At 43.0% G+C, this 128,732-nt stretch overlaps 1 protein-coding gene across 5 annotated transcripts; it reads right to left on the bottom strand.

Annotated features, from left to right (window-relative positions):
* Positions 1-1,524: 1,524 nt before the first annotated feature.
* FUZ (fuzzy planar cell polarity protein) lies at positions 1,525-113,353 on the bottom strand. Of its 5 annotated transcripts, XM_072110308.1 has the most exons (12): positions 110,491-110,711; positions 70,976-71,097; positions 70,136-70,220; positions 68,828-68,896; positions 63,820-63,924; positions 61,699-61,896; positions 60,040-60,135; positions 56,408-56,514; positions 47,185-47,264; positions 44,572-44,673; positions 4,863-4,968; positions 3,853-3,956 (listed from the first exon to the last, which is right to left on the bottom strand). In XM_072110308.1, exons 1-11 carry the CDS (start codon positions 110,575-110,577, stop codon positions 4,892-4,894), a joined length of 1,128 nt encoding a protein of 375 aa, XP_071966409.1. In that variant the 5' UTR covers positions 110,578-110,711; the 3' UTR covers positions 3,853-3,956; positions 4,863-4,891. The 5 variants fall into 5 exon arrangements, with proteins under 5 accessions (XP_071966408.1, XP_071966407.1, XP_071966410.1 ...); XM_072110307.1 differs by lacking the exons at positions 4,863-4,968; positions 110,491-110,711 and adding an exon at positions 113,321-113,353 and having other exon boundaries at positions 1,525-3,956; XM_072110306.1 differs by lacking the exon at positions 4,863-4,968 and having other exon boundaries at positions 1,525-3,956; positions 110,491-110,708.
* Between the last annotated feature and the right edge of the window lie 15,379 nt (positions 113,354-128,732).

A 128,732-nucleotide genomic window follows, 5' to 3' on the forward strand; every position in this document is an offset into this window, starting at 1 on the left:
AACATTTCCTAAGAATAGTGCCCCTTACCTGCCTTACATTACCTCATTATTACATTACCTCATTTATATAGATTTTTAAAAATATTTTTCAAAATTTTACTGAATAAAAAGTAATTTGGCGAAAATGTAAATTTTAGCATCACCGTCTTTCCATATTCATAACTTTTTTATTTTTCAGCTGACAAATCTGGTTAAGGGCTTATTTTTTGCAAGAAGCGTTGTTCTTTTTAGTGGTCTTATTTTAAATTGGGTAACTTTTTTGTCACTTTTTAGAGCATTTTTTAAAGGGTATTAATTAAAAATTATCTTTTTTTCGGAGAGGTTTTTGAGGTGGTTTTTTACGGGGTTCACTTAGTGGGTCCAATAATGATTCTGTTTTATTATGCAGATTGTCACAGACGTAGCTATACCAAATATGTGGTTTTTTGTGTATTTTATTAAATTTTACTGAATAAAAACTAATTTGGAGAAAATCTTGTTAATTTTAGCATCGCCATGTTTCCGTATGCAGAACTTTTTTTTTCAGGCTGACAAATCTGGTTAAGGGCTTATTTTTTGCGTGAAGAGTTGTTCTTTTTAGTGGTCTTATCGCTGGTTCAAGTCCAATACACTGCTCTACAATACTTATTCATTGTAGAGCAGTGTAAACTGTCTGAGAATGCAGACGCATGGGGGATCCGATCCATAGGGGGAAGACCCTTACACGCTGCAGTCATGCTTGACTGAGGCGTGTAAGGGGTTAACACTCGTCATCGGAGCCGGCTCTGCTCGCGGGTGTTACAGCACTGTGTCAGCTGTAATAGACAGCTGACAGCCACTGCTTCTGGTGTCGGCTCGGTTCATGAGCCGGTGCCAGAAGCAGGAAGTTATAGAACGTCCCGGTGCGGGAAGTATCTACCCGCAGGGACGTACTAAAACATCCTGGTTAGCGTAGGGGTTAAAAAAAAAACGCTGAAAATAAATCAGGCGAACACAAGGAAAAAAAACAACAGACAATGCAGTGCAGTACAATGGAGAAAACCAAGCTTGCGGCAGAAAAACTGCGCCGAGCCCCCACACACACAGAAATATGAAATATGAGCAAGTAATGTGCAATAAAGTAAAAACATGCAAGAAAAACTTAAGACTTAAGAGTTGCAGTTTTTTCTTGCTACAAAAAACAAAAGTATGCAACAATTATACGCCAAGAAGCTACATAGGACTAATGATATCATTGGGCTGTGTTTACATGTTCTATTTGAATTGTGTTCTAAAATGCAATTCAATCGGAATAGGGTTCGCATGTCAACCTGCAACTGATCAGTGTGGGCTTTGGTGTTAAACTCCCACCTGGCATAGACTGTACTCAAAATTGTCAATCCTGCTGAGATTCTAAATAGCATGTTACCACCATCATTACTTCTATGGATATGCATATGCTATCACTTCTTTGGGACTTTCAGAAATAGCATACCTGTTGGATTGATTGGAAGTGCAGTATATGTGAACAGTATCTAAATGACCATACAAAACAATAGACATAAATTGAAACCATTAAGATTTTATTACAAAATAATCATAATAATCAATTCAGAAGAACATGAATATAGTAACATTTTATAAAGTACTTATTGGATGTAAGTGCCTTCTTATGATCACTTGGAGACAATTGTCTGAAGCTGGTAGGAATAGAATAGAGTTTGTCAGACAAACATCAATCTACCACAAACATGACTTTACATCGCCTAATTTTAGCAGATTTGGTCCTGGTAAAATCTCTATACTGCACAGAACCATTAGCAGCTCCCCACACACAGCTCCTCATTTATAACAATTCCTTTATTTATACAGACAGTGCTGCCAAATCAGTCCCTCTATCAAAACTAGTTGCCGTAGAGATCAGAGCAGAGGGATCAAGGGAAAATTAAAGCCGAGTTCTGATTGGTCTCAACAGGTTTTCTCTCAGACAGTTCAGTAGTTACGGAGATGGGTTAGTTCAAGAAAATGGGATCTGCAGTAACTGTGCTTGGTACCAGAGACACACCCATTAATATCAGCTGATCACCGATACAAGGACAGCATTGAGTAAGGCACTTCATACGATTTGTAGCACACATTTCCTTATCCCCATCGATCGTTTATTTTTAAGAACGTTCAGTTTATACATCTATGTGAATAAGCTTCAGGGTGCACCAGGTGAGTGTGGCCATGTCTGCTAGTGCACCTGTTTTCTCTTTTCTACAGGGGATTTCAAATCATTGGGGGAGATGTACTAATGTGTGGTTCTTTAGACCAGTGCAGAGTACAACTAGACAGTTCTCTGCTGCGCCATATTAATCCTTGTCACCGATTCTGGATGATTAATTGGGTGCAGCATAAGACGGGCGAGTCATACTTTAAACCTCCAATGAGTTGGTCTAGTTTCCTGCGCCACAATATTGAATTTTCTGGAATACAGTTTATTTTCCTGTGCGGTCACACTCCTATTACCCTGGACACCTAAAATTTTTTAGGAGAAGTAAAAAAGCCTAAAATGGTACAAAACTTTTAGTTTCAGGTGCAAATTGCAACTTACAGTACTCCAGTTTTCTGGTTTTCAGATTAATGCATCTCCCCTATTTTGTGAGGGACCGTGCTTGGTGGTGCTAGGCGGCATTGAAAGCTCTTAGCACACAAAGAAGCTCATTTACACAGATGTAGAAAGTACGGTACATTTTCTTTAAAAGGACAAATTGCCGGGAAGTGAGATGTCTGGAGTTCTCTACACAAAGCTGGTTTTACCCGTAGGGGGATTTAGAGGTTGATAGACTCATTTTAAGGGATTAAACTTGCCCTCAAAAACGCCACAATGACACTCAAACAAATGTTAGCAGAAGAACAAGCATGACTAGGAAGAGTCAACACTGCGGGATTATGAACATTGTTCTTGTCAAGTCAGTGTTACATGACTACTTGGCAAGGTGGAAAGATTGTTGAGAAGCTTTTGGTTGGAGGCAATATGTCACAAACGTATTTAGATTGGCCAACTCAGCAGTTCAGCCAATGCTGCAGCCCATTTCACTAGACCGGAACCAGGCAAGCAAGTTTAAAGGGACTCTCTCAACTCCTGGGTCACATATAAACCAAGCATGGGGCCTTGAAGGTTAAGAGTTCTACATCATAAGCACATATTTATTGAAAAATACTGTACTCATTAATATCTTAAAGAGAAATATGGTGCCCATATGTATGGTCACCAAGTCTGTTGCACCTTCGCTTGCTCAGTTTTATAGGTGGAAACAAGGCAATTTCAATCAAGGCTGAGTAGGAGTTTTTAGGGGGAGGATGAGCTAGACCTTGTGACCAAAGCAATAGTCCCTATGCTCAAACTTGTTTTAATCACCTATCAAGTGGTCTGTAGAGGTGAAAATACATGATTATATAAAAGTTAAATAAAACAAATGGCTCCACTACAAACTCCAGTCTAAAGAAGCAGCATAGAGGGTTAACCATTCTGATTGACTTTAACATGACATGAGCCTCATATACAGAATCTTTTCCTGCCTTGTGTTGCCACAGATGAAGCCTTTACTGTGTGTGCTGAATAAATACCCAGCAGATTGCTGACAGATAGTTACCAGGTATCTTGGAACAATGAGGCTGGTGAAAGCAGTACTAGGAGATTGAAGTGGCCTTTACGGTGTCATTAAATAAAAAGGTGAAAGTGCTCGCAAGGGTTTCGCAAGTGTTTCGCAAGCACAAGGATGCAGATCCTGTACAGTGCCCATATACTGCTCAGAATGGAAAGTCCTTGGTAAACACCTGCAGCGTTTTGTTAGCAATGGTCGACATACTGAACGTTGGTACCTCTGGCTTGAATACCAAAAAGAGCAGATGCAGTTCAGTCTTGAGAGCGTAGCATTTGTGGGAACTGGAGACTGTGTAGCACTGGTGAGCGTGGTGACTGAAGCCTGATGCAAACATCTCCTCACAAGGAACTGGGAGAAAGATAAAATGTGAATATTAAGCAATAAAACCAAAGGTCACTTGCAAATAAGTCATTGAGCGCTTCCTACTTCATAGCTCTTATCACCTAAATTGATGTCATTTTGATGAGCCAGCAGTTTCCTGTACTAGACCTCAACTGAAGCCTGTACTGACCATATCAACTGGCTTTTACAAACTAAGAAAATTGATGATCTAACCATGTCAAAGGTCATTTTTATCAGATTAATATCCTGACACTTCCATCACTGACATTAATATCCTGACAATTTCATTATCAGCAGTCAATACAGAGAATGGACAAGGAAGAAGAAAGCCCTTTCTCAGTATAGTGGCCAAATCAAGTACTGCAGCAAACTAATAATTGAATGGGAGCTGATCTGTTGGTTTTAGAATTTTTAATATCAAATTATTAAATGACACTTCCCTCAAATTAGGCTCAGGCTGAAACAGCCATTTGATCAATGGACAAGACGTCATACCACTCTGAAGCCAAAGTGGTGCTCATGAGAGCATCAAGAAACTGATGGCAGAGGGGTTTGGTCCCCCAATCTGATATTGATCACTTCTCCCAAGGAAAAATAATCAATTAAAAATGTATTTATTTTCTATTTACTATTGACAATGGAAAGATAGTGACATAAGTCAAAGCATTTGTGGTCTTCCCGGCACTTTAAACATGAAGCTTAATGGTGAGGAAAAAAGGCGCTGGAGGCAGTTGAATATTTTCAAATTTTTTACACTTTTATATTAAGTTATTTTTAAAACCTATAAAAAAGCTACATTTAACTTGCAAACATTTTTTCCCATTCCTAAGCACAATCGTGTAGTAAGTTATAGATACGCGATAAAGCTTTCTCCAGGAAAACTGGGCCTGTATAAGTGAACCATTTACTCACCTTTCACCAGACTATGTGATTTGCCAGGTTTATATTTGCCATGGACGGAGTTTGATCTTAAAGCGTCCACTCGAATGATGCTGCCAGATAACATCAGGCACTGTACCTGGAGTAGATTGGAGCTGCTGGTGTAATTATATAAGTATATTGGTGCACCGCAATAACTAAAATTCCTTTAAAAACAGAAATCCAAATGAGAGGTGAGAGGGGCCATCAGCTAGACTTGTCTTGTCTGAATTTGTGATGCCCAGATTAACTCCCACCAGAATCCAGAACTGTAAGCCAAGCGCACTTACATGCAGATGTGCGACCCCTCTGGCAGGATCTGCTCTTCTTTTGGCTTCTCATGTCCTTGTTTATTACGAAAACTGGTTCTAAAGATTATGCAAATGAACTTGAGGGGCTCTAGCCTCAATTAACAGCTATTCAGGCTCATTTGCTAAAAATTTTAAAAGCCCTTTTTTTGTAAAAACAAGGGCATAAAGAGCTAAAAGAAGAGCACATCCTGCCAGAGGGGGCACACACCAACATGTAATGTCATGGTTTACAATACCCGATTCTGGTGGTAGATTTTCTTTAACCTCCCTGATGAACCAAATTATGAAACTCATAGGAGGAAGAATGTATTTGAAGGAAAGGGAAATTGAGGCCATCCTTTTCAGGATGAGTACTCCAGCAAATATCATAAAGGGTCAGAGTATAGGGAAAAACAGTTGAGGGGAAGATAATACATTATTAAAACCCACAATCAGACTGAATCTTCCTAGACCTTAGGGTATGCTGAGAGGAACCAGGGACCCCAAATATCCATAGAATCCAAAACCATCAATTACAGTGAAATAGTCAAGTGTCTGTTGAATGAATTAAAGCTATATTTTAGAACTGTATCTCAATCCAGTTTGTATAAGTTTGAGATGTATTTAGCATGTTTAGGGAGCACTGCATGCAGAACATGCTCAGAAAAAACTTTATATAGAATTTTATGTAGCAATTATTTACAAAGTATATAGCAAATATGTTTAACCTACATTCCCCTACACATTACCATCAAATACATGGGTATTTCCCTAAGCCTAATCTCCTCTATATTAGGCTTTGAACTAATATATTTTACTGTGGTCCTTTACACACTAGCGAGTGCGATGCGTCCAAGTTGCATTGTGTTCTGGCTGGAGGTTCCGACCCGAGTGCTGACAACCAGAACTAACCTGACATGCCTAGAACAGTTCCGTTGCTCAGTGTTCGGCCCGGATGTTCCAGCCAGCACACACTAGCCTTAAGGTGCCCATACCAAGAGAAAGAAAAGTGCACATAACTTTGATTTGTACCTCAGTGTAGGAGGGACCCATGACCATACTATTATTATAAAATCTACCATTAGCTCTGACACAACACCCACACCATGATAATAATAATAAATATTATAGGTAATTTATCCCTTTTCTCCCTAATGGGTGTAGGTAAAAATACTTTGGGGATTTCTTGAACCTGTGGCATCAACACCCTTGTAACTAGTACACTATAATGCAACTGCATTTATTTATTAAAGGAAAGAAGGACAAGACTTTCTGCCTGTGTGACATCTCTCGCAGCCAAGGTTCCCCAGTTACTTAATAGGTTTCTAAATGGTTGTTTGCTACCTTGTTCTAGGATAAAGCACTTGGTTAGCAATGTTAGTGTACGTAGCTGTGAGGTTGAGCGCCAATGGCTCACATCTTGGCAAATAGCTAAACACACAGTATTTCTCTAAAAACTGCTTATAATTTTAGCCACCTATTGTAAGTGTTGGCAGTCTGTTCTAATGACAGCACAATAAGCACCAATTACTAATGTTATAGTTTAACACGACAGGCTTAATAAACTAATCAGTCCAGCAGGGCATCCATCTTAATTTCTGCATCTTGCTCCAGATATTGAATTCAAGATGGTGAAAACTTAAGCTATATTTGCCCAAGGTATCAGGCTTAAAATTATAACTAGTTGTTTTAAGGCCTCTTAACGTCCTGGAAACTTGAACTGAACTCAGAATGTCAATTCAGTTCCGGTTTATGGTCTTTCGGGCCCGAAGTTCCAGCAAGCACACAATGTGATTTTTATGTGCGTCGCATGCATCAAACTCGCTCGTGGGCAATAGGCCTGTTAAGGAGGTCGCACTGGTTTCGGACGCCATCTTGACTACTGTCCGCCATCTTAGATACAGCGGCCACCTTGGGGGGGGGGGGGTATGCTTCCCTCTAAGAAGCTATAGAGTTAAATGTTTTAATTCAGCTATTTTTCTCATTTAAACTGTTTGCCTTTTCACAATATCCTTGGCATTTCTTAGCGTCCTTCGGGCCTCTGTATTCTTGTTATTTATTTTGGTTATGAAGAAGCTTCTAGGAGCCATTGTGTAGATAAGCATGGCTGTAAACAAGGCCTAGTCATTTTTCCCAGAATGTGCTGGTACAAAAACATAATGGCCAATAGAATCTAAGTCCTTATCTCCATTCATACAACACCCCTTTGATGACTCTTCTGTCTGATATATATTATGCATTTTGATTATTAAAGAGTGGAAGATCTTGACTAAGAGATTGACATGTCTTGGTCTCTATGTTCAATCATGAAAGGGTTAATTAGGACTCACCTTACAAAAGTCAAGAGGGCTGTTGGGGCCCTGCATAAAAATCCCTAACAATATTTGGCGTCCCTGGGTGGGCTTAGGAGTAAACAACAACAGCACCGAGACAGCCTCCGTGAAGAGTCCCCGCCGGCTCGGTGAACAGAACTGACCAGAGCGCTCTCAGGGTAAGATATTAATTTTTTCTTGTCTACCTTGAAATGTCACTTCTGGTTCACTGGTTGGACGGACCGGGTAAGACTGTCTCTGTGTTATGTATTTGCCACTGTTGTTCACTGTAACCTAAGCTCATAGTTTTTGGCAAAGAACCACTTTGTAAGGTGATGGACAGAGACTGGACAGAGACTAGACAGTGACGGATGGTCAGACAGTCTGTGATGTTAGCTGAAGCTGTGGGACAGGGAAGAGTAACCCTTAGGGGTCCGTAGTGCTAAAGTAGGAGAAATTCTGTTGTGATTGTCATACTGTCAATGATACAGTTTTGTCATTAAGGGTTGCCCACAGACTTTCTTTGGGAGTCTGAGCGGTCTCGTATGACTAAGAACTAGTCGAGTCTGAAGGAGAGCGACTTGGAGAGTCAGTCTGAGGACAGTGACCTGAGAGTCAGTCCAGTCAGGCAGTGATCTAGTGTAGAGTCCCTTGTGGACCTGCAGGGTCAGTCTGAGGGCAGTGACTTATTCTAGCGTCAGTCCAGTCAGGCAGTGATCCAGTGTAGAGTCCCTTAAGGACCTGCAGGGTCAGTCTGAGGGCAGTGACTTATTCTAGCGTCAGTCCAGTCAGGCAGTGATCTAGTGTAGAGTCCCTTGTGGACCTGCAGGGTCAGTCTGAGGGCAGTGACTTATTCTAGCGTCAGTCCAGTCAGGCAGTGATCCAGTGTAGAGTCCCTTGTGGACCTGCAGGGTCAGTCTGAGGGCAGTGACTTATTCTAGCGTCAGTCCAGTCAGGCAGTGATCCAGTGTAGAGTCCCTTAAGGACCTGCAGGGTCAGTCTGAGGGCAGTGACTTATTCTAGCGTCAGTCCAGTCAGGCAGTGATCTAGTGTAGAGTCCCTTGTGGACCTGCAGGGTCAGTCTGAGGGCAGTGACTTACTTTAGCGTCAGTCCAGTCAGGCAGTGACTTAGTCTAGGGTCCTTTGTGGAAGACTCAGGTGTCTAGTTTCTTTGGGGTCAGTAAATCGAGGTGTCGACATCCGTTGTGAGACCCTCTTGAGTCTGTGGGGACAGGTTCCTTTGACAGTATTGTGATTATGGACACTTGTGATGAGTAGTGAATTGGAATAGAGCCAGGTGCATTGCAGGCAAGAAGAAAGATTGTGTCCCACATGAAGGGGAAAGATGCACAGAGACAGAAGGTTGTTGAGTTCAGTAGAACTGATGGAAAAGTGCAAGTTGACATGATCGGACATAAGGGCTGGTAGTTTTGGGTTTGAAGTAGAAAGTATTGAAGGTTTGAAGGTTTTGGGATGTGTCAGATGATCTGATGATTGTACAAGTGAGAAAACTTGATCAGATTTGCAAAATAGACATTTATAGCCTCTGACTTTGACGGACGGACCAGGACAGAGTGACAGGAATCCTTCAGAGTGCCCATTGAAGAAAGAGACAGGCGATAAGGGACATTTCAAAGTTTTTGATGTGGAAAGAATTTGAGAAAAAGAGATTTAATTATATTTTCCTTGGAGTGAAAAATGGCCCCTGTAATCCAGACTCCACCCCTGTATCTGGTGGTTAGAGAAGATGACCCGCCCTACCATTCTTCAGTGGCGGCCATCTTAAGTCAGTTTATTTTTCAGTGGCGGCCATTTTAAGTTATATTCCCTTCAAGTCCCTGAAAGTTGATTGCTGTTGGCAGCCATAAAAGCTGTTGTGGGGCTTTGTAGGATAACAGCTGACCATGCTTGGGGCATCTGCTAGAGGTCTTGGAGTGAGGGATGGAGGTTGTTTGAGTATTATTCAAATTTATTGATCCCGACAATTAGAGAAAAATTACTATGAAAAAGTGTTAAAATGTCTCCGGTACCTGTTTTCTGGCATTTACGGGGTTAACAAAAGGGTGGGGGCTGTTGGAGCTGCGTTTTGTTTTGTAAAGGACTGACATGTAAGTCTAAGGCTTTGCCTGAATGCTGTGTCTTTCTTATCTACGAGAGAGACGATAGTGACCTTGATGTTCACGGAAAACTGAATTTCTCCATATTGAGTTGCTTGGAATCTGTGTTCTGTTATCTCGTGGTTTACAGGCTAGTGAGAACATTTACATTTGGGAGGGGTAGATCGCTGCGTTTAGACTTCTCCCTGACAATCTAAAAAAAGACTTGAAGGAATTTATTTGATTGTGGAACAAGAATACAGTATGATGTGATGTCCTCCTGTGTACCCCATGAACAGACTAAGCAAGAATGAGCCCCCCAACTGTATTACAGAGCCTATGACTGACTTTTGTTCCTTTTTGATTAAAAACCATCTTAAGTGTACCTGGATTTTATTAAGACGTTGGAGTCTGGCCAGAACTTTATAGGTAGCACAGAACACTGGGCTGGAGATGTGGTGGAGGGACTCTGACATTGACATACAGAGGGAATAGAGGATGTTTCACAGACCACGCCGAAGTGAGATTGACAACATCTCCGGAAGTCTCAACCGACCAACCCAAGTGGGCGTTGCGGGGAGGAGACATTACTTTAGTGAGTGGCGGAGACGGCCCCACAGGGCAAGACAAGGGGGGTGGTTACGGACAAGGATGTTAGCGAGAACAGTCCCCCTCCTGAACGCCCCCCCCAGACAGAGTTAGTGCCTTTCATTGTAGAACTCTCCTCTGCTAGTCCGATGATGATTTTAGCCCATTTCCGGTCAAGAAAAGACTCAGAAAGAACAGCCGGATACATGTAGCATGGTCCATGACCTCCAAGCTGCCAATGAGTGCACTGAAGCCCAGTGGTCCCTAGCCCAAACTGGCAGCAGTCCCTGAGAGTGACATATTATTCACTGTTATTGATTTGGCAAATGTTTTCCTCTCTGTGCCCCTACATGAAAATTGCCAGTACCTATTTGCCTTTACCAGTTCAGTATTCCAGTATACCTGGTGCAGATTCCCACAAGGGGGGTAAAACTCACCCAGCCAATACCCCACGGCCCTACAGGGAGTAGACTGGCAGACTGCCCCTTACTGGATGTTCTCCTTTCCAGTATGCGGAGGACCTACTGTTTTTGTTTGCCAGGATGCAGCTATTGACCTTATGTGTTTTCTGTTCCAGAAGGGTTGCAAAGTTCCCAGAGACAAACTCCGGTACTGCCAGGAGAAGGTGGTCTTCCTAGGCCACTGCTTCTCAGCCACAGGCAGACACCTGACAGAGGAAAGAAAGCTGGCAGTCCAGAATGTGCCCCTGCCCTGAGGCCCTAAGCCTCTTTACATGTTTCTAGGACTGGCCAGCTCCTGCAGGCCTGGGATAAGGTCTGCTGCCTCCAGCCCAATGCTGCCCCTTTCTGACTGAATTGCCTCTTCCCCATTTGCCCTTAGTCAGGAGGCAGTTGATGCATTCCATAGCCTTAAGCTGGCAAATCCTGTCTGCCCCGGCCCTAGGCACATGCCACGGAACCAGACCTTTTATTTTATTTTGCACGGAGTATATAAGCCACAGGTGTCCTAGCCCAGGAACGTGGTGGCCTCCCCAGTGGCCCACTATTAGGCCCGGTTAGACTCAGTCGTGAGGGGGGCCCCTCATGTGTCAGTAGCTGCAGCCAGCAATCTGCTCACCAGGGCCAGTGAGCTGATCCTAGACCCTAGATCATTCAGATGCAGTGCAAACCCCACATACCTTGCACAGTGTCCTCACCCAAGTACAGCCCAAGCATCTGAGCAAAGGCCAGACAGCTCAGACTCCAGAGTGCACTCCTGATGCCTCAGGATACACTCATAAGGTGCACAGCTCTGAATCCTTCGTTCTATCGCCAGTCTTCCAGGATTCAGAGAGGGGGGGAGAGAAGGGTGATTAACCCAGATGTTGAGTTTTTTCTCATAGATGGCTCCAGGTCTGCAGGAGAAGACAGACGGTTCTACACTGGATATACAGTGGTCAGTGGCGCACATGAGGTAGTTCAAGCAGAACCACTCCCTCCACACAGGTCAGCGCAGGAGGTGAAGTGACGGCACTCAGGGAAGTGCTACAGCTGGTGGAAGGTAAAAGGGCGAACATCTATACTCAAGGTATAGTTCTGGGGTCTAAACACGACTATGAACCCTTATGGAAGGCTAGAGATTTCCTCACCTCTGCAGGGACCCCCTCTAAGCATGGCACGCTGGTTAAAGAGCTCATGGATGCTCTCTTACTTCCATAAGAGGTGGGGATAGCAAAACTAAAAGCACACACAATTTGATAACTCCACAAGCCAAGGGCAAGTACGTGGCTGACGGGATGGCGAAGGCAGCTGCACAGATGGAGCCCAGAGACTGTCCTGAAGTCTCAGCTGTGATTTCTGAGCTAAAAGTTTGATCCACAGGTGTTCCAGTCCCTGGTGGCCCGAGTGTCATCAGAAGTGAAGGAAGAGTGGAGGAAAGCTGGAGCCTAGATGCTGATGAGACCTGGATGCTGGGAGAGAGGGTGTGCCTGCCCAGAGCCCTGCACCCGACAGTAAGTCAAGTAGCCCACGGACACACACACATATTCCAAATGGCCATGCTAGTGCACATAAACCACCAGTGGTTTGCCCCGGGCATTACTACCCCTGTCACTAGAGTAGTGAAAGCCTGTATAGTCTGTGCCCGCCACAACCCGGGTAAGGTGGTAAAGACCCCACAGAAAGTGACACCCAAGCTGCTGTATCCCTTCCAGAGACTGCAGATGGATTATATCCAGCTACCAAAAAGTGGTACGTAGGAGTACGTGCTTGTGTACATTGATCTCTTTCCAGGGTGGCCAGAAGCTTCTCCCATGACCAAGGCTACTGCCAGAGCTGCAGCCAAGAAGTTGGTGAGTGAGATTTTTCTGCAGGTTTGGACTTCCAGAGACCAAAGAGTCCGGTCGCAGAACCCACTTCACTGGACAGGTAAAGACCTGAAACCTTGTCCCTCCTGGGTGTAGAACAGGCCCTGAACACCCCTTAGCATCCCCAAGTTAGTGGTGGGATTGAAAGACTAAACGGCACTCTTAAGTTAGAGATCCAGAAGGCCATGGAAGAAACAGGGAAACCATGGCGTGAGTGCTTTCCTGCTGCCCACCATTCAGTTAGGACCACACCCAACAGAAAGATGGGATTGTCCCCCTTTGAAGTACTTTTTTTTTTTTGGCTGTGCACCCAGACTAGGCCCCTACTTCCCACAGACCCTATAGCTGATGGCAGGAAACCAGGTGGAACATGCCAGACAGTTGAGCCAGGCCTTGGAAAAGGTCCGCAAAAGTGTTTCTGATTCCTTTTTCAGATCCAGACAGAGACCTCAGGACGCATAACCTGAAGCCTGGAGACTACGGGTGGTGAAGACACACCAGAGAGAGAGTCTGGAGCCTCGCTACGATGGTCCTTTCCAAGTCCTGCTGACCAGTGCCACGTCTGTGAAGCTAGAGAGATTTGTGCTTCCCAGAACCGCATGGCTTTGGACATGATCCTTGCTGAGAAGGGAGGAGTCTGTAAGATGGTGGGAGTGGCTTGTCGCATATACATCCCAGATGACATCGCCCCCTATGGATCCATTACCCATGCTCGTGAAAAGATTGAAGGACTGTCCAGGGAACTCAAGAGAAACTCTGGGGTGGACACTTTGCCCTTCACTTTGTGGTTGGGGGATTGGAAGGGTTTCCTTTAAGTGGGGGTGATATTGGGGATTGTGATTTTGCTCTTGTCACTTATGGCGTGTTGTGTGGTCCCCCTCATCAAGTCCACCATGTCCCAGATGTCCGTCCAGGTGGTAAGAACCACGACAGGAGAAGTGCCCGGAGCGGAGGATGATGCTGCCTGTGTACAAACCTATGGACTATGGGGACTCAGTGATGTGATTTGAGTGTGCAGGCCTGTAACCCCTGAGTGACTGGCCTCCAGGGGATCTGGTGAAGAGTTAACAAGTCCAGCAGGTACGGGCTTAGCCTACCTGTGGGTACCTGGAGCTTGAGGAGGTCGCTCGGGATGGAGTTACAGGCCAGCAAAGCTCAAAGGGGGTAATTGTTAAGGAGGTCGCACTGGTTTCGGACGCCATCTTGACTACTGTCCGCCATCTTAGATACAGCGGCCACCTTGGGGGGGGTATGCTTCCCTCTAAGAAGCTATAGAGTTAAATGTTTTAATTCAGCTATTTTTCTCATTTAAACTGTTTGCCTTTTCACAATATCCTTGGCATTTCTTAGCGTCCTTCGGGCCTCTGTATTCTTGTTATTTATTTTGGTTATGAAGAAGCTTCTAGGAGCCATTGTGTAGATAAGCATGGCTGTAAACAAGGCCTAGTCATTTTTCCCAGAATGTGCTGGTACAAAAACATAATGGCCAATAGAATCTAAGTCCTTATCTCCATTCATACAACACCCCTTTGATGACTCTTCTGTCTGATATATATTATGCATTTTGATTATTAAAGAGTGGAAGATCTTGACTAAGAGATTGACATGTCTTGGTCTCTATGTTCAATCATGAAAGGGTTAATTAGGACTCACCTTACAAAAGTCAAGAGGGCTGTTGGGGCCCTGCATAAAAATCCCTAACAGGCCTAAAAGTGATATAGAAATGTGTAGGCCCCCAGTTTATCATAAGAATATAAAGTCACATATCCTGGCTTGCAGAGCTTTCTACAGCTTTGTGTTACAAAAACACATATTGTATGAGAGAGGAGTAACAAAGCATTAGAGTGAACTTCTGCAATGTTTTCCAGGCTCTGTGAAAGAAGGCATGGTATTGTTCTCTAAGGAATAAAAGATAACAATACTCTATAGGGATCAGACCAGTATCAAATTGCACTCAGAAAAAGAGTGAAGTTCCCATATTACTGGAAGCCTTTATGCAATGCATACTATCCCTTTTATTTGGAAGATTAAAGGCAACCCTTTTGACATTTTAGTAACAATAGGATTCCAGGTAATGTGGTTGTTATGGGAATGATATATAGAACTCAAGCAAAAACATCACAGCAGACAAGAATGTCTTTCTAGAAGTAGATCTGATTATGCAAGTCATACATTGATTTAACAAAGAAATTCTCTCAGGAAGTTCATTGTGAAACTGTTTTCTCTTTAAATAATATTATATATGGGGGCGTGGCCGAATGCCGAGCTAGGAGGACGCATACCGGCGAGCTCCCGGGATCCTGACCTCCATCCTGATATTTGGATAGCCATCCGTGATTATAATCAGCTGGGCACCCGGCGCAGACTTACCTGGCACTAGGAGGACGGAGTGGAGCCGGCCATTTGGAACCCCAGCCGAGTCGGAGGGTCAGAAGCGGAGACCGGGCGCCGCCACTGAAGCTGAGGAGCCGGTGAAGCCGAACCTGCCGCTGTTGGTGCCTTGCACCTCTGTGTTCCGGGGTTCCTGGGTTACTGGTGCTGTATGCTTGTAATTCACACAGATAGTAAAATGGGCAACAGGAGGAGAACAGCTAAACAAAGTAAGGCGCCATCAGGAGCCTCTGCGCCGCCATCCGATGACGAATCAGTTCCTGGAGACCCCCTGTACCATTCTCTGGACCCTCTGGATAACCAGGCGTGCTCCACCTCACAAGCTGTTTTAGCACAAATACAATCTAATGCGGCAAGGAAGCTGGGCAGGTTTTCACGTGCTCAGCCTAGCTCTCCTCAAGGGTCTCCGGGTCCCTCACCCTCCATGTTTGATGGATCTCAGAGCCCATTGCAACCTGACGACCCGGAGGACATTCCTATGGATCCATCTGAGGTGCTAGACAAGAAATTTGCTGAGGTGTTAGCGGCCATTAACTCCTGCCAATCTAAGCTAGTTAACAAAGTTGATGAACTCCGTCAGGACTTTGTCATCCTGAGACATGACGTCCATAAAGCCAAGGAGCGGATAACGGAGACGGAGCGCCGCATTTCTGATGTTGAAGATGCCCAGAGACCAATGCCTGCTCAGATTACTGATTTACAACGTCAGATGGCTGCCGCTGCAGACAGGGCGGATGATTTTGAGAACCGCTTAAGGCGCAACAATATAAGAGTTGTTGGTCTCCCCGAGAAAGCTGAGGGTCCCGATCCGGTCGCTTTTTTTGAAAAATGGATGAAGGACTTGCTTCCTGCAGAGACTTTCTCGCCGTTCTTCACGGTAGAAAGGGCCCATAGAGTCCCAACCCGCCCTGGCCCTCCGGGGGGAAATCCCAGGCCTTTCCTAGTTAGACTGCTACACTTTAGGGATAGGGACGCAATTCTGCGTGCGGTTAGAGGCAAAGGGGAGATTCTCTTGGGTAACAACAGAATAGCATTTTACCCTGATTTTTCTGCTGCGGTGAGGAAGCAGCGCACCCACTTTAATGAGGTTCGTAGTCGTCTTAGGGATAAGGGGTACAAATACTCGATGATTTTCCCTGCACGTCTCCGTGTGATAGATGGTCAGAGGACCCGTTTTTTCACCTCCCCGTCCGAAGCCATGCACTGGGTAGACTCAGCCCCTAGGGCTCCTGGAAGTGCTAGGGCGGCCCCTCCTCCCTGACCTTGGGCTGGAAGGTACTCAAAGTCCTCTTTTAGTCAAGAGGACTTGCATGTCATAACTGGGGTCCCAGTGCTAATATAGCTAAGCGGTTATGTCATATAATACTTCAAGATGGGTGCCTACACCCCCTCTAGTATATTTTTGGGGTGCTCCCTCTATACTGTATTTAAGTGATCGGTGCTATCCATCATTTACTTCCTAATCCCCTTACTATAGGGGTCAGGTTCCCGGGATAAGCAGTTTTTGGGTTTATCCTAGTTAGGGACCATAGTTCCTGGTAGTTAGATAGTTCGAGGGTATAGGTCTGCACTTCAATTGTTAGAGTGTTAGACAGGGGGTTATCTCTAATGTATAGTTGGGATACAGGTTTACTCATGTTAATGTTAATGCTTTATTATGTGTTTTTTGTGGTAAAGCTGTGTGAATGTGTGTGTGATTGGTTGTATGTGTCTATGTCCCCTCCATCTCTCTTTGCAGGTTCCATTTCTCCAACTATCCAGCCAGATCCATATCCCTCCTTACTCTTATGGCGTCAATTAAGGTAATAAGCTGGAACGTTAGAGGGCTAAATTCTAAATTTAAAAGAGCTATAATTTTGGATACCATTAAAAAACAGTCTCCTCATATAGTCTGTATACAGGAAACACACCTTACAGGACAAAAAATTCTATCACTGAAACGTGCCTGGGTTGCTAGGGGTTACCACTCCTCATACTCAGTGTATGCAAGAGGAGTCTCTATACTTGTATCTAAATCCCTCCCAATAGAGGTGTCACAGGTGGCCATCGACCATTTTGGCCGCTTTGTCATACTGCATTGCTCCTTATGGGGGTCCTCCTTCAACATTGCTTCAGTGTACGTCCCTCCTCCTTTTGATACTGGTCCACTACAAGCACTGACAGATAAATTGGTAGCCATGCCCCCGGGTCCATTAATATGTATAGGGGATTTTAATGCGGTGCCCGATCCATCTCTGGATCGCACTAGTGGTGTAGACCCAGCATCAACTCGATTAAATGAATGGATTATGTCCCTTAACATGATAGATCTCTGGAGGGGGAAATATCCTTTGGGGAAAGAGTATACCTTCTACTCCTCAGTGCATAGGACCTTTTCTCGAATAGACCTGGCATTAGGCTCTCCTGACGTGCTCCCCATGGTTGACTCTATCTTCCACTGCCCCCGTAGTATCTCGGACCATTCCGCTTTGGTTCTCAATCTACTGGTTGGTCCCCCCTGTGATTCCCGAATTTGGCGCCTGCACCCTGCATGGCTTTCTAATCCTGCAGTGCAGATGAAAATGCAGACAGATCATAATGAATTTTGGGAAACCCATCATAACCATCCAGATCTATTGCTTCTATGGGACGCATACAAGTTCTCTACGAGGGGGCGATCATCTCTGGGGTGGCAGGGCATAGGAGGGTCATGGGCTATAAAGAAAGAGGGTTGACCTCTAGACTACAGGTTGCTGAAAAGAGATACATAGAGAATCCCAGCGGGGACAATAAGAGGGCTTGGGCGCAGGTACAGCGGGATCATCTTGCTCTGGCCAAGGAACGCACTAGTAAACGCCTTTTGGCTTCTGAAGCCTCAGTTTTTGAATTTGGGGACAAAAATGGTAAATTACTTGCATACCTCTCCAGGGCAGAACGACCGTGTGCTTCGGTCCCCTTTATAGCAGATGCGAATGGGGCCTTGGTACATGATCCTACCTCCATAAATAAAGTGTTTAAAGAATTTTATTCTTCCCTGTACAGTCCTAGCATATCTACCACGGCTACTGAAATAGATGCCTTTTTGGATGACCTTCCTCTGTGGCGCTTAACCCCTGCTCAATCACTAGAATTAGACTCCCCTATCTCAGCGGAGGAGGTGGAGTTAGCTATCCAGTCTCTTCCATCAGGTAAGACACCTGGTTTAGACGGGTTGGGGGGAGAATGGTATAGGAGTAGATGTGAATTTTTAGCCCCTAAGCTGCTTGATGTTTTTAACACAGCCCGGGAGCATGGCTCGTTGCCTCCCTCTATGAGAGAAGCCTTAATAGTAGTCCTCCCGAAGCCCGGGAAAGACCCTTCTCTCCCAGACTCCTATCGACCTATTTCTCTCCTTAACACGGATGTAAAAATCCTAGCCAAAATCTTGTCAACAAGACTAAATAAGGTGATTTTGTCACTGGTGCACCCGGATCAGACGGGCTTTATGCCCGGCAGGGGAACGGATATTAATATTCAGAGATTATTCCTAAACATAGAAGCAGCTGTGGGTTCTCCTGATCCTGGCTTTGTTCTATCACTTGACAATTGCAAGGCCTTCGACTCTGTCGAATAGCCATATTTATGGGCCGTACTGGCTAAAATGAGAATAGGCCCCAGATTTCTGGCCCTTGTCCAGCTTCTATATCAGGGTCCGAAAGCCAGGGTCAGAACTAACCTGAATGTGTCTGCCCCCTTCCCCATGGGCCGGGGCACCAGGCAGGGTTGCCCGTTGTCCCCGTTACTTTTTGCATTGGCCATTGAACCCCTTGCTATAGCCATTCGCCTCTCCGCTGATATAGTTGGATTGGTGAGAGGGTCGATCACGGAGAAAGTTTCTCTATACGCGGACGACACCTTAGTATACCTTGGAGACATTGGCGCCTCTCTAGTGTCCCTTCTTTCCCTAATTGACAGATTTGGTTCCATCTCAGGCCTACGGGTAAATTGGGATAAGTCAGTCCTCTTCCCCTTATCAGGAAATGTCAGTCTTAATCCATCTATTCCCCTGCAGGTAGTATCTAGCTTTAGATATCTTGGGGTCAGGGTGTCTCGTAGGGTCCAGGATTATGTTGCATTAAATATTGATCCCCTGATAACAGACACAGAGAAACGGTTGCAAGCATGGTCCACATTACCCTTATCCCTATATGGTCGCATTAATATTTTTAAAATGATTTATCTACCAAAATTCTTATATCTACTTCACTCCTGCCCGGTGCTACTCCCCAAACTAATATTTAAACGTATAGACAGTATTTTAAGAACATTCTACTGGCAAGGAACCAGCCCACGGTTCAGTCTGGCCGTGCTACAGGCGCCTAGATCTCGAGGTGGATTAGCGGCTCCTGACCTATACTTTTACTATTTAGCATCCCAACTTGTCTACGCACAGTGGTGGATCGACATAGATAGGGGGAATGCAGCCACTGCTTTGGCTGGGTCTCTGATGGGGTCATATGAAGCTCTCACGAACCTTCTATATAGGTACAAATCCCCGGCCTTAATCCCAACTCCCTTGCGTACCGTAGCTGTATGCTGGCGAAGAGCTCAATCGCTAGTCAGCCCCTCCTCTCCCCCTCCGGTGTCTCCCAGATCTCCCATCTGGTTAAACCCTTGGTTCCCACACCTTCTCTCCTTGCCTGGGTGGACGATGTGGGGGGCTGCAGGTGTCAAGTTCATCGGCCAATTGTTATCCTCAAACTATGAGCTACTCTCGCTTCGTGAACTGAGAGAGAAATTTTCCCTACCCCCCATGGCGTCCTTCCACTACTCCCAACTGAGACACGCCTTTAAGGCCCAGTTTGGGTCCACTACATTGTCCACAGAATTCACTAAACTGGAAACTCTGCTAGGAACCCCTGATCTATCAAAAACTCTCACACAAGTGTACAATGTTCTGCAAGCACAAGGAGTTAGACCATTTGATCGGGCTCATGGGCGCTGGAGGGAGGATATCCCAGACCTCTCAGAAGAAGAATGGGGGGAAGTTGAGCACTCCTACTTTGACTCAGTGGTGAGCGCTAGGGATTTCCTAGTACAAACAAAATTCCTCCACAGAATTTATTACACACCGGTAAGACTTAATCGTATGGGGGCTAGACAGGACGATAACTGCTTCAGATGTCAGGTAGCCTGTGGTTCTTTCTTACATTGTGTGTGGGCATGCCCCAGGGTCAGGGCCTTTTGGACAGAAGTGCTAACATTCCTCAGCAATCACTTTGGCTTTCCCCATATAGCTAACCCCAAGGTTTGCCTTTTGGGAATAATAAATGAGGTCATTGGTGGCCATTATGACAGGATCTTCTTTAGACTCGTCCTGTACTACGCTCGTAAGGTGGTAATTATGTCCTGGAAGGATCGGGACCCCCCTCCCCTGCAGAAATGGATATCGCTGGTCAACAAGGTTATCCCTATGTATTACTCGGTATACAATAATAGACAATGCCCTCAAAAATTTGAACTTATTTGATCTAGATGGAACATGAACTCTAACACTGCGGTGTAAAGTAGATATCATAAACGTATCCTTTTGTCTGGCTTGAACCCCATGTGGAGAGGGTGGAGTGTTGAGTAGTTAGTGTTATGTCTTTGTATGTCTGCATGAATGGGTGCTTGAATGTTTGTTCATTAAGTTCCAACTGCGGCGTTTACATGCTGTATATGTACTGATATGGTCATCTATTTCTGATATTAGAATGCTATTTGACCGATTGCAATATCTGACTATGCTGTCCTGCTATCCTCAAGTATCACTACGCTGCGCCGTAGTCTAATGTTTTAAGGTGTTATTGTTGAATTTTAAAAATGGAAAATTCATAAATAAAATCTTTTAAAAAAAAAATAATATTATATATATATATATATATATATATATATATATATATATATATATATATATATATATATATACATACACACACACACACACTCACCGGCCACTTTATTAGGTACACCATGCTAGTAACGGGTTGGACCCCCTTTTGCCTTCAGAACTGCCTCAATTCTTCGTGGCATAGATTCAACAAGGTGCAGAAAGCATTCCTCAGAGATTTTGGTCCATATTGACATGATAGCATCACACAGTTGCCGCAGATTTGTCGGCTACACATCCATGATGCGAATCTCCTGTTCCACCACATCCCAAAGGTGCTCTATTGGATTGAGATCTGGTGACTGTGGAGGCCATTTGAGTACAGTGAGCTCATTGTCATGTTCAAGAAACCAGTCTGAGATGATTCCAGCTTTATGACATGGCGCATTATCCTGCTGAAAGTAGCCATCAGATGTTGGGTACATTGTGGTCATAAAGGGATGGACATGGTCAGCAACAATACTCAGGTAGGCTGTGGCGTTGCAACGATGCTCAATTGGTACCAAGGGGCCCAAAGAGTGCCAAGAAAATATTCCCCACACCATGACACCACCACCACCAGCCTGAACCGTTGATACAAGGCAGGATGGATCCATGCTTTCATGTTGTTGACGCCAAATTCTGACCCTACCATCCGAATGTCGCAGCAGAAATCGAGACTCATCAGACCAGGCAACGTTTTTTCAATCTTCTACTGTCCAATTTCGATGAGCTTGTGCAAATTGTAGCCTCAGTTTCCTGTTCTTAGTTGAAAGGAGTGGCACCCGGTGTGGTCTTCTGCTGCTGTAGCCCATCTGCCTCAAAGTTCGACATACTGTGCGTTCAGAGATGCTCTTCTGCCTACCTTGGTTGTAACGGGTGGCGATTTGAGTCACTGTTGCCTTTCTATCAACTCGAACCAGTCTGCCCATTCTCCTCTGACCTCTGGCATCAACAAGGCATTTCCCCCCACAGAACTGCCGCTCACTGGATGTTTTTTCTTTTTCGGACCATTCTCTGTAAACCCTAGAGATGGTTGTGCGTGAAAATCCCAGTAGATCAGCAGTTTCTGAATTACTCAGACCAGCCCTTCTGGCACCAAACAACCTTGCCACGTTCAAAGGCACTCAAATCACCTTTCTTCCCCATACTGATGCTCGGTTTGAACTGCAGGAGATTGTCTTGACCATGTCTACATGCCTAAATGCACTGAGTTGCCGCCATGTGATTGGCTGATGAGATTCGCATCATGGATGTGCAGCCGACAAATCTGCGGCAACTGTGTGATGCCATCATGTCAATATGGACCAAAATCTCTGAGGAATGCTTCCAGCACCTTGTTGAATCTATGCCACAAAGAATTGAGGCAGTTCTGAAGGCAAAAGGGGGTCCAACCCGTTACTAGCATGGTGTACCTAATAAAGTGGCCGGTGAGTGAGTGAGTGAGTGTGTGTATGTGTATATATATATGTGTGTGATAAATATGGTTTATTGTTATGATTATAACAATCAGTGAATGGAGCAATGGTTAAGCATGCACAACACTATTCGCAAAGAGGACTAGAAGGCCCCCATCACGATTTGGCCATCCCTTTAAATGTCAGTGGAAATACCTCTTTTAATATGGATGCCCGCAGTAATAATTGGCCAAAAAATAAACAGAGTAAAATGTCCGAGACTGGTTGCTACAGAAGTGTTCCCTGACAAACTTATACAAAAGGGTACACCTAACAGGGCATTCCTGTAAAGCAAAGTCATTCTCCATCTTTGCCTTGTGGTTATGATACGCATCGCTTTTTCAGATGTCTAAATGTACCTGCATTAGAAAACACCTTTCACAAGAATGTAGTATGTATTCACTTCAGTAATTGAAGCATCAAAGGAGCTCAACAGCACAAAGCATTGATTAGATTATAAATTCCAGGAAAAATTGAGCGCGTTTAGACTGAAAAATATTTATACTGTAACAAAATATTCCTGATATGTCTACGTAAAAGCAGTAAAAGCAAGATAATCTAGTCAATATGGCAAAGTACAGATTCTTTATCACTATCAAATATAATAATCCGTAGGGGTACTAAAAATAAATCCTATAACAGATAGGACTCACCTTTGCAGGGTTAAATGCATCATATTATCATATAAATATAGCTTGTAAATAACACCAATTTCTGAGATATAATATAGTGAATGTTATTGAACATTTCCCTCAAAACACTGTCTGTTTTTGTCAATTCTAAAAGCAAGATAAAACGTAAAATGGCCTAAAGTTCAACGCTTTGAGCAAAAATAGCAATCGCCAATAAATTGTGCCTTTGTTTTGCCAGGAAACTAGTACAAAGACATATTGCCCACAAAACATTAAAAATTGAGAGGACAAGATGTAACATGCTCATATTGCTCTAACTCACCTGGGTTAATCACCACAAAAAAAAAAAAAAACTAAATAGGTTTTTTTTTCAGCATTATGCTTTTAAATTCTCTCCCATCAGGCAACACCTAGAAGTATGTAGTCATGTAGTCCCATACCCCATCAATTAATTTAGACACTATTGCCAAAAATAAATGAAGAGGTGGTTATGATTGGATGTTTAAATGCTAATATTACAAAAAGTTTGCATGGATTTCAATGGTGAAGCACCCATGTACATAATCTCACAAAAGTGACACATTTTTGGAAATATTTTATCTTTTCTTGGGACAACACTGAAGATGTGACACTTGAAAAAAACGGAATACACAGTCATTCATGTCTAAACCTCTGGAAAGTAAGAACACCCCACATGGTTCCCAATTAATATTTTCCCTCCCCTTTCATTTGGCTCATTGGTGTCTAAGGTATGAGTGGGCAGCAGGTACTGTATGTTAATTGCTGCAGATGTTAAAGGGGTGAGAGTCACCCTGTCAGCGCTCAGACCATACTAGGCACATTGTAGCCAAATGGTTGGCATGGCTGTTGTCCTAGGAGTAAGCCTCTTCTAAAGATAATGCATAAGAAAGCCCGCAAACTGTTTGCTGCAGACTAAGGACAAAGATTACTGGAACCATTTCCTTGGTTTGGCGAGACCAAGATAAAGTTACTTTGTTCAGATGCTGTCAGGAGTTTGGGGCAGCAGCCAGGTTAGGCTGGGTTCACATCCCTTTTTTGCCATAGTTGTAAGTACACATTGGGAGGATTCCGGCGTATGTCCTTACAAAGCATAGAACAGATGTATCCCACTTTCCCTCCTGCCTTTTTAGCCGGATGCAATGTATGGTGGTCAGACAGAGGCAAAAACTATGCCTCCGTCTGCCACTACATGTCAATGTGTACGCTCAGCATATATGCCGGTAATTTTGCGACATTTACCCTGAGCGTACACAAAAGACCTGATGTGAGCCCTGCATGAGGAGTGTCAAGATTTGGGGAAGAATGAGTGCTGTCGGTTGTGGGCAGCTACAGTTTGTTGAGGGAACCATGAAACCTAACACGAAATCCTAGAAGAGAACAGAAACATGCGCACAAAACTCAAAAGTAGGTTGGCAATTACAAGAATAATTATACAAGGTAAAGCGCTTTAGTTTTGATCATGTAATATACCTATTCACTGAAGAGCAGCATGCAGTGGAGGGATACTACAGGATAGACGTCCATGGGAGAAGCCCGTAGGTAGAGGATAGTGAGGATCATGCAAGAGCGATAAATCCACAGGCAGTGCATTAGGAACTTCAGCGCATTTATTCATAAGACCAGTAGGTAGACACTGAACAAGTGCGGTCATCAAGTTTAAAATCACATAAAAAGACGGTATAATGTGAACAACATGGAAGAACTCTTATATATACATAAGGAGAAAGACTGAGAAAGAAGCTCTCTTACTCCTGGTCAGGATCTATGTGGCATCCTCAAATGGAAGGGAAGAACGCAAAGTCTTCAACATCCAGTAGCTCCGTCTAGTTCAGTGGGGTGGGGTGTGAGATACTGTATACTTATTTGAACTTTTTTTTTTTTTTTTTAACTGTTTATAGAAGTATATAAGCATATAAGTATATAACATATATAGCCCAGTACATATATGTAAATTATAACAGAATGTAATAAAACCCAATGCGTGACACAGAGCACTGGTATCATATTTACTCACAGTTAGCTATCATATAAAGAACAAGTCACATACCCGTCAAGGTTATTTAGAGCAGGAGATCACTTACTCAGATACATTTCCAAAGGTGTAAAGAACCAACAAAGAATAGAGGCCATTATCAAAAACAAGTGTACACTTTTCAATCTCACCAGTCTTTGGGATTAACCCCTTCAAGCCCAGCCTATTTAATCCTTCAGAGCCAATCAAAATATGTTTTTATTCAAGCAGAAAAATATCACTAGAAGGCGACAAAGAGGTTATAGGGGCACTGCTCGTATCCTCAATTTTTTGTGTGTTACCCTCTAACGTATAGGGTTAATAATAATATTTTCTAGAGAGTTTGTTTTCCTGGGGAGAAAAAACACGGGAGGTGCTCTGACTTAGTCAAAAAAGGTAAAGTCCTTCATCTATAGCACAACAAAGTAGAAAAAAGAAAATAGTCGGCACTCACCGTTCTTCTTTAAAAATACTTTTTCTTTTATTTCATATCATTTAAAAAGTGTTCTGTTTCACAGGGAGAGACATCTGACAGCAGGAAAAAGGTGAGGGTTGGAGGGACGAGTCGTTTCGCGCTAACCTAGCGCTTCATCTTGCCTACTGCTGCATGGCGCTCCAAACAATTTATGCTGGCCGCCATGCAAAACTCACTGACGTCACACAAAACACACCCACAACCTTAACCTGTTGCTATTGGTTAAAAACATAGATCGGGGAGGGGTCAGGATTTGACCACCCCCTTGGAAAGGCTAAATGTTGCGTCGGACCAGAGTGAAAACTACTTCGTCATTACCCTCCAATCACCAATTCGGTGGGCGGGGCTAAATCTTCGACAGCGAAACGGACCTTAGTGGAGACTGAATCTAGAGCAAGATCACATGTCTCCCCCGTCGTGGGTGGAGGCGTGAGGGAGGGACTTGAAGGATACAATATCCAATACATTTTGGAGGGAGGGTGATTAAGGAGGAGACTCACGTGGACCTAAGGAGGGGCTATAATATGTTCTTGCCCAGTACTACAGTGCGGGGAACCTTTATGTATTTTTCTATAAGCACAATTAAAGGAGTTTGGAAGTACAAGTACAAATGCGGCAGCATATATTTATAATGAACGCTACATTATAAGCGAACTTTTTCCTTATAAGAAAACCCCCATGTCATTTTTGTCATTCAAACCTAAAGCTCCCAGTGCCTCTGTTTTTATTATCCACCATGCCTCTCTTCTAAGGAGTTGTTTCTGTCTATCGCCCCCATGTGCCGGAGCAGGCACTAGTTCCAATCCCGCAAATGACAGAATCTCGGGGTTGCCATTGTGTGCAGTCCTGACATGCTCTATCAAGCGTGGGGCACCTTTGCCATTAATAATGGAATTTTTGTGCTCCCTAAACCGAGTAAATAAGGTCCTTATAGTTTTTCCTATGTAGAAATGTCCACATGGGCAGAAAATGGCGTAGACAATGTAGCTGGATCTACATGTAATGAAGGAATTTATTCTATGATTTATACCTCCTATTCGTAGGGTTTTACCCTGAATCATCTGGGAACAATGGTTGCAGCTACCACATCTGTAGTTCCCTAAGGGGGTCATCTTTTTAAGCCAATTCCCTTCATTATTTTTCTCTGGCACTCTGCTTCGTACTACGAAGTCTTTGATAGTTTTACTTCTTCTGAAGGTCACTGTAGGACCATTTTCAGCTATTCCCTTCAATTGTGGGTCTGATTTAATTATATATCAATTTTTATGGATAGCGTTTCTTATTTTGTCAGCCATTGGGCTAAAATCGAAAGCAAAATTGAATTTTGTTAAATGATTTTCTCTTTTCTTTTTTTGATTTAATGAAGGTTCAGAAGATGATTTTTCTGCTCTTACTCTCGCTTTGTTTAGTAAGTGAGAAGGGTAACCTCTTTTTAAGAGTCTGTTGGTTAACTCATCTGCCTGTTTGTGAAATAATTCTATATCGTTATTTATCCATCGTGGCGGAGGTACTGGCCATATGGTATAGCTCGTTTTACTTGGTGAGGGTGGTAACTGGTGTAATGCAAATATGAGTTGGTGGCCGTGGATTTTCTAAACATGGTGGTGACCAGTTCGTTATTTTTGACTAATATTTCCACATCTAAAAATTCAATTCTTTCCCCTCCAAAATTATGCGTAAAGTACATACTCATGACATTTCGGTTTAGGTATGACACAAACTCCTGGAACTCCTGTTGTGTGCCTGACCAGACAATGAAAATATCGTCTACATAACGATAGTAATACTGAATAAATTTCAGGTATATGTTTTCTGTCGTGTAAACGTACCTATCTTCAAAGTAGGCTAGGAAGATATTTGCATAGGTACATGCCATGGGTGTCCCCATGGCCGTCCCATCCAACTGCCTGAACCATTTTTCTTGGAACTTGAAAGTATTATTGGATAGAATGAATTGTGTGGCTTCACTAACAAATGCAATTAAATTAGGATCTTTTCCTGCCTCAATTAGTATTTTCTCAATGGCCTCAATTCCTATTTTCTGTGGAATTCTTGTATAAAGACTTTCCACGTCAATGGTAGTTAGGTGAAAATTTTTTTGCCAAACACAATTTTTAGATATTTTCAGAAAGTCGTTAGTGTCTTTTAAATACGAGGGTATTTTGGTCAGTAATGGTCTCAAAAGCTAATCGATATATTTTGATAAGGATTCAGTCACAGACCCTATCCCGGCGACAATTGGTCGACCGGGAGGGTCAGTGAGTGATTTGTGAATTTTCGGTAGGTAGTACCATCCCGGTTTACGTGGGTATGTGGGTATCAACCTTTCTGCTGTCGACTGGGAGATAACGCCTCTCTCTATATACCCCCTCAATAAGGAGATCAATCTGGTTTTTATTTTTAAAGTGGGGTCTATTCTTAGCTGTTCGTATATTTGTGTATTTAATAATTGCCGCTCGGCTTCTTGTATATACGCCTGATATGACAATACTACTACGTTTCCCCCTTTATCGGCTTTTTTTACAATGATTTCCCTGTTTTCTTTCAACCATATAAGGGCTTCTTTCTCACTTTTTGATATATTCGCTCCGTCAATGTCATGAGTTAATGCCTTTATGTCCTGTAGCACATGTTGTTGGAAAATGTCTAAGACACTACCAGGTGTAATGGGAGGATTAAATGTGGAAGGGTTGCCACCTCTGACAAAGCCTTCCCTTTTGGGATCTGGAACATCAGGTTCTGATATAGCTAAAAGGCACTCCGCCTCTTCTGGGCTTGGTGGATTATGCACGAAAAATCCTAAGGGGCCTATTTCAATTGGGGTTTCTCCTATTTTTTTCTCCTTGTTTTGTCCTAAATCATGATTTGCAAACCACTTTTTTAGGTTTATCTTCCTTATTCCCTTAAACAGGTCTACCTCGAATTTAACCTGATCAAAATTTTGTACTAGGCTAAATCCCAGCCCTTTGGATAATACAGAAATACAACTACTGTTTAAGGGGAGTCCTGATAAATTAATTACGGTCAGTCCATCTTTTTGTTCTTCTTCTCCTTCTCTTCTTACTTCGTCTTCTTCTTTTATCGTCTCCAAGAGACCTGCTTCCTTTTTCTGTTGTTCCCCTTTTCGCTTCCTCCTTCCTCTCCTCGTGGATGTCCTAAAGGGATGGGAGTTGTTTCGCTATTGCCCGTCTTTCTATCTGTGGTTGGTTTTGTTATAACCGGTTCCTCTGAAGCACTTGACTCCGAATCCGTTGTCCAATATTCTTTCTGTCTCCTTTTTTCCCCTCTTTTTTTTTACAGTTCTCTTTTGATATCGGTTGCCCCAATCAAAAATCTTGCCAGAATCAAAGTCCTGTTTGTCACGTAAGTATTTGTCTCGTTTACGATCTTTTATATCGGCCTGGATTGTGATCAATCTTTTCTCGAGTTTTTTCGTAAAGGTCTGTACATAGGTGTCGGGCATTCTTCCTCGTAACTCGATTTTCGCTTTACATAAATGTTCTGTTACTTTTTCATATTCAATTTCGTTTCTCCTTAGGATTAATTTTGTGAGGTTCATTGAATGCTGTAGATGTAATTGCTTCCACTCTAGCATAAAAGCAGGATCATCTGCAAATTGGGAAGCTTCTTTGTAGACCCTCAGACCTCTAGGTACCCGTCCATTGGTACAGTAAGATCGCAAGGAGTTCAATGTCCAAAAAAGCCTTGTTTCGCGTTCTGCCAAATTGGTAATTTTTAGTTCCAGGTTTTTTGTACTCAGGACTTGTAGTTCATCCTTCGAGTTACATTGTGTGAAAAAAGAACCTGCGTCCTCTCTCCCTGTTTGTAGTGAAACGTTTTCCATAGAATCCCCACTCTCATTAATGTGCACAATGTCCATAGTGCTATCTTGTTTAAGGCTCATTGCGTGCTCTCCTATACATATAACAGGTATAGTTTTTATTCAAGCAGAAAAATATCACTAGAAGGCGACAAAGAGGTTATAGGGGCACTGCTCGTACCCTCAATTCTTTGTGTGTTACCCTCTAACGTATAGGGTTAATAATAATATTTTCTAGAGAGTTTGTTTTCCTGGGGAGAAAAAAAACACGGGAGGTGCTCTGACTTAGTCAAAAAAGGTAAAGTCCTTCATCTATAGCACAACAAAGTAGAAAAAAGAAAATAGTCGGCACTCACCGTTCTTCTTTAAAAATACTTTTTCTTTTATTTCATATAATTTAAAAAGTGTTCTGTTTCACAGGGAGAGACATCTGACAGCAGGAAAAAGGTGAGGGTTGGAGGGACGAGTCGTTTCGCGCTAACCTAGCGCTTCATCTTGCCTACTGCTGCATGGCGCTCCAAACAATTTATGCTGGCCGCCATGCAAAACTCACTGACGTCACACAAAACACACCCACAACCTTAACCTGTTGCTATTGGTTAAAAACATAGATCGGGGAGGGGTCAGGATTTGACCACCCCCTTGGAAAGGCTAAATGTTGCGTCGGACCAGAGTGAAAACTACTTCGTCATTACCCTCCAATCACCAATTCGGTGGGCGGGGCTAAACCTTCGACAGCGAAACGGACCTTAGTGGAGACTGAATCTAGAGCAAGATCACATGTCTCCCCCGTCGTGGGTGGAGGCGTGAGGGAGGGACTTGAAGGATACAATATCCAATACATTTTGGAGGGAGGGTGATTAAGGAGGAGACTGACATGGACCTAAGGAGGGGCTATAATATGTTCTTGCCCAGTACTACAGTGCGGGGAACCTTTATGTATTTTTCTATAAGCACAATTAAAGGAGTTTGGAAGTACAAGTACAAATGCGGCAGCATATATTTATAATGAACGCTACATTATAAGCGAACTTTTTCCTCATAAGAAAACCCCCATGTCATTTTTGTCATTCAAACCTAAAGCTCCCAGAGCCTCTGTTTTTATTATACACCATGCCTCTCTTCTAAGGAGTTGTTTCTGTCTATCGCCCCCATGTGCCGGAGCAGGCACTAGTTCCAATCCCGCAAATGACAGAATCTCGGGGTTGCCATTGTGTGCAGTCCTGACATGCTCTATCAAGCGTGGGGCACCTTTGCCATTAATAATGGAATTTTTGTGCTCCCTAAACCGAGTAAATAAGGTCCTTATAGTTTTTCCTATGTAGAAATGTCCACATGGGCAGAAAATGGCGTAGACAATGTAGCTGGATCTACATGTAATGAAGGAATTTATTCTATGATTTATACCTCCTATTCGGGGCAACCGATATCAAAAGAGAACTGTAAAAAAAAGAGGGGAAAAAAGGAGACAGAAAGAATATTGGACAACGGATTCGGAGTCAAGTGCTTCAGAGGAACCGGTTATAACAAAACCAACCACAGATAGAAAGACGGGCAATAGCGAAACAACTCCCATCCATTTAGGACATCCACGAGGAGAGGAAGGAGGAAGCGAAAAGGGGAACAACAGAAAAAGGAAGCAGGTCTCTTGGAGACGATAAAAGAAGAAGACGAAGTAAGAAGAGAAGGAGAAGAAGAACAAAAAGATGGACTGACCGTAATTAATTTATCAGGACTCCCCTTAAACAGTAGTTGTATTTCTGTATTATCCAAAGGGCTGGGATTTAGCCTAGTACAAAATTTTGATCAGGTTAAATTCGAGGTAGACCTGTTTAAGGGAATAAGGAAGATAAACCTAAAAAAGTGGTTTGCAAATCATGATTTAGGACAAAACAAGGAGAAAAAAATAGGAGAAACCCCAATTGAAATAGGCCCCTTAGGATTTTTCGTGCATAATCCACCAAGCCCAGAAGAGGCGGAGTGCCTTTTAGCTATATCAGAACCTGATGTTCCAGATCCCAAAAGGGAAGGCTTTGTCAGAGGTGGCAACCCTTCCACATTTAATCCTCCCATTACACCTGGTAGTGTCTTAGACATTTTCCAACAACATGTGCTACAGGACATAAAGGCATTAACTCATGACATTGACGGAGCGAATATATCAAAAAGTGAGAAAGAAGCCCTTATATGGTTGAAAGAAAACAGGGAAATCATTGTAAAAAAAGCCGATAAAGGGGGAAACGTAGTAGTATTGTCATATCAGGCGTATATACAAGAAGCCGAGCGGCAATTATTAAATACACAAATATACGAACAGCTAAGAATAGACCCCACTTTAAAAATAAAAACCAGATTGATCTCCTTATTGAGGGGGTATATAGAGAGAGGCGTTATCTCCCAGTCGACAGCAGAAAGGTTGATACCCACATACCCACGTAAACCGGGATGGTACTACCTACCGAAAATTCACAAATCACTCACTGACCCTCCCGGTCGACCAATTGTCGCCGGGATAGGGTCTGTGACTGAATCCTTATCTAAATATATCGATTGGCTTTTGAGACCATTACTGACCAAAATACCCTCGTATTTAAAAGACTTTCTGAAAATATCTAAAAATTGTGTTTGGCAAAAAAATTTTCACCTAACTACCATTGACGTGGAAAGTCTTTATACAAGAATTCCACAGAAAATAGGAATTGAGGCCATTGAGAAAATACTAATTGAGGCAGGAAAAGATCCTAATTTAATTGCATTTGTTAGTGAAGCCACACAATTCATTCTATCCAATAATACTTTCAAGTTCCAAGAAAAATGGTTCAGGCAGTTGGATGGGACGGCCATGGGGACACCCATGGCATGTACCTATGCAAATATCTTCCTAGCCTACTTTGAAGATAGGTACGTTTACACGACAGAAAACATATACCTGAAATTTATTCAGTATTACTATCGTTATGTAGACGATATTTTCATTGTCTGGTCAGGCACACAACAGGAGTTCCAGGAGTTTGTGTCATACCTAAACCGAAATGTCATGAGTATGTACTTTACGCATAATTTTGGAGGGGAAAGAATTGAATTTTTAGATGTGGAAATATTAGTCAAAAATAACGAACTGGTCACCACCATGTTTAGAAAATCCACGGCCACCAACTCATATTTGCATTACACCAGTTACCACCCTCACCACGTAAAACGAGCTATACCATATGGCCAGTACCTCCGCCACGATGGATAAATAACGATATAGAATTATTTCACAAACAGGCAGATGAGTTAACCAACAGACTCTTAAAAAGAGGTTACCCTTCTCACTTACTAAACAAAGCGAGAGTAAGAGCAGAAAAATCATCTTCTGAACCTTCATTAAATCAAAAAAAGAAAAGAGAAAATCATTTAACAAAATTCAATTTTGCTTTCGATTTTAGCCCAATGGCTGACAAAATAAGAAACGCTATCCATAAAAATTGGTATATAATTAAATCAGACCCACAATTGAAGGGAATAGCTGAAAATGGTCCTACAGTGACCTTCAGAAGAAGTAAAACTATCAAAGACTTCGTAGTACGAAGCAGACTGCCAGAGAAAAATAATGAAGGGAATTGGCTTAAAAAGATGACCCCCTTAGGGAACTACAAATGTGGTAGCTGCAACCATTGTTCCCAGATGATTCAGGGTAAAACCCTACGAATAGGAGGTATAAATCATAGAATAAATTCCTTCATTACATGTAGATCCAGCTACATTGTCTACGCCATTTTCTGCCCATGTGGACATTTCTACATAGGAAAAACTATAAGGACCTTATTTACTCGGTTTAGGGAGCACAAAAATTCCATTATTAATGGCAAAGGTGCCCCACGCTTGATAGAGCATGTCAGGACTGCACACAATGGCAACCCCGAGATTCTGTCATTTGCGGGATTGGAACTAGTGCCTGCTCCGGCACATGGGGGCGATAGACAGAAACAACTCCTTAGAAGAGAGGCATGGTGGATAATAAAAACAGAGGCTCTGGGAGCTTTAGGTTTGAATGACAAAAATGACATGGGGGTTTTCTTATGAGGAAAAAGTTCGCTTATAATGTAGCGTTCATTATAAATATATGCTGCCGCATTTGTACTTGTACTTCCAAACTCCTTTAATTGTGCTTATAGAAAAATACATAAAGGTTCCCCGCACTGTAGTACTGGGCAAGAACATATTATAGCCCCTCCTTAGGTCCACGTCAGTCTCCTCCTTAATCACCCTCCCTCCAAAATGTATTGGATATTGTATCCTTCAAGTCCCTCCCTCACGCCTCCACCCACGACGGGGGAGACATGTGATCTTGCTCTAGATTCAGTCTCCACTAAGGTCCGTTTCGCTGTCGAAGGTTTAGCCCCGCCCACCGAATTGGTGATTGGAGGGTAATGACGAAGTAGTTTTCACTCTGGTCCGACGCAACATTTAGCCTTTCCAAGGGGGTGGTCAAATCCTGACCCCTCCCCGATCTATGTTTTTAACCAATAGCAACAGGTTAAGGTTGTGGGTGTGTTTTGTGTGACGTCAGTGAGTTTTGCATGGCGGCCAGCATAAATTGTTTGGAGCGCCATGCAGCAGTAGGCAAGATGAAGCGCTAGGTTAGCGCGAAACGACTCGTCCCTCCAACCCTCACCTTTTTCCTGCTGTCAGATGTCTCTCCCTGTGAAACAGAACACTTTTTAAATGATATGAAATAAAAGAAAAAGTATTTTTAAAGAAGAACGGTGAGTGCCGACTATTTTCTTTTTTCTACTTTGTTGTGCAATCAAAATATGTATATGTTCATTATCATTAAAACACCATAGCTTTTTAATGTCTCTGGAAAAGCTATTGGGGTTGTTTTTTATTTTGCAGGACAGGTTGCATTTTAGAATGGCAATATATTTGGGGGTACATAGAACTAAATAAAATGTATGAAACAAATATTTGGATGGAGCTTAACAACAAAAAACAAACAGCAATTTAGATACAGTTGCTATGTTCTACATTTGTCCTTCCCCGTTTGGTGTACATATCAAATGTGTAAAAAAAAATTGTTCTAGAATATTTGAAAAAGTCAAATAATTTTTTTAATACCACAGCCTTATAAAGTGTCATTAAAAACAGTATTTCTGACATGTCCTCATAGCTACTCATTACTGGCAGAACTGTGACCTCAATGGAGGGGTGTCCATGGGGAAGGAGGAGCATCTCTTCTCTTTCTAAAGCACTTTGATTGTGTTCATTTAAGTCCTAAAATGACAACAGCATGGGTTTAAGACTCTTCGAAGCTCCTGATCTAATGGCTGTGGTGATCTTTCTAACCTGAAAATAAAAGTTATATCATGGTGCACCAAGGGGTTAAACATGGTTTCCATTGAGGTCTCGAGAATGTGGGAATATTGCACTTCATGCAAGTAAAGAGAGAAGAACGCGGCACTCACCAGTAAAAGTTTTCATCACAGGGTAAAATAGATCCAACATAGTAGCCAAAGCAGGGTAGAGGTAGGAGCAGGGGGTCTTACAAGGCGACAGCCATTTTGCGGCAACCTGCGCTTTCTCTAGCCTCTCGAGTGTGGCGTCCTCACCTGACTCTTAATGTGGCTGGCGATACATCACTTCTCTTGTAACCTGGCAACCAAGACGCTAATAAGAAATAGCGGAAGTATCGTGGATTCTTAGTTGGCACGGAGGTTGAAACAAAGGTAAGATTAAAAACACACGTGTATCTTTAAAAAGATCACGGTTTGGAACCATCTTCTCTCCTAAGCTTTATAACGCAATTTCTAGTAAGAGGAATCGGAGGATATTAACCTAGTCCAGAGAAGCTAATTGTACATGTAGAGGTAAAGATCGTAGTTTAAGTTAGAAAAAGTGTTGTTCAGCCCTAGAGGACCCATAACGTTGGTCCTCATAATCCAACTTGCCTCTTTTCTTAATAATTCCTCATGGCATTCACATTAAAGGAAACCTACCACTTGTAGTGGCAGGTTTCCGATGGAAATACCGGGCACCAGCTCAGGGTGAGCTGGTGCCGGAGCTTATTTTAGTTAGTGTTTTAAACCGCGGTATCGCGGTTTAAAACACTTTTTAAACGCTATAGCCAGCGCAGGCAGGTACGCGCTCGGCGCTTACCGTGCGCGCGGCTACATAGGAAGTGAATGAGAGCCGCGTGCACGGTAAGCGCCGAGCGCGTACCTGCCTGCGCCGGCTATAGCGCTTAAAAAGTGTTTTAAACCGCGATACCGCGGTTTAAAACACTAACTAAAATAAGCTCCGGCACCAGCTCACCCTGAGCTGGTGCCCGGTATTGCCATCGGAAACCTGCCACTACAAGTGGTAGGTTTCCTTTAAGAGGTATCGGTACATGTTCTTTGCCCTTAAAACGAAGTACTCACGTATCCCCTCTGTGCACTTTATTAACATGCTCTATTAGTCTTGGTGCACCTTTTCCACTTTTGACTGAATAGCAATGTTCGCTGAACCTGATATACAGAGATCCTATTGTTTTGCCTATGTAAAACTAGCCACAAGAACAGGAAATAACATATACTATGAATTGTGATTTGCATGAGAAGAATTGGCGAATTGGTATCCTGTCTTTATATTTTGACAGCAATATTTACATTGGCCACAGCAGTAGTTACCTGCTGGGATCATTTTATTGAGCCAGTTATTTCTTGGAGGTGGTATGAGACAGCTGTTTTGATGTGTTGTGGATGGAAACTATCATGGTGTAAGAGGCTGTTGGTGGCCGTACTTTTTCTATAGAAAGTGGTAGTCAGGGATGCATCTCTTACATGTACCAATATGTCAAGAAATTCACATTGTGTCTCAGTGATTTTAGATGTAAAGACCATGTTCATATTACACTTCAGTGACTTGGAGATGAGAAATTAGCTACAGATTTCCCATGTCACCCTTATGTGGGCAGTTTCTAGCTTTACTTAAAGTTGTTGTGTTGAGAACATACCAAAGTAATGCAATACATATGTGCACCTTAAAAAGTGGCTCCAGTCACTGGACAAAATGTGTCCATTTTCTTCTGACAAGTGTCAGAATTAGTCCATCACCACAGTCTAAAAATATTCCAACATGTTCTAGGTATCTAGGGTAGGCCATGAAAAGCCCATCTTAAACATTTAGACCTGATTGAGTTGAGTTGAAATTCCAAAAAATCTACATAGTATCATAGTATCTACTATTCCATCTGACACATAGAAAAAGAGAGTCATGAGATGGATATAAAACACAAGACAGACTTCAGCTCTACTATCTCACCTATAACACACTCAGTCAGCCCTGCTATGTCTCCTCCCCCTTTGATAAAGACCTTATATTGTCTGTAGCTAGTAGAGTAAGTCTCTGCAAGCTGCTAGCCGGCAGGAAGTGAGGGGGAAGGGCAGGATGCAGAGGGCACTGCAGCATGCAGACAAGAGAAGATTTACTGTACAACTGTAATCAGAAGATTTACGGTACAATCAAGGGACCACCAGGACTGATAGAGAAAGGTTGGAATCTGTGAAATGCTGTATTTTTGTAAATAACGTTGAATTGGATAATTTGTTATTTTTTTATCCATAGTATATTTAAAAATCTTCTCTTTGTGGGAAAACCTCTCTAAGTCCCAAACCTAGATTCTATTACCTCCATCCAACAGTCAACAGCCTCCATAACAAGGAGTGGATGGAATCTCTGCTATATTGTCACCAAAGTCACAAAATGGATGGGAAGCGTACCGCCGTTCTGGTTATAAACAGGTAGCACAGTGGGCCTCGCCCTCACAGAACCTACTAATGCAGGCTAAAAGAGCCCAGGCCTCGTCAGTGACATAAATTGTGCTCCAATATCTCAAACCTTTGAGGTCCCTTTCACGTGACCGTGGTAGGAACGACAGCTAGCATACGGCCGCCATGGAAATACATTGTATACAAATGAAATACAAATAAAGTCACTGTATTTTCTTGATTAATACAGCTGTCCAATAGTTGGAAAATAGACAATTTTCATATAAACTGGACTCTCCTTTCAGGTCTAGTATGCAGTTTACAACAAAAACAGTCAATGAAATCTCTCAAGTGAAACCTATATAGGTTGCACCTGCAGATCCTTAAACACACTATTGACTCCACACGGAGAGTATACAAATATTCTGGTGTGATGAACTGTGAAAAGACTACATATGAGTTCAAGTTTACAAGTACAAGTACACTTCCAAGCATTTGCTGCCTGTTGACACAGATCCTGGAAATTAGAGAAAGCTGCAAAGGTAGACGGCATGACCGCAATGACGTCAATAAGTCATTGACTGCCATTGACAGAAATGAGGTTTAAAGACCATGTAGACTTTAAGATGTAAATTCAAGTTACCTGACAGATGATGATAAATGTCAAGCTTAGAGATTGCCTAACTCTTTCATATGGCATGGTTTAACACGTTGTCTGTCACATGTTTATACAAAATATTATACAGGAGGAGTTGCGCAAATCTTTTGGTCTTTGACATTGATGGAACGGCAGGAAGGGTTAGGAGTCATGGGATCCACTTGGGCTAGTCAGACCAGGACACCTACCGCCATGATGCCTCTCTATGCAGAACACCCCCAGGATCACCAGCAGCTTTAAGGTTAAAGTACAGCAGTACTGTACTGAACAGTGTATCCGTGAATTAAGCACTGTGGTGGATTAGGAAACATACTAGAAATTAGCATATCAATCACAAAATCAAGCCTAACAATGTGGACTGCTACTTTTATTTAGAGATGCTATTGACACTTTTGCTATGAGGAATGGGATGGGTCATCATCATCACACAATCCCTTTTACTATGTGCTCTCATGTTACATAAAACTCAACAAAATTGAACTTGATATGCTCTCCTTCTGCCCCGCAATATTGAAAAGTACTTCAGTAGATGCTTGAGGGAATATTTCATTATAAAGTAAAGACAGTATCCACCCTAAGTAAATATAATGAGCACTTACAATGAATTCTCTGAGAATTCAGCATCAAGAAAATGAATGGCAATGATAATTTAAAGACAATAAAGGAAATCATCAATAAGTAGCATGCAAAGTTTATTCATCTGGACTACAGAAAACCAAGCACACAACTGAGTCTTTACTGAAGATGTGCCCAACAAAGGAATATTGTAAGGAACCACAGCCTACAGACTTATGCTGTTTCGCAGGCTTTAGTAAGTATGCAGGAACTCCCTGTACCGGCCCTCTCTACCACAGCCATGCCCCTCTTCTTCTCCCTCAAAACCCACTTTGTATGAAGGGAAAATAATAATAATGTAATTACTGGCAGTTCACAAGTAATTATTATTTCAAGGTGTGTAAACAAAAAAAACTGGTGTACAAGTCCTGATAAATGACCCCCAATTAGTCTGCCTAAAGATTCTATGAAATTAGATACCAGTACCCAGATAAGGGGCGTTGCTAGAGTGGTAAAAGATCCGGGGCATGGGTCCCAATGCTATGTGTATTGTACTTTAAAGGAAGCCTACCGCTGCTTGCATTAAGTCTCACACAGCTGGCCGGCGATGTGGCAAGAGCTTGGTGACTTCACGGCTCTCGGCACCTGAAGGAGGACAGTAAAAATGAAGGGGGCTGGAATAATTAAACATCAGAAGTTCCGGCATCAGCATTAGGAACCTACAGGGTGGTCTGCTCACATGATTTCATCATGTGAGCAGCCGTAGGTTTCCTTTAAGTAGTGCCCACCCCTGTATATAATACCCTCACATGTGATTTTGCCAATAACAACTTTACTGATGGCATATACAGCTACAGAAACCACAGGAGAAATCCCTACTGGTCACATCCAGTGAATGCAGGTGACGCATCCTCCATTAGGCCCTGCATCTCCACATCTTATGTTCCTCATTGTCCCTATATCTTGGTTCCTTGACAGCGTTATCTGGCTGCTGCCCCTAACAATCTCCCCCAGTAAGGTCCCCCACACAGACCCCCGCCCCAGTAACTAATGTGCCCACACAGCCCCCCCCCCCCATCTCCCAGTAAAGATGTAGGCATGCAGGTTTCACAGTGCATGTCTACATCTTTGGTATGGTAACTATATCTTAGGCCTAGGTGATGTGTTTGCATATATTTATGTGCTGTTCTTTGCTGTTCCCCTATGAGCCTACGTACTATATATTCTGCCTCTTGGCATCATTTATTGTTATGTACTAGATATGCATTGTCAGTATTTAATTGGTTCTATTTCTGCTGCTATACTATCATGATTATGCTTAATAAAGATTATGTTTATTGAAACATATAGTGTACATTATTTCTTTTGCTGTTACTTTCATACTTTGATATATGGTATTTTTGGTGGGGATAAATAGCTTGCAATTTATGTATTGCCCATATCCCTAACCCTATAGTACTTTATTGGTGCCTATTAAATGGAGCCCGACTTCTCCTGATACGATAATACAAATTACCACAACTTAAAGTTAAACTTAAAAAGACCAGCAGGTAATACAGAAACACCAGCAAAAAAAAGACAAGTAAACTCAATCAGGCTACATATCAAAGTGGTAGAGAACAGACAAGAAAGGCCACAAGACGCCGGTTCAAATCCCGATAGTTACTCCCATGTGAATCTTAATGACCAATTTTACTCAGCTATGCAAGGTTGATAATTTATTCTTATCATGGACTTATTTTCAGAGCTGCTTTTTTCATAATCAAAATGCTACATCTATTCTTCAACAAAAAAGAAATATTTATTTAAATATAATCCATATCATTACTCTCCAAATCCTGAATTCCATTGTGAATCTTGTACGAATCTATTGCCTTTAGAATCATAAGCCCTACTTTCTCATGTCTAGCAATGGCACTTTCGTTGTTGGAGCCCCTCTTGTCCATGCAGCTGCTTTTAGCACACTGCATCTGCTCTTTACTACTCCTCCTTCCCCAGGCTGCCTTCAACTGAGAGATCTGGAGATAACTACAGCTAAAGTTACAGCAAAGAGTGTGTGAATGAAAAACGCACTGCCAACTAGAACTTGAACAGTGAATCATGTGAAATTTAAGAAAACATTCTCCTCTTTAAAATGGAACCAGAACTGTGAATCAAGGTGCCATGGTTTAGAATATATAGCTGTTTGCAGGGTGCCACCCGCTACTCGGCTAATCATATATTCACTCCTCAGCTGCGATTCTATTACTCCCCCTCTCTTGAATTCAGCAGTTTAAAAGCATGTGGCTCTAGGGAACGCTTGTGCATGGACTGTCCGCTCCCTCAGCCGCCTGTACGACTGTAGAGCGTGGCTGCAGATTACATCATAGGCTCTCAGGAACTGCTGAGAGAGGGGGCGGAATAGAATCGCAGCAGAGGAGTGAATAAATGATTAGCAGAGGAGCACTGATTGTCCTGTGTTATGTCCACAGGCAGAGGTCGCATTAACACCTCACCACGCGTCATAGACGCGTGATGAGGCGCCATTACCCCCCAAAATAATTGCCATGCGTAAAGTTACGCTTGGCAATTATTCCCTGTAGCGCGCAGGCTGAGAGGCCCAGCGCACGCTGCAAAAGAGGTAAATGTCAGTAGCGCGATCACAGCGCGCGCCGGACCGCTCAGCGGGACACGTGGCTAAGGGGCTGCTCCATCTCTACCTGCCCGCAGCTGCCTGCGTTTGTGTGATCCTGACGGGACTTAAGAGCAAGGCCGGGTGAGTGTTTTGTGTGCTGTGTGAGTGTAGTGTTGTGTGTGCTGTGTGAGTGTAGTGTTGTGTGTGCTGTGTGAGTGTAGTGTGTGTGCTGTGTGATTGTAGTGTGTGTGCTGTGTGAGTGTCATGTGTGTGCTGTGTGAGTGTCGTGTGTGTGCTGTGTGAGTGTCGTGTGTGTGCGTGTTCTGTGAGTGTAGTGTGTGCAGTGTGATTGTGTGCACGCTGTGTTCTGTGTGAGTGTGCCATGTGTATGGTGTTTTACCGAAATTTTCATACTCCTCCTCGGAGTAAAAATACTCCTCATAAATGGTGAGAGGAGTATTTTTACCCTTCTGGAAAAATGTTAGTGCGACCTCTGTCCACAAGGAATAATAGGAAACGTAGCTGCTTGGTGCTGCTAATAAAATGTCCTTAATTAACCCCTTATCTCTGCTACAGTTTTCCACGTTAATGCATAGGCCATTTTTTAAGTTTTTTCCATAGGCCAGCTACAAGCTATAACTTTCTCTCACTATAGCTGTATGAGGTCTTGCTCATCAGCACTTCCTAATGTAATCTCCCTCCTGCTCCCTCAGCACTGAGGTAAGACAGTGTAACAGCCTGTAAAGCCATATCACAGAGGGGCTAGGATAGACCCACAGGCTCATTAACATAATGTTAAAGGTTGATTTTAGAAGGAAGGAGGCCTTGAATAAATAATATAAGAAGATTACCACACTCATGGTGTCCCATGATTGCATGTCCCTCTGTGGGCCTCTCCACCTCTCTCCATAGCTGTAGTATGCTATGAGCAGTATTTTCAAAGATCAGGCTGAAAGTGAAGGGGTTAATTCTCCCATCTCAGGGCTGTTTAACCAAACAGGGAAACACTATACAGGCTGAAATATGCATCTCTAGAGGAGAGAGTAGCTCGATTTAAAAAAAAAAGAAAACTGAGCAAAACTTGTTAATGAATCTGAAATGATAGTTATGCTTTAAGATTAACACTGAACCTCTCTGACCACCAGAGTATTCCAAAGGAACTGTTCCATGACCAAAAACTGGGTAATCGAATAGGACAATAATCCTATTCACACAAGCAAGTCTTCAACAGAATGGAGGAAAGAGAAAATAATTAAGTTGTTGCCCTGGCCTAGTCAAAATCCAGACCTCAAACCAATTGAAATGTTGTAGCAGGAACTTGAGAAAGCTGTGAATAAATTATTGCAAACAAACCACAGCACTGCTGTGAAAATGTTCTTTCAATACAATGTAAGGGACTGTGCGAGTCTGATCCTAATGTGGAACTGCGAGCCCTTAAAGGAGACCTACCACATAGATGTAGTGCTTCTAAACCAAGTACACTAACATGATGGCGCGTGCATCCTGAAACAGAACCAGTTTTTTTGCTTCCAATAGCTTAGCTTTTGAGAAAAACGTTATTTTAAAAGTATACAAATGAGCCTCTGAAACTCCTATTAAGGTCACAGGAGCCCCTTCTGGATCCATTGACAGCAAATTATACACTCCTTTGAACAAGGCTCATTTGCATAATTGTATTTACTTTTTTTCTCAAAAACAAAGATATTAGAAGAAAAAAGAAGAACAATTCCGATTTTAGGAAAAGTTCATACATTTTTAACAATAGGAGATACTAACACCAAAATGGTTACAATGGAAAAAGCATCTCATCCCGCAAAAAATGCCGTCATATGGCCCCAATTATGAAAAAGTTAATATTTTATAGCCTACAAAAGAAGCCAAATGAGAAAACTAAAATCCTGACAGCTGCAGGGCGCTCCTTCCCTCTTGCACCTCGCTGTGCGCCCATAAAACAAGTAAGGGCCACATTTGGGGGGTCTCTGTACTAAGGAGAAATCGCATAACAAATTGAATGGTGGGTTTTCTCTTTTTATCTTTTGGAAATGTGTAAATTTTAGGGCTAAATGAACGTATAACTGACACAATTTGACCATTCTAAATTTCACCTCCATTTTCATTTAATTACCGTATATACTCGTGTATAAGCCGAGTTTTTCAGCACAAAAAAAAAACCGTCCCCTCGGCTTATGCACGAGTCTATTACCAAAAAAAATGACCCACTTAAAAAAAATAAACTTAAATACTCACCCTCCGATGTCAGCGCGTCCTGTCTTCTTTCTTCTCCGCGGCTCCTCTTCTCTCTTCTTGCTTCTGTCATGGACGCGGCCATGTTTTCTGCGTGGCCGCGCATACTATGACGTCAGCAGCGGCCGCGTCATAGTATGCGCATGCTAGAAGAAAACATGGCCGCGTCCATGCCGGAACAAAGAAGAGTAGCCGGAGAGAAGAAAGAAGACATCGGTAAGCCGCGCTGACATCGGAGGGTGAGTTATTAAGTTTATTTTTTTAAGGGCCGTGGGGGCAGGCTGGCTGTATACTACTAGGGGCTGGCTGTATACTACTAGGTGCTGGCTGTATGCTACTAGGGGCTTGCTGTATGCTACTAGGGGCTGCTAAATACTACATGGGGGCTGGCAGGCTGTATTCTTCTGGGGGCTGGCAGGCTGTATTCTTCAGGGGGCTGGCACGCTGTATTCTTCAGGGGGCTGGCACGCTGTATTCTTCTGGGGGCTGGCACGCTGTATTCTTCTGGGGGCTGGCACGCTGTATTCTTCTGGGGGCTGGCAGGCTGTATTCTTCTGGGGGCTGGCAGGCTGTATTCTTCTGGGGGCTGGCAGGCTGTATTCTTCTGGGGGCTGGCAGGCTGTATTCTTCTGGGGGCTGGCAGGCTGTATTCTTCTGGGGGCTGGCAGGCTGTATTCTTCTGGGGGCTGGCAGGCTGTATTCTTCTGGGGGCTGGCAGGCTGTATTCTTCTGGGGGCTGGCAGGCTGTACTCTTCTGGGGGCTGGCAGGCTGTACTCTTCTGGGGGCTGGCAGGCTGTACTCTTCTGGGGGCTGGCAGGCTGTACTCTTCTGGGGGCTGGCAGGCTGTATACTACTGGGGGCTGGCAGGCTGTATACTACTGGGGGCTGGCAGGCTGTATACTACTGGGGGCTGGCAGGCTGTATACTACTGGGGGCTGGCAGGCTGTATACTACTGGGGGGGGGGGGTTGACCAATGCATTTCCCACCCTCGGCTTATACTCGAGTCAGTAGTTTTTCCCAGTTTTGGTGGTAAAATTAGGGGTCTTGGCTTATACTCGAGTATATACGGTACTATGAAGATCTCAAGGGGTTAACAATCTTCCTAAAAGTTGTTTCTGATAGTTTGAAGGGTGCAGATTTGAAAATAGGTTGATTATATAGGGTTTTTTTAATGTTAAATATTTAAAATTTCATTCAAAGCAGTAATTATCCCCAAAATAGTCAATTCTGAAAATACGGAAAACCGATATTCTATTTGACATAAAAATAAATTATCCAGACATTTCAAAAATGATGAAAATGTAAAGCAGACAAATGGGAAATGTTATGCAGCAACTTATTTAGGTGGTAAATCTATCTGCCTGAAAGCGGAAAATCAGAATACAAAAAAAATGGGGCTGAGCCTTAAACTATAAACTGGCTGCGTGCTTAAGGGGTTAAAACAATCACATAAACCGGATGCCGGCACAAGGACCAGTTAATTTACTTTCTATTCATTATTTCTAGGTGGCTGATAATGAAATTATAAGATCTCTTGGTAATAAAGGTGGTGCTATACTGCTGAAGGGTTTGCATTACTCCTGACAGGATGTTATTTTATTGTGAGCACCTTTACCACATCATAACTTACTGGTTTTTTCATCAACGTTGTCCGGGATGAGGTAATGAGAAAGAGCAAGTGTATAAAAAGAGCGAAGGGCTGCTCTGCGCTGGTCCAAAGTAAACTTTAGCTCTGGTAAAAAAGAAGCAGATAAAGTTAGTATAGTGTAGATAAGATGCATAGTCCTAGATATAAGAGACAACCTGTATCCAAAATGAGGACAATACATATCCCCATGCAAAAAATGGAACAAAAGACTCCTGTGGTTAAAGGGGTTTAGGAGAAGAGAAAACAATCATCCCCACACATGCTATATGCCTGAACAGAACATAAGGCTAAACAATATCTCTTGTATTGCATTTCCCTCTAGTTCAGTGACAGCGAACCTTTTAGAAACTGAGTGCCAAAACTACAACCAAGCCCATCTATATAAATGCAAAGTGCCAACATTGCAATTTAAGCAGTAACATGTTGCTACCTTTTTTGTCACGGCTTTAATTGTATCACCATCCTGAGGACACCAATACAGTTGAAAGAGAAGAAATTCAGATTATCATTGTAGCTTCCTTCCAGGGTCCTTCCTTGCTCCTCCTGTAGTTCCAGGCAGCTACGGATGTGTAGCTTTAAAATAGCACTGATCACGGCGCATCCTGGGTGGCCAGGGACTACAGGAGAAGATTTGAGCCGTGCCTGGAAACTCTGTGCTGGGGTAATGGCCTGTGTGCCCACAGAGAGTTCCCCCGAGTGCCACCCGTACCATAGGTTTGCCACCACTTCTCCAGTTGGTCTAATCTGTCATTCCTACTGCATCCAATACTAAACAGAATAATAGATTATTAATAAAATAATCTAATGTCACCGTGACTGAAAAGTAAGCACGTAAGCCTTAGATAAGCGTGTGCAAATGTACGTGCCTACAAAAACCATCTATGCCCAGTATGGTTTCCACCTGTATCCGATGCAAAAGTCACTTCCCTCTTTCTTCAGGATACAACTTCCACAGTCTTCTCTATTAATTCATTTATAAAGCATAAAAGGAAATTATTCAGTGGACGCGGACCATAGCGATCACCGGACACAACAGTTTTATGCTTTAATATGAAGATATCAGTTTAAGGTGCAGGTAGTAGTTTTATGCGAATATGCAGTCAAAGCGATATATCACGCCCCAGAGTCTGATCGCCATCCAAGTCTGGCTTTAGGACTATACGAATCAGCTCCCGGCCCTAGTGACTCTTTTTGTAAATTTGCCAGTTGTAAACCTTATCTGATTTTTCAGCAGCAGCAAAAAGCTCAGTGAGGAGCACAAATACTTTAAGGTGTTGTCCACTTTAAGCAAATAATCAATATGGTTTGTGAAGGAAAAGTTATACAATTTTCCAATTTACTTTCTGTATCAATTCCTCAATGTTTTCTGGATCTCTGCTTGCTGTCCTTTTCGAGAAGGCTTTGTTATGTGATGGACATGCAGTTACACAAGCCATTAGTATCACAAGGCCGTGATAATAACAGCTCGTGCACCTGCATGTCCTTCACATACAATGGACAGATTTCCATCCACTGGAAATAAACATAGAAGCTTTCTATAGATAGAAGGACAGAAAACAGAGATCCAGAAACTGTGAGGAATTGATACATAAAGGGTGTTGGAAAACTGAATAACTTTTCCTTACACAAACCATATAAATTATTCACTGAAAGTAGATAACCCCTTTAATGCTGCACACTATGGAGTCAGTTTAGGGTGGTCAAAGCATCCGACAAGCTTCCCTCAAGGAGAGAATTCCTTTTCAGAAGACAATTTGGAATTTCATGTATTCGTGTAACAGCAACATGGAAGACTTACCATGAAACAATAAGGGAAACCGTAAACTAAAGAACCCCCATAGATTGGTAATATCAAGTAGTAGTTTGGACTGGCAGAGAGAAGTGACTTTAAGTCAATGACATCTACCTGCATACCACGATCTACGCTGGATGTGAGTTCTGTTTTCCATACAAGGCTTTGTACATCACTTTCAATAACGTAGGGAGATTTATCACCATGTTGTTTTGTTTTCTTATACTACTTTTTGAGGCTTTTGTAAAATGAGAAAACATTAACATGTATATGCAGAGCAGAACTATAGTGATCAAGTAACACCCAATATGACACACATTAAGCAAAATAACAGAGTTACAGCTGCTGTAGCCCTGCCCTAACTGTCTGTCATGCAGTAATTTACCATACACTACGTGTCTACCACACTGACAGGTTATACACGTATGGTCACATAACACGCCCTATCAAATTACATGTCTATTGTCTACACTGGAATCTGGTAATACTGCCCTCACATTCTGCCTGACAAAAGAAAGAAGATCCTGTAAATAACCAGCTTTTTGAATATTTACAAATTGATCATGATAATAATATATAGCATTGAAAGAATAGCAGAAATTAATCTTAACAAGTACATAAGTAGAAAACATTAGGAAATGTGGTCATATAGTGACACCAGGGGGAAGGCAACACTTCTAAATACCATCTTTGGGCTGAATAGAAAAATGATATAATTAGAGAGTAGCCGGAAACACATATGCAAATGCGATTGGCCAATGACAACTTTTGTTGAGATAAATAAATTTATAAAGTATGCTCACCTGTTCTGTGCATGTCTTCTAAGGGGTGAACTTGCACGGTGTATAAGGTTTTATTCAGATCCCGGTTCACTAGTAAGAGTCTACAAGAGTTTGGATGTAAATTAGAAAATAACAGTACTCTGCGATCAAGTATTCCAAGTTCAGTGTTACATTTAACTTTAGAACCCCCTTCCCCCATGCACCTAAATAAACTGGGTAACAGTATTGCTGTCAATTATACATCTTCTTACAGCTTCTACGTGCATCTTAATTCTTTACTACATATCTATGGACAGTGGCTTTGGTCACTTCATAAGCCAAAATAAGTTATATTGGTAAAGTTATTAAGACCCAGTTAACAGAAATCAGCTTTATTATTTGCTTTATAAAATATTGTATTCACTGAAACAAAACAGATATGCAATTTTCAAAAAAAATCAATGCATGAAATCAGTGTCTAGAGTCACATGCTTGTGACATCATTACTGGTCCTATTTTCTTGCACTCCTTTACCATTGCCCCTACCAACAAGCCTCCTCAGGTCTCTAGCTCTTCTATACGGTTTCCCACCGTGACCAGAAAGCATGGCAAATGGAGATTACCTGGGAGGGGGGGGGGGGGGGGAGTTTATGGGAGGCAAAGTTAAGTCTTTGCTTCATTTTCTGAAGTACTTTTGCTGTTTCCAGCTTTGCTGTCCTTTGCCATCCTTTCCATTTTCTCAAGTGCTTCACTCAGGGCATAGAATTGATTTTTTCATATTAAGCATTCTGAAAATTTCAACATTTCCATATTTCCTAAATTTTATTTCATTTTAAACTTACCAGTATAAGCAAGAGACAGACAGTTCTTCAAATTGAGCTTTATCTAGCAAAGTAAGAAACACAGGATTGCCTACAACTTACGGAACTGTAAAAATCTTTTACTAAAATTCACCTTTGCGACTGCTACAACATTAGAAAATTCCTTGAAGACTTTCTGATGCCTTGCAGGATTGTCTGCAAATAATGTAGCATTTTCTAAAATGCTCTTTTAGATTTGGAAAATATTTCAGCTGTCAACTTTCAAGATCTCATTCAAAAACCTGCTGTTTTCTCTCAAATGTTTTGATATCACAAAACATCCTTTCTACAGTTAGCCACTCTACACTTTGTAGTTGTTTGTTTAGTACAGTGCAGTGTAGTGTACAATCTGTAAAAAAAAAAAAAAAAAAAAAAGGTTGGTAAGCCAGGCCATATAAGTAAACTGTGGGTATTCCTGCCCTTTTACGTGCATAAATAGGATTGTTTCCTCCGTGCAGGCTATAAATCACTCCAGGATCCGTGCTCTGCGTAGCCACCGGACATTGTTATACATAAGCAGACAATTAAACTGTGCCTGATCCTCCTAATGAAGTGCATGAAACTGATGAAAATTCATAGCAAGAGTCATAATGAAATTTACGTTTTTTGCAACATCTTTTAGATATATGCAATTTATTTGCTGTTTTCACAGGCACATGAAGCTTCTTGGTGTATAATACAATGGAACTGAATGACTTCATGTTTGGTTTCTTCAACAAACAAACCAGACATGAAACCAGATGTTGCCCCAACCATAGAATGTGCCCCATCACTAGTAATGGAAACCACTTTTTTTGGTTTTATGTCTTGTGACAAAAAAGCCTCCATCACAGCATTGTAAATATCTACTCAATGGGGCATATTTATCAGGACCTCTGCGCACAGCCAGTGGCGCAGAGGCCCTGAAATAATCGCAAATGCTAGCTTATTGCTAGCTTTTGCGATTATTTTCCCCAATCCGCCACCTTCACGCCAGTGGGGCGTGAAGGGGGGGCGCGCCCGGACGGGAGTGGGCCGGCGCGGGATGTTACTGTCCCTGCGCCTGCGCACTCGCTGCTGCCGGCGACTTTTCATATGTGAAAAGTCGCCGGCTGCGCTTTTTTTATCCGCCAGACCCTGCCTCTTGATGAATCGGGCTGCGAATTTGCAGCGGCGGGCGATCATACGCTGGCGCACGAGCACCAGCGTATGATAAATATCCCCCCTTGTGTTATTTTAGGCAAAAGACAAGTTTCGCCAGCTCTTCTCTCATGTCACCAACATGCGTGTTTATATCTGTGCTTTCATCAAAGCGCATGGAGTAACAGGCTGCCTTTTGTAAGTCAGTGGTGAGCTGTTGCCTCATATCATTTGCCCATTCGCTGGACTCAATCTTTGACAGTATTTCTACTAAGTGGCATCTCAGACATACCTTAACTAATTGTATGCTTGTTTTGGAACTCATTAAAAAGGGAATTACTCCCAGACAACATCCCGGAGATCACATTTGCATTATGAAGATTAGTTATGGTATATTATCATTTTTCTTTCTACATACTTCTACACCTTATAAGAATGTTATGCTTGTACATATACTGCAGCGACTTGGCACAAATGTCATTTACAGAGCTTGATGTCAACTTTGCTCAAAGAAGTTTGATGCCAAATTTGCTGAGTGCGATTCCCCAACTGCATAGAGTAGGACAATCTCCCATTTAATATCAAATCGGGATTGTTTTTTAGGTAACATAGACGCGATTATATCCACTGTTAAAATTACAGTTGTATATAAAAATCGGGCAATAATTCCCGGCACTCATTGGATGTCCTTAATCAGTAATGCTTTATTTCAAAGCTTAACCACTTACAGCAGCAGGACATGTTTTGGCTTGTTCTCAACCCTCTGTCAACAGCAGCTTCACAAAGGCTTGAGAACGTGCCCAGAACCGAGTGCATTACTGATTGAAGACATCCAGCCAGTGCCAGGAATTACTGCTATATTTTCATCACCAGCGTCTGCTAAACCACATGCACGGAAGTATGCAAATAAGTTTTCCAAGGTGTTAAATGGAAAACAATGCCTCCTTTTGCTACCTTGAAAGGCAGCCCCCTTTACACCAAGTATGACCTACAAGAAGTCTAAAAACATGATGTGGATTTCTTGTAGGTCATACTTGGTGTTAAGGGGGCTGCCTTTCAAGGTAGCAAAAGGAGGCATTGTTTTCCATTTAACACCTTGGAAAACTTATGTGCATACTTCCCAGTATTCCCTAGTGAAACATCTATGGCTGTAAGTCTCCACACGCCTTCAAGGTGGCTTTAATTGGCAATCTCTCCATAAGGAGAACACCTTCTTTCTGACCCTAATCCACATGCATCGCACTGTACGGAGTGGCATCTGCCATTTGCTGGTATATAAAAATTGTGCTTTCTACAGCAACCTTAATGGTGCATGTCTCTAGTTCTCTGGCACCTAGAAACACAATCCTCATATTGTATTAAAGGGGAGATTCTATAAATGTTTCTAGGTGCCACAATTTAGAATATCATTTGAAGTTGGCAAGAGTCCTGACATCTGTAAACAAGCACAGAATACAAAAAATGGGACCAGCACTGCACAAAATGAGGTCAGGTAAAGAGTCTACAGGTCAATGCATGTAAAAATAGCTCAAACCACAAGACAAAGAAAGGATACATGCCAAGTGACCAAGACAATACATCTTTATTCATATATCAAAAAAAAAAAACACAACACAAGAAGAGAATAAAACCATTAAAAATGTGAACAAGCACAGAATACAAAAAATGGGACCAGCACTGCACAAAATGAGGTCAGGTAAAGAGTCTACAGGTCAATGCATGTAAAAATAGCTCAAACCACAAGACAAAGAAAGGATACATGCCAAGTGACCAAGACAATACATCTTTATTCATATATCAAAAAAAAACACAACACAAGAAGAGAATAAAACCATTAAAAATGTGAACAATCACAGAATAATCTACCACAGGAAAACCAAACATGTGATAGTGTTAGTGATCCTGGGACCACCAGCTCCCCCTGAAGACTAAAGCCTTATGTAACACAAAAAGATACAACAATATTATCCTGTAAGGGATTACACATTGGGCTAGGGAAAATGCAGTACCAATATATAATGTAAGCAGATCGCAAAAAAGTCACAAAAAAAGGGGGGTATTTTTTGTATAGAGCATGAGAGTATACAAGCAAAAGTAAATAAATAGATGGTACCACATTGCTAACCTAAGTCAAGACATAAGCAAGTATTACCTGTGCGGCAAACATACACAAAAGAGGGAGCTGGGGATGACCGCCCCCCACGCGTATCGCCACCTGCTGTGGCTTCCTCAGGGGTATCTGCACCATACCACATTACATTATATATTGGTACTGCATTTTCCCTAGCCCTTACAGCAGAGGTCCCCAACCGCCGGTCCGCGGACCAGGACCGGGCCGTTGGAGTTCATCAGCCGGTCCGCGCAGGGGCGGCACCGGCCTGCAATGAGCTCCCGCACCGGATGCAGCCCTCCGTCCGGCACCTTGCTCCTTGACGCTGCCAGCACCTTGCGCCCACCCCCCGACGCCGCCGGCACCTTACAACGGCCCCCAGACCCTGCCGGCACCGAGGCCTCCCCCCTCTCCAGGCTCTCGGCTCCCCCTGCTCAAGCTCCAGTCTCCTTTCCCGCTCCCTCCGCTAACGTCCTCCCTGCTCCCGGCTCTCCGCCCCTGGCTCTCCGCCCCCCGCTCCCGGCTCTACACTCCCGTCTCAACCTGTCTCTGCTAACGCCCCCCCCCCCCCCCCTCCAGGCTCTTGGCTCCCTGCCCCTGCTCAAGCTCCACGCTCCCCTACTGCTTCCTCCGCTCTCGGCTCCCTCTGCCACCCCGCTCCCGGTTCTCGGCTCTTGACCTACCCGCTTCCGGCTCTCCGCTCCTGGCTCCCCTTCCACTCCCGTCTCAACCCGGCTCCGCTAACGTCCCCCCCCCTCCAGTCTCCCGGCTCCCTGCTCCCCCTGCCCCCGCTTAAGCTCCAGGCTCCCTAGCCTCCCGGCTACCTCACCGCGCCACCACCGCTGCAGGACAAGGCACCGAAATTTCCAAGAACACAATAGGTAAGGTTACTTTATCTTTGCATATATATGTGTAATATGTGTATATATGTGTAATATGTGTATATATGTGTAAATATATGTAATATGTGTGTGTATATATGTGTGTTTGTATATAAGTATATGTGTGTGTATATATGTATGTGTATGTATGTGTATATGTGTATATGCTGTATCTACTGTTTGTCTATGTGTATATATGCTGTATGTATATGCAGCATTTGTGATATTTGTGATATTTATCAGGGCTTCTATTTTGTACTACATGGCAGTACTCGGTATGCATTTTATAATACTTGGCGGTACGTTGTATCTATTTTATAATACTTGGTGGCATGCTGTGTGCATTTTATACTACATGGCGGTATTCTGTATGCATTTTATACTACATGGCGGTATTCTGTATGCATTTTATACTACATGGCGACACGCTGTATGCATTTTATACTACATGGTGATACGCTGTATGCATTTTGCATTGCTTTATTTTTACACCAAACCAATATGATGGATCTGGTCCGGACACTCCCTGATATCTTATATTATAAGCTCCACCCCTCCATAACCCCACCCCATATGAACAAAGCCCCGCCCCCACCCGCACCGGGCCATGGAAAACTGGTCTAGCTTAAAGCCGGTCCCTGGTGCAAAAAAGGTTGGTACCTCTGCCTTACAGGATAATATTGTTGTATCTTTTTGTGTTGCATAAGGCTTTAGTCTTCAGGGGGAGCTGGTGGTCCCAGGATCACTAACACATGTTTGGTTTTCCTGTGGTAGATTATTCGGTGATTGTTCACATTTTTAATGGTGTTTATTCTCTTCTTGTGTTGTGGTGTTTTTTTTTTTGATATATGAATAAAGATGTATTGTCTTGGTCACTTGGCATGTATCCTTTCTTTGTCTTGTGATCTGTAAACAAGCAGGCTATGTACGGGGTATGTGCAATTGGAACGTATATAGTCTTTTGATGTTGCTGCAGTTTTCTTCTGCTCCCATGCTAATTGTGGGAACAGGACTGGGTCTCCTGCTGTCAGCAACAGTTGGAGACTCTAGGGAGAAGGGATATTCCGTTTATTACCTCTTCTCCCTTCTGTACTCACAGCATCATGTTGAAGTAGCGCGATACACAGAGGAGGAAAGTTGGCACTGCTGCTGACAATACAGTATGTAGGGGTTTATCATCTCTGCTACAGCGCTGTCTCCCGAACCAATGCAGGAGATGTCACAAAGAAATGCCCTCCCCCTGGGTAGTTCAGTCGAGGCATGCATGGGAATACCAGCCGCGCCTGCATAACATTAATAATAATTCTTTATGTATATAGTGCACACAGATTACGCAACATTGCACAGAGCTTGCCAACTCCTGCACCAGAGAAGGGCAGACACATAGGGGGAGATTTATCACTGCTTCTACGCCAGGCATATGATTCATCTCCCCCAAAGTGGCTAATGTAATACGCTAAGTGGAGGGCTTGCAGAGAAAAACCAATCCAACAACACATGATCAGAGGCTTTATTGGTATTGAAACACATAGGGTTAAAATTGCATTCCAAAGATCAACAGGGCTTTGAGGCACATGGGGGAACACATCAGGACAGTACACTAGTCGGGTAGTAATGCTATAGTCAGGCAGCTGTAAGTACTATGAGGGCCAAACAGATTCCATAGCTGAAGATGCCATACTGTCACTGATCTGTATCTTGTTGGCCGTCGTTGCAACAGTAAGCTAAGGGAGAGTCTTAAATTGATGTGAACACACAGACTAAAAAAAAAAAGAAGTATCTACATGTACCACATGTTTTGTTTATTATTTTTTGAACAATGGAGACTAATAAAAGTTAATTTTTAACTCTCACTTATCCGCTTCAGTGAACTGACTTTGCGCTACAGTTGAGAGTAAACAATTTCATCTCTAGTTTCGGTGAAAAGGATTAGTGAATATGTTAGGCTTTGGGAAGTCCCTACCCCTCAGATTTGCCTGTCCACTTTTCAATAAAGGACCAGAATTAACAAAAACAAGAGGTGTTCACGGTATGGTTTAGGTGAGATTTTATTAAAATATTGCAGTTAAAGGAAATTAACCACTTAAAAAACAAATAAATATCTGTACTACTCATCATCTTGACTTGACCCCAGTGTTCGTCTTTCTAAGCTTGACACACTGGGATCGACTAGAGAAGAAACATAACTAGCAGCACAGAGTGCGGGGGCAAGATGTCCGGTGCTCTGGGCTGCCAATTATGCAAGCTATTGCACCTCCCTTTCTCATGCTGGAAGCATGGGAGAGGAAGGAGAATTCATGCCCCTCACGCAACATCAACTCCCTCTCACAGCATGGTAGAGGGTGTGCAGCCAGGTGCAACAGAAATCTTGTCCCCAAACTCTGTGATACTAATTATACGTTTCTTTTCTAGGTGAGCCCGGCATGTCAAGCTTATCGAAGACAAGTGCCAGAATCAGAAGAGGAGCGCAGGCGACTACACCTAGATGTTTTATTTATTTAAGTGGTTGATATAGATGTTTCTACAGTTTGCTATTAATTTATGCAATATGTTAGTGATCATGTAAGGCTGCAGGTGATGTAAAATTCTTTATGGTTTTTCTTAACACCTATCAGCTATACTAAATTATATCCTCATCCTATATGAAGTAATATACATTCCACAGACTTTCCTTACTGATTAAATTTTGGGTGTTTCACATATTCTACATAGCTGTCTAGTGGAACTTCTATAATAAAATACACTTTACCAAGCTCTTTACCATTACCATGATAACATTCACCAGTAGGAGAATTTTCCAACACATTTTGTTCCCTAACGGACCCTAAATAGATCCTGTCCTTCCCATTAAAAAATAAAATAAAAAATTATCATATTTTTTTACTTGGAGAGGCCATCATAGCCCCATTCCATTTACAAAGCATCAAGGCAGTTCAATCTGTGGAGCGTATTGTGTGCCGAGTGACAATGTTTCAAGAGATGTATGTGAATGGCACCAGAACACTGAACTGCGAACAAGCATGTCTAATCAGGAGGCACCAAATTAGGTTATCCATGCATTTGGGGTTTTAGACAGCCATTTTCTGATCTCAACTGTTTAGGTCCACTGTTGAGTTATATGATAATCACTCTTATTCACCAATTAATACACACACTTTGGGCAAAGCTAAAGCAAGGGAGGATATTTATCATTAGGCAATCAGCAATGACTGCAACTGTAAAAAAAAAATAATTGCAAAGTGGTTAGAAAGCTGCAGCACGTAAGCGCCACTATGCTAATTTTTATTTGAAAACTTGTGATTTTTCTAAATTTCATCAGTGTTTGCAGCAAAATTACATGAAGGTGGTTGTGTGTATTAATTAAAAAGTTATTTCTGTATACACGGTAAACTGTGTTTTCTGGAAAAAAAAATGAATTTGACAGAATAGGCGTTTTTACTTTGTGCATTCAATATTTTTAAACAAATTTGTGGATAGCAACCAAATATTGGCTGGTTTTTGTTTTAGACGTTTGGGAGTGTAAATTCTTGTTGTGTGTTGTGTTATATATAAATCTGCTCACTTTGACCTATTATTTTTACATCCCTATTGTTTGTGTGAATCTCCGCTTTGATGTGAGTTTTATGTAAAAACTTATCTTTTCATTACATCTTCAATACACCTTTTTTTAATAATTTGCGTTTGCCACAAAGTTGCATGATGGTGGTACCAGCTATCAACGTTAATCAAGACAAAATGCAATCACTGGGTTGTCTGCTTTCAAAATATATATAGGTCTTTGTGTGCCTTTACATTTAAATCTGTTTAAATGTTATATTTTGCAGGTTGTCTTTCATTCTAGCTGAAAAGTCGATTTTTGGTTATTTCAGTTTTGGTGATTTTAAGATAATGTGTGTGAACATGTGACTATGAGGTATTTATGAACTCTAGACATGTTCATCGATTACATTTAGTAGCTGTGAAAAAATGTTTTGTTTATTACTGGGGCACATCAAAGTAAATTTTTATGCATTTTTTTAAAAAATAAAATGCTACACTTAGAATCATAATCGCATGATGGTGCCTATGTCTATAAACTCCCCTTAAAGAAATTTTTAAAATGGGGCAATTGACTGCTTTCAGATTATATATGGTACGTTGGGGTTTAGTAAAATTATTTATGCCGTAATTTCGGGTTTTATTTATTTATTTATTTATCGTGCTGGCCATTTCCAGAAACACTTAGCAGGGAAAGGGTTAAACAAAGGCAAGAGTCCACCATCATCTACGGAAAATCATGGTCAAATACCACTTACCCCATAATCCCACGATGAAGTGGGATGGAGGCTGGAAACGATCTTAGCTGAACTCTTAAACAAGCTTTCAGTGGATCCACAACTGGCTTCCAAAACCTCTCAACCAGCTACAAAGCAAGATAATCTGAGCATTAGACTAGAACTATGCAACTTAACCCCTTAATGACCTGGCCCTTTTTTGTTTTTTAATATCCATTTTTTACTCCCTACCTTCAAAAATCTATAACTTTTTTATTTTTACACGTAAAGAGCCCTATGACGGCTTGTTTTCAAATTGCACTTCATAGTGATGGTATTTAATATTCCATGCCATGTACTGGGAAGCAGGAAATAAATCCAAATGAAGTGATAATGATGAAAAAACACATTTGTGCCGTTTTATTGTGGATTTGGATTTTACGGCTTTCACTGTGCCATGACATGTCTACTTTATTCTTGTTGTGATCACGGGGATAACAAATTTCTACAGGTTTTATAATGTTTTCATACAATTTACAAAAATGAGAACTTCCTGTATCAATTTTTTTTCTGATTTTGCCATCTTCTGGCACTAATAACTTTTTTATACTGTGGTGTATAGAGCTGTGGGTGGTGTCATTTTTTGTGACTTTTGAGGATGTTTCTAACGGCTACCATTTTTAGGGCAGTATGACCTTTTGATTACTTTGGGCGGCACGGTGGCTGAGTGAGTAGCACTTCTGCCTTGCATCACTGGAGTCCTGGGTTCGAATCCCACCCAGGTCAACATCTGCAAAGAGTTTGCATGTTCTCTCCGTGTTTGCGTGGGTTGCCTCCAGGTACTCCGATTTCCTCCCACAATCCAAAACATACTGTTAGGTTGTTTAGATTGTGAGCCCCATTGGGGACAGGGACCGATTTGACATGCTTTGTGCAGCACTGCGCAATCTTATTATTATTATTATTATTATTATTATTACTTTTTATTAAATTTTTTATATTTTTCAAAATTGCAAATAAGTGCCCTTTTCGACTTTGGACGCTATTTTCCGTTACATGTTTAAATGCAGTAAAAACTGTTATATTTTAATAGATCAGGCATTTTCAGATGTGGCGATACCTAATGTGTTTATGATTTTTACTGTTTATTTATAACTCTATGACTTCTATGGAAAAGGGGAGGGGCGATTCAAATTTTCAGGTTTTTTAATTATAATTTTTTTATTTTTACTATTTTTCAGACCCCTTGGTTACTTTAGCCCTAGGTTGACTGATTGATCCTACCATACTGCAGTATGGCAGTACAGCAGTCCCCGGGTTACATACAGGATAGGTTCTGTAGGATTGTTCTTAAGTTGAATTTGTACGCAAGTTGGAACTGTATTCTTTATAATTGTTACTCCAGCCAAAATGTTTTTTTGGTCTCTGTGACAATTGGATTTTAAAAATGTTGGGTTGTCATAAGAACCAGGATTAACAATAAAGCTTATTTGCAGACACCTTTTATAACTCCTACAGCTGATTATTCTAGCCAAGGACTAAACTACAGTGAATTACCAATATCCAGAGGTCTGTTTGTAACTAGGGGTCATCTGTAAGTCAGGCGTTCTTAAGTAGAGGACCGCCTGTATATGGGTATTTTCCTCCTCATTCATGAGCAAATCACACATTGCAATGAATGGGTTAAAACGAGACAGCCTCGGGTCTTCAGAAGACCCGATGCTGTTATGGCAACTGATCGCCATGCGCCGCCATCTTTTTTAAGCCACCAGCAAACGACGGGATAACACCTGCAACATGCATCAAAGACTTATTAGCTATAGAGAGGGCTCAGCCCGTGAGCCCTCTCCATGCACCCGCACCCGTCGTGCGTTGGGTCACTTAATAAAAAGTAATCTAATGGTGGCGCAGTCCTCAAAATGGTAGCAATGAAAACATCAGCTCATCCCAGAAATAATGACATCTTAGCCATACTCCTAACTTATTGGAGTCAGAAGTAATAATTGTTTTTTGGTACAAAAGGTTTTAATATTTTTGTAAAATTTCACCTAATAAATCCCTGTCATCGTGCCGAACCAAAGAATATATTAGAGATGCCATTTAAAATGTACAGTGAAAGATGCAAAAACAGAGCCCACAAGAAAATGGCGCAAATGCGGTTTCTTGTCAATTTTACCGCATTTTACATTTTATTTCCACTTCCCAGTACACGGAATGGAATATAAAATACCGTTACTAGGAAGTACAATTTGTGAGAAATAAGAAATAAGAACAACAATAAAGGGAAGTGATGAACAAAGTAAAATAGAAAAAGCCCATAAGGGACAAGGGGTTAAAATGCCCACTACACCACAAGATAAAAAGTGACCAAATTCTCTGGGATAAAGGTTTGTTGTACCTGAGGCCACTTTCAAGGTGGCATTTCAGTTGCGTTTGGGAACGCATTTCAAAGGCTCCACTCGTGATAACATAGTCTGGCAACATTCTGTTTCCAACTAGTTAACTAAATGCAAAGTAAAAGCAATCTTACATCAACATGCGATCGCAGGTGGAGCCTTTGGATTGTGTTTCAAAACGCAGCCAAAATTCCACGTGTGAACACTGCCTCGGGGGCTCTACAAACACGTCGTGGCACCTGAAAACTATTCTGCCCTAGAAAAGCTCAATTTCTCCTGCCCTTCTGCGCCCCGCTATGTTACCTGACAGCAGGTTACATCCACATGAGGGGGGTCCTCTTACTCGGAAGAAACTGCACAATAAATTTGTGAAGATGCATTTCCTACTTTTATTCAGTTTATTTTAGGGCTAAATGAACGTTGTAATGAAAAATATTAGTCAATTCCAAATCAAACCTTAATTTTGTTTGAAGTTCTGTGAAATACTGCTTCCTACCTGCGGTTTTGAATAGTTTTAGGGGTGACGGGGATATGTGGTGGGTATTCTATAAACAGAACTTCCAAAACCCCTATAGAAATAAAATGCTCCTTAAAATAATTGATTCAAAAATTTTCTTGAAAATTTAAGAGAATGCTGTTCGATTTGTGATCTTTCTAGTGTCATAAAACAAAAGGACACTTAGAAAATTACACCATCTCAAAGCTGAGATAAGGTAAAATGTTAGTTAGTAACTAATTTGGGTATTAAGACTATCAGTTTGAAAAACAAAACATTTTGAAGTTTGAAAATAGCTATTTTTTTTCAACATTTTTACCAGATGCACCTTTTTTCATAAATTTATTCTGAAGTTATAACTGGATAAAGTGACACATGCTGGTTTTGAAAATTAGGCCTTGGTCATCAAGAAGCAAAAGAGCTTGGTCACTAAGGGGTTAGGTAAAGAATTTACAAACATTGAGGCACATTTACTTACCCCGTCACTAGAGTTCCCAGAATTGTCCATCTATAATGCACTTTGTCGCAATTCACTAAGATCGTACGCCCAATATCATGAATGTGTCACTTCCCCGCTCGACCGTCCGACGGCACGCCCCCTAACTTGTGTACCACGGAAGCCAGCTCAGCTCCGCCACAAAAAGGGTTGTGTCCGCCACATTTCCAGCACACACACTTCTTAAATACCTAAGCGAGCCGTTTTAGCCCCGAAAACTGCACAATCCAACAAAAGTGCATGCACGAACCTTAGTAAATGTGCCCAATTATGTACTTTCCATTACCTCCGACTCCACCTTCTGTAAAGATGGACTGGGACCGCAAAGTATACACACATCTACTCCAGAAACCAACTGAAAGGTGAGCAGCCTGTGAGGAACCTGAAAAACATCAGTGAACCAAGAATTGAAACTCAAAAGACTGCCGTGGCATTTTGGAAAGAAACGCAGCATTCCTTTATTTTATTTTTAATTATTTTCCTTTAATAGAAGTGATTAGAAATATTTCCTAGAACAGTTCCCTGTGGCATCAGGTTTTTTTCTCCTACAGAATCAACACATTGTGTTTACATTGTGACACAGCCATAAAGAAATAATTTGGTTCAGGTTAAAGTTGCTCTAATTCATTTGCGTACCTATATTTTTAGTTTCCAACAAATAAACTTCCTTGAAATGACTGCCTAGTACATCTGCTGCCTTAGCAGGTTCCAGCATCGGAATATAGTTACTCAGTTCACCTATGGAAACTTGTTCTGGCTGGTCAGAATAGTAACATTACATAAGTTTTCCCAACCTTTGTAGCTCAGGTGTATGGTTAGAAGAGTAGGTTACCTTAGCACTTATCACTGGTTTCTGCAGTGACGTCCACATCAATGGCACAACATGGTGACCCCGCAGTGACCAAATGTTGTGTCACCGGAGGACATCAATTGATTCCTCTGAGACCTGCCCTCTTGGGAACATGTAGCTCCAAACAACATTAACATTTGCATATAGTGTAAACCTCTTTTTAATGGTTGAATTCCTTCAAGTTCTTTTTTTTGTAGAATAGCACCCTTTCTTTACTGCCATTAAAGGGCCCTTTTCAGCGGGGGACAGGTTGCCCAAGACTCAGTAATTTATAATCAAAACATGTTTTTTTTTTTAAAAAAAGCTCTAAGTTCTAGTTTTTTTTAAATGAACTATTTTTTAAACTTTACTTGGCTTCCTGACAGCTTTCACATGCGAGTCCCACGGGCATGTGTGCATAAGAGCCCCCCTCGTCTCCCCCCCCCCTTGAGGTAAACGCTCACTCTCATCATTGTTCAAATCACGCATCCATCCTCCAACTCAAGCCAAAAGAGGCAATTATTTCCTTACCCTATCCTGGAAACTTATTTACATATTTCCCAGAATCCCCCAGTGGAGTGTCAATGGCTGTAAGTCTCTACACATCTGCAAGGCGGTAAGAAGGGATCTTACTTCATGACCCATGGCAAGAAGTAACAGCTGACCACGGTATTTCAAGTTTAGCTTGATGTGGTCAGCGACATAAGGCAGAAGAGAAGGGAGGCTTGATTTGAGCATTGACGACAGCGAATATTTACCTCAGGTGGGGGGGAGGGGGGGCGGGGAAGACTCCTGAAGCTTGCATGTAAAAGCTAGCAGGGAGACAGATAAAGTTTAATATAGTTTATTTAAAAAACTATAGAACTTGAGCCTTTTTAAAAACATGGATGGATTATACAGAACTGTGTCTGTGAGAACCTGCCCCTGTTAAAAAAGAACCTCTGCTGACAGTTTCCCTTTAAGCACAATAATGGACATAAGATTTCTCTCCTACTGAGAAGTGGGATTAAATGGAAATTCCACTTTTAAGTTCCCACTTTATTATACAACATGGAATTGATCTTCTTTAGTTTCATTTGTCCTATGAAACTTCAGTGTTTTCCAAAAACAACTCACTGTTGGACTCCCTTGAGGCAGGTACACAGGGTAATCCCGAGATGAATGAGATGACAAGGAGGCTACCAACCAGCACAGAAGCATCACATCTTGAGAAGCTAGTCTCCACCATTTTTCAGTAGCTGTGACCACTTTTCCCCCAGCCATAAGGCAGCCGAAGTCACTTTCTGCTGCTTGGGTGAAACCATCTAGACACTCCTGTTATGATGAAGAAACACAGTTAGTGTCTGATTAATTAAGATCCCTTTACTGCAAATATCAGTGCTGAAAGCAAAAAATGACAAGGAATAAGAATTACTTGATTTCAAGTAAGTTGTAGTTTTTCCAAATTTCTCTATTTTAAACTAGTGCAGAAAGTTTCTTTTTTAGCCTAAAAATATTGATAACATAGCCAGAGAATATCCACAATATCCCAATATAGTCCACAACATCAGATAAGCATAGGTCTAACATCCAAGCCAGCTTTTCTAAGTAGCTCATAATTAAATACTGAAAAGGGAAACAGATGGCTCCATTCTCTGTGTAGTGGTCAAATCTGGTTACTGCAGATCATCCCATTCAGCCACTACAAGATAATGGAGCTGTCTGCTTCTATGAGAAAATCTGTGGGGTGCTGGGTGTCAGATCTCCACCAACCTGATCCTTGGATAAGTCATCAAAAATTTTAGCAGGAAAAACTTCTTTAAGTTACCAATTGGTTTCAGTCAGTAAGAAGTAAGTTTATTATGATAGCAATTGAATAGAATCTGAACAAAGTTTCTATATCCTCTACACATCTTTATCATCCTTAGCAAATCAGGCCTAGAAGCAAGATGAATTAGCAACCTTTTCATTTCAAGTGACTTCGTCCTTGGCTAGCAGTCAATCTGTGGCAGCTTCGAACAGGTTTCCAGTGCCAAAGAGGATAAAGGGAATGTATAAACAAGGGTTTGTACGTGTCCACTGGCATATGTGTAAGTGTTCAATTACCACACAATGGGGCACATTTACTAAGGGTCCGCAGCCGCGAATCCGTCGGGTTTTTCCCGAATATTCCCGCTTTGCGCTGTATTTCACTGGATTGTGGTGCATGCGATCGATTTTTGGCGCATGCGATCAATTTTTGGCGCCGACTTTCACACAACAGAAATCGGGGGGCGTGGCCACCGGACAACCCGAAGGATTCGGAAAAACCGCGGAATTTAAAAAACCATTTGTGTCGCAAGATCAAGCACTCACATACACCAGAAAAAAGCAGGTGAACTTCGGCGGACCTCGGCGCAGCAGCGACACCTGGTGAATATCGGCGCACGGACCTTAGTGAATCCCGGCAGAACCCGAATCAGCGTCGGAGAACCCGCCGCTGGATCGCGACTGGACCGGGTAAGTAAATGTGCCCCAATGGGGTTTATTTAACAAGGGCCAGCGGAACACACTTTTGTCGGATTTTGGAAACTTTCGGGATTTGTGACGCTGTGACAGCTATTTAGAAGGGGATTGTGTCGCACGCAATCAGATTTTGGCGCAACCGCGTCGGCTTTCATGTAACAGAAATCGGGGGCGTGCCGTCGGACTATCCAACAGATTCGGACTGTGCGTGGGATTTAACTTTAAGATTTTGTCGACAATGCACTTACACCGGGAAGAAGAAGGTAAACTCTGGCGGACCTGAACAGGGAAGCGACACATGTGGGAAATTGGGTGCACGACCTAAGTGAATCGAGGCACAATGCATTCCGGTCGGACATTACGGATCGGGGAACGAGCCAAGGACTGGTAAGTAAATGTGCCTCAATGAATCCTAGTAGTCCTAATAGTATTTTGATGAAATCTATTTGCGAGACGGTGGTCCTAGCCACATCTCAGGAAAAAGGGTTGCATCTCTATTATTGACATAAGCCCCACAATCCTTGATCTTTCAGTGCAAGTTTGAGGTACAAAATGGCATATTCATTGTGAAAATGCCCATCATGCAAAGAGATTTCAACGGCATGTCACCATGGGTCACTCCAAAAGGTAGATTGTGCGTACACTGTAAAGGACATGAAAAAAGATGAAAAAGAAAAATGTTTGGGACCTGGCTTAATAAGTGTACAAAGATATGCTTAGTGCTAAAAACCTGCCTCTGATAAGGTTACTAACCTGCAGAATGGTTACATCATGTGTGATGATACAATCCACACATTGTGTTAGGTCTGCCATCTTCTCAGATTCTGTAAGGAACCCGTCAATTAACTTGTAGCAAGCCTAGGGGAAAAACAGAGAAAAGGGATTAGAAAACGCCTTCAGTTTTGCAAATCACCAGACAGAGATAAGCAAAATACAAGAAAAAGGGACATTCCCGATCCAAGACCAGAGTCACAACCAGGGGCGGACTGGGAATTTAAAGTGGCCCTGGAAAAAACTGTAAAAGTGGCCCAATTCTGTGGGTGGGGTCAAAACAAGTAGGCGTGGCCTTGTGATGTGGGTGGAGTTACTAAACTCCATAAAAACAGTTTATAGATGGCGTAAATCAACATGTACACTGCAGAAAAAGAGACTCATACTGCCTCCTTGTAAAGGAATAACACTTCTATTTTAAGAGCACACAACTTAATACTGCCATATATGTACACTAAAAACATACTACAATACCTTCTCTGATAAACAAGAATATAACTACTATAATACTGCCCCCCTCCCCATGTACAAGAATATAACTACTATAATACTTTCCCCTATGTACAAGAATACAAGAATATAACTACTATAATACTGCTCCCTATGTACAAGAATATAACTACTATAATACTGTCCCCCCATGTACAAGAATATAACTACTATAATACTGCCCCCTATGTACAAGAATATAACTACTATAATACTGCCCCCTATGTACAAGAATATAACTACTATAATACTGCCCCCTATGTACAAGAATATAACTACTATAATGCTGCCCCCTATGTACAAGAATATAACTACTATAATGCTGCCCTCTATGTACAAGAATATAACTACCATAATGCTGCCCCCTATGTACAAGAATATAACTACTATAATATTGCACCCTATGTACAGGAATATAACTACTATAATACTGCCCCCTATGTTCAGGAATATAACTACTATAATACTGCCCCCTATGTACAAGAATATAACTACTATAATACTGCCCCCTATGTACAAGAATATAACTACTATAATACTGCCCCCTATGTACAAGAATATAACTACTATAATACTGCCCCCTATGTACAGGAATATAACTACTATAATACTGCCCCCTATGTAAAGGAATATAACTACTATAATACTGCCCCCTATGTACAGGAATATAACTACTATAATACTGCCCCCTATGTACAAGAATATAACTACTATAATACTGCCCCCTATGTACAGGAATATAACTACTATAATATTGCACCCTATGTACAGGAATATAACTACTATAATACTGCCCCCTATGTACAAGAATATAACTACTATAATACTGCCCCCCTATATACAAGAATATAACTACTATAATACTGCCCCCCTATATACAAGAATATAACTGCTATAATACTGCCCCCCTATATACAAGAATATAACTGATATAATACTGCCCTTATGTACAGGAATATAGCTTCTATTACTAGTAGCCAGCCACCCCAGTATATAGCCCACCCCTGCCACAGTATAAGGTCAGCCAGCCCCCCCCCGCCCCGGTGTATATAGCCAGGCAGCCCCCCCCCGCCCCGGTGTATATAGCCAGGCAGCCGCCCCCGCCCCGGTGTATATAGCCAGGCAGCCCCCGCCCCGGTGTATATAGCCAGGCAGCCCCCGCCCCGGTGTATATAGCCAGGCAGCCCCCGCCCCGGTGTATATAGCCAGGCAGCCCCCGCCCCGGTGTATATAGCCAGGCAGCCCCCGCCCCGGTGTATATAGCCAGGCAGCCCCCGCCCCAGTGTATATAGCCAGGCAGCCCCCGCCCCAGTGTATATAGCCAGGCAGCCCCAGCCCCAGTGTATATAGCCAGGCAGCCCCAGCCCCAGTGTATATAGCCAGGCAGCCCCAGCCCCAGTGAATATAGCCAGGCAGCCCCAGCCCCAGTGAATATAGCCAGGCAGCCCCAGCCCCAGTGTATATAGCCAGGCAGCCCCAGCCCCAGTGTATATAGCCAGGCAGCCCCAGCCCCAGTGTATATAGCAAGACAGCCAGTCGGTCACTCCTGTACACAGCAGCCCCCCAGGAATACAGCAGCCCCCCAGGAATACAGCAGCCCCCCAGGAATACAGCAGCCCCCCAGGAATACAGCAGCCCCCCAGGAATACAGCAGCCCCCCAGGAATACAGCAGCCCCCCAGGAATACAGCCAACCCAGCCCAGTACATAAAAATAAAAACACATGAAACTCACCTTTCCGACGCCCTGCCCCTACTTGATCCAATCCGGCCGCAGTGACAGCTCCGTGCGCGCCGGCGTCGCACAGACCATGACGTCGGAGCGGTCACCCTGGCCGGACTGTATCAAGTAGGGGCGCAGCGTCGGAAAGGTGAGTTTCATGTGTTTTTATTTTTGCACCGGCCCCACCAGTACAGGACCAGCCCCGGACCGGCCCTAAACCAATCGGCCCACCGGGTCTTATGGCCAGTCCGCCCCTGGTCACAACGGAGACCAAAAATGTCTTATAGACGTGTTCCAATAATTCTGCGCTTAAAATATTTTGTTACCACACATGTTTAAAATGAGAAAGCAGTAAGAAAAAGGTTATCTGCATTTACAATGTGCTTACACGGTGTAAACTTTATGTAAATGCAATGTTAACAGAAAGCAATCAGGCCAAGTCCCCCTAACCTGATCTGCCTCCTATTGAAATCAATCAGTGGCTTTCCAGAATCCTTAGTGTGAACATACACTAAGGGAGAAAGATGCTGTATAGATGGACATAATTATCCCATGCACCTTATCAGGACTTCTGTCAATTCCATATCTTTACACGCAGTTGGACTTTGGTTTCTTCTAGTTGTAATGAATATTTGGTATTTTCTGCTGTGTGAACAGCTATAAATGGCATGTCTGAACTCTGCCCCATCTTTTGTACTGCGTATTTTATAGTATAGTTGTATTTAAAGAATTGTATTTTAAGAAGGTGTCATACTGCTGTGCTTGGGTGCGGCCTTTTATAACAAACATCAGGTTGTAGACCCACAGTGTCCCCTAAGGCTTCCTTCAAATCTTGTTTTATCCTTCAGTTTTAGGTATATGCAAATAGGACCTGTATTTAACACAGAAGGATTGCATAGGCATATAGTGGCCTCTGTCTAACATAGCCTCTGTTAAACTGTTACTTTTACTTACAGCATCTGTATACTGACCACACAAAGGCCAAAAATGGCAAACATTTTATAGTAAAAATCTATGGACATAATTAAGTTGTAATTTCCTGGTATAAACACACTAACATGTTCAAAAGACGAAATCTAAACGTAAGATAATTTATTTGGCTCTAGCCTTATCCAAAGGCATAATCCAAATTTCACTACTGTCACCCTTTCGCCATGTACAGAGATGCTGACAATTTTGCATCAGGGACACAGATTGGCTACCACTTGGCTGAGTCTCAAGGTATCCGACAGCTGTCCCAGGCAGGTCTAAGTACCACAGTGCAAAGCACCAGGGGTCAGAGGGAGAACAAACAGTCCACTGAGAAACAAAAGCCAATGGAGCACAGCATGTCACATGTAAGACCTTCTTGACAGAACAGAATGGACAGGAATGGGGGGAGGTTGATGAACAACATTATTTACATAGAACAATATGCCATTTACTGTATCTGTATCTGATCTATGCAAAACATCTGATAACGAAACTGGTTCAGTTCAGGCACAAAGAAGATAAAACAGGTACAGCGGTAATGCTTTTCCTTGTAGAAAATTTAGAAATATGCAGTTTAACTGGTTTCTAAATATTCACATGCAGCCTGCCATGAAGAACTGTGCCTTTTAAACCTTTTTGCTAAACCACTTAAAGGGGTATTCCAGGAATAAGCATATTTCAAGTTCAAATGTGTCATTAAAACATAAGCAGATATGTTATTAGTTGTTATTTAAAATGTTGCTCCCCTTAGCAGAAAAATGCTGTGGACATACACTATAATGGAGAATTAAAATGCTATTGGCCCTTTAATGAGTTCTTTGACTTAGTCCCTATGGAGAAGACACAGGACAGAAGCTGGTCACATGTCCACATCACATGTCCTGCACATGCCTGGAAAGGTCATGTGATCACCACTATGTCTGGCTGTAGTCGGTTGGTTGCAGTGCATCCAGTACGGCCAGTGTTGTGGTGAGACATCATTTCAGTGAGGCTATGTGCAGTGATGGCAGTTACACACATCTTTACCATGGTAACAGAGCAGGACAGTCTGTTACATCATCACTGGGCGCAGAGCATAAGAGGGAGGAGCGGTTACCAAGAACTGGAGAATCATGGGAGTTGTAGTTGTAGATGGTGGCCATCTTGGAGATAACTCTGCTACTTTAGACAGCCCATAAAATTTTGTAAATCATAAAAGCAAACTATTTAGGCTCCATTTTGGGATGAATGCTTTTTGTTGTATTCCTTTATTTATAGCATTATGGGTTTTTGAATCAGAAGTTCATATTCCCAGAATACCCCTTTAAAGACAGGGCAACAATATGTTCTGCCATCAAGACCGAATAATTTTTTTTTATATAATAACAAAGCTTTATTGTCACTACATTTTTTTTGTATTTGCTATAAACAGGATAGTGGGATAATAATGTGATCAATGGTGGTCCCCATTCTAAGTAATGAATCGAGTGGCAGCTTGAGCATGCATCTGGCTCATTTACTATGGGCTTTTCAGTAATTTCCTGAGCAACTTTCAGCACTTCCATAAACAGTGAATACAGTGGCAAGACGCATGCTGGACCTGACCCACCTTTCAATAGAGAGAACAGGACCCCTATTATTGTGACCAGGTATTTATCCCCTATCCGGTTGTACAATTCCATAGATTACAAGTGATTCTTAAATTTACACAACTACTTGCCAAACGCTCATTAACACTGGAACCAATGTGAATATTGATAGGATATACCCAGAGTATCTTTACCGACACAACCCTTTTCATCAGGACATGGTAAACCTGTTACACTTACTCTCAGGTCTTTCTTCAAACGCTCCACGTTTTTTATATTGACAAGATCATCCAAGCCAATCACAAGAACCTACAAAAAAAAAAAAAAGTCACATTGACAGATATTATCTTAGGAAAATCCAAGAATTTCCACTCCCACGCTGTGTAAAGGTCTTCTATATTTTATGGTATAATTAATCCACTTTTACAAGCTCTTCTGAAGTTTTACAGCGGACTACAAATATTCTCTTTAGTTCAAATCAAGATGAATAGGTTCAAATGGTGGGGTGTAAAATGCATTCTGGTAAAGTAATTGTGCAAAGTGCAGCCAGTTTCTATAAGTGCTAGAACATTCAAGTGATATTTAATTGTACTGATTAAATATTGTACTATGACCTTCTACCTTTCATGCATGTGTTCCCTCTTAGCAGTAGTATTATGGATTCTCATGCTGCGCCAAAAATCACACAGCCAGGGTCTGTAATAAACTGAAATAGTGTACTTATAGGGGCTCTGTCATTAGATTTTACCCCATCAAATTAGAAGCCCCCTCATGTAGCATATGACATGTTCTTTCTAGAATTCCCTTTTTATGTGAAACCCCACCTGCTTACATATAAAATAAAATCTCCTCTAAAGTCATGGGAAAATGGTTGCCGGAATATAACTTTTTATGAAGAAGAAAACAGCATCAAACTTGGACCTCCAATGGGTCAAGTTACTGTGTACTGGCATATACTACTGACTAGTATAGTATATACTAGAATAACATTAGGCTGTATTTCCAGGAGGAACAAAGCACCGCAGAAAATATCCCCCACATTTTATTAAAAAAGATCTTCCACTAATAATACTCTCAGGAACCAGATGTTAGTGCAGTGTCTCTCCTTGGATCACGAGTCTCAAGTTTTAAAGGAAACCTACCACTTCGGATAGGGCTTATAAGCAGCACATGCCGTGCACCAGCTCGGGGTGAGCTGGTGCCGGCACTTATCTTCGTTATGTTTTTAAACAGTTTTAAAGCATTTTAACACTTTATTAATGTTTATATCCGACCTAGTGTTAAAACACTTTAAAACAGTTTAAAAACATAGCGAAGATAAGTTCCGGCACCAGCTCACCCTGAGCTGGTGCACAGCATGTGCTGCTTATAAGCCCTATCCGAAGTGGTAGGTTTCCTTTAAGACTAAAACACTTGAATACCAAATATGTTTTTCTTTTCTCTGTTTTCAAGATCCCTGCTTGATGTCAGTGAACGGAAATACATTCACCTTGTTGTCAACTAGTCGGTGTAGAGGCAGAACAGAGTTCTCATGTATTTCATACATACCATGGCATTGAAGACATTCTCCAGTAGTTTGTTCAATGATAAGTCGCTGGCTGTATTTTCACAGGACATCACAATTAAGTTTATGCTATGAAAGAATAAAATAAGGAATATTAAACTGATGCAATACTAGGTGTTCACAGTAAGACTTAATCTATTTATCTTTCATCCATTTTTTGAGGCTCTCAATTAACTGTGCCAAAAATTTACAAAAAAGGAGGAAGTGTATAGGCAAGGCGGTGTAGATTTCACCATCATATTTCATCACAGCTTTGAGAATATTGTTTGATAAGTTATCTGTTCCTAGATAATTCTGATGGTAACTGGTGAATTACTAATGGTTTGTACGTCAGAGCTGACAACTAATGAAACAGCTGCTAGGGATATTATGTGCTTAACATCTAGTGATTCATCAAGATTCACATTGATACTCAACAAATTCGTATTTTTAGAAGGTGCAACCAAACCTGGCTTGTAAATTTTCACGGTATGGTAAAAATACAACTGCCAGTGTAATATCCCTTATAACAGCAGTAAATTATAGAAATATAAGCTGCAAGTTACCAGAATAAAACTTAATTTGTTATCAGAGGTTATGTGACAGTTCCCTTATGTCTTGTTTAGCACGGTCTGGCTGGAGCAGCCTCCATGGTACACTGACTGGAACAGCGTGCGGGGTACTCTCCAACCAGCACTACCTAAGGTACACACCCCAGCTGATAAACTTCAACTATACAGTACTGAAAATAATCACAAAAAGAAATGGCAGGACACAGAGTAGATTCTATGTTTACAGGATTAGCGATGCTATATGTATGCACAATGCCTCTATAAGCCGCTTACCTATCATGGAAGGTCCTCCACACAACCCTGCTGTTCTCTGTGCGAGTTGATGTTAAAAGCACATCCTGGTTATTGGCAAACATGTGCACGCCATTCAGCGAACCGATGACCGAAAACGTCAGCTAAAGGAAAAACATGGACCAACATATTAAATGGATACACATGTGACCTTCACAACTAAATGAGATACTAAAAAAGACATTTATCGTCCTGTGAGACCAACCTGCACCTACTGTGCTTTCTGTGCGAAGTGTCTCTTTATGTTCCCATTAATAAAGTTTATTGTTGATTTAAAAAACAAAAACAAAGAGAAGAGAAGAGAGAGACTTATCATTAGGCAGGCTCCTTGGGACATTTCTTTTTTTATCAATTCTGTTTTTATTAAAATTTTTAACACAGTTTGACATAGCAAAGCATCCATTTTAGCTGTACAATACAGAATTCGCGGCACTAATTGCTCTATTTATACAATTCAATAAAATAAAATAAAATGAATAAATACTATTTGGACCAACAGAGTTTAGTTTTTAACTCGATAAATAGGCATTGTTGGCTTACTCTATCCGGTCACCTCTCAGAGGCTTCTTCCGCCAACCCATAGGCTGGGGCTCTCCTAAATTGTGTCGCTTTAGTAGATATAATTATAGTAGAGTGTGTGCAATGGATACTTGTAGAGGTCTAAACAATTATCACAATGCATGACTTCGCCCCTGGTGAGAGGCTTAAGAATTGCACAGTTTACGAGTAACAAAACAAATGATAACAGAAACAACATAATACAACAAAATGCCAATGTACGCTTGGAAGAGGCAATGGTGTTTTGTTGGGGAGGGAGGGAGAGAGGGGGGGTAGGAAAAACAAGGATAGACAGGGGTGCTACAGGTTTCTGGATCTAGCTAGAAATGATATTTTGAGTTGTATCGAATCGCGGCTAGGTGTAATTAGAATTCACTTAGATAAAAGTCCCTACCTAAGACTGTACAGATCTTAATATAACAGTTTACTTTCTGTAATCGAGCCATGGGCGCCAGGTTTTTACAAATGATTCGTGTGTGTGGGAGGCCCAACTTGAGAGTTCTTCCATGCGGCATATCTGTGTTACCTTTTCCTCCCACATGGCAATGGAAGGTGCACTTGTTTGCTGCCAGTGGAGCGGTATTAGGGCCTTTGCTGCTGCTATAAGATGTGTGCTAAGGGAACTCCCAGACAGCCTATCCCCATCCGGCGCCATCCCCAGACAAATCAGAGGTAGAGACAATTTTACGTCTGTCATACCTAAAGAGTGAATTTTACTCTGAACTTCTAGCCAAAAGGTCTTGATCAGAGAGCACGTCCACCAAACATGCGTATAAGAACCCAGCTCCCACACCTCCAGCACTTGCCATTCGGGTGAAGCCCCCAGTTGTATAGTGCTTCTGGGGTTTTATACCAACGTGCTAGTAGCTTGTAGTGGTTCTCTTGTAATCTAACACACCTAGAGAATCCGTAAGAGTGTTTGAGTACCCAAGTCTTTTGTTTGTCAGAGAGGGTGAGATCCAGCTCTTTCTCCCATGCTGAGATATACAAAGGATAATTCGGTGCTTTTTTCTTTAAGAGAAGGTCGTGGAAAAACGAGACCTTAGTAACTTTTGGTGTATCTAAAGTTAGGGCCACTTCCACCGGGGTTGGTTCTCTAATACTCCCATATTTTTTCCTGAAAACTTTACATGCTGATCTTAGCTGTAGTTTCGCCAACGCTAAACTTCCCTTCCCCTGTAGTCTATTCATCAGATCCTCATCTGTTATTGAGTCAGCAGAGTCTAAGAGTTCTTTTAATGTGAGGTCCCCGAATCCCGTCCACCATGATGGAACGTCCGCCCAGTTCTTGGAGACTATCAGTGGAAGAAGATTAGCTGGCATCAAGGGTGAGGGGAAGGGTGAAATATCAAACTTTTTATTTACAGTGTGCCACATCTGGAGAATATGTCTCGTCGACTTATCTAAACTGTCTAGATTTTGACCCCACGGTGGAGGTATCCAGGCCCCCCCTAGTATCAAGGCCTTCTCCTTGTATCCCAGTGCCGGGTGGAAAGTGTCTTGCTGGATCGAGGATCGCAGAGCTATGCCTCTTGATGCCTGAGCTGCCCAATAGTAGTGTCTCACGTCCGGCAAGCCTAACCCCCCATTCCATTTTTTCCTCATTAACAGTGTATGAGCCAGTCTGGGACGTTTGCCACGGCATAAAAATGTTGAGAATAATTTCCTAACTTCTTCGAAGAATTTACCAGGCACAGTAATAGGAAGCATCAGTAGAGGGTATAAGATTTTAGGCAGTATGTATGCTTTCAACACATTCTTCCTACCCATCCATGAAATGTTTGGGAGGTTATAATCTGTCAGTAGTTGTTTTATCTTAGATATCAATGGTTGGAAATTTAATTTATACAAGGCGCCCATGTCACTGGATAGTTTCACCCCTAAATAGGTAACGGCACTTTTCTGCCACATAAAGGGTGTAGTTGGTTTGATTTTTTGAGCCTGCGACTCAGGTACAGAGATGTTTAATATTTCCGATTTCCCCATATTAACTTTAAAATTCGCTAGATGGTTAAAGTAGTCAAAGTGGCCACATAATATCGGTAATGCCTCTGCCGGATTCGTGACTAAAAATATTAGATCGTCCGCGAAGGCCGCTAGCTGACAAGAGGTGGGCCCCCACTTAATCCCTTGAATGCGCTGGTCTTGTCTCACAAATTGGATAAGTGCCTCTAGGCACAGAATGAACAAGGAAGGGGACAGGGGGCAACCCTGCCTCGTTCCATTCTTAATAGAGAAAGGTGACGAAAGCACCCCGTTTACCCTTATTCGCGCAGACGGTTCGCTATATAGTGAAAAAATTGCCTCTACGAAACTGGGGGGGAAGCTAAACTTCAGAAGTGTTTCTCTCATAAACACCCAGTCGACTCTGTCGAAAGCCTTCTCGGCATCAGTGCCGAGAAGGATGAGGGGTGATTTGCGAGCTTTGGCAAGATGTATTGCTTTTAATAATCTTGCCACATTGTCCTTCCCCTCTCTCCCTTTAACAAACCCTGCTTGATCCGCCGAGATGAGTCGGGGTAACAGCGGCATCAATCTGTGTGCTAACAGTTTGGCCCAAATTTTTAAGTCAATGTTAAGCAGCGAAATGGGTCGATAACTCCCTGGCTGCTCCGGGTCTTTACCTGCTTTATGCAAAATGGTGATGTGGGCTGCTAGCATTGAGGGGGGTGCTTTATGACCCTGGAGGAGGGCATTACATACATTGGCTAGATGCGGTAATAATAGTGTTTTTAGCTTTTTGTAATAAAGAATAGTGAATCCATCTGGGCCAGGACTTTTCCCACTGGGGACTTTGTTGATAATTTTTTCCAGTTCCTCCTCTGTGACCGGTCTTGTTAAGGAGTCCCAGTCTGGCTCAGACAGCTGTGGTAATTGAACGTTACTTAAGAACCCCTGAATGTCCGCTAACCTATCTTTTTTGGCTTGGTCAGTCTCCTGCTTCCTCAGGTCGTATAGGTCTGCGTAAAAGCTGTGAAAGACTTCGGCAATATCTTCTGTTTTTTGCACTTTAGCCCCAAGTGGTGTCTGAATAGTGGATATATAGGTACGTGCTTGAGCTTTTTCCAGTAGGGAAGACATGGTTCTACTACACTTGTCCCCATGAGCGTAAAATCTATGTTTTGCCTTAAGGTATATTTTAGCAACTTTGATATTAAGTGCATCCTTCAGTTGGTCCCTTGCTTTGCGAAGGTCTTCCTCCACTTGCAAGGCCCTAGAGCGTTTTTGTAAGCGCTCCAGCTCCGATATTTTTTTGAGCAGACCCTCAGTCAATGCATTCCTCTTTTTCTTCACTCTAGCACCCATTTCCATAAGGTAACCTCTGGCTAATACTTTCTGTCCTTCCCACAAAGCTATCGGATCTAATCCGGAGTTGGTGTTGTCGGCAAAAGAGTCAGCCATCTTATTTTGGAGCTCACGCACTAGAGCTTCATCACCCAGTAAGGTTTCATTCAAGCGCCACGTCCACTCTTTTACCGGTAAGTGCGGCATCAAAAGAGTCATTGAGAGAGGTGCGTGATCCGAAATAGTGCTAGGACCTATCTCCGCCGACAAAATTTGCCTTATTCGGTCTGATTGTACAAAAAAATAGTCCAGTCTCTGCCATGTTTTGTGTGGAATGGAATGAAAAGTATATGCTCTATCCCCCGGGTGTAAGACCCGCCATGCGTCTATTAGTGATAAATCCCCCAGTGCGTTCTTCAAGCTCCTTAGCGCTCTGAAGGAGCACGCTGAGTGTCCAGTGGATGAATCCTCTAATGGGTTCACTGCCACGTTCAAGTCACCTCCTAGCACCAATACGCCCTCTGTGAACATTTTTATCTTTTCTAAGGTGTTACAAATCCAGGAGCATTGACCTTTGTTAGGGGCATATGCTGATACTAGCGTGTATATAACACCCCTATAACTCCCTTCACTAAGATTAACCTTCCTTCTGCATCTCTATACACATCTTTTAATACAAATGGAATATCTTTGTGTAGTCCAATTGAGACCCCTCTGGAAGCTGCGGAGGGAGAACTACTATGAAACCATTGGTTATACTGTGAGAGTGGTAACTTAGGTATCTTATTTTCCTTAAAGTGGGTCTCTTGAAGAAAGACCACTTCAGTTTTTAGGCTTCGCAACAGGAGAAAGAGCTGGGATCTCTTACCAGGAGAGTTCAACCCCTTTAGGTTCCAAGATGTAATGGTTATAGTTGCCATCTTTTTCTAAACTCACGGCTAGGGAGTGCTTCTTTGGAGGGCTCGATCCAGGACTCCATACTAAAGCTAGCCACCTGGGGTAAGGAAAGAGCTAGGAAAGTGGGGGATGGGAGAGGTGGGAGAGGGAAGGTGATAATAGGAACATATGAATATTCAACCAAACAATGTGGAACATGCACTAGTACAATAGGTATAACAAATGCCAACACACTAAGGGAAGAGCTAATGCCACAAGAAGAGAAAGACAAGTGTGTAAAGGCTAAAAATCCAGTAAACTTTATTAAATTCACAAACAATAACTAAAGTGTCCTATATGCAAGATTAAAAACATTTAAAAAGTGTGCAAATACACATCCATATACAGCTAGGTGGGTCAAAGCCTGATAACCAGGACCCACCTACGGCCACAGATCACAAGAAGGTATGTGAATGCAAATTCCTCACAACAAATGAAAAAGAGGCCCTGACCACCATGCCTATACTCTGTCCAAAGAGAATATACTATACAGTTCAGGTACTCACAAGACCAAAGTCCCTGTTAGTGATGTCGCTGGCCAAAGGTCAATTGCCAATGCAGAGGAAAGCTGGGAACAATGGTAGTCCCATAGAATTAAGGCAGGGATGGTCACACAGGTATGGAGCAGAGCAGAGCCCAAAAAATGGTCAAATAGTTGTGTATGGGTCCCAAGTGGGAGGAGGAAATGCCAAGTCACAGAACTGTGGCCGAAGGCACCCCACGCGTTCCGTCGCCTGATTGCGACTTCCTCAGGGGTAAGTGACCCCTGAGGAAGTCGCAATCAGGCGACGGAACGCGTGGGGTGCCTTCGGCCACAGTTCTGTGACTTGGCATTTCCTCCTCCCACTTGGGACCCATACACAACTATTTGACCATTTTTTGGGCTCTCCTCTGCTCCATACCTGTGTGACCATCCCTGCCTTAATTCTATGGGACTACCATTGTTCCCAGCTTTCCTCTGCATTGGCAATTGACCTTTGGCCAGCGACATCACTAACAGGGACTTTGGTCTTGTGAGTACCTGAACTGTATAGTATATTCTCTTTGGACAGAGTATAGGCATGGTGGTCAGGGCCTCTTTTTCATTTGTTGTGAGGAATTTGCATTCACATACCTTCTTGTGATCTGTGGCCGTAGGTGGGTCCTGGTTATCAGGCTTTGACCCACCTAGCTGTATATGGATGTGTATTTGCACACTTTTTAAATGTTTTTAATCTTGCATATAGGACACTTTAGTTATTGTTTGTGAATTTAATAAAGTTTACTGGATTTTTAGCCTTTACACACTTGTCTTTCTCTTCTTGTGGCAGGAACATATGAATAAACATAGGTGATAAAGTACACGACATTGATAACATAAGTAGAAACAATAAACAGAAAAACCAGTGTGGTGTGGTTCATAGTGCTAACGCGCCGTGACCCCCACTTTTGGAGGGTGCACAGCGTAGTCATCGCCAGTGCGCCTGTGTGCGCTGGGGGTACTACTTCTAAAAAAGAAGGTGCGCCGAATTTGTTCGGGCGGAGACTCTATATGAAGTAGCTTCTTAAGTGCTAAGATCTGGGTTTATTATGATTATTTTTCCCTTTTAGCAGGTATGTAACTATAGATAAGAAGTGATCTAACTAATGTGGGCTATGCAAGCAGAACTTGCTGAAGCCGCCAATGCAGAATTGCCAACTGCGGGCCCATGTTCGAACTTCTAAACAGTAAACCAAAGATAAAAACTATGTGGCCCATCAGCCACTTTAACACTCGAATACACTATCAAATATGAATTATCAAGGATACACCGTGATAGAACACAATATAAGCAGAGGGAGAGTCCCTTATTCTTTATGGGATCAGGTGTTCTCCCTCCTGGCCCCTCTCTTCTTCTCTCTGGCCGGTTTCGGTGGTGCCACCACTTGCCATGGCGTGCACGATGTTAGAGATGGGAGGTCAATTTCATCTGCTGCTGGGAGCCACGAGGGGATAACGATGGGATCTATATCCAAGATCTTCCAAGCCATCTCTAAGTCTCTTGGGTGTCTGATCACAATGTGCCTGCTTCCTTTGGTAAATTGAAGACCAAAAGGGAAAAAGCCATTTGTATTGCATGTTCAGCTCCCTGAGCTTAGTGAGTAGCGGCCTGAGTAGACGGCGTTTTGCCAAAGTGGAAGAAACTAAGTCCTGGTACAAGGCAATCTTGGCCCCTTCATATTGTAGGTCGCCATTTTCTCTAGCTTTACTTAGGATTGCCACTGTATCCACATAGCTTAATAGCCCACACACTATGTCTCTAGGTGGGTCTGATGGCGCTGGCTTAGGCCTGAGAGCCCTATGGACTCTCTCTATTGTTACCTTCTCGGCGCGATCTGCGCCCAGTAGAGTGGAGAAGATCTGCTTCATGATGCGCGGCAGCGCGTCCGAGGCCCAGCTTTCAGGTAGGCCTTTCAGCCGAATATTTTTTCGCCGGCTCCGATTCTCTTGATCTTCCAGCAATAGAAGGGTATGGTTCAGTTGGTTATCTTTGGCATGCATTTTTGCTCTCACCGCTTCTGCAAAGTTTACCAGCTCTTCCTGACCGGACTCGAGTGCCTCCACTCTGTGCCCCACATGGCGTACTTCTGTTTTAATCTCCGTAAGTTCTTTCATCACCGGAACTAGTGCTGCTGTGATGGTTTTGTGCAGAACCTCTTTTGAGAATTCTAGCAAGGACGGCCCGGCAGTTTCAGGTTCTGATGTTGCATCAGAGTGTTCCGATGCTTCTGACTCTGGTGAGTGATTCGGCGCCATCTTGGGCCTCGTGGCGGCGGGGGACTCCAGACCACTTTTTTCCTTTCCTGCTTTATGCCCACTTGATATCGGCAAACCGGAGTGTCCTCGGTTGTTTCCTGGACAGCTTCCTCCGTATTTCACCATCATCCAGCCGTTATTACCCAGATAGCTGAGAGTCTCCTTTGTTAGGCGCACGGAGCTCCTGATCTAAGCTGCCATCTTGTGCAGCGGTCAGCTCCGCCCCCCTCCTTGGGACATTTCTATGACTGCCTTTGGAGCTCTGCTCAGTGGCTTTGGCTAAGAAGTTGGTCAGCAGTGTCTGCAACCTTTTTTTTTTTTTTTTTAATTAAAATTGCAGCACATATGCCAGGAGGGAAAGTTACTTTGTGACTTTTTCTGCAATTTAAAAAAAATAAAAATCGCAAGTCACAAATCTGGTTATTCATGGAGTTGCATTAGCCATGCTTCTATGTTTAAGTCACTATTTTTCAATGGAGTGAAAAGGCAATTGTGATTTTCTAGCACTAAAAAGTAGCAAAAAATGTAATTTTTTCCCAACGTTTTGATGGCCAAAAACAGTATATGAATAAGAGATAGATAGAGATAGATAGGTAGATATATATAGTTCAATATCTAAATATGTCAAGAAAGTAAGACTTTAGGCAATAATAGTGGATGTGTCCCATAACATGTACAATCTAATACAACATTCCCATAAACTCTAATCTAATCTTGATGACAGAATCAAACTCCATCTAGGACATTTAAGAGTTTTCTAGTTTTACTGTTCCCTAGAGCGCTCTATATGAAAGTAAAGGAACGCATTTATCCATTCTTAAACAATGGTTAACACTTCAGGAGACTTTCAGCACTATTGAAATGATAAAAGATAAGGGGAGAATTTATCAAGCCCTTGATGTTAAAAGAAAAGAAAACTACCCTTAAACTAAAGTAAAATTAAACTACAGATACTCACCTATAGTCCTCTTAAAGGGAACCCGTCACCAGGAGACCCACTTTTAGCACTCCCCCAGTCCACACAGAGCATAGTACATACACTGCCATATTGTTTTTGTATTAAAAAAATTGGGTTTTACAGAAAAAAAGATATGTTATATTGTACCTTTCAATACCATGTGCTATGCGACTAGGCACTCGTCACCTGGGAGTGGCTGGAAAGGAGCAGTTTCCCCCCTACCCTTGGGAAACTGCTCCTCCCAGTGTCCTTTTCAAATATATGAATAACTCCCATCACTTGTCTTAGCGATACCCCTTGCTCCTCTACAGCCAATCCCGAGTGGTACATGATATTGCCGATATGCAAAATAGTGTATTAAATAAGAGTTTAAATAGCGATGTGTGTGTGTATCACAATGTTTTTGAGATCATATATCTAGTCAGAATAGAGTCAACCCCTTTTAAATGGCGAGACAAAATCCCGATATAGGTGGACCCCTATAATCATATCGATAACAGGGATTCCATAAGGGCATCCCAAAAAGCTGTAATCTGTAAAAAGCATAATAATGCAAATGGCCACCCATATTAACTTTGACCAAAACATGATATAAAGCTGATATGTGAACCATATTGTAATATCAGTCGCATAAAAGAAGAGTAGATAACGAAAGTTAACACGTGATGCCTTAAAAATAGTGAGCGGTGGAGATGGTGTAGTTAACCATATACTGGCTCCAAAACTCCATTCCATCAGAAAAGATAAAGAACAATATAAGTTAATGGTAAAAAAATATAATTTGTACACCATCACTAATACCTTTACAATGAGGACAATGAGTGACAGAAGGTTTGGACACAAATGTCACAATTCCCCCAACCTCATATGCCACTACACAACTGATGACTGACCTGCTCTGTTACCATAGTAATGATGTGTGTAACTGCCATCACTGCACATTTCCTCACTGGGATGACGTCTCACCACAACACTGGCCGCACTAAATGTGCTGCAACCAACTGACTACAGCCAAATATAGTGATGTTGTGACCTGTCCAGGCAGGTGCAGGACATGTGATGTGGACATGTGGCCAGCGGCCATCTTCTGTCCTGTGTCTCCTCCACTGGGACAAAGTCACAGGACTGACTAAAGGGCCAGTAGCATTTTAATTATTTATAATAGTGTATGTCCACAGCAACATTTGTTATAACTAATTACATATTAGTTTATATTTTAATAGGAATTATGCTTATTCCTGGATTGCCTATTTAATAACGATATGGGTATTTTATTCCTGAGCTTTAAAGCAGATCTTAATATTGCCATAACACTTCTGCATTTAATTCTTTAATTCTTTTCTCTAATGAGGAAAAGCAAACAATGATGAATGTTATACTGTACTGACAATAAAATCCAGGAATGAACTTTCCACTTGATGTGAATATGAACCAGGAAAACTTGGAAGGCGGCAGGAATGTTAAATAAATGGCAACTAAATCATCTCCACTCAGGCTCTGACAAGTACCTGCCCTGGGTAACCTAAATACACGAGTAACACACAGGGCTCTGTGTTACTTCCATTTCATATGAATATAAAGAGAACCTCTACTCGGTAAATTCCATGTAAAGATCCCCTCTACAAAATTGAATGTGCTCCATATATTATATTATGAAGCCTGAGGGTCATTTGCATGTAAAGGAAAACTGGTTTTCAAACCAGAAAAAAAATAACACAATGGAGGATAAATAAAACATGAATTGCAAATACCTCATACCTCCAACTATTCTAGATTCAGCAGGACAATCCAAGAAGTCTGTCCCAGACCAACTGCATCCTCAGGACACTTCCCGCTCCATAATTCTACCTCAGTCACTATGAAATCAGGTAGTGGGAAAGCATCATTGTGCCTGGGAGCATCAGAGTCACTGAGAGCAAACACGCAGATGTGGCGAAGCCACCGGTGGCAGTTAAAAGTTGATGGCACGTGGGCGCAATCATCTTTGTTTCGATCATCGCTCCTCATGACGTCTTCAGGGCTGTTTAATTCCAGATGATCTATTACAATGTGCGATTTGCACATTGTAATAGAGGATGTGGAAAATCCCCATATACTGCCATACAGTATATGATAGGATCAATCAGACAAGCTACGGTTAAAGTACCCTAGGGGGTGGGGCTGAAAAATAACTAAAGAAATATATTAAAAAAGTGAAAAAAATTAATAAAACCTGTCACAAACCCCACTCACCGGAGTTCACACACATTGATACCTACTCTATGGAGTCCCAGAAATTAGCCCTTAAGCTCCGGCCACTTTCACAAAATGGCATCCCAACGCTAAATTTACTCCACGCAATCTCTGCACCCAGTCAATCCACTGTCATCACCCATGAGTTACTTACGCAAAGAAGACCGTAGGCACCTCAACCACACAGACAATGCACCCTGATGATTACACAGCACATGCACTCACTATATTAAAATGATAAATTCACATAGAACATGCAATCGCTTACTACATGGACTATGCTAAAAATGACCTCTGGTATCGTAATTCCCTTTGGAGACTCAGATTCTTTAAGGCTACAAGAAGAGACTTATTAAAAAAACTCTTTAATATACGTACAAAATAAATACAGCACACTGCATTGTTAAAAAACAATACACATACGATATTTACAAACAGGGAAAAAAGGAAACAAAAAACTCTTGCTATAGGAGGAAATTCTTTGGCCCGAGGACAAGGCATAGACAGCGATCCAGTTTTCTAGTGTGATAGAATCCTCAGAACTGAACCAAAGCCATGTGGCTGCTTTACCAATTAAAACCCAGGGGAATTTTGACCCCCACCCCTGGCTGTGATGTCATTATGAGGGGGAGTTTTTCTATCCCCCTCCCATCAAGTACTTTCTGGGTCTGGGGTTTTGTTAAAACCCCATAACTTTTGATTGGAAGATGGCCACAATTTTGCCATTGCTTCCAATCAACCAGGTACCTTATTCCCATTAACCCCATACCAAACTCGGGGTGTCCAAGCCTAATATCAGGGGTGTTCTGCTATTGGCTGACTTCCCCCTGGAGCTAACATTCCAATTCTCGCTCCAGTAGTGTATCTAGACCCCATAACTGTCCTGTGTAACTGGGGACCCATAATTATGAATTATGTCCCATTTATGGACAGGGAAAAAGTTTTGGAGGGAAAAAAACCACAGTCTGCTGCTTCTTTCATCCCCCTTCCTGAACCACACACTCGCCTAAGGTGTCAATTCCACCACTTAGGAAAACCATGTTCCTCTGATCAAACAGAGACTCCCTGGGGTGTTAGAGACACACTTCCCAGTGCCTCTTCCAGGCTGGTTGTAAAAAGAAATGTGCCCCTTCAGCCATTTGCTCTGGCCAAATGGAGCCTCAGGACAGGACATGATTGAAACAACACAAAGAAAGACAAGAAATAAAATAGAAAAAAAAACCCAAAAAACTGTAAAGTACCGTATATACTCGTGTATAAGCCAAGTTCTTCAGCACAAAAAATGTGCTGAAAAACGCCCCCTCCACTTATACACGAGTATTAACCCACTTAAAGAATAAAAAATTACCCACTTATAAATAAAAAAATCAAACTTATATACTTGTATACTGCTCCCCGATGACAGCGCGGCTTCCCGATGTCGGCGCGTCCCGTCTTCTTTCTTCTCCGCGGCTCCTCTTCTTTCTTCTGTCATGGACGCGACCATGTTTTCTTCCTGGCCGACGCATATATGTGCATATATGTGCGTCATAGTATGTGCCTGCTGGAAGAAAACATGGCCGCGTCCATAACAGAAGAAAGAAGAGGAGCCACGGAGAAGAAAGAAGACGGGACGCGCCCACATCGGAAAGCCGCGCTGACATCGGGGAGCCGCGCCAACATCGGATGGTGAGTATATAAGTTATTTTTAAGTGCTGGGGGCTAGCAGGCTGTATACCCCATGGGGGCTGGCAGGCTGGCTGTATACCCCATGGGGGCTGGCAGGCTGGCTGTATACCCCATGGGGGCTGGCAGGCTGGCTGTATACCCCATGGGGGCTGGCAGGCTGGCTGTATACCCCATGGGGGCTGGCAGGCTGGCTGTATACCCCATGGGGGCTGGCAGGCTGGCTGTATACCCCATGGGGGCTGGCAGGCTGGCTGTATACCCCATGGGGGCTGGCAGGCTGGCTGTATACCCCATGGGGGCTGGCAGGCTGGCTGTATACCCCATGGGGGCTGGCAGGCTGGCTGTATACCCCATGGGGGCTGGCAGGCTGGCTGTATACCCCATGGGGGCTGGCAGGCTGGCTGTATACCCCATGGGGGCTGGCAGGCTGGCTGTATACCTCATGGGGGCTGGCAGGCTGGCTGTATACCTCATGGGGGCTGGCAGGCTGGCTGTATACCCCATGGGGGCTGGCAGGCTGGCTGTATACCCCATGGGGGCTGGCAGGCTGGCTGTATACCCCATGGGGGCTGGCAGGCTGGCTGTATACCCCATGGGGGCTGGCAGGCTGGCTGTATACCCCATGGGGGCTGGCAGGCTGGCTGTATACCCCATGGGGGCTGGCAGGCTGTATACCCCATGGGGGCTGGCAGGCTGTATACCCCATGGGGGCTGGCAGGCTGTATACCCCATGGGGGCTGGCAGGCTGTATACCACATGGGGGCTGGCAGGCTGTATACCACATGGGGGCTGGCAGGCTCCAGTGTTTGTAGCATGTGGATCCAGTATGCCTCTCGTTTCTTAAGCAACTGGATCCTATTGCCACCTCGCCTTGGAGGTGGTACAGGTTCAATCACCTAGAATTTAAGTTGTGCCAGATTATGGTGCATGGCATGAAAATGTGCCGGTAGGGGTAGTAGTAGATTTTTATTCCGTATGGTGGACTTGTGCTGTCCAATCCGTTCCTTAACGCCCGAAGTCCGCAGGGGCATTTGATTAGATAAACAGCAAAGTTAGTACGGCATGTGAAGTAGTCCTTTATGAGAAAACTTTTCCCAGTGTGAGGGTGAAAAAAGCCCTCACCCTTCTGGACATTTGAGCATTGCATGCAGTCAAGGCATGGAAAGGTGCCTTTACGGGGAGATCTTAAGAATTGTTGTCTCGGTACCCTCGAGCTTAAGCCAATGTCTGCTTTAATCAGTCTACCCCTAAGGTTTTGGGGACAACGTCTGCATGGAAGTAGGGGGGCCCTAAATTCGTCAATTTGTGGAAAGGCTTTGGTAAGTATGTGCCAATGGCCTCTGAGGATGTTAAGTATCTTATTGGATGTGGGGTGAAAGGTGTGTACAAATGGAATACATTTCATTTTAGGTTGTTTATTCCTGTTCTGTAACCCTGCCATTTCATCAAATCTTTTAGTACGTATGTTGGGATCTGACACCAGTCATCTAATTCTAGTGAACTGTGACTTGGGAATAGAGTTAAGTGTGGCTGAAGGGCAACAGCTAGTGAAGTGCAACAAACTGTTGCGATCCGTGGTTTTGCGGAAAATGTCAGTTTGAAGAGAACCCTCCTGGTTCTTAGAGACCATGGTGTCTAGGAAACTGATCTCAGTTTGGCTGTATTGAAGAGTGAATTTAAGTTCAGGAAATATGGAATTGATGTGTTGATGAAATGAGAGTAGGGACTCCAACGTCCCCCCCCCATATGCAGAAGATGTCATCAATGTAACGTTTCCAAACAATGGAGTGTTGTATGAACAGTCGATTGGTGTATATATACTGGGTTTCAAATGCATCCATGTAGCAATTTGCATATGGGGGGGGGCCATATTGGAGCCCATAGCCGTTCCTGGCATTGCACGAAAAACTGATCTTGAAAAATAAAGTAGTTTTCTCCCAAGACTAGATGTAAGTATGTCCAGATAGAAGGCTTTTTGTGTGGGTTCAAAGTTATATTTGTCGAGTAGGTCTGCTACCGCCTGTATACCCATATCATTCTGTATAGAGGTATACAGGCTTTCTATGTCCCAGCTCACCAGGAGGCAGTCTTGTGTTATGTTCCTCAGGGAGCCGGTGAGCTCCAGAAATGCGGACGTGTCCAGTAAGAATGAGTGTGTTTCTTTGATAAGTGGGGTAAGAACTTTCTCTAATATAATTGATAGTGGGGACAGAATAGAATCTGTAGAGGCCACAATGGGCCTGCCCGGTGGTTTGTCGAGTGTCTTATGTATCTTAGGCAGTGTATAGAACACCGGGGTAACTGGATGGGGTTAGAAAGAAATCTGGCAGTGTGGTCATCAATTGTTCCTCATTGTAAGTAGTGTCTCAGGATAGATTGTATTTTGTCTCTGATCCTAAAGACTGGGTCCCCAGGGATCCTAGTGTACACCTCAGTATCGTTCAGCTGTCTTAGGGCTTCATTTATATAGTCGTGTCTGTCCATAATGACTAATGCTCCCCCCTTGTCGGCTGGTTTGATTACTAAATTCTTATTGTCAGTAAGAGTTCTAAGGGCTTGGTGGTCTAATGCACTCATGTTGGAATTGGTTCTGTAATGTCCTAGCTGAAAGTCATGTCTGAATTTGTCTCTAGTAACCAGTTGTATATAGGTTTCCACTGGAGCATAGGACCTTGGAGGCATATATGAGCTCTAAGTCCGTAATCCGAGATCTCTAGTGCGGATGCACGTAGATGGGGGTCTGCTCGTTCACTAGAGTTAGACGACTGGTGTCAGATCCCAACATATGTACTAAAAGATTGGATGAAATGGCAGAACGCTTTAGATCAGGGGGTTACCCTGAGAGTATCATACAACGGAACCTACAGGAATCAGGGTTACATAACAGGAATAAACAACCTAAAATGAAACGTATTCCATTTGTACACACCTTTAACCCCACATCCAATAAGATACTTAACATCCTCAGAGGCCATTGGCATATACTTACCAAAGCCTTTCCACAAATTGACGAATTTAGGATCCCCCTACATCCATGCAGACGTCGTCCCCAAAACCTTAGGGATAGACTGATTAAAGCAGACATTAGCTCAAGCTCGAGGGTACCGAGACAACAATTCTTAAGATCTCCCCGTAAAGGCACCTTTCCATGCCTTGACTGCATGCAATGCTCGAATGTCCAGAAGGGTGAGGGCTTTTTTCACCCTCAAACTGGGAAAAGATTTCTCATAAAGGACTACTTCACATGCCATACTAACTTTGCTGTTTATCTAATCAAATGCCCCTGCGGACTTCTATATGTGGGTGAGACAACACAGAGCGTTAAGGAACGGATTGGACAGCACAAGTCCACCATACGGAATAAAAATCTACTACTACCCCTACCGGCACATTTCCATGCCATGCACCATAATGTGGCACAACTTAAATTCCAGGTGATTGAACATGTACCACCTCCAAGGCGAGGTGGCAATAGGATCCAGTTGCTTAAGAAACGAGAGGCATACTGGATCCACACGCTACAAACACTGGAACTGCGGGGACTCAACCGGGAATATGACATACATAGCTTCATTTGAGATGTTATGTTATGATCCTGTTTTTCATGTATTGTGTGTCATTTCATTTTTCCATAATAACATTACTCTTTATTTCTTTCCACATAGACGCTAATTCCCTCCTATACACTGATGGGTAAGATTCTACACATAGAGTGATAACTGTGATAATACACCATCCTATTATCTGACATGGATCCAGTCCCTACATACCTAGATTACATGAGCTCATTCTTATCTCTCTACTAAATAGCTGTCCTCGCGTGCGACACTTTTGATGCAACACATATTCACGTGCGCCTAATCTGTCGCATCTCCTTACATAGGAGGCAATTGGATCAGACCTGACACATTGTTCGCATCATCCGACCCCGCCCCCTGGGGGAGGGACTTCCTGTTTAAATCGTCAGCTCACACACAGAGTCACTAGCGCATCCTCCTGTGTGCAGCAAGCACAATACTAAGCGCCAGCACCCAGATACTCTTTGGTAGACAGCTTTTGGTGAGCATTAACCGGTTTTCTTTGATTTTAGATACTACTGGTATTTGTCTGCACAACTTTGTTCACTCTCATACCCTGTTGTCTTACTAGTATCATGTAATGATGTGAACTACATTTGTTGATGAATCCTGGCTCTGAGAATCTTAGACTACTACCACGTTGAACTGACTACATGGATATTGTATTGATGTTCCTTGGATTTTTCCACTATTATGTACTTATGTATATATGTACCTTATATCCACTTGTATATTTCATGTCAATATTGAAGTTGTATATATGTTCGATTTACAGTGTTTGAGAAAGGCCCTTGTGGCCGAAACGTCACACAAGAATTACTGCTCTAATCTATCACTTTGAAGACATTAAATGCATGTTAAAACCCATTGGAGTGCGTGGTCCCAATTTTACTTTACTGTACATAGGGTTGGATCCCTGGATCAGACGCACCAAGATACTTACCAGGGCAGGCTGGCTGCATACCACACGGGGGCAGGCTGGCTGCATACCACACGGGGGCAGGCTGGCTGCATACCACACGGGGGCAGGCTGGCTGCATACCACACGGGGGCAGGCTGGCTGCATACCACACGGGGGCAGGCTGGCTGCATACCACACGGGGGCAGGCTGGCTGCATACCACACGGGGGCAGGCTGGCTGCATACCACACGGGGGCAGGCTGGCTGCATACCACACGGGGGCAGGCTGGCTGCATACCACACGGGGGCAGGCTGGCTGCATACCACACGGGGGCAGGCTGGCTGCATACCACACGGGGGCAGGCTGGCTGCATACTACTGGGGGCAGGCTGGCTATATACGGGGGGGGGGGGGGCTGTGACCAATGCATTTCCCACCCTCAGCTTATACTCGAGTCAATAGTTTTTCCCAGTTTTTGGTGGTAAAATTAGGGGTCTCGGCTTATACTCGGGTCGGCTTATGCTCGAGTATATATGGTAGTAATATTATCACAAAACTCAAAAGTTCAAATCACCTGCCTTCCCTAGAACTGATAAAAGTAAACAAGTAAAATCATAAACATGTTTGGTATCACCACTTCCAAAAATTTCCAGTCTGTCAAAATATAAAAACTTTGATTCCCAATGTTGAACCCCGTAACGGAAAATAGCGACAAAAATGTACGAAACGCCACTTTTTCCTGCCATTTTGAAACAAATTTTAAAAAATAACAAAAAGTGATCAAAAAGGCCATACAGTCTTGAAAATGGTAGCAAATAAAATGTCAGTTCATCCCGCAAAAAATTACAAGTTATTAGCTTCAGAAGATGGTGAAACAAATTTATTTTTACATTTTTTTTAATTTATTAAAACACAATAAAACCTATATAAATTTAGTATCCCTGTGATCGTACTGAACCAAAGAGTGAAGTGTTATTTCAAGTGCACAGTAAAAGACGTAAAAAGGGAGCCAAAAAGAAAATGGCCCAAATGTATATACAAAATTCATTGGGGAGCCCAGTATATACAATGTATGTGGTGGCCCAGTATACTAATTAATGGGAGCAGTATATAAACTAATTTACAGAGGGGCACAATATATTAATATTAATATTTTTGAAGCCACATCTTTGTTGCACTGAAACCTATTTAATAGCAAACAGAAAAGTGAGTGTGCATTGATACTAAGTGGGTGTAGTGTCCAAACTGGGACTTAGGATTAAGAGAAGGAGTTCTTTTTTTTTTGGATCCAACAACAAATTGGATAAGTGCATTTGACGCTCTGTATACGCTAAGGAGAGCCGGCACAAAACACGGGGTGTCAGATCTAACTCACAGTGTAACACCCGCGGTTGGAGAGAGCTCTGATCGCAGGTGTTTAATCCATTAAATGTCACAGTCATTGTGACCAAAGGATTTAAAGCGCCTTCTGGGGGTCTCTTCCCCCACGATCAGCCCCCTCGCTGTAATGGCAGCCCTGAGGTCTGATCAGGACCCCAAGGCTGTCCTGTGTCTGTGAAAGGATCTTAAAGGCGCAGTGTCAGCCTATGTATGTGCAGCTAATACTCTGCGATACTTTAGTATTGCAAAGTAATATCATGAACAACCAGATGATTGCTTATTCATGTCCCATGGTGGAGCTAATAAAAAAGTAAAAAAATAATGTTCTCTAAAAAATATAAATTAATAAAAATGCCCATAAACATATAAAGAGATATAATGCAAAAAAAAGCTAAAATCATTAAACAAACCCAACATATATAGCATCACTGCGTCTGTAACGACCCGAAGAATTGAAAAAGATTATTATTGAACCCACTCTAACACTGTAAAGAAAAATGTTAAAAAATTATGACTTTTTAACCTATTTTATCCCACAAAAAAAATGCAATAAGAATTGTTAAAAAACATATGTACTTCAGAATGCTACTGTTGCAAAGTACCGTATTTTCTGGACTATAAGACGCACTTTTTTCCCCCAGAAAATGGGGAAAAAACTGTGGTGCGTCTTATAGTCCGAATACAGGAATGGAGGGCACCCGGCTGCGCTCTGCCAGGTCTCTGCTCTCTCACTCTTAACCCCTTGTTGCCTGGTATGTAGAGGCTTCTGTCTTGTGAAGGTGCCTTACCCCACAGACCAAGCTCTTGTGGCCATTGTACAAGGACTGTCACCTCCTGTGTCCCCTCATCCTCCTCATAGATTGTAAGCTCTTGTGGCCATTGTACAAGTCCTGTGTCCTCTCATCCTCCTCATAGATTGTAAGCTCTTGTGGCCATTATACAAGCACTGTCACCTCCTCTGCCCCCCTCCTCCTCATAGATTGTAAGCTCTTGTGGCCATTGTACAAGGACTGTCACCTCCTGTGCCCCCTTATTCTACTCATAGATTGTAAGCTCTTGTGGCTATTGTACAAGCACTGTCATCTCCTGTGTCCCCTCCTCATAGATTGTAAGCCCTTGTGACCATTGTACAAGCACTGTCACCTCCTGTGTCCTCTCCTCCTCATAGATTGTAAGCTCTTGTGACCATTGTACAAGCACTGTCACCTCCGGTGTCCTCCCCCTCATAGATTGTAAGCTCTTGTGACCATTGTCACATATACGTATACCTATACCTATGGTAACTCTTGAGACCCCCTGACTACGTGCCAGCATAATTCTATCTAAAGATAGACAGCGGTGTCCGGGAGAGGAGGAGCGGGTGAGCGCTGATCGCCCCTGCCCCTCTCCAAAGAGGAACATGGCTGCACTGCATCGCCCAGTTACTTTACTGTTACTTTATTAAATATTTTAGTATACTATTTGGGGAAAAAAACTTTTTTTCTTATTTTTCCTCCTCTAAAACCTAGGTGCGTCTTATGGTCCAGTGCGTCTTATAGTCAGAAAAATACGGTACAACATATCCCACAAAAAGCAAGCCATCAACCATCTCCATAGCTAAAAAAAATTAAAATGTTATGCCACTTGGAAGATGGAAAAATGATAGATTTTTCCACACATTAGCTTTTATTCAGCAGATTTAGTAAAATGTAAGAAAAATGTGTATATAAGGCATCAGACATAGTAACCCCAAAATGGTTACACTGGAAAATGCATCTCATCCCACCAAAAAAAATGCTGTCACCTGCCCCAATGCAAAAAAAGGAAACCAATAAGGAAACCAAAATTCTGGCAGCCCTCCTTCCCTTCTACAGCTCACTGTGCACCTATAATACAAATATGTGGGGTGTCTCTGTACACAGGAGTAATTGCATAACAAATTTCAGATGGATTTTCTCTTTTTATTTTTTGGAAATGTGTAAATTTTAGGGCTAAATGAATGCATTACTGAAAACATTTGACTATTCTTAATTTCATCTCCATTTTGATTTCATTACTATGAAGTTCTCAAGAAGTTAACAATCTTCCTAAAAGCGGTTTCTGACAGTTTGAGGACTGCAGATTTGAAAATGGGTTGCTATAAAGGGGTTTTCTAATATTATATATTTAAAATTTCATTAAAGACAGTAATTATCCACAAAATAGTCAATTTGGAAAAAAACAAAAACAAATGTTCAATTTGTAAATTATCCAGATATTATGAAAATGTAAAGCAGACATATGGGAAATGTTATTCAGTAACTTATTTAGGTGGTAAAACTATCTGCCTGAAAACTAAAGGATTTTGAATTTTGAAAATGGCAAATTTTCAAAATGTGACAAAAATAAGAAAACAATCTCATAATCGCTTAGATAAGTAAAAGTGTTCAAAAGTTATAACCATATAAAGCGAGGCATGTCAGTATACAAAAAATGGGGCCAAGCTATAAACTTGTTAGGTACTGAAGGGGTGACATTTTTTCATACCGATATTCTTTTGTGTGGGTTTTATTGCATTATCTGCATATTGTGTGGGGGGTATATCGTTGGTTAAAGGGGTTTTCCCACAAAAGAAAATTCTCATATTTCAATCCTAGTGATGTTAACACAATGAAGATCATTTTAACCCATTACTTTACAATTTTACTCAGTTTTATTGCTGTTTTAGCTACTACCTCTCCCTCCGCTGCTCAGTGCAAAATCCCAGGGTGTGGGCAGTGACTCTCTAAGCAGGCACATTACTGTATTATCCATTTAGTTCTGTGGGGTGGCAAGGTGGTTAGATTTTCAGGGTACAAGATTGATATATATACACACACACACACACACATTCATCTGGCTTCGGACATTGTACGAAAACACTGACACATAGAGAGATGATACAGATCAGAGATGATGAGATTCATGAGATCATTACACAGAGGCTGACAAACAAAGGCTGCAGACCTTTACACGGTTACACTGTGGGCTCTGCTACATCTCACAGACAGGTGCCTGCCTCCCCCCTCCCCTGGATCACTTATCTCCTTGTAGCTTGCGGACGCTCTCTCTGCTCACCATGTACTGACAGGATGTGATAAGTGAGTGTCTCTGACCTCCAGGCAGGGGGCGTGGCTACAGCCACACAGCATAGACAGACAGAAATCTCATCTGCACAATCCGAATCCAAGATGGTGCCCAACCCCAAGTCTGAAGTTACAGGGTCTGGCACCATACCCGCAGTTTGTCACATTTTACACAGTAATAAAGAAATTGCGACTTAAAGGTCAAAGGAACACTCTTACAATATATGGGAGTCTATCTACAATTAATGTCAATTTCAGAAATCACCCTATGCCATGTGCACGGTAACATTGTTATCTGTGGAGTTCCTGTAATATCCAGTGGATTTTCCACACAAAAATACCTGCTGATAATTTTCTGCAAATCCTAAATGACAAGGCAGTATAATATAGTTACACATTCTGGCACTTCACATGTTCAATATCCTGCCCACCCACAGGCCATAGGGCACATTATGTTGAAGGTAAACCGCAACTTTAAAATTTACAAGCAGTAATGCAAAGAAGCTGCTTAAAGTGGTATCCAAAGAACATCAAAAGTTTAATCCATGGGTGGCACTGATAGCTTTGTCAGAAAAACCAATTCTTGAAGAATCTTCTTTTCAGGGTGCATTCACACTACCGCTCAAAAGTTTGGGGTGACCCAGACAATTTTGTGTTTTCCGTGAGAACGCATACTTTTACTTTTAAAATAAGTTGCAAAATGAATAGAGATTACAGTCAAGACATTGACATGGTTTCAATTTTTTTCATTTGAAATAACAATTTTCTCCTTCAAACTTTGCTTTCATCAAAGAATGCCCTTTTTCCTGCAATTACAGCATTGCAGACCGTTGCACACAACAGCTTGATGGGGTTCATGCTTAATTTGGAGGTGTCCTGTGTTAGGGTAAAATTGGCTCAAATCAAGCGCTGTCCACACGGTATGGCATGGCGTTGCAAAATGTAGTGATAGCCTTTTTTTTTTAATTCAAAATCCCTTTGACCTTGTACACATCTCCCACTTATCCAGCACCAATGCAACCCCAGATCATCACATTTCCTCCACCCTGCTGGACAGATGGCATCAGGCATCTTCCAGCATCTTTTAAGTTGTTCTGCTTCTCAAAAATGTTCTTCTGTGTGATCCAAACACCTGAAAAATTACATTGGTGTGTCCAAAACACATTTTTCCTTATTATTATTCCTTTTCTTATGTCTTTGTTCTTTTGCCCATATTAATATTTTCCTTTTAATAGCCAGTCTCAAGTGTGGGTTTTCCTTTCTCCTGAAGGCCAGCATCCTGGAATCGCCTCTTCACTGTAGAGGCTGACAGTGGCGTTGAGGACAGTTGAAGACCTTTGAGGTGTCGGTTTCTCAAAGTAGAGACTCTAATGTACTTGTCTTGTTGCTTAGTTGTACAGCGGGGTCTCCCACTGCTCTTTCTCCTCTGGTTAGAGCCCGTTCTCTTCTGAAGGGAATAGTACACACCATTGTAGGAAATCTTCAATTTGTCGCATGGAATGGCCTTAATTTCTAAAAGGCTGTCGAGTTTCACATAAAAGGTCTTTTTTTCTGCCCATTGTGAGAGTTTCATAGAACAAACAAATGTGATGCTCTGGATTCTCTACCAGCTAAAAGGGATGTCAGAATGTTAGTTTCATATATAAATGATGTTCTTTGGCTATTACTTTAAGCAGCTTCCTTGCATTAGGGTTTGTAAATTTTTCAGTTGCAAAAGTGCTGCCAAATATATAGGCAGCACTGGCTTATATACTCGAGTATAAGCCTAGTTTTTCAGCACAAAAATATGTGCTGAAAACTCAAACTTATACTCGAGTAAACAAAATATAGGTTTTACCAGGTTTTTGTGGTAAAATTAGGGGCCTCGGCTTATACTTGGGTAGGCTTATACTCGAGTATATACGGCAGTTTCCAACAAATGGGCATTCACCTATTTGGTCACCAGGGTCACTGATCTATGGAGTCGACAGGCAGTCTATTTTGTATTGATGTCACATAACTGCACTTAACAGCTACAACAGATAATATATATAAAGGCATAAACAATAAAGTCGACATCTCTTTGAAGAGGACCTGACTGTTTTCTTGACGTTACTGCTGGGTAAATACTTATTAAATAATTCTGAATAATCTTTACTTGAAACGATAAAATATGCAATTTCTCTGTTATTCCTGTTATTAGTAATAAATAAATAGTAGAGACACTTTTTGTAGCCACTCTATAGCAGAACTAATACCATTCCTTTTCCCTAGTAGGTTATTGAAAAATTTGTTTTCTAAAGCAAAGTCTGAATAACCAGAAGCCATAAAGGGGAACGTAGGAATGTAGATTAAAGTTGTGCGTGTCAAAGGGCCTGGTGTGCATTGCAACTGTAATATATATGAAATGACTAAAATGATAAGTGTGGGTTATGTTGGCCATGTCCCATATACAAGGGATCCCATGTATATCATTATTTATATTTGGGTCACAAATTTTCAGTTATCTCTAATAATTATTGTACAGACGTAACACTGCTAATTATAGTAGAAACAAGATAGGGATCCAGCACTCTGTACCATACGTGGAGACGGTTGGTAAGTAAATCAAACTTCCTTTATTGAAATCTTAAAATTCATGCAGACACACGTAGCTGTACATTGATCAACGCGTTTCGGCAGAAGCTGCCTTAGTCATGATCTAAAATTGCTAATTATAGCAATGTAAATGCCACATGTGACTGCAGCCGTAATGAGTTAGCATTCTACCTTAACTACCTGCATCAGTGACCTTATTTCACACCTTGCACAGTCCCCATTCCCCAGCAATCACTATTCACCTTACTAAAATATTGATCTTTTACACAATGAGGGATATGTATTAATGTGTGGGACTTTAGACCAGTGCAGAGTAGAACTAGACCGGTCTCTGCTGCAGCAGATTCATCTGATGCTGGAGGATAAATCGAGTGCAGTATAAGACTGCCAGTCATCAGTCAGTCTATTAGTTGTTCCAGTTTGCTGTGTCACAATATTGAATTGACGTGTAAGCTACTGTGAAAATGATAATACAAGATACATGTTAAACATGCAAAAAAGCACCAAGAATGGTCCAAGAATGCACCGTTGCTCTGCTTGTAGTCTGCTTGTCTCAACTACTGTACCTCTCTACTAATCAGTCTTCTGCTTACTAAACTCTCCCCCCTACAATCTGCCAATCAAAGCGGGCCTCCAGGATATGCCAGTCGCTGCCCTGGTTGCCCATCATCTTTTGAATACAGTTTAAACTAATATCCTTCATGTAGAGCTGCACCATTCTCCGCAATGCCCTAGCTTGTAAGATCAGACTTGTACCTAACTTCCAAAGTTTCGAAAGTGCTCTAAACCAGGGTCTGACTGGGGTGCCTGGGGCCCACCAGTGAAGGTGATTTTGGGGGCCCTCCTACTACTAAATAGAAAGGGAATTTCTAAGCACTAGCGGGGGCAGTGAAATAAAGGATAAGCTAATCCCTTTCTCCCTCCCTCTCTGCTAGTGCTCAGCTCTTGGTTTGTGTACAGGGGCTGCAGTGGTGACGTTATCTCAGAGCATTAACTCCTCTCGGACCGCCCGCTGACTTTGGACCTGCACCAGCTGACGTCTAGAGTCTGCAGCAATGTCTTTAGACGTCGCTGCAGTTTCTGCTGCTCCCGCGCTAATCGGTGTCAGAGGCACCCGGAGACCCTAAGGAGAAGGGAGATGTGGTTCGTTACCGCTTCTCCCCTCTCCGATCCTCCCTGCATCGCGCTGAATGAGCGCGATGCATAGAGGAGCTGAGCGGCGCGGCCGCCGGCTCCATAGTCAGCGGTCACGTGACCGCCGGGTCTAAAAGGGTTAATCAAAGCTGCTGGGTCTAATTAGACCCAGTACAGCTCTAATCACCTGTGCCAGTGACAGGTGGGTATTTACCCTGTAATTGAGGATCTTATAGATGCCTCAGTTAACTTGTAATAGAAAATAAAAAAGTAAAATGTAAAAAAAAAAAAAAAAAAAAAAAGTGAAAATGTCCCCCAGGGGTCTTTTATGACCTCATGGGGGACATAAAGTAAAAACACACTCACACAAAAATTAACCCCTTCACGCTCTGCATCCGATATATCGGATGGGAGCGCTACTTGCATAGCGTGGGGGGGGCAGGCGTGGCGTGGGGGGGGCAGGCGTGGCGTGGGGGGGCAGGCGTGGCGTGGGGGGGGCAGGCGTGGCGTGGGGGGGCAGGCGTGGCGTGGGGGGGCAGGCGTGGCGTGGGGGGGCAGGCGTGGCGTGGGGGGGCAGGCGTGGCGTGGGGGGGCAGGCGTGGCGTGGGGGGGCAGGCGTGGCGTGGGGGGGCAGGCGTGGCGTGGGGGGGCAGGCGTGGCGTGGGGGGCAGGCGTGGCGTGGGGGGCAGGCGTGGCGTGGGGGGCAGGCGTGGCGTGGGGGGGCAGGCGTGGCGTGGGGGGGCAGGCGTGGCGTGGGGGGGCAGGCGTGGCGTGGGGGGGCAGGCGTGGCGTGGAGGGGCAGGCGTGGCGTGGAGGGGCAGGCGTGGCGTGGAGGGGCAGGCGTGGCGTGGAGGGGCAGGCGTGGCGTGGAGGGGCAGGCGTGGCGTGGAGGGGCAGGCGTGGCGTGGAGGGGCAGGCGTGGCGTGGAGGGGCAGGCGTGGCGTGGAGGGGCAGGCGTGGCGTGGAGGGGCAGGCGTTGTTCTGTGTTGTTCTGCGTAGGTTGTGTACTACACCCACCATGTCCCAGAAGTCATACACTGGATTGGAGGTATATAATTATATGGCCTCCGATATGGAGTCTGCTAGTGGGGACGAGTGTGGGAGTCTGAGGAACCCCCGAGAAGGGGCTTTCGTAGTAGTGCTGAAGTGCCTAGGTACAAGGACAAGAGAGAGGTTGCATCATGATTCTTGGGGTGTTTATCTCCCGTGGCAGGAGCTGGGCACAAGATGACATAATAGATATTTTGTACTATCCATTATGCATCATCCTTGGGGTCCACCTGTGGGGTTAAAATGCTCACTACACCCCTAGATTAATTCATGGAGCGATGTAGTTTTTAAATAGGGTCAGTTCTCAGGGGTTCCTACTGTACTGATCCCCGAGGGCATCTACAAATGTTTTATGGTGCCAAAAAAAATGTAAATGTCAGTACTCCAAATGCCATTGTCTTCCGAGCCCTGCCCTGTCTCCATCTTTTAGATTAATGGCATGTAACCGGGAGAACTTGCATGATGATTTTTGGGGTGTTTGCCTCCAGTTGCATGAATTGGGTAAAATACTTTTGACACTACAATTACAAATTTAGAAAAATTGCAAAGCAAATTTTACTCGACACCATTCAATTTGTGTTACATTTGAGCCAGGATCTTATGGGTTAAAATGCTCATACAACCCTAAATAAATTCTTTGAGGGTTGCTCTTTCCTAAAATGGGGTCACTACACGGGGGTTTCTATTGTACTGATACCTCAGGGGCACCCCAACACCAGTCTAGTGAAACGGGTGCTCCAAAAGCTAGATTTTGCTTGTCCCTTCTCCGGCCTGCTGTGTGCCCAGCCTGTCAATTTTTTGCACATGTGTGGTATTGCCGTACTCGGAACAACCCAAAGAATTATTTTTGTGGTGTTTGTCTGAAGTGACATTAGTTGGGCACAGTATATTAGGTGCTAAAATGACATTTTTGAGCTAAAAACTAAATTTTTAATATGCACCATTTACTTTGCATTAAATTTTGACCATCATGTTGGGGGTTAAAATGATCACCACACCCCAAGATAAATTCTTTGAGGGGTGTAGTTTCTAAAATGGTATAATTTCTTGGGGGTTTCTATTGCACTGGTACCTCATGGGCCCTGCGAACATGACATGACCCTCTAAATCCAAACGTGTGAAAGCGGAGCTGCAAAAGCAAAATTTCGCTCCTTCCCTTCTCAGTCCTGCTGTGTGCCCATCCTGTCAATTTTTTGGCACATGTGTGGTATTACCGTACTCAGGACAACCCAAAGAATGATTTTTGGGGTGTTTGTCTAAAGTGGCATGGGTTCAGCACAGTATATTAGGTGCTAAAATGACATTTTTGAGATAAAAACGCAATATTTAATATGCACCATTTACTTTACATTAAATTTTGACCATCATGATGAGGGTTAAAATGCTCGACACAACCCCAGGTAAATACGTTGAGGGGTCTAGTTTCAAAAATGGTATAATTTCTCAGGGGTTTCTATTGCACTGGTACCTCACGGGCCCTGCGAACATGACATGGCACTCCAAATCCAGACAGGTGAAAATGGAGCTTCAAAAGCAAAATTTTGCTCCTTCCCTTCTCATCCCTGCTGTGTACCCAGCCTGTCAATTTTTGGCACATGTGTGGTATTGCCATACTGGGGACGACCCGCAGAATGATTTTTGGGGTGTTTGTCTAAAGTGGCATGGGTTGGGCACAGTATATGAGGCACTAAAATGACATTTTTGAGATAAAAATGCATTTTATACTCTGCACCATTTACTTTGCATTAGATTTTGGCCAGCATGTTGGGGGTTAAGATGCTCACCCCCAACCACAGATAAATTCTTTGAGGGGTCTAGTTTCCTAAATGGTGACATCTTTGGGAGTTTTCTATTATGCTGTTACTTCAGGGGCTCTTCAAGTACACTGTGGCACCACAAAACATTTGCAGTCAATTGGCCTTCCAAAAACCCAATGGTACAAACTCTGTTCTGGACATCGCTGTACGACTAAAGAGCAGTTGACATCCACATGTCTGATATTACCGTACTCGGAAGAAGCAGGGCAAAAATTTTGGGATGTATATTTACCTCAAATTCCTTCTGAATTTGTCCATTTTAGGGCTAAATGAAAATAATCTTATTCAAAAATTTAAATTTCAAAATTTTCAATCCATTTTTGTTTGCTTCCAGAGAAAGATTTAAAGGGTTAACAGACTTCTCAAATGCTGATTTGAATAGTTTGAGATGTTAGGTTCATAAAATGGTGTTACTTGTGGGGTATATAGTACATAAGCCTTTATAGGGCACTTCCAAACTGAATTGATCACTAAAAATGTATCATTTTTCAAATCTCTTGAAAATCTGAGAAGTTGCTACTAAAACTTGAAACCTTCTCAGATTCGTAAAAAAAATGGAAATGTAAAACAAATTATGGAAATAAAAATAAGACCAATGGCAAAAGCTTTCTACAAAAAAAAAATAATTTGTGGTATGACTTTTTGTCTAAAAAGTATAACATTTGAAATTTTTCAAATTTTTCCTAAATTATTGAATTTTTACCCCCCCAAAAAGAAACTGATCACCGAAATTATAATACTAATATAAACTACAATATCTCACGAGAAAACAATCTTAAAGTGTTGAAAAGTTATTACCACAGGAAGAGAAACTGGTCAAATTTTAAGAAAAAGGTCTGAGCATTAACTTAAAAACTAGCTGTGTCATTAAGGAGTTAATGTTAGGAATGGTATATGAGTTACCGCTGGTTTTCTGGGCTTTCTGCTGGTGGCTGGGCTATGGTTAGGAATGTAAGTGTTCGCACTGCACACCAATCTTCCAATAAGGAAATGCTGAAAACATTTACAAGAACTGATTACAATAACCCTACTCTGGCGTCCCCGCACCACATAGACAAGTCACCCCTGTCTCTCTGACCCTATAGATATAACCGTACATAAGCTGAGAGCTGTCTCACACTAGAAGGTTACTTAGTAACTACAATACTGATCTGACACAGGAAAAAGAAGGGTCTAGTACAGTGGTGGCGAACCTATGGCACGGGTGCCAGAGGTGGCAATCAGAGCCCTTTCTGTGAGCACCCAGGCTTTCACACCAACACAGAGTTTGCCAGATACGAATCAAGGCTTCCTCCTGCGTTCCCAGACAACCCAGGATGTGCCATGCTCAGCACAATTTTAAAGCAACATACTTGGCTGCCAGGAATACAGGAGTAGTGAGATGGTGTGGATAGAAATGGATTGTCATTTGATCTCCCGCTCTGGATTCTTCCTCTTCAGGGGACCCTGGAGGGAAGCTACAATCCAAATTTCTCCATCATCTTTCTATTGTATTGGTGAACTCAGGACACCAATACGATTAAAAACTGTGCTACAGCAGGGATCAATAAGTTACTGTTTAAATTGTCATGTTGGCACTTTGCGACATACAAGTGGGTTTTGGTTGTAGTTTGGGCACTCTGTATCTAAAAGGTTCGCCATCACTGGTCTAGTACCTCACAGGTGACATGCCTTATCTTTCACGTCCAAAATTGTAGTAAAATCTGGTTGCAGAATTTTCTGGCAGATGTTCTAAGCTCTGGGTAGCAGATCCCCCTCACTGTGCCCGTAAAACTACCACAGTGACTTACAGTATAATCTCACCCAGATAAAACAATGTCCACACTGTACTTCTAAATAATCCTCATAACAAAACCCTCTGTACCCCTAGCATTTATCAAAAATTACATTGTTACCCCCAAATATATTACCATACTACAGTCCATCAATAACATAATATATTGTTCCCCGTGAATTATTGTAATGAATTAATTTATCTATACAATGTCCCTTCTAAATATTTTTATACATTGTCTAATCAATTATTTTATACAAAATGTACTAATAAATTTATACACCATGTCCTAATTATTATCATACATATAACATCCCTTTAATTATACATTTATACAACTTGCCTCCCATTTATTCATTTACACATAGTTTCAACACATTAATTAATTCTATTATTATATAAAGTGCTGCATGCACCACTGGTTTACTGGGAAACTCCCTGCTGACATGTTCCCTCTAGATATAAATATTATATAGTCATATAAATTTATTTCTGTATGCTGTCACCTTTATGCATTTTCCAAACTAGGTCATGAATTTTAGTACTGGACCCCCCTCCAGATTCTATTAAGGAACCCCTCATACACACTGTCATCCCCCCTCCAGATTCTATTAAGGCCCCCTTCATACACATTGCTACCTCCTCCATATTCTATTAAGGCCCCCCTCATACGAACTGCCACCCCCTTCCAGATTTTAATAAGGCCCCCTATACACAATACCCAACCCTCCATATTTTATTGAGGCCCCATCATACACGCTGTCCCCCTCCGTTTTTTAATAAAGCCCCCCCCCATACACACTACCTACCCTCCAGATTCTATTAAGGCCCCCATAAACATTGCCACACCCCCTCCTATTAAGGCCTCCCATACACACTGCAACCCCCCCCCCCCTCTCCAGATTCTATTAAGGCCTCCCATACACACTGCAACCCCCCCTCTCCAGATTCTATTAAGGCCTCCCATACACACTGCAACCCCCCCCCCTCTCCAGATTCTATTTAGGCCTCCCATACACACTGCAACCCCCCCTCTCCAGATTCTATTAAGGCCTCCCATACACACTGCCACCCCCCCAGATTCTATTAAGGCCCCCCATACACACTGCCACCCCCCTCCAGATTCTATTAAAGCCTCCCATACACACTGCCACCCCCCCTCCAGATTCTATGAAGTCCCCCATACACACTGCCACCCCTCCTCCAGATTCTATTTAGGCCTCCCATACACACTGCCAACCCCCCTCCAGATTCTATGAAGTCCCCCCATACACACTGCCAACCCCCCTCCAGATTCTATGAAGTCCCCCCATACACACTGCCACCCCTCCTCCAGATTCTATTTAGGCCTCCCATACACACTGCCAACCCCCCTCCAGATTCTATGAAGTCCCCCCATACACACTGCCACCCCTCCTCCAGATTCTATTTAGGCCTCCCATACACACTGCCACCCACCCCCTTCAGATTCTATTAAGGCCTCCCATACACACTGCAACCCCCCCCCCCTCCAGATTCTACTAAGGCCTCCCATACACACTGCAACCCCCCCCCTCCAGATTTTACTAAGCCCTCCCATACACACTGCAACCCCCCCTCCAGATTCTATTAAGGCCTCCCATACACACTGCCACCCCCCCCTCCAGATTCTATTAAGGCCTCCCATACACACTGCAGCCCCCCCTCCAGATTCTACTAAGGCCTCCCATACACACTACAACCCTTCCCCCTCCAGATTCTATTAAGGCCTCTCATACAAACTGCCACCCCCAACTCCAGATTCTACTAAGGCCTCCCATACACACTACCACCCCCCCCCCCTCCAGATTCTATTAAGGCCTCCCATACACACTGCCACCCCCCCTCCAGATTCTACTAAGGCCTCCCATACACGCTACAACCCTTCCCCCTCCAGATTCTATTAAGGCCTCTCATACAAACTGCCACCCCCAACTCCAGATTCTATTAAGGCCTCCCATACAAACTGCCACCCCCCCCACCCCCTCCAGATTCTATTAAGGCCTCCCATACACACTCCCACCCCCTTTCTTTTCCTAATAACAAGAAAAAAAAATACTCACCTCACCCTGTGTCCTGTTGCTGCTGCCGTGGGATGGGTAACGATGCTTTGCTGTGCATCTAGAGTCAGAGTGCACCATCAGAAAGCACCAGAGTACTATTGCAGCCATGGGCAGGGGCCTCCCATGGATCCAAACGGAAGCCCCTGTCATAGTGCCAGGTGTCCGGGCCCACTGGGGGATTCACGGCCCACCGATGGGCCAGACCGACCCTGTTTTAAACCCAACTCTACAGGCAGTGTTTACAACACTAAAACTGACCTCTGCTGTTTAAGCCTCCCCTCTACCACCTCCTCAAAACTTGACATCATTATTCAGGTTACATGAAGTCCCATGCAAATGGGAGCATGTGTAGGTTGTGGCAGAAAATAAGGAAAGGCCACAGCATCCAATGCAGTCCAATGCAGCAACGTTTCCATTTACCCAGAATCTTTGTCAAGCATCTTGACAAAGATTCATGGCGAATCGAAACGTTGCTGCTTTTTTTCATACCCATGTGAATAAAGGCATACAGCCTTCTTAAAAACTGCATCGGATGCTGTGGCCTTTCCTTATTTTGTGAGTATTTGGATCCCATACACCAGGATCTATAGCTGTGTGCATCATTTATATCAGAGTTCAGAAGTTATTTCGGTCTTTTTTCGACTTTTAGGTTGTGGCAGACTCACACAGCAGTATTTTTTATATTCTGTTACCTTATAAAGAACGGTTAGACTTTTTAACTGGCAGTTTTACATCCTGTGTCACCCGTTATTCATCATAGATTGTCAGCTCTTGCAAGCAGGGTTCTCATACATATTGTTTTATTACTCCATGACCTGTACAGCACTACAGAATATGATGGTGCTCTATAATGATTTAGGTAGTTTTTTATATAGGCGTCTTCCTGCTGATTTTGTTGGTGGGGAAGAACTCCTTCCAGTGCTTTCAGCTACACAATAACCCATGAACTTCCAGAACAAGATCATGTAAAAACAAAGAAAGTACAATACATTTCAACATACAAGAAATACATGATTTCTGACATTCATACCATATGGTACAGTATATAATCAAATACCCTTCTCTAGTTTAAAGCCAGCCTTTCTAATCTTCCCCTCTCCCAGGTTACAGACCTTTTCTAAAGCTGAAGACTGAAATCTGCAAATTTGTAACCTGATCACCATGATACATTGCAGATGCTTCTAGTGTTAAATTTTGTGTTTTCAATTGATAAGCTCATTGATATGCAATATGACTAATATACAAAGTGTGGGTTATGATGCCCATGTCCCATTTACAAGATGTCCCATGTATTTCATTATTTATAGTTGGGTCACAAATTTTCAATTATCTGTAATAATTATTGTACATTGATAATTATCGCTTCTGATGACTATCCTGGAATATAAACACTAATAGAAGGCTCCAGCACTGACACACAGGGACATCCAATGGCGCCATCTAGTGGGCAACAGCAATCAGTGACTGTAAGTAGATCAAAGGCAGCTCCTGAACAATTGTAATGTCACTAATCCAGCAACTCAGCGGACAAAGGTAATGGTTGTTGAAAATATGGATACCCAGGACATTACATGCAGTTCACACAATATAGGATAACATGCCACCTTATCATAGTTGTATAACATATGTGGAACATGACGAGTATAGTAAGGGGGGGGGGATATTACTCACAGTGCACTTCCCAGCTTATTCCTCCAGTACCCTCTTTCACATTCCCATCTTTTGAGGTCCACACAATCTGTTTGTGGTTGTAGTTTACCATCCTTCTTGCTCACCCAACAAGTTCCTGGACAACTCTGCTTATTAGTTTCCTCATTTTCTATCCTGTGAGATTCCATCCCTTATCATGGGAGACTAACAACCATGTTAACACCCCTTAATTTTTGACTCTCACAATTTTCAAATTCTAATTTTCTAAACAACCTTGACTTGGTATGTTCAACTTTTTTCATTATCTAATTTTACTTTTTCTTATTTCCCACTTTAATACATCCATCCCTGTCCCGTAGCAATCGGTTTATATCCTTATATAGGTAGTGTCTTGTATGTAATCATTAACCATAAAATTTTCCCCCAAACCCGTATGTAGCGTGTAAAGAATATTATGTGTACATAATGAATGTAACATAGGAGATTTATCATTAGTCCTGTGTAGCTTCTTGGCGTATAATTGTAGCAAACATAATTTTTTTGCAAGAAAAAAAACGCAACGGTAAAGTCATGCAATAGCGGAAAAAAATACACCACAGAGTGCAACACATTTATCAACTGTTCAAAAGAACGCAAATTTAATCGCAAAACTACACCACATAGGAGGTGGTGTATGTGGGTCCATTGCTCCTATAGGGGGAATTTCTGCTGAATTATGAAGTTTTTGCTCAATTTTGTGTTTGAGGTATCAGAATTTCCTGTGCAAAAGCATCCCAAAAAGGCACAAATTGAGCAGATGTTAAACATACGTGTGACTGATGCAGTCTATCAGCATAGAGCACACACATCACAAGGCATTTAACACCAGTCGTACTATAAATCCGACTGGTGGAAACCTGCCAGTCTAACACATAGACATCTGCTCAAAAACCTAATGATAAATCTCCCCCATAATATGTATTTTAAGTGTCCTAAGCTAGCTACTAATCATTGAAATTGTGTTCTTGATAATGCCCTGAGGGTTCATTCACACGTGGAGTTTTGGATGCATCGAAACTCATGTGTTTAGAAATGTTACAATGCGTTTCTCTTCATTGCTGTAAGTGTAAGCATCTGTGAAAATGTTTATACACAGCTGCTTACACTTCCAGAAATTTAAAAAAGCGCTTACAAAGTAGCCAAACGCATTGTAACATTAAAAAAGCTTGCGTTCTGACGCACGCCTCCTGATGCATGCATTTCGCCGCACACAATTTGACAAATCCAAAATGCCACGTGTGAAAGCACCCTCAGGCTTCGTTCACATGTGCTGTGTATATTCCGTTTTGCCTAATTACATTGCAGTTAACATCGGTAGCATTAGGTTTTGAACATACAAAATCTACTGCATGTGTTAACATATAATTAACCTTCACGTTATGTTTACACAATGTAAATACATTTTGTAAACACAATGTAATGAGGAAAAACTCTCTTCAGCTTTTGTATTGCATTTCAAAACACAATGTAAATGCCACGTGTGATGCCACGCATCCCCCACTACCTGCATCAGTGACCTTATCCCCTTACACCTTGCACAGTCCCCACTCCCCAGCATGTATTAATGTATTGGTCCTTAGACCAGTGCAGAATAAAACTAGACAGTTATCTGCTGTGGCAGATTAATCCTTGTGCCTGATGCTGGATGGTTAACCTCATGCATTATAAGTCTTTCCGTTGTACTTTGCACCTTCTATTAGTTGCTCTAATTTGCTGTCCCACAATATTGAATTTTCTGGCAAACAGGTTATTTTCTGTCTGGTCATATCCCCTAGTTACCGAGGATTAGTCCTTTTTTGGACTAGTTGGGAAACTGTTTAAAACCTTCAATAAATGTAGCACTTGGGATTTCAGGCGATCCTGACCTCCGTGCCTGAGTTCTTTTACAAAACCAGCAAACTTTCCTTGCTAGTTTTTACAGACAACTACACCTGATCCATCTACGCAGGAGCGCTGGAGTATTCCCCAAGGTCTCTATATTATTCAGTTAATTTTTTGCCCAGCCAGGGATTTGAACTCACAATCTCCACACTCTACCAGCCATAGAGACAGCGCTCCTATCCATTAGACCAGTGGTGGCGAACCTATGGCACTGGTGCCAGAGGTGGCACTCTGAGCCTTCTCAGTGGGCACTTAGGCTCTTGCCCCAGGACAGAATTCACCAGATAGGAGATTAAGGGATCCTCGTGCAGGCCCAGGTAGCCCAGGACGTGACACGTTGAGCGTTATTTTAAAGTGAAGCATCCGGGTGTACCTGAGACTGCAAGGAGAGAAGGTACAGACAGGGTCAGATTATCATTGAAGCTCCTGCTCTTGGTTGTCAAGGGAAGCTCCAAAGGCAATCCGAATTTTCCCTCCTGTCAACAATATTGGTTTCCTCAGTAACGTTGGAGACTGGTATAGCACAGAGCAAAAAGATTGCAATAAGTTACTGTCTAAATTGCTGTGTTGGCACTTTGCGATAAATAAGTAGGTTTGGATTGCAGTTTGGGCACTCGGTCTCAAAAAGGTTCGCCATCACTGCACTAGACTATAGGCTTACTTGTTATCAATGGAAGGATTTTATGTAACCAAGATCTGCACTACAGCCTCCATAGAGTTACACTATGACACGGGCTTAATGCACTGGTATATAGAGATGAATCTTCTCTTTATATCACTACATTAAAGTGGAGGTTGTGATGGGTGTGTTCAGTCCATATTGTATCCGCTTCTTTCACATATGCAAAAAAACCTGCTGGTTTTCTAATCTACTTCTTGCTCTGCCCAGTTAGTTGCCTAACAACATTTGAGAAAAAACTGTCACCTACAGATATCATGTATGTGCCGTCCATTTTTTAGCGGATCCAAAATAATGCATGATCCAATTTTTATCACTGTGCAAAAAATTGTGATTATTTCAGTGCCTTTATGCCAGATACAGGCGTAGAACCACTCATGTGTGTCTTATTTGTTTGTAGTGGAAAAAAGGACAATAAGATTCTTTATTCAGGGTCGAATTTATGTCTAGGCATCAGGGGCTAAAAGAAGGGGGGGCTCCCTCGACGGTATGCGTTGATGGAGCAGGCACCGGGTAGATGCACCTGTTCCGTAGACTACTCAGGGGGTTGGTTCCGGCTGAAGGTTCAGCTCCCACTGTGGGCCTGAGGTAGCAGAGCACAGGAGCTCTAAGCCTGCAGCGGGTCTAAGGCCTATGGCCAGAACTGACCTGGCGCAGGCTGACATCATCATATGTTGAATGAGCTGGAGCTTTGAAGGTGGTGTGAGCATCACTATTACTATTGGGGCATGGGGGCAGCATGTGCGAAACATGGTGCATGTTCTCAATCACATTTTAGTGTTAACAAAAGATGTGTGTAGGACAAACTCCTCACCGCTGTGCAGGAATTGCATTGCTAAACGTAATTAAAATGCATTGTGTGAACACAGCCTGAAGCAGCTTTTTAATCTAATGCAAGCAGTGGTTCATTGGAAAGAATTTTCTTTGGTCAAGCGCTTCTCTCTTCTACTAACATGCTGTAACATGCTGTGGGTTATAGGCAGAGGTGTAAGCTTGATGACACCAATAGGGAGCGTAAGCACTGAGAGTACCAAGGGCAGCATAAACACTAAATACAGCCCTGGCTGTATTGATGAAATGGTGAATCTTTTGAGCATACATTTTATAAACTTCAACACAAAAAATGTAGTGTACAAAATTAAGTGTGTGAAATAAGAGCTTACCTACAGTGCCTACAAGTAGTATTCAACCCCCTGCAGATTTAGCAGGTTTGATAAGAAGCAAATAAGTTAGAGCCTTCAAACAAGAGCAGGATTTATTAACAGATTCATAAATCTTACAAGCACACAGCCAAGAAAAACCAAGGCCTGGTTCAAGAGGGAAAAAATCAAGGTGTTGCAGTGGCCTAGTCAGTCTCCTGACCTTAACCCAATTGAAAACTTCTGGAAGAAGCTCAAGATTAAAGTCCACATGAGACACCCAAAGAACTTAGATAACTTGGAGAAGATCTGCATGGAGGAGTGGGCCAAGATAACTCCAGAGACCTGTGTCAGCCTGATCAGGTCTTATAAAAGACGATTATTAGCTGTAATTGCAAACAAGGGTTATTCCACAAAATATTAAACCTAGGGGTTGAATAATAATTGACCCACACTTTTGTGTTTAAAATTTATTAAAATTTAACTGAGCAACATAACTTTTTGGTTTGTAAGATTTATGCATCTGTTAATAAATCCTGCTCTTGTTTGAAGGCTCTAACTTATTTGCTTCTTATCAAACCTGCTAAATCTGAGGGGGTTGAATACTACTTGTAGGCACTGTATGTAGGTTATACAAAGAGGAAACTACAAAAAATGCATTCATGAGCATGTCATGAACCCCACACACTGGAGTCCAAACATGGGGTGCATCTACTCCCCTACTATGGAGTTCCAGAATTTAGCCCTTAAGCTCCACCGACATCCACAAAATGGCGTCTTAATGCTAAATTTACTCCACGCAATCTCGGCACCCAGATCCAAACTGCCACCACTGCCATGAGTTACTTACGCAAAGAAGGCCGTAGGCACTTCAACCACAGAGACAATGCACCCTGATGATTTACACAGAGCATGCACTCACTACTTATACTATATTAAAATGATTAATTCACATAGACTATGCTAAAAATTACCTCTGGTAACGTAATTCCCTTCAAAAACTCAGATTCTTTAAGGCTACAACCAGAGGCTTATTAAAGTTAACTATTTAATATACACAATAAAATATAGTACGCTCAAAAATAAAAATTGTCAGATAAAAATTAAAAAAATAAATAAATAAACAGTACACATACGATATTTATAGTTAGGGAAAACAGAAACAAAAAACTCTTGCTACGGAAATAGGTAGAAGTTCCTTGGCCCGAGGACAGGGCATGGAGAGGGATCAAGTCTTCTAATGTATAGAGTCCTCAAACTGAACGCTGGCAGTGTGGCCGTTTCAATAATTTAAACCTGGAACTTTTGACCCCCACCCCTGGCTGTGATGTCACTGTGAGGGAGAGTTTTTCTATCCCCCTCCCATCAGAGAGGTACTCTCCGGGTCTGGGGTTTTATTAAAACCCCATAACTTTTGATTGGAAGATGGCACAACCATGCCATTGCTTCCAATCAACCAGGTACCTTATTACCATTTACCCCATACCACACTTGTGGAGTCTAAGCCTAATATAAGGGGTATTCTGCAAATGTTAGGCTTCCGATACTGTAGCGTATCTAAATCTGATAACTGTCCCATGTAACTGGGGACCCATAATTATGAATTATGCCCCAGTTATGGACAGCTATGATATTCCTTTTGTCTAAATTTTGGAGGGAAAGCAACACACAGGTCTCACATTCATTTGATCCCTTTCTACAGAGCTGAGCTAGCAAAGGTTTGAATTTCTGCACTTGATCTCTGGTCACAGAGAAGTATCCTGTAGTGTTGGCTCCAGTTAACATTAACATTTGCCACTCTAACCTGTAGAAGCATAACTATAGTCATAAATTTAAGGAGATGCAATGAAAGAGAAAAAATAAGACACAAACAAATATAAAGTGGTTCAATATTGTCACAGAGCATATTACTGGGATCACAAAATTCGACACTAGAAGCATCTGCAATGCATCATATCATTTTCATGATGAACATCAGGGTGATGGTACTACTACTTTTGTTGTTATTACATGGTCTTGTTCGGGATGTTCAGGAGTTATTGTGTAGCACTGGAAGGAGTTCATCCCCGCCTCCGCTCTGTGCTATATGTACATATTCCCTATACTAGCTGCTGTCTATTCCTCATGCTGATGCCATGTGATGTCCACAATACTGCCATAAAGGTTCTCATGGTGTCAGTAAGTTTCTGCTCTATGTTGAGAGGATTGTGGACTTCTGCTGATAGATGGTGCACTGTGAAGGAGCTGGGGGTTTCTTTGTATCACTTGTGCTAAAGTTATAAAGCAACTCCAGCTAGCAGTGCCCCTATGTACCATTATTACCTGTCTGTTGCTGCCCTTGCTCCTGCAGTATAGTGGGACGCCGCTGCTGGCCGTCAGGCATAGGAGAAATACTGAAGTGTCCTCCATTTCTGTCACGAATCGTTTTTACCTCTCCTGTCTAAAACATCACAACTGGAAGCCGCCATCTTGCCTTCCAGAGGCATGCTGGGTAGGACAGCCAGCAACAAACGCTGTTGCTTGGATACACAGCTGGGCGGGGCAAACAGATGAGCTAGTGACGTGTATTGTAGTATTATGACACTGCAGAGAGTGGCCGCTAGAGGTCACTGTGGAGGTGGCTCCCCTTATTTAGGACAGTAGTGGTACGGTCTTCGCTGTCAGTCACAGTAGCTCTGCAATACTGCTGCGTATAGCGAGCAGGGCAGGAATGCAGCAGCCCTGCCGGTACCTTAATGCCGCTATTCATAATATCCGTGTAATATCTGCTGTACACATTCCTAGACATGCCCATTACACTACTTGCACACCACGGATTATGAAAGGTACATACATCCTCATAGTTAGTGAGCTTATGCCCAGTGTGCGGTGTTTTGTGTTACTCCCAGTTTATTTTGTGTTGGGATGCAAAGTAAAATATGAATATTCCTGGACATGTTCCCGTCAGGTCCAGTGCCATTGAAATCCATATAAACTGCACTCCGTGGCTTGTGGCTGGAGACAGATGACACCCGGAACGTGTTTCCGGCCGTACAGATAGGATACTGATTGTGTATGGAACGCAAATACTGACGCTTTACGCCATGTATAAAAAAGTGTCGTGTGCAGGTAGCCTGAGGCCCCTTTCACACGGCGATATTCACGACAATGAGCAAAACAGTAATCCATTTTCATGGACTATTCTGTACTATTCTGTGAGTTTGACGTAAAAAAATAACAGCATGTCTTCTTTTCTCCTGTATTTCTGTGTCATACATAGAAGTCTGTGGGAATGTGTTCTATATGATTGTGCACCGTATGTAGCAGTATATACATGCATAATCCAGGGATTTGGGGGTTCAGCAAGCTACTAACATCATTTGCCAACCCAAAGTAGTTTATATGGAACAGATATGGTGACGTGTGTGTTCACTTAGATTACATCATGTAAATACTGCAGTGAAATACATGACTAAAAAAAAGGATATTTTAGTGTCAAAGAGGCTTTAGACTGGGTTTGCTTCACAGTACACGGAGCCCATTTCCAGGCAATCTTTTTTGTTATGGATTAAATTTGATTTTAAATCAAACAGCGCTGTACTAGTACTCTAGCTAATCTCGTGGGGGTACATTGTGTCCGTGCCCCCTACTAGTATTGGTGTTCACTCTTCTCTAGTTGCAAAAGTTATAATACTGTCGTTATACTAAAACCTTCACATTTTTACTAATGTATATTATTCAGCCTCATAGTTTAAAGCGTGACATTCACCTGTGTGGGTGTGTCCAAGATGCACGAGCTATGGTCTCATTGGTCAGCAGCTCATGCTTGTGACGATGTCACAGGATGTAGGTCCCGCCCCTCCATCTTGCTGATTGTAGTTCTCTTCAGAACTGAAAACCATAGTTGCTATGGGCCAAAAAAGGTACTAAATGGGAATTGAGAGGCAAATTATTGGAGGAAAGATACCCAGGGACACCTGGAGCAGAATTATGTTTTGTTTTTTGCTCAGAATGATGGTTACACTTAAACTTCTTGTAGTGAAATATTGAAAGTTAGCCTTCTGTTCAATAGTTTAGAGAAGGTCACCCTAAGTTCACCTGTAAAGGTTAAAGTATTTTAGGTTCCTCCTGAAAATTCACTCACAAGCCAAATATCCCCAACATTTTGTGAGCAGTGAATTTGCATAAATCGGTGATGTGGAGAGGCGCAGGGGATGAGCGCAGCCCACCCTCGCCCCTCTCTATAGGACTATACAGCACACGGCGCCGTATCACGTAGTACGGCGGGCATACATCGGCGCTGCGGAGAGGAGCAGGGGATAAGCGCAGCCCACCCCCACCCCTCTCCATAGGACTATACAGCGCACGGGGCCGTATCACGTAGTACGGCGGGCATACATCGGCGCTGCGGAGGGTAGCAGGGGATAAGCGCAGCCCACCCCCACCCCTCTCCATAGGACTATACAGCGCACGGGGCCGTATCACGTAGTACGGCGGGCATACATCTGCGCTGCGGAGAGGAGCAGGGGATAAGCGCAGCTCACCCCCACCCCTCTCCATAGGACTATACAGCGCACTGCACCGCATCACTTAGAAAGATGGGGCATGTCCTATCTTGCTACGGAGCGGTACGGTTCCGCACATGTGCTGCATCGTACCGCTCCCGTACGGGGCCGTGAGCCCATAGAAGTGTATGGGGGACGTATATACGCCCCCCATACATGTGTGTCAATGTAGCCTAAGGTTAAGTTCACACAGCGGTATGCCGAATGAGACCTAAGGGTAATTTGTACAAGGTTGAACCCTGGCTCAGGAGTCTATGGGGGCTGTTTCTTCACTATGCAAAATGGCAAATACTAAAAACAATACATTAGAGTTATGGGGCAGATTTTGCATTTAGGCCCAACAACTTTAAGATATGCCTCTTAGCGGCTAGTGTGTCACCTTTCCATCAAACCTACTTCTGAGAAATCTGAAAAGACGACAGATTAGTGATCTTAATTGCCACTTGTGCAGTGAGATGACTCCATTAGCTTTTTTTTTTCAAAAAATGAATCAGAGCACAATTATTAATTGGTTGTCTGATCATGTGAACGGAGAGAACAAAAGACTAAACATTTCTTTTCAAGAACACGCAGCCAATGTAATGTTATCAAAAATGAAACAGACTGACCTGCAAGTCAGAGCGCATACAGACAAAGTTCCATGTAATTGCTGTTAATAGCTTTTCTCTTGCATTATCCGTTTTTCTGTATCTCTCTTACCACTACACTGGGTACTGTGTGTCTTTCACTAACAGGAATTAGTGTAGCTCCATATTTAAATACTTAGCTAAGCAGTGTCCATTACCTACAACCTTGGTGTTAACCCCTTCCCGCACCCTGAAGTAACTTAAGGTCAGGATGCAGGTAGTGATCACCCAGGCTCAGAAGCTGAGCCAGGGATATCTCCACGGGATCCCATTAGTATGCGATAGCCGGGTTTCCGACTATCGCGATCCCTGCTATTTAACCCTATAGACGTTGCAGTCATGGCAACTGCGGCATCTATAGGGCATTACCACACTGAATGCACGATCACGCTGAATGCATAGGCTGACTATGTAATATGCTGCAATACATTAGTATTGTAGTATATTACAATAAACAAGTCATCAAATGATCACTCGTTCATGTCCCACCCTGGGACAAAATAAAACCGTCAAAAGTTTTTTTTAAAAAAGTGCAAAATTCTCACAAAATTAGTTCTATATTCTGCAAAACAAGTTAACCATAAAAAATATATAAATGGGGTATCATTGTAAACGTGATGACCCGATAACACGTTATTTTTATGGTACGGTGAATAGCCGGGAAAAAAATGCTAAAAACCATAAACAAGAATTAATGATTTTTTTAGACACCACCAAGAAAGAGTTAATAAAATCTCATTATTACCTATTGAACCCTCTAAATGATTTACCTTAAAAGTAGATCTCATCAGCAAATAATCCTCCAGATTACAAAAAAGTAAACATTTTATGTGACAATGCAAATCTGCTTTGAATGGTGCTCCTTCCAGAAATTGGGTATCCAACTTTGTGGAGTTTTTTGTAATTTGCAATTTTTTACACTGCATCTGAATTTTTCATACACTGAGGGGTGTAGTTTCTAAAATGGCATAATTTACAGGGTTTTATTCTTATTTAGGCCTCTCGAAGTCACAATTTTCCTAAAAGTAAGAAAAATTGCACCCAAAATGATAAACCTCCTAACAACCTAGAAAAAAGAAGATGCATAAAAAGCCATGCCGATATATAAAGCAGACATTTGGAAAATGTTTGTTTTAAAGTTACTTAAAAGCTATGACTATCTGCCAGAAAAACCAAAAAATGTAGAACTTTGAAAATTTATAATTTTTTAGAAATATTTGCCAAATTTCCATTTTCGTAGCTAAACAGAGAGATATGATAGTTCTCTCCAGAAGCCATTTTGTTCACCTACTCCTTCAGCCTGTTTCTTCTGCTTATCTTATTTTGACTTTCGCACAGCCTTCAAAAGGATATTAAGCATAAACATTCTGTTCTCTTGAGAACAGTGCTTCTTAGGGAAATTGTGCATACAGTTCATCAACATTTTGGGAAAATGGCTTAAAGGGGAGGTTCTGGTGTATTCAAGCTAACAGCACTTTTTCACACCCTTTGCAAAGAATTTCATGCTTCAATATACATGTCTGCCTGCTTGAAATAAACACAGTGATCTGAGGGCAGCTTATGACCAAGTGTCTGTGTCTATTCTGTGTCTGTTATCTGTGCTTTGCTGTGAGCAAAGATCTTTAAATTTGGCCAAAAATAGTCCAAGTAAGAAAGAGTATACATGGCACATCCCATAAAACTTCAAAACTGTATTCTTCTTACATTAGAAAAGTGCCGAAAAAGTGACATGTAGGTAGTCCACGCCTTAGTCATGGTGTGAATAAAAACAACAATGGTATACAGTTAAATGCCTACATGCACCTGATTAATTAAATTTGGCAGTCGCCTTACAATTGTAGAAGGCTTGTTGACGTCGAGTAGGTTGGGCGTTATTAAGGTGACCTCTGCAGAAGTCCAGAATTTGATAATGGCTAGAATTTGACAAGGTGCACTCCAAGGTAAGACCTATCTTTTATTGTCTACCTTGAATGTCACTTCTGTTTCACCAACCGGATGGACTGGGTAAGGTAATTTCCCTTGTTTAATTGTATGTACTTTGCCTAAAATGTCCATATATAACAGCACGCTCACTATAATTGTGGCAAAGAACCACCTGTAAGGAGATTCGACAGTGGGCAGACACAGGTGAACAGAGTAAATTGACCCAAGGGCACTGCAGACCAAAGAAGGTGACTCAGATTGGATCTCACAAGAAAGATGCACAGACAGAAGGTTGGCATGATGTAAGTAGACAGCTGGTTGTTGAGGGTGAGAGTTATGTAGGACTGATGGAAAAGTGCAAGGTGGACATAAGAGAACATAAGGGCTTGTAGCATTGTGGTGGAAGGAAAAGTGCAAAGTGGACATAAGAGAACATAAGGGCTTGTAGCATTGTGGTGGAAGGAAAAAAAGTAGTAGTGAAGTTTTGACGATTTTGGATATGTCAGATGATCCCTTGAATGTACAAGTGAGAAACCTGATCAGATTTCCAAACAGACACTTAAGAGTCTCTGGGTTTGATGGATGGACCAGGACAATGTGGCAGAAGTCCAGAAGGAATTTTGTTACAAATCCTTCAGAGTGCCCGCTGAAGAGAGATACGGGCGATAAGGAACATCAAAGTTTTTGATGTGGAGAGAATTTAAGAAAAAGAGTGTCTGTATTTTCCTCCCTGAAACAAAGAAAAAAAGATGGTGACTAGCATCCAGATCAGCCCACTCTTAGAACTCCATCCACTTAAACCATATCAGCAGAGAGGTGAATTGAGGGAGTCAGGAGAGACTTGTTATAATAGTGGTGGCCCAGATTTTCCCGTCACCATGTCACTAGTCATGCCCTGTATCTGGTGATTAGAGAAGATGAGACGTCCTACTATCCTTCAGCGGGGGCCATCTTAGAATAAATTGTTTTTGTCTGAGCCCCAGTAGCCATTTTTGCTATCACATGGAGAATGTGATTTCTCATGTCCTTGAAGAGACATTACTGAAGTGACTGCCCACACTCTAGGAAACAGAGATGCCGCCAATAGGGTGGAATGAATGAGGACGTCAGCAAGCACACCCTCCCAAGACAGTGTTATTTCCTTTTGTTTTGAAACTTATGTGGGACTCCTCCCCAGTGATGATTAACCTTCTTACGGTCAAGAAAAAGATACAGATAGGACAGCTGGATACATGTAGGACGGTACATGACCTCTGAGCTGTCAATGAGTGTACTGAAGATATCACCCCAGTGGTCCCTAACCCACACACCTTGCTGGCAGCGGTCTGAATGCCACATTCTTCACTGTTATTGATTTGGAAAATGCTTTCTTCTCTGTGCCCCTACATGAAGATTGCCAGTACCGTATTTTTCGGACTATAAGACGCACTGGACCATAAGACGCACATAGGTTTTAGAGGAGGAGAAATAAGAAAAAATGTTTTTTTCCCCAAATAGTATGCTAAAATATTTAATAAAGTAACTCCCGGGCACCGCCATCTATCTTTAGATAGAATTATGTTGGCATGTATTCAGGAGGTCTCAAGAGTTACCAGGGCTGCATAGGTATGAGTATATGTGACAATGGTCACAAGAGCTTACAATCTATGAGGAGGAGGACACAGGAGATGGCAGTGCTTGTACAATGGTCACAAGAGCTTACAATCTATGAGGAGGAGGGGGACACAGGAGGTGACAGTGCTTGTACAATGCTCACAGGAGCTTACAATCTATGAGGAGGAGGGGACACAGGAGATGACAGTCCTTGTACAATGGCCACAAGAGCTTACAATCTATGAGGAGGAGGACACAGGAGATGACAGTCCTTGTACAATGGTCACAAGAGCTTACAATCTATGAGGAGGAGGACACAGGAGATGATAGTCCTTGTACAATGGCCACAAGAGCTTACAATCTATGAGGAGGAGGGGACACAGGGGGTGACAGTGCTTGTACAATGGCCACAAGAGTTTACAATCTATGAGGAGGAGGAGGGGACACAGGAGATGACAGTCCTTGTACAATGGCCACAAGAGCTTACAATCTATGAGGAGGAGGGGACACAGGAGATGACAGTCCTTGTACAATGGCCACAAGAGCTTACAATCTATGAGGAGGAGGACACAGGAGATGACAGTCCTTGTACAATGGCCACAAGAGCTTGGTCTGTGGGATAAAGTACCTTTACAAGACAGCAGCCACTACATACCAGGCAACAAGGGGTTAAGAGTGTGAGAGCAGAAACCTGGGGGAAGGGAGCACGTATCACTTATCTGATCCTGTGAGAAGTTACAGGTCAGACACTGCACACAGCTCTGTATAGGTTCCTCTTCTCAAGTTGCTGGCAGCCTTCATGTTCTCTCTTCCCTCTGAGCCTCCCGGGCTACTTACAAGCCGAGCGGGGATTGGCCACAGAGTCCGTGCCTTTCTCCTCCCCCCTCTCTCCACTGCTGCGCTCCTGCTCTGCCACAAGCAGAGCACAGGGGGTGCCATCCATTCCCTCAGCAGTAGAGGGCTGAGAGGAGGAGAGGAGCGCAGCGGCACTCAGCACAGCCGCTGCGCTTCACTGTGAAGGGCTGCGCTTACTGCCAGCATTAGCTGGCAGAGCGCAGCCGGGTGCCCTCCATTCCCTCCTGCAGCTACATCCGGACTATAAGACGCACCACTGTTTTTTCCCCATCTTCTGGGGAAAAAAAGTGCGTCTTATAGTCCAGAAAATACGGTACCTGTTTGCCTTCACCAACTTAGTCTTCCAGTATACCTGGTGCAGACTCCCTACTCCATGGCCCTACAGGGAGTAGAGTGGCAGACTAGCCCCCTCACTAGATGTTGTTCTTTTACAGTATGTGGATGACCTACTGTTATGTGCCCTCATTTTACAGGTTTTAAAGGATGTGTCTATTGATCTTATGTGTTTTCTGTTCCAGAAGGGTTGCAAAGCTTCCAGAGACAAACTTCAGTACTGCCAGGAGAAGGTGGTCTTCCTAGGCCCCTGCCCTGAGGCCCTAAGCCCCTTCACATGTTCCTAGGACTGGCCAGCTACTGCAGGCCTTGGATAAGGTCTGCTGCCTCCATCCTGATGCAGCCTTTTTATTACTGAATTGCCTCTCCCCCATTTGCCTTTTGTCAAGAGGCAATTGAGACTTAAACTGGCAAATCCATTCTTTTCCAAACCTAGCCACACCCCACTGCACCAAACCTTCTGTTTTGTTTTGCACAGAGTATCTAGGCCACAGCACAAGTGTTCTAGTCCAGGAACATGGTGGCCTTCCCAGTGACTCACTATTAAGCCTAGCTAGACTCAGTTGGAGGGTAGCCCCTCATGTGTCAGTAGCTGCAGACAGCAATCTGCTCAGCAAAGGCAGTGAGTGGAACCTAGATCACCGCATGACTTGCAGTGTCCTCAATAAAGTACAGCCCAAGCATCTGAGCATGGCCAGGCATCTCAGACTCCAGTGTGCACTCCTGAATCCTGCCATTCTGTTATCAGCCTTACAGGATACAGAAGGGGGGGGGGAGAAGAGTGCTTAACCCAGATGTTGAGTTTTTTCTCATATATGGCTCCAGGTCTGCAGGAGAAACCACTCCCTCCACACAGGTCAGAGCAGGAGGTTGAGTTGATGGCACTCAAGGAAGCACTACATCTAGCGGAAGGTAAAAGGGCAAACATCTATACTCAAGGTATAGTTTTGGGTTCTAAACATGACTATGGACTCAATAGTCTCAACAGTGAGTACTGTGCCTGAAAAGTTTGATCCACAGGTATTCCAGTCCCTGGTTGCCAGAGCGTCATCTGAAGAGAAGGAAGTGTGGAGGAAAGCTGGTGCCCCGATGCCGATGGGACCTGGAAGCTGGGAGAGCCCTGCACCCAACAGTAAGTCAAGTAGCCCACAGACACACACACACACATCCAAAATGGCCATGCTGGCGATCATAAACCACCAGAGGTTTATTACTACCCCTGTCACTAGACTAGTGAAAGCCTGTATAGTCTGTGTCTGGGTTGAGAGACTAAACGGCACTCTTAAATTAGTGATCCAGAAGGCCATGGAGGAAACAGGGAAACCATGGCTGAGTGCCTTCCTACTGTCCTCAGTCAGCACTACCCTCAACATAGAGACAGGATTGTTCCCCTTTGAGGTACTTTTTGGCTGTGCACCCGGACTAGGCCTCTACTTCCCACAGACCCTATAGCTGATGGCAGGAAACCAGGTGGAACATGCCACACAGTTCAGTCCGGCCTTGGAAAAGTCCACGAAAGTGTTTCTGATTCTTTTCCAGTTCCAGACAGTGACCTCAGTACGCATACCCTGAAGCCCGGAGACTACGTGGTAGTGAAATGACACACCAGAAAGGGTCTGGAGCCTCGCTACGACGGCCCTTCCCAAGTTCTGTTGACCAACTCCACGTCTGTGAAGCTAGAGGGAAGCCAGCACGCTTCCACGCTTTCTATTGGAAACTTATTCTTCTTGCTAGCTGGTCTCTTCTGACTGACTCTATGCTCAGGGACACCCCAAACACGACTATCACTGTGTCTATAGGGCTGACCAGGATGCCCCCCAGGGTAGGAGACTTTACCTACGGTTCGTGTAACAAGACCTTCTTTAACATTGTCATCATAGGTAACCATGTATTATCAATATCTGAAGTGTACTGGATTTGTGGGGATAGCAGAGTCAGGTAAACCTGCCAAGTGTGCTGTGATAAAATTTGTGGCTGCCACACTATGCATTGGGACTACAAGTCCCATGATGGTTCATTTCCACCAACCAGAGTGTGCTTGTGCACGGAATGCACGGCAAAGCAGCAATTGGCTGCCTGTGCTGTGTGCTTGTATTGAAGAGGAGGCGCTCCCTGTCGCATTAAAAGCCAAAAACGTTGGAAAACCCAACAAAAGTGCGGCCGCAGGACCTTAGTAAATAAGCCCCATTATCTATGCATCCACAATTACTCATATACCATGCCTCCTCAATATGTATCTAAGGAAAAAGTAGAGGAATATGACTGGAGGATTAGAATAAACAATTTAGTTGTAGTCTGTTAATATGGACACCTAGGTCTGCATAGGAGCTTTTTTTTTTTTTTGATGGATTGGAGCATTAAAGGGAACCCCATTTGAGCCTCCTCCATGTCTCCACAGGCAATAACTATCACATGCCCAAAGTATTTTCTAAAACTTCTGGCATAAGTGGTTAAAAAATTATTTATATTAAAGTTTACCTTGTTCCCTGCCAGTTTGTGTCCTGTGTCCCTGGGGAGTATTCAGCACAGAGCAGAGCCCCCCCCCCCCCCCCCCCCACACACTTCTGGAAAATCTGAAAGTTTGAAAAAAAAACCTCCTCCTCCCAGTCATCTTATATCAGCACACCCTTGTTTTATAAAAAAAACTGTTTGGAGATAAGCTATTTATTGTCTATAGACATATTGAGGGGACTCAAAAACCATGCTTGGTTTATTAAAGTTCCCTTTAATAAAAAATCACAATAGTAAAGCACAGTGGGTGGAATTACACCCCTACACTACACTAGAGTTCTCACCAGCCCACCAGGACAGTGGTGGAAAACAATTATAATATAGTATTGCAATTTGGCAAACACTGGCTTCAGATAAATAAATACAAGTCTGCATTTTAACACTCAGACCAGCTATGGTCTTAAGAACAATATTAAGATTGCTACAAAACCATATGATGATTTTGTTTCAGTTTATTCTAAGTGCACAATAATGTGGAGTTACTACACATGTGATGATACTGTCACATCAGACAGCTTTAGTACCAGTTCTTATAAGGGGTTGTCCCTGCATAGGAAGTTAGGCCCTACTCGGCAATCTCCGTCAGCTCCATAGAGATGAATGGGGAAGCCCGCGCATGCGCGACTGGCTGCTCTGTGCACCTTGGGATGCAACAGGGCTACGTTGGTCCCCCATTCATGTGATCCAAATCACTGAGACCCCCACCGATCAGCAAGTTAGGCACTATCCTGTGGATAGGGCCTAACCTGCTACAGTGGGACAACCTCTTTAAGAAAGTCAAGCAATTTGCATTGCACTACGCTTTGTGTACATATATTGCAATGGAAATGACAGAACGTTTTCCAAATGTTTCTAATGGATATTAATGAATATGCAATGGATGTTAATGGAGAGTGCTAAACAATAATATATCTGTCATCAACATCTTATAATGCTAGTATACTTTTGAAAGCATTTTTTGCAAGTATTGATGTTGCATCAGTGAGCTATTTGCCCGTCTCCAAGAGATTCACACTATTATTTACCACCTGTTTTCATTTTCAATGTTTTTTTTAATCTGTATAATCATAGTGCATGGTAAACAGCCAAATTCCATCTTTACTCAGAAATCCCCATGGTTTCATGTGATACCTGAGGGCCATCAGTGACATGGTAAAAAGGAATCTAGAAACAGTGCCGCATTCATCTGTGTGATGGACCTGGCACTGTAGGTCGGTCCTATCATTTAAACGGTTCATTTTTAAAAAATTATAACCGTGACTCTAATTGGAGATAGAAAGCCACTATGCATGTCTGGTGTCAGTTATCTTTGGGTGGTAGAGAACCAAAAATATACTGATAAAGTAAATATTTTTAAAAGTGTTTACTTTTGCAATTTTTAAACTTTTTATACAATAAAATAAACTGAACTGAATAACAAGATTGCCGGGTGTTACATATTTTTCACCACAGTACAGGAGTATTAAACGTCATTGAGAGGTAACAGTCAGGATGTTACATAACCCATAAATTACACGTGGAGTATTATACAAAGAAGACAAACAAAGTATTGTAGCCGGACCTCTTGCGGAGACATGAATTAACGCTGATGCTTAGACAATCAGACACTCACATACACATACCTATACACACATTCTCCTTCGTTATGAGAACAAACAAAGACCATAGGAAATTACAGGCGGTAAGGGGATTCGCACTCCATCTTTGGCACATTGCGCCAGCATAGGAAGTGGAATAACAGATGGGAATTTATATCTGTAGAGAAGATTTGTAAGGGCTTTATAAGAACCTACTAAGGCCCCAGCCAGTGCAGAAGTGGTGTTGACGCTGTCTATGTCTATCCACCATTGGGCATATACCATCTGGGAGGTCAAGTAATATAAATATGAATCAAGGGCTGCTAGCCCATACCAAGACTTGGGAGCCTGGAGCAGAGCTAGATTAAAGCATGCGGTACCACCCTGGCAGTAGAAGGACCTGACAATACCATCTATGCACTTAAACAAACTTTTGGGGAGTAATATCGGGCAAGCATGGAATAAATTTATAAATTTTGCAAGAAAGATCACCTTTAAGATGTTAATACGACCGTACAAGGATAGAGGGAGGGTAGACCAGACTTTCAGGCGATTTGAGTTATCAGGGGATCAATATTTAATTCTGTATAGGCCTGAACCTTGCGTGATACCTGCACTCCTTGGTATTTAAAATTGGACACCGCCTGAACCGGGATTGGGAGGGGAAGGGTGGTTACCCCTTTCTCTGAGAGGTGAAAAAGGGCCGATTTGTTGCAATTAGCACAGAGACCTGAGAAACCCCCATACCAGCCATTCAAGGATAAGTTGGATACCAGAGAAGGGCCCACATCCCCAAGGTACACAAGTGTATCATCGGTGTACATGGATACTTTTTCGATAATACTACCTCTAGCATAGCCTTTTATATTATCAGAGTGATGAATCGCCACAACAAGGGGTGCAATGGCAAGTGCAAAGAGAGAGGGGATAGTGGGCATACTGTCTAGTGCCCCTAGCCATAGAAAAAAAAGGGGGGGGGGGTAAATGTTAAGGTTGGTCCTAACCCTAGCTTTGGGTTTGTGGTATAGTATAGGGTTTGACTAATGCTGTGAAGTGGGGGCCAATACCCAATCTAGATATTAGGGCCCACAAAAAAGGCCATTTCAAAGGATGAGTCAAAGGATTTGCAATTATCCAAGGATAGTATGAACCCATGATCCGGGCATAAAGGACAGTGAACCAAGGACAGTATTACCTCATTGAGTCTTGAGGCTGGTATATTTGGCAATATCTAAATATAAGAATTGAGAAGAGAAATTTGGCGGTATGAGTCAGGAAGCAGGGGGTCCTTTCCTGGCTTAGGTAGAACTACAATGAGGGCCTCTCGCATGGAGTCAGGGAGGGAGCAGTTGTCCTTATACCACTCACCTCCCAACCCGTCAAGGCCAGGTGTTTTACCGAAGACTTGTATGCGTCCCAAATTAGGAGAGGGTGAGGGTGCGGTTACACGGTGCAGTTAAAACTGCATCGCAATCAGCTTTGAGGTGGTTTTAGGTGCAGTTTTGTCAATTGAACAGGTGAAAGACATGAACTGAATGGGTGAATGACATTTGTGGAGCAGGTTTCCCCTTCAACATCAAATTCACCCGTTCAGTTCATGTCTTTCACCTGTTCAATTGACAAAACTGCACGTAAAACCACCTGAAAGCTGATTGCGATGCAGTTTTAACTGCAACGTGTGAACGCACCCTCAGGGTGAGCTGAGTGCGTATCCCAGAACTCACTATGCGCTGCCTTAACTGCGTTTTGTACCACTGGGGATAGGAGCCAAGCCGGGTGCAGGCGCCACAGGCAGGAGTCGCTGGGAGGGCCTTCGAGGAGACGGATGATCATGGCGGAGTGGTCTGAAGTGCTGCATGGGCAATTGTTCGACGTGAGGTAACATATCTGAAGAAACAAAAGCCAAGTCAATACGGGAAAATCTCTTTTGTACAGAGGAATAAAAGGAGTATTCCATCTCCTCAGGGTGTTTACTACACCATACATCAGTTAGGTCCAGAGATAGGAGCCACTCATTCAGGCGGACCGAGGCCGAATCTAGATCGCTTGTACGATCCAAAGAGGGGTCAGGGATCACATTAAAGTCTCTAATGCGGATTACTGGACCTGGAGGCATAGCTGCCAATTTACCGGATACTAGGGTAATGAGGTCGAAGGGAGGAGGGACATAGATTGATGCGATTGTGAAAGCGAAACCCCACAGGGCACAGTGTAGGACCACGGCCAAAATGATCCGGCGCTACTTGTATAACCTCTATAGGAAGTGCTTTAGAAACAAGTATGGATATCCTCTGGCCACCCATGCCCGCTTTAGAGAGAGGACCTTCTGGCCTATCAGATGAGTTTCGTGAATACACACATGTGAGGGGCTAGTTGTTTGATAACATCCAAGATCAAGGCGTGCTTAAATTTAGAGTTGAGGCCCCTAACATTCCAACTCATAATTTTGAGAGAAGTCATATTAGCGGAAGGGAAATGGATGTGGGGAAGGAGATGTGAGCAATCAGGCATTCATCCTTTCATACCACAAAGACACAGGGGCAGATTTACTTACCCGGTCCATTCGGGTCTTCCGGCGATTCACAAAGGTAAGCGCGTGTCAAGCGACACTTTTTTAAAAAATGCAGCGATTTTTCCGAATCCATTGGGTTTTCTTACGGCCACGCCCCCTGATTTCCGTTGCGTGCATGCCGGCACCGATGCGCCAGAATCCGATGGCGTGCACCAAAATCCCGGGACAATTCAGGGAAAATCGGTGCAAATCGGAAATATTCGGAAAACCGTGATTCGGGCCCTTAGTAAATGACCCCCATAGATGGACAGACAACGAAATACATGATAAATATAACCAGAATAAAGTAAACAACCCAAAAGGAAAACGTTTAGAACCCCCTGTCTAGCACCCTAACAGCAGTAGTGTAGACCTTTACCCACTAACACCCAAATAGCAGAACAGTGGTCCCTAACTTAAGACACACCTACACTGTTTGTCCTGGGACCCAAACCCATCAATGTGTATATATTTAACAGCAGATCGTTAGGCAGCCAAATTTAGACAAAATAGGATTGGGGGGGAGGGATAGGGAAGAAGGAGGAAGGGGGAGTAGGGATAGGAAAGGGAGAAAAACAGGGCAGTATGACTCACAGCAGGCCGGGTTGTCCAGAAAAGAGGCAGATCATTTGCAGAAACAGGAGCAGTGTAAGAGGGGTAGGCCCCAATAATGAAAAACATTTGTAAAGAAACCATAAAAGGGGACATAAAACCCCCCGACTTCTAGTCAGGACAGAATCTGAGCATCATAAAAGTACACCATAAAGGATATCAGTCCAGTTTCATTCAGGAGATGGAGGTCTCCCAGCAGCTGCCTGAGGGGCGGCATTGACCCGGTGAAGGGCTTCAGCTGGACAGCTGAAGAATCAAGTCTTTTGACCATCTATAATACGAAGCCTTGATGGTGAGCTGTGACTGTTGCTTTTTAACTGATGCAGAGAAATGAGGGTAGAAGGACACTCTATTATCAGCGTAGTGAATTTCTCCCTTGGTTCGAACCTTCCTGAGAATGGAGTCTCTGTCCCTAAATGGCAACATCCGGGCTAGGAAGGGTCTTGGTTTGCCCCCGGGGGGGCCAGGGCAAGACGGCACGTGATTGTTCCTTTCTACTGTGAAGAACGGAGAGAAAGTATCTGCTGGCAGCATATTTTTGAACCAAGTTTCAAAAAAGGATACAGGGACTGACCCCTCAACTTTTTCGGGGAGTCTGACCACCCGGACATTGTTCCTTTCTCAGATCGTCAGCTCTGTCAATTGATGCAGACATTTCACACTAAAGTTCGGTGATCTGCATTGGCATCCTCGACCTCAGATATTTTGCGCTCTGTTTTCGTAATTCATTCTTTAGATTTGTGGACGTCATGTCTCAGTATAACAAAGTCCTGCCTTAGCTCATCAACATTGGTAACAAGTTTAGACTGGCACATGTTTATGGCCGCCAGCACCTCTGAGAACTTGCGGTCCAGCACTGTGGTCGAGTCAGCAGTATCTTCATAGCTCACAAGCTGTGGCGGGCCCTGGGAGCCATCAAAGAGGGAAGGAGAGGAGTTTGGTGACCGCTGGGCAAGAGAATTACCCCAGTTTTTTTGCAGCATTTAACTGGATCTGCACCAGAACAGCCTGGAAGGGTTAATATAGAAAAGGGCCCAGTAACAGAGGGGTTCACTGGGCTTATAGGGGGCTCATATAGTTCCAGGTGGTGTACACAACTTGGGATCCCCAGGGGTGAGGTGGATAACAGCAGGGTAAAGTCCTACCTCCACTTGTGCGGCAATCCGGATAGGAAGGGGTTAGCTTTGAGCACTTAGGCCTCAGGCAGCGCAGGAGGGACTTTCCCAAGAAGGCATGCAGCACTGAACGGAGCAATGCCGCAGAACACTGACCAATAAAATTGCATAGAAATACAGATATGGATTTAGGTTAAAGCTACATACCATATATACTCGAGTATAAGATGACCCAAGTATAAGCCTCGAGTATAAGCCAAGAGTGGGAAATGCATTGGTCGCAGCCCCAGTATATAGCCAGCAAGCCTCCAGTATATAGCTTGCCAGCCCCTGTTGTATATTGCCAGCCAGACCCCTGTAGTATATTGCCGGCCAGCCCCTCTAGTATATGGCCTGCCAGCCTCCTGTAGTATATTGGCAGCCCCCTGTAGTATATAGCCTGCCTGTCCCTGTAGTATATAGCCTGCCAGCCTCCTGTAGTATATTGCTCGCCAGCCCCCTGTAGTATATAGCCTGCCAGCCTCTGTAGTATATGGCCTGCCAGACCCTCTAGTATATAGCCTGCCAGACCCTTTAGTATATAGCCTGCCAGCCCCTGCAGTATATAGCCTGCCAGACCCTGCAGTATATAGCCTGCCAGCCCCTGTAGTATATAGCCTGCCCACCCCCTGTAGTATATAGCCTGCCAAACCCCTGCAGTATATTGCTAGCCAGCCCCCTGTAGTATATAGCCTGCCAGCCCTTGTAGTATAAAGCCTGCAAGAACCTCTAGTATATAGCCTGCCAGACCCTGCAGTATATAGCCTGCCAGACCCTGCAGTATATAGCCTGCCAGCCCCTGTAGTATATAGCCTGCCAGCCCCCTGTAGTATATAGCCTGCCAAACCCCTGCAGTTTATGGATTTAGGTTAAAGCTACATACCATATATACTCGAGTATAAGACGACCCAAGTATAAGCCTCGAGTATAAACCAAGCCCCAGTATATAGCCAGCAAGCCCCCAGTATATAGCTTGCCAGCCCCTGTTGTATATTGCCAGCCAGACCCCTGTAGTATATTGCCGGTCAGCCCCTCTAGTATATGGCCTGCCAGCCTCCTGTAGTATATTACCAGCCTCCTGTAGTATATAGCCTGCCTGTCCTTCTAGTATATGGCCTGCCAGCCCCTGTAGTATATAGCCTGCAGCCTCCTGTAGTATATTGCTCGCCAGCACCCTGTAGTATATAGCCTGCCAGCCCCTGTAGTATATGAGGAGAAATGTTGATCACTCCGGCACCAAAGACTTCTTAAAAAGTTGCAAATTTTATTCGTCAAAAAATTCAAATCCATAATGGATGTCTGCAAACAATTTTTATGGATTTGAATTTTTTGACGAATAAAATTTGCAACTTTTTAAGAAGTCTTTGGTGCCGGAGTGATCAACATTTCTCCTCACTTACGTACACGTCAAGGTCCGGACGTACTCCCGAGCACGGACACGGATGCAGGTGAGCGGCTAACTTTTTTCTCTATTTTCCTGTAGTATATGGCCTGCCAGCCCCTCTAGTATATAGCCTGCCACACCCTGTAGTATATAGCCTGCCAGCCCCTGCAGTATATAGTTTGCCAGCCCCTGTAGTATATAGCTTGCCAGCCCCCTGTAGTATATAGCCTGCCAAACCCCTGTAGTATATAGCCTGCCAGCCCCTGTAGTATATAGCCTGCCAGTCCCTATAGTATATAGCCTGCCAGCCCCTGTAGTATATAGCCTGCCAGTCCCTATAGTATATAGCCTGCCAGCCCCTGTAGTATATGGCCTGCCAGCCCCTATAGTATATAGCCTGCCAGATCCTGTAGTATATAGCCTGCCATCCCCTGCAGTATATAGCTTGCCAGTCCCCTGTAGTATATAGCCTTCCAAACCCCTGCAGTATATAGCCTGCCAGCCCCTGTAGTATATAGCCTGCCAGCCCCTATAGTATATAGCCTGCCAGCCCCCTTTAGTATATAGCCTGCCAGCCCCCTTTAGTATATAGCCTGCCAGCCACCTCTAGTATATAGCCTGCCCACTCCTTGTAGAATATAGCCTGCCAGACCCCTATAGTATATAGCCTGCCAGACCCCTGTAGTATATAGCCTGCCAGTCCCTATAGTATATAGCCTGCCAGCCCCTGTAGTATATGGCCTGCCAGCCCCTCTAGTATATAGCCTGCCAGATCCTGTAGTATATAGCCTGCCATCCCCTGCAGTATATAGCTTGCCAGTCCCCTGTAGTATATAGCCTTCCAAACCCCTGCAGTATATAGCCTGCCAGCCCCTGTAGTATATAGCCTGCCAGCCCCTAT

This window comes from Engystomops pustulosus, chromosome 6 (assembly GCF_040894005.1).
Source record: "Engystomops pustulosus chromosome 6, aEngPut4.maternal, whole genome shotgun sequence".
NCBI classification, from domain to species: domain Eukaryota; kingdom Metazoa; phylum Chordata; class Amphibia; order Anura; family Leptodactylidae; genus Engystomops; species Engystomops pustulosus.

Excerpts from the sequence above, each read along its gene's own strand:
- FUZ (XM_072110306.1), bottom strand. The coding sequence starts at position 110,577 with ATGGAGGACACTTCAGTATTTCTCCTATGCCTGACGGCCAGCAGCGGC. Across the intron at positions 56,515-60,039 it reads TACAGAAGGTGGAGTCGGAG|CTGGTTGAGAGGTTTTGGAA; the intron begins GTAATGGAAAGT and ends CTTGCTTTGTAG. Across the intron at positions 3,957-44,571 it reads CAACGTTGATGAAAAAACCA|TTCCTTGTGAGGAGATGTTT; the intron begins GTAAGTTATGAT and ends TCTTTCTCCCAG.